Source organism: Python bivittatus, unplaced genomic scaffold, assembly GCF_059951505.1.
Source record: "Python bivittatus isolate LINGU-HERP-01145 unplaced genomic scaffold, Pbiv_v1 ctg000340_np1212, whole genome shotgun sequence".
Classification (NCBI taxonomy): domain Eukaryota; kingdom Metazoa; phylum Chordata; class Lepidosauria; order Squamata; family Pythonidae; genus Python; species Python bivittatus.
The window spans coordinates 21,819,909-21,964,087 of record NW_028277056.1 but is presented as its reverse complement, the minus strand read 5'-3'; the positions used below and the strand labels follow the sequence as shown (position 1 = coordinate 21,964,087).

At 39.0% G+C, this 144,179-nt stretch overlaps 2 protein-coding genes across 2 annotated transcripts; one reads left to right on the top strand and one right to left on the bottom strand.

Moving 5' to 3' along the window:
• Positions 1–19,541: 19,541 nt before the first annotated feature.
• Positions 19,542–27,501, bottom strand: POLR1D (RNA polymerase I and III subunit D). Its single transcript, XM_025171887.2, has 3 exons — positions 27,325–27,501; positions 21,858–21,932; positions 19,542–20,051 (listed from the first exon to the last, which is right to left on the bottom strand). The coding sequence occupies exons 1-3, from the start codon at positions 27,348–27,350 to the stop codon at positions 19,763–19,765; spliced, it is 390 nt and encodes a 129-aa protein (XP_025027655.1). The 5' UTR covers positions 27,351–27,501; the 3' UTR covers positions 19,542–19,762.
• Positions 27,502–30,544: 3,043 nt separating this feature from the next.
• LNX2 (ligand of numb-protein X 2) lies at positions 30,545–108,106 on the top strand. The gene is made up of 10 exons (XM_007436281.4): positions 30,545–30,802; positions 86,614–87,090; positions 88,727–88,974; positions 90,102–90,301; positions 93,014–93,382; positions 94,691–94,834; positions 96,624–96,801; positions 98,091–98,322; positions 99,043–99,201; positions 102,457–108,106. The coding sequence occupies exons 2-10, from the start codon at positions 86,696–86,698 to the stop codon at positions 102,590–102,592; spliced, it is 2,061 nt and encodes a 686-aa protein (XP_007436343.1). The 5' UTR covers positions 30,545–30,802; positions 86,614–86,695; the 3' UTR covers positions 102,593–108,106.
• Positions 108,107–144,179: the final 36,073 nt, after the last annotated feature.

Here is a 144,179-nt window from a genome sequence, read left to right as displayed (position 1 = left end):
GTCTGCTGAGTGAGAAATATGCAATGTTCCATCTTCCAGTCTAGAACAGTTGTTACATTCTAGTCACTGTGACAACCTGGTGTCCTCTGTTCTGGCTGTAGAATGTGGGAATCTCTTTCTATGTAGCTGTAAAATGGTGCCTTCACACAACCCAATGGGCCAGTATTTTAGGCTGTCCTTTTGATCTGAAATAGTAATCATACACACACACCCCTACCTGCTTTACAAGGAAATTTCAGAAAATTACTTGAAGAGACCCCAATGCCCAGGCAAACCTCAGAAACAAGATAGATAATCACAACAGTGCCCCTAAGGAGCCACACGTTCAAAGCAAGAGTCCCAATGAGTTATCAGGATGACGCTTTTCACGAATACCTTGGACTAATTAAGATTGGTAGCAAATGAAAATCTTTGTCAGGTAACTCTCAAGTATAGAAGAGGATCAGTTTGTTGAACAAACCAGTTGGAATTAGCTCTCAGTCTTAACACCCCACTTATAGCCTGTATGCAAAACAGAAAGACAAAAAATGAAAGGAAGATTACTTTCCCAAGATGAACCAAAGATGCTGCGGAGGGCCTGATAGACAGGACTTCTGGTTTTCAAAACAGCCAGTCCTGCTTGTCCAGTATGTCTTTAAAAACTGCTTTCTTCTTTTTATTTTAAATGACTTTTTTTTTTTTTTGGCAAAGGAGAAGCTTCTTGTTCCTATATCCCTACTGCAGCTGTTTAAGTTTTGCTGTTCGTTTGTTTTTAGTTAGGCAAGGAAGGTGAAACTCTTATCTGTATGATGTCATGTATCCTGAGCGCTAACTCTAAATGCTTTCTAGGGTTTGTATGTATGTTTGTATGTATGTATGTATGTGTGTCCTTTTCAAAGTATATTTTTTGCCACTGTCTTGTGATTTAGGATGGATTACACAGACGTGGCCTTAGATCCCAAATAGTAGCTCAGGCCTCACTCACACATACTGCTGTCTGCATGGAAATGAGTTGGCAGAAAAGCAAAACACTAAAATAAATGTGACCACTCTATGGCCCTACTCTTCACAGCAAGCAGTGAAAATTGCCATTTTGAACTTTCCACAATGCATAGAAATGCTAGGTACAGGTAGTCCTCATTTAGCGACCACAATTGGGACCAGCAACTTGGTCGTTAAGTGAAGCAGTTGCTAAGTGAAACTGTGGCTGTGCTTATGATCTTACTTCAGCTTTCCTTTGCTTTACAGACCCATGAAGGTCGTAAATATGAGGATGGGTTGTAAAGTTACTTTTTCATCACTGTTGTACCTGGGAATGGTCTCTGTCCGAGGCAGTCGCTAAATGAGGACTACCTGTATTACTTTACTCTGTGAAAAACATATATTGAAGTATTTTATTTCCCACAATACCCAGGAACAGGGCTGCATCTGGGTTTGCCTAACATAGTAACCTAGGGTAATATGAGATTGTATAGTTTGTAGTTCGGCACGTTGTGGGAAACTGTCCAGCTATTGCTTCAAATGTTGTATTAAGACATAACATGGCTTATTTATTGAGAGTAGTATATAGGGCTCTGCATATCTTTAAGGTGGATGAATATATGATCAAAGCATTCTTTCCTTAATGACCTCCCCGCCTTGGTTTTAGAGGAACGGAAAGTGGTCACATTGCTTCACTTTGCTGTTTTTCATACTGCAGCACCTCCACAATTCCTCCAATAGTTCAAAAAGCCTGGAAGGTCTTCTTGGTGGCCTCTTTCAGCTTTGCTAGTGACTGAGGATACTAGGAGGAGGCTCTGAGGCAATGCCTCCTTCCACAGCCTCCTCCTCTTAGATTCTTTCATCACTTACAAAAGCCAGAAGGAGCTTTTGCACACATGCAGTACCTTCTCAGAAGCCTTTGAAGAGGATGCTGAAGTTAAAGAGAAAGTTGTTGCTTCAAGGTGATGTGAAATGTTTGGCTGAGTCAAATCACAATCCCTCTTTGTCTCAACAAAGTGATTATGTCTCCTTCCCTTTGCACAGGCTTAATCGCATGTTATGTTGCAAACATAGCAGTTCTTTTTGTTAACCCAGGTTTCAAGTTAAGTGTGTTGAGTGGACTTCTGGGCATTATAGGAAATTTATAAGGGAGAAATGCCTGCAGGCCAGAGATCTTATCTGGAACCACCAAGGGAGCCTTTTTCTGTCTGCCTCCTACCAATCTTGTCTACTACAGTTATTTAAAAAATTGCTGTCTGGAAAGTAGCTATGGAATGGCTGCCATAAGGCACCACTGATTCTCCTGGGGATGGATCTACCTTCACCAAATAACTCTAGGTGGCCTATCATACAAATAAATAAATACTAAAAACCACAAATACAAACATTAAAAACAGCAGTAAAAAATTGCTAATACTTCATCCTTATAAACTCTAAAAAGGAGGGACTTTCCCTCACCCCCAGAAGCACTTTTATCCATACAAAAAGCAGCATTAATGACAACTTGAAGACCTAAGAGAGTGGGCTTGTCTGTACAAGAATAGGCAGGCCTGCAAATCACTTGGCCCCTACCTTCCCACATTGACCTCCAATGAGCTGGCCAGACTTATTTGCCATTTTGGATCACAGAACTGTAGATGACGAAGGGACCAAAAGGATTGTCTCATCCAACTCTCTGCAAAGTGCAGGAAAACCAATTAAACCTCCAGCCTCTTCTTAAAAACTTCCAGAGATGAGGAACCCACAATTTCCATAGCTGGACTGTTCCACTGTTTCATAGATCTTACAGACAGGAAGTTTTTTTCCTTATATTTAAAAGAAAACCAGATAGCTGCAAGTCATACCCATTATTTTCAGTCCCAATTTTTGTCCCAACAGAAAATAGTTCTTAATCATTTTCATCGTATCTTCCCTTCATTTACCTAAATACAGTTATTATGTCTCCTCTCAGTTTTCAGCTCCCACCTCCTTGCATTCACCAGCAGCCAGCTCCTTGGAGTTCATTTAGCTCCTCCGGGTTGATGTTGCATAATTTTCATTTCTATCAAGAGATATTTTCTCTGTGGAGGTACTATGAAATGGTAAGTCAGTTACTCCTTTTACGGTTTCTAGTTGCATTTTTTAAGTTCATTGAGTTCATTTTTGCTATCATCTATCACACTGGGTTGTCATTACTGATTTGTGAACATGGTTCAGTGATTGGAAACTGGTCCATTAAAGCAAATAAGTTATAAGATAAGGGGCAACATGAGTACTACAATCCATTGACAATAGCGAATATGTTTTGAGTGCAGTAATTGACTGTAAGCCCATATGTGCTATGCTCAGAGGAGCTGATCTCACACAAGCAATCCAAGAAGTGTGTATCGGAAACATAACTATAAATATCTAAAAAAAGATTTCACTGGGCCAGAGATCCACTCAACCTTAGCCCTCTGTGTGTTTTATAAAACTTTGTCAAATGATACCACACAAACTCTTCAAAACCTTTTCAGTATTTTCAAAGTACAGTGAATGTGCTGGTAAAGAGTTTTTCAGAACAAGTGCAAAGCAGTGTTTTCCCATGTGGAAAGCAATGAGTTTTGTTGCTAAGGATGAAGAAGAAACCAAAACAACAGAGGCATCATTCAGAAATATGCTCCTCATAAGCAAAAGTGGGTAAAAGCCACTTGATTGCTGAAAAAGCTTATAAAGCTAGCTGCCAAGCTGATGACAAATATTATGCTCAGAGAGGAGGTAAGATGAGCCATTGACAGAATTCCCTTGTCAGATGATATTGTGCACACTTGTATAAAATCCATGGCAGACAATGTGGAGGGGTAATTGCCATCATATGTGGGTCCTAGCAAATACTTTGGATTTACAGTTGGATGAACAATGGATGTGCAGAGCATGAATTAGCTTATGACGACACATAAACGAGGGAGAAGTGCTGTTTTACTTATCACTGAAAACCCAAGTTCAAGTGGGAGAGATTTTTGGTTTGGTTGGCTACTATTTTGTTTGCAGTGGTAGCAACTGGAAAAGGTGTGCTTGGATAAGCACTGATGGAGCACCAACTATGTACAGAATAAGGATTTGCTGTACACTTGAAAGATGTTACACCTGAATGCCTGGACATATCCTACTTTATTCACAGAGAGCCACAACAGTAAAAAATCAGCCTCTTGCTTTCAACTCAGCCGTGAAACAAGTCATGAAATTATGAACATGATCAAGTTGTTGTCATATACACATCTTTTGAGTGTGTATGACTTTTCAGTGAGCTATGTGAAGAAATGGGCAGTGAATAAAGACCGTGCTTTTCCACACTGAAGTATGGTCGCTGTCAAGGGGAAAACCTCTCACAAAAGCTTTTGAGCTGAGAGAAGAGATAAAAAAAATTTCTTGATGACAGTGATGAGGCCAATGAAGATATTCTCCATGATTTCAAGCATAGTGAACTTAATGATACGTTCAGTGCTCTGAATAGCCTTGACCTTTCGTGTCAGGATCCGTATGCCCAGGTAACATTTTCTACTTCAAGAGCTGCACTGGTTGCTATTTCTGGGTGCAATTCAAAGTTCTGGTTGTCTCCTTAAACCCCTTCATGAATTAGGGCCTAGATACCTGTGAGACCACCTTCTTCCAGTAAATCTGCCTGAGTAATAAGATCAAGCAGGACAGTCTCACTCTGGGTCCCTTCTGTAATCTGCAGAGATTTGGGAAGCAGATCTCTTCAGTTGTACCCCTCCTTCTCTGGAAAAATTTGCCCCTGGACATCACAAAGGCCCCTTCCCTCCTGGCTTTTAGAAAGTCCATTAATACATGCCTATTCCATCAGGCCACAGGGGCCTGAAGGTTATGACTGTTCCTTCTAGAGAGAAACGGACTTCTACTTTTTGATCCATTAATTATGTTGATAGGAACATTCAAAAGACACATCCAGATGCTGCCACAGAACATTAAAGAACATTGTTCTGAATCTGATGTAACCAAAGAATAGATTAGGGATCTATTTGCCTTCTATCTTTCAGCTCACAAGTATGATATGCTTGTTGACTTAGGGCTTATCTGCACTGCCAGGCTGCCCCCTCACCAATACAGGCCAGCAGTCATTTTTGGGTGGCAGGAACAGGCAGCATTATCCTGTACTCACCACTCAGCTATTGTGAAAGTGACCACAATGCATGTTTTCCTTTCCACTGTCAAAATACTGTTTTCTTCTGGGATCATACTACCTCCCTTGCCAGATAAGTATTTTTTATTCAACTGTGCATCAGAATATTTTTTAGATGTGACTACTTTTTGGTTTCCTCAACATTATTTCAACATATTCAAATGTGCATGGTTGACACCTCATGTATATCAGATCACAGACCAACCATTTTTAATTTACATACTCATATAACAGTATCTATGTCCAATAAAATCTGCCCATAGGAAGAAAAGTGATAAGCAATGGCTTTCTTGGACAGAGAGTTGGGAAAGCATAGCAGAAGGGGAATTACTCAGTGGGAGAACATGGTACCCTGCAATCTGGAGACAGAATACCTTGCAAGCTGTTGCCAAAGTGTCTCAGTCTAAACACATTTTCTAAAGCCAGCTTTGAGTCAAGTTGGCATGAGCACAGGGCAGAAGCAGCTGAAGAGTGCTTCAGGGCACAGTGCAGATATGCCTGTAGATGGGTTCCTGAAAATTGCCTTCAGTGTGGGAAGTTTAAGAAGATGAGACTGGCACCACCCTAAGAAATTCACGGTGTTTTGGCTTGCTGGCTTGGGAAGTTAGATTCAGTCTGGAGAGATTGATGTCAGATTCAGCCCAAAGAACTCCACGAGACAGTGCAGATACAGTTCTGTTGCGTTTATTAGCTTCCACCTCAAGATAGAAATCTCTCCAGACTGAATCTAACTTCCCAAGCCAGCAAGTCAAAACACCATGAATTCCTTAGGGTGGTGCCAGTCTCATCTTCTTAAACTTCCCACACTCCTGTTGGGGCCTAAGGGAATGCTTATCTCCCCAAGCGCAGCTTTCATCCAACCATTCCTTCACAGATGCCAATCTCATGCTATGAGAATAGAAACAATATCCTCCCTTTCTTTAATATGAAAAACTTAGGGATTCTACTGAAGAACATTCTTGACCAGGAAGTTGATGCTAAGGGTTATTATTATATGGCATAGGGACAAACAACAATTCAAGGGGTGAATAAATACTTCAATTTGGATTAGAATTTTTGACACAAAATTTAGCTAAAAGGGTCTTTAGAAGTAGAGGGGATGGGGAGACATACAGAAATGCAACTATAATCAAAATCTTATTTGCCAGAAAATGTGGATTCCCATGCTCTTAATGCAAAAAATAAAAAATGTGGGGGGGGGAGGTAATTGAACATTTATTTAGTAATCTATGATTGGAGAAAATTGCATTAGTGAGGCAAGAGCAGAATGGTGGCTGACCAAGGAATAGAGGAGTGGGCATGCCAGCATCAGCCTGAAATGGCCAATTAGCACCCATCTGATACCCATTATTGGTCACCTGACTTTGCCCCCAACATACCCACCTTTCCTTGAGAAAACCAAATACTGGCATGAAATTGGATGCCCTGTTGTGAATCCCAGTTCTGCCTCCACTGAATCTGCCCTGACTCAGTGCTGAATGGTACTCTCCTGATTATGCATGTACTGCAGTGTAAGATAGGGAAAATGGTTGATTCTTTCCTCCTTCCTCTGCACATCACCAATATCCTCCAATCATAGCACTGCAATCACTGAAGAAGGACTAAGGCTGCTCTACTGTATGATAGAACAACACTGGAGGGCTAAGGAAAGTATTCCAGCTTTTATTTCTGGCTACATACACATCAATGACCTATAGTTGCCAGGACTAGGGAGACCTGCATTCAAATCCCTAAGTCTAAAGCTTACTGAATATCTTTGACCTTGCTATTGTCTCTCAGCCTAACTACCACATAGGGTTTGTAGGGATAAAAGACAGGCAAGAAATATAGATGATCCAGAATTCTTTTAAAGAGGAACAACACAAGATGGTAATCAATGCTTTATTTCCCTGAAGGAAGTCTAGCTTTTTGCCAAATTAATGTACCTTCAAAAAGTAAGGATCAGCTTAAATACAGGTAGTCCTTGCTTAACGACTGCCCTGTTTAGCCACTGTTCAAAGTTATGACAGTGCTGAAAAAAGTAACTTTATGACCAGTCCTCGCACTTAATGATTGTTGTAGCATCCCCAGTCATGTGATTGCCATTTATGAGCTTCACAGCCGGCTTCCTACAAGCAGAGTCAATGGAGAAGCTGGCAGTAAAATTGCAAGTTGCAGTCACATGATCTTTCACTTAACAGCTGTGGGTAATTCGCTTAATGACTGCAGCGGAAGTGAGGTTGTAAGTCTGTTGTCGTCATGTGATGTCTTGCTTAATGACCATGTTGTTTAGCGATGGAGTTGCTGGTCCCAGTTATAGTTGTTAAGCAAGGGCTACCTGTATCATGAGACAGAGGAGGCAGATGGGCTTTCTTCTATCCACTCCTTCTTCTGGGAAGGGGTTTACTTAAAAGTAAACTAAGTGTATAGTAAAGTAGTGGTTGCCTCCACACAACCTGGTTGCTAAATTAACCCATTAGGTTCTCAGATTGTATTGAATCATAAACTAACCAAATGGTCCGGATCCCACAACATACTAAGCCTCAAAAAATTCTAATCCTGGCTAATGCAAAGCAAGCTTTGCACATTGTACCTATCCAGCAGCTAAGTCATTACATGACTTAAGCACAGTATGTGAATGCAGCTGTTTTGTGTATGATGCTATTTATGCATTGGTCTTTGAGTCACCTCTTTTATTACAGTGCTGAAGGAAGCCCAAGGCCAAGGGAAATGCAATCTAGAATGTGTGTCAATTATTAAGAATGACATACTATATTTTTGTATGGCATAAGCCAGGAAATCCCATCATCTGGCTTGAAAGTGTTGTTTTGCTAGCTGTGCTCTGGAGGTGGGTGTAAAAGCAGTGTAACTCTTTTGTTAGAAGAACATCCTCGTTAGAAGAACACTGAAGAAAAAAACTTTCTAAGTTAAGACACAAGAAACTGGACAAAACCTGTATAATCTTCTACATAACTCACATATAGCTATAAGACATCCTTTTCTAAACAATATATAGTTCAGGGAGGCAAAAAAGTACTCCAGAAAAAGGGTTTTGTATGGGAACTTTAACTTCCCATCCCATTTGACTTTAGGTCTTTTAAAAACAGGTCAAATCAATGAATTTAATGAAGGCCACTGAACACAATGGCTTTGCCTTGCATTTTGACCCAGATAAAGAAGAGTCAGTCTAGGTCAAAAAGCTTTAGCAAAACTTTAAGTGGTTAGTACACAAATGTGACAGAATGTTTAGAATCTCAGAGTCTTGCTATTCCCATTGACAAGCAGTTAAAAGTATTTGAAATGGCTGCATGAATGAACTTCGATAAGGTGGGGCCATTGTCTTCCATTGTCCCTTTCTCTTCATACCAAAACATCCACCCCCAGAAAAGAACAAGAGTCAATGAATGTATAATGCAGTCCCACTTTTACTGGATTTCTTTGGACTTTTTGTGGGCTGTTCACTCCATTTAAATGCCTTGCTACACATTAAAATATTTCCCAAATGACTGTGACTGTTGAGTCATCCATGTCAGACAGCAAACCCTTTAATGATGCCAAGAAAACTATAGTGGGTTGGGACACAGATTAATAGAAATGAAGATTTAAATTAGGGATCCTCTGCCTTTCTTACAAAATGGATAAAAAAATTCCACTGATACTAGGTTGCTTAGATACCATAGTGTTAAAGACTGTCGAGAAAACAAAATTTGATGGGAAGTAGATTCATATTCAGTGTTTTTTTTTTTTAAAAGAAACAGACAACAACAGCAACAAAACCACCTCTTTTTTCTCGCTCCAAGGATCTTGTGACACTTTTCAGGTTTAGATAAAATACATTTACATTTCAGGTTTAGATAAAATAAATGTGTCAGAATCAGAAAAACAGGAGAGAATTAAAGACCCCCAGAACTGTTTTAAAAGTTCTGCCAGATGAAAAAGTCATTCTTCCCATGCTCAGCAAACTAGTAAGTCTTACACAACTTCACTCAGCCAAAAAATATGTTCTTGTTATTTAAAACAATTTTGTGGGGTCAAAGACTAGATTGATCTTTTATTTATATTTTGGATGGACTGCTCCAAAGAACCATATGTTGATTTCACATGTGTTCTGAAGTCTTGAGCACCATGGTTTTTGGAAGATTTTTCTCCCCAGTAATTTTCTATAGCTAGGTTTTTATTGTATTTTACTCTTTTGTCTAGTTTTTGTGTTGGAAAAAAAATACCCCTTCATTCATGGAATGGCAACTTTCTGTCACCCATCTTTGACTTTTCTCCTTAAGTCTGCGTTAAAGCTGTCATTTACTTTTATTCCCCCCCTCCCTTCTCAATATTTGACAGCCAAAAGCCCTTGTCTGCTTTTATGGCTTTTTGTTCACATTAATGACATAACCTGTGCAAAATGGCAACAGCTCCCCCAATCTCTGCATGTAAAATTTGCAACATTTTTTGAGACGGGTCAATGCCCATTTTGGGGGCCCCTTTCTTTATGTGAGGACCGTGTTAAAACTTTTTGCAGATGTGAGCCATTCAGGAGCAGTCTGGGGCTGCATGCAGAGTTGGGGGAAAAAGAAAAGACCTTCCTATTTTGTGATTGCCATAGTAACTCAAGCATTGCCTGTGCATGTGTGTGTGTAAGGTTTTTTTTTAGTTTTGGTTTTTGTGTGCTTTTTAAAAATGTTTTCTTTGGATTTCTCTCCTTTGGTTTACTAGATCCAAACAAGTAGATTTGATTTCCTATGCAATCAAGCCCTCTATTGAAGAATATGGCACAGATGTCACCAAGTTACCAAGAGGACAATGTGGCTTGTTTGTATAAAATAAAAGCATCTAAGTTGAAAATAATGACTGGTTTGAATCTATTTTGTTCAGGATAATAACAGCATTTTCCAAATGTCGCTCTGCTACTATTTATCTGGAGTACTACCTAGCAGAACTTTCATCTAGTGGAAATATAATACAGAAGAATCCAAGGCATTTAAAAAACACAACAAAACTGGTGAGTGAGGTTTCAACAGGTAGAAGGTTCTACTGGCTATGAGACAGGCTACTAAGACTCCAACTAGCACAACCATATTATGGAGTAAACCCATTCAAATGCTGTGGAACTAGAGAAATAATTTGTAGAACATGCATAACATGGACTTTGGGAATGGGAGTTGGTAAAATGTAAAGGAATATGCCTCCAGCCTTCCTTTACCTCTTCCAATCAGCATGGGCAAAATCTCATTTACTGAGTTTAATATTAAGCTCTAATGGGATTTGTTTCAGCTTGGCTTAGCACGTTGTATGAATTTATTCAGCCACTATGATTTGTAAACCATGGTTTATGACATAGACTGTTATGTGACTGCAGCCAATTGGGTTGATTTATCTGCAGTATGTCAACCCATTCACTCATCCCAATGGATTTGGTCTAAGTCTATATTTCCATTCCTGAAAGTCTATGCCATTGAAACCAACCAATGCAGTATGTGTGGCGCCTAGGTATAAGGCTGGAAAATTCAACGTATGAAGTCTAGAGCAACAATTCCTGAGTTGGTGAACACAAGGGTGGACTTGAAATAGCTGTGCTTATTTTGTGTCTCTGGGGATAGGGTTTCATAGCTTGCAAGAGATACTAAAGAGTTAAATGGCTTGTGGGCAAATGGAATAATCCCCATTTTTTTCCCAACTCAGCTCTGTGTTTAAGCTTGATTGTATTGACACCTGCACTGGGAGGAGGGTGATGGGATGCTCTTCTTTTGTCACTTATAATAGCTCATCATTATTGTTCTAACATGCTTTTAAAAAGAAAAGAAAGGGGGAAAACCCACCAAACCCTAATCTTCCCCTTGGTGCTAGTGACAGTCAACAATGGTGAGATAGTTTGTTTTTCCCCGGTTCTTCTCTTATCCTGTCCCTTAACCTTCCATTGTCCCCATAGCCACAATACAGTGGCGTAGCCCGGCTGGTTAGGGGGCAGTTTCTTGTACTGTACTGCCCTGCGCTTGATTGTTTAAATCTTCCTTATTCAACTGTTATTCAACTGTTCTGAAGATTTACATTTTTAATGGCTCATTTATGTAATCCCATAAATAGAAGAGCAGTAAAAGCAGCCCCCACACACAAATGAGCGAATCGGGGGGCCTGAGAGGAAAAAAAAAAGCCGCTAGTGGGGGTCACCAAGGGTCTCAGCTGCGGAGGCCTTGATTGGTATCAACCCTCATAGCCACTGTGGCAATGGACTTAAGACCACCCAGTCAGCCCCCAAACGGTTTGCCAAGGAACAGGACGAAAACTTCTATAGTTCAGTCTTTCCTATTTATAGAGTTCCACAGCAAAGACTCATTTACCTTATTGCTTTGACAGCTGCATGTCTCCCACAAAAAAAAAAATGTTGCCATGATTAACTTGCCTTTCCGCTAGCAAGCAGCTGAGGTTGTCAGGGTTTCCCCACATTTCTCTCCCCACCCTGCCCCCTGGGTTGCTGAAGCACTATATGCCTAGGCCTGCTGTATTCCCTTCTATACTCAGTGAATTCAACCACCTGTCCAGTGAGGCAGTTTGACTTCCTGGACAGAAAATAAAAAAGGAACTAATATTCGATGACTCTCCATTCTTCTGCACTCCCTTCCTGCTCTTTCCTGCAAAGCAAATCTTTGGAGAATGTGAAATACATTCAATAGATTTAGAGGGGTGGAGAGAACAGATAAATGGCAGGTTGATGAAGTTAGTTTATCTTTAATAGCTTCTTCTATTTTTAGTACAACTATATCCACATTGTACTGTTGTTGTGTTACCATACACAACAATAATTAACAATCTTCCATGACTGATTTATTTCATATTGCAAAATACACTCTAAAAATGCAGGCAACAAAATTAATTAACAGTGTATGGACTGTAGATTACAAAATTTAGATTACAAATTCAGATTGTAATATATTAATAACATACTAAACACTTCCATGAAAAGGGAAGCATTATTCCCTTATTTCAGTTGATTTATAATGGCTGTTTTAAAGACTTTCAGAGATCACACTATGAATATGATTTACTTATAACATCCGCTTGGCAATATATACAACTGAAACATGTACTGATTAAACAGTATGGCATGAATACTCTGGCAGCCTTGAACGTATCTGCAATATTACATAGGATCTGTAAGAGATGCTGTTCTTGATTTGAAACCAATAATCCAATTTTATAAGGAATTAAAAAGCAGAATGAAAGTTAGTATTTGTTATATACCTGAAATGTGAAATGGAGAAATGGAATATCCAATTTTGGAAAATCATTGGGTCCAGTTTTTATGAAATGAAAAACATACTTTCTATGATTTAAGAATGAAGTTCATTAATTAGAAGCTATTATTTATATCTATTGGACCCTATAATAGAATTTTTTAAAAGAAGTTGGACATCAGGTTTTTTTGCACTGGCATAAGAAATGTAAAGGCTCTTTAACTCATATGATTTGGTCTTGTTCAGCTATAGCTTTCTTTGGTTTTAAATCATAGCACATGTTAATATTATTATAATAGTTAAAGATATAAACATGATGCTGAAATATATTCCTAAAACATGTCATCTGTCATTTCATGAAAAGCTTGGACTCCTCCAAGCCTGGGGCACAGCTAAGAGGATAATTTTATTTAAATTGAAAGAAAATTATCCCCTGATATTAATAAATGGTTTCAGGATATGATTCTTATCTATTTTTGAAAAGGTTTTATGTTATAAAAATGAGAAATTTCCGTAAAGCAATATGTTCCTATATCATCAAGATTTAATGATAAGCTTAAGATTTGGATTAATTTTACATATATCAGTAGTAGATATGTGGATTTTACATGGATTTTTTTTCTTTTTTAATTAGTTTTTTCCCGTTTTCTGTACATTTAGTTTATTTTAGTCACTATAACATTTTTCCTCCCTATATATCCTCTATCTATCTATCCATCCATCCATCTACACACACATATTTCTGTTGGAGTTGTAGCTGTCTGTATTTCACTATTTAAAACAATTTTAAAAACTGGAACATCTGTTTCTAGCTGGGAGATTTCAAACTAGAGCACTAAAGCCTGACATCTGTCTTCTTGTGCCATAGAAATGTTCCTCACATCCTGCCATGTTGACACACAACCTTTGAGGAAACAGTCAGCCATCTGGGATATTAACTATTACTCCATCTAACACAGTCAGCCAAAAGCCACCATGGCAATATTGGATACTTTAGAAAAATGGTTGAATTCCCATCAATACATTTCTGAAATATAGGTTATCAGATTCACATCATGTGACTTATTTTTAAGGGCTGATGTTGTAAACTACCTTTATTTCTGCACTAAAAACATGGCTTCCAGCAGTGGCATGGAGAACTCAGCGGCTTTCAGTGGTTCAAATCTTATGTTTTTATAAAGTAACAGAATAGGCATTTATTTTCAAACATTCTGGGAAATTGGCTTTCTTGGTAAACATTTATCAAATATGCTTGCTAGCAGCTACTAGATTCCTAAAATGATCCCCCTGTTTTGGTTGGGGCTAGAAAGAAACAATATGGTGAACAGTTGAAAGGCACTTGGCAATCTGATGGTTTGGTAACAATGGGAGGGGGGAGCAGAATAAAAGGTTTTGCATCTTGGATGCAAAAGGAATCCTTGGAGGATTAAAAGGTATGCGGTATAAATATACATAGCATGCTGTTTTGTCCTGTGCTAATTTATAGAGTAAATAGGAATACTCTTAAAGCCCATTAAAAAATAAACCTCTAGTTGGTGGATGAATTTCGTAGTGAACATATTCTTGTGCTTTCCTATATCCTTTCTCATTAGCTCTACTGTTGCTTAATCTTAACCATAAGTAAGGTACTCATCCAGCAAGGCCCCTCTTTTTGGGTTATTTAACCTAGAAAACATGCACACTCCACATCTCATCAGTCAGGGATTGTCATTTAGTGGGACTCAGGAAGTGTGTCTTTTCCATAGCTGTGCCTGCCCTGGGTAACACCACACCGCCTAAAGCTAGGATGGCCCCAACTCTGCTCACCTTTCAGAAATCTTGAAGATTTGGCTGTTATCCCAAGCATGGAAGTCAGGACACTAATTGAGCCCACATTGTTGGTGCATGGTGTTTTCAGCAGCTGCTTTGCATTTAGTTTGTCACAATATGCACTTTTTATGTTGTATTTTTAAACTTTTGTTACCCACTTGCAGTTGCATTAGTGAGATGGGAGGCCTCAATCAATCAATCAATCAATCAATCAATCAATCAATCTTTATGGTAAATAGTCAGTTGGCACTTTATTTATTTATTTATTTATTTATTTATTTATTAGCAGTAACAAAAGCTTGCTGTAGAAATGGAGTTAGTCTAATACTTCTCCTAGCCCCTTTGTTTTTAAAATGCAATTGCTAAGTATTCCCAGAGGAAATGGGAAGCAGTAAAGATATCATGGCAGGAACAATTCCACTTTGTGGCCATTGCTGCATCATGTTCTCAGAAAACTGGTAATTTTTCTTTTACCATAACTGGTTCCTTAACTATCAGTTCAGATGACATACTAAAATGACCACAGAGAATGAAATTCTTGGGGCAAGAGGACATCACTTCAAGGAACATGGGAGTTTCATGTACTATGGGAGGCCTCCTAGATGATTTAGATTTTTCTTTTTAGATATTTTTAATCCCACCTTTATTATTTTTATAAATAACTCAAGGGAGCGAACATGCCTAACACTCCTTCCTCCTCCTATTTTCCCAACAACAACCCTGTGAGGTGAGTTGGGCTGAGAGAGAGTGACCGGCCCAAAGTCACCCAGCTGGCTTTCATGCCTAAGGCAGGACTAGAACTCAGAGTCTCCTGGTTTCTAGCCTGGTGCCTTAACCACTAAATGGGTGTGCAACTGGTGTGCTAATCAGAGGATGACTTGCCTGCGTGATGTGAAGATTCAGGATGTCATATACCTTCTAGATAGTTCAGTAGATAGCACTAAGAAGGGACTGGTATTTATGGTGCACATCAGCACCAAAGACATAAGGAAAACTGGGTTTGCATCCTTAGATTGTTGGGTAACATTTTGAAATACCAAATCATAAAAAATTGAAACCATAGGCTAATAGACTGAAAGGAACCTATTTAGCCCATCAAGTCCAACCTCCTGCTCCATATAAATCCAGATTAGCATTTTCATGTGAGATGACTGACCAGGCTGATGAAGAAGATCCCATTACTACTCTGAGTAATTGGCTTCACTGTTGAACTGCTCTCATTAACAGGATATTTTTTTGTAACGTTCAGTCAGAACTTGCCTTCCTATAATTTACATCTACTATTCCATGTCCTGCTTTCTAGAATAACAGAAAACAGATCTTGGCCTCCTCCACTGTGCTATCTTTACAGGAGCTTGAAAAGTGCTGTAATATCCCACTTGGTCTTCTCATAGTTAAGCATTTGCAGTTCCTTCAATTTCTCTTCATAAGACCGATCAAACTCTCTGATCAACCTTGTTGTTCACTGAATGTTTCATTTTGTTTGTTTATATAGTGTATTTATATGATGATATCTCAAAAACTACTTGATTGTATACAATTAAAATAGTAACATTAGAAAATAAGCAAACATATAATAAAACAAATTATGCCAGAGGCAATTCAACAGTCAGAACAATTACACCAGACAGGTTCGCATAGCTCCCCAACCTACTGCCTGGGAGCCTTCAAAGCCTTATAGAAGGCAGCCAGGGTTGAGGCCATCTGGACCTTGGGGGAAGGGGGAATATTATCCCATAGGACAGGTGCAGTAACAGAGGAGGATAGGGTGGGTGTGGTCCATGTCCCTTCCCTTTCATGGTGTCGTCTAGGACGACCTAGGAAGCATGCCTTTTCCAGGGACCACCTGCCCTGTGGAACACCCTCCCCCTTGAGATTCCCCTACTCTTCTAGCCTTTTGGAATGCCTTAAAACAGTGTTTCTCAACCGTGGCAACTTTAAGACATGTAGACTTCAACTCCCAGAATTCCCCAGACAGCATGGCTGGCTGGGGAATTCTGGGAGTTGAAGTCCACACGTCTTAAAGTTGCCAAGGTTGAGAAACACTGCCTTGAAAAGCTGGCTCTTCTCCCAAGCATTGGGATAGGTTGATACTGGAGCCCAGTGATTGTAGTTGTTGATGTACCAGGGTGCTGGAATTTGGTGGTTTTTGTTTCTTTTTTTAGGATGGTTTTACTGTTGTTTTTGTCAGCCACCCAGAGTTGTGGGACATAAGATGGGCAGCTGTGTAAGTCATATAAATAAATTAATTAATTTCTCAGTTTCAGTGCAACCATTTAGATCAGCACGGTTTTCCTAACTAATGTAAGCAAGGAGGTTATTTAAATTAGTAATCAGAGAGTTACCAAACATTGTCTTGTAGCCATTTGATTCCAGAAAGCGTATTTCCAGTGTAGAAAATATAGCAAGAGAAATAGCAGGCCACAAGCAGCAAATAGAACAAGCAAGCTATAGAACAGCCCCCTTTTACACTCCACACACAGACAATACTTTTTGTCTCTTATTTTATAACCTAAGTGTTCAGCGCTGACCAGATTGCTTTCATTTATCTTGCTGTGGAATATTGTTTCAGTATAGAAGACAACTGAGGGAGGGGTCTGCCAGTAGTCAGGCAGTTCTTGCTCATGGAAGTGTATGTCCTGGCTGACTCTTGGTAATTTTATTTATCAGTCATACTTTGGTTTTCTCCTGGTCTTTGGCACATTGTTTCAGTCCATCCCAGCCTGCTGTTGTATTTCCATTCACTTGTGTGTTTATTTATTTATAAAACTTGTATGTCCACCTGTCGTATATGTAATAATCCTAGGTGACTCACAACAAAAGCAATAAAACAGAAATAAAATAATCGTATCAGCCATACAAAGCAGCATCATGCTTCCCACCATGGAGTCATATTTCCATCGACTCTATATACAGAGGCACATCACAGTGACAAGGACCCGTCCACTTGCTCAGTATTCTATCGTGTGCATTCGTTATATAGTTCATTAAGCTCAATATCCATCATGATCACTAGAAAAGGTTATTTTCTGGGGAAGCCTGCAGAGAGGTTATATGCTATTTCTTTCAGGTTCAGCTAGCGCTGTATAGTTCTGTATGTCCAAAGTACCTTATCCAACAGTCTTCCAGTTGTCTGGCATTTGACTGGTTTCCTGGGATTTCCCAAAGACAAAACAAAGATTCAGCCAGACCCCCAGGATGCAATACCTGGTCCTGGAGATTCAAACCTGTTCAAAGTAAACAAGATAATCCTTGACCATTTTCCTAAACTTCAATCCTTCCCTTTCTCCCGCTTTTAACAACTATCTACTTACCTGTGACTACCGTCATCAGGTAAGTCTGAACCAAAATAGGAGTTGCATAGTTGTTACTTTTTAGCTTTTGCCATGTTCACTGACCAGTTATTTATTTTTTTTATCTTGAAGATACCCGAAGGTCTTTCTGTAATTTCTAGCATTCTTTGCCAACCTTGGGTCATTCTGAGTTTTAGCCTTTGTGCATTCTTGAAATCCAAGACATTTTTGGCTACACTCTTTTGATTTCTCTTAAAATCAAGAACTCTATTACGTGGTCACTTTCCTTTCAATGTTTCTGCTAGCTAAAGTCCCCCATCATTATCTAGATAAGTCCGAATGAACTGGACAGTCTTCCGAATAAACATGTGTGACACTATTATTCCACTGCGTTTGCACATTATGCTAAATATTCTAAGACTGGCATAGTGATAAATGCACACACAGAAGGGTGCAGCCAAGAAATCAGTTGAACAAACTTAGTGCAGCTTAGCCTGACATTGCCTCAATGAAACCAGAAATAGAAACACAATAATGTTTTAAGGTCATTAATGCCTTAAATGGGTCTCTGGTCTCCACCAATCAGATAAAGCCAAAGTCTTGTATTCAGATTTCATATTTTGCTGGCCCATAGAATAGTTACTTGGCTAGTTAGGTGCATTTACTAGTAGGCAGTACCAAGTCTGCAACATGGTACTAGCCAGCTTTGTGGTTTAGCATGCTATTTGTACTGGTTTTAGCATTTTCATTTAGGATTGCTTTAATCTTCCTTCTGTAACCTGCCAGCATCTGATCAAACCTAACTGCCAATTATTTTATAATGACTGGTTTCTCCTACATACTTTTTCTATTCTTATTTTATCAGTTTCCACCAGAAGCATAGCCTTCCTCTCTTATTGTTCTTAGCCATTTTGAATTGCAGCTTAAAAGGTCTGGCAAATGTCAGCAATTTGTAATTATCTTTTCACTTCATCAAGCCTGTCTTTTATATCTCAATCAGCTTTTTTCAACCATCCATTCTTCTTCTCTAGTTAAGAATTCGATCCTCAGTTTATCAGTTATTTACTATTCAAGCTGATCAATATCAATAAAGCTGAAGGTGGATTTGTACTACTATGTTGACTGGATGTGAATTTTAGATGGACAGACACAATTGAATGTATGTTGAAGCCAGAATGGTACTTGCGGATAGCCGAAGATATTTTCACTTTTATTTCAAGAATGTGTATTACTAACCAGTCACTATTTAATTTCACACCTATTTTCAGGAAAAATACTTGAAATATAATAAAGACAAGTATGAATTATACAATAAGAAAATCACCAAGAATCTGACTCGCACTTAAATTGGAATTTAAGTGCCAATGTTCAGTATACTTCTGCAATTTACATATTCAGCATTTTAAAAAGTAAAACTCCTGAGATATAGTTTTCATTGTCTCTCAATACAGAAAAATGCTGTTGCATTTATTAGCAATGAAATACACATTATTTTAAGTAGATGAATTCAAAACACTAAAATTTTGAGATCAGGAAAGAAGTGTGAATTCAGAAGTCATATGGATTTCTGATGGGTCAAAAGAGAACTCTGTTCACTTCAGTGTTGGGAAAAGTAAAATAAATATGTCTTAAGCACACATCCTAATATGAATTGAACAGACAGCTATTTTTCACACAGAGTTCCATGTCTGCACTGAAGCTCTTATATTTAATTAGCTCAAGCTAAATAATCTATAATATTCAAATACCATGTGTCTTTTTTCATATTAAAACTATAGCAAATATATTCAAATTGAATAAAGTGAAGGCCTAAAGAATGAACAAGATCCGTATCTAAGGAACAAAAAAAATTAAAGTAAAATTGTATTAAGAGCTTTACTGAACAGAGTTACAAAGTATCGTATACACTATATATATTTACACATTTTACTATGTAGCAGGAAAACATCATTCCTTACTGCACTGGAATCACTGGGGAAGTTCCTTCTCAATGATTCTGATCAACATCAAACAGAGAAATATTTTCTCTAGGCAGTAAAGAAAAACAGACAGCTGAAAGAGGCTGCCCACAAGTGATCTAAAAGATAATTTCCAAAAGATTTAAGCACAAAAATCTTACAACCATCAAAATTTAATTTGGAGGAGGTGTAGTAACAGAAAGGAAGCACAGAGTCAATTTTTTAGGTACATGAGAACTCAAAGAAAGTTGCAAGATTCAACTCTAAATTGTTACAACAGACATTTGTACTGAGCAATACTTTCAAGTCAAAGATAAATGAACATTCCCCCACAGTTAATAGCTTAATTATATTCTTCAAATGACACATAGTTTTTCATTATTTGTTGGATCGCTTTTCATACTTGTCCTTTGTGTTCTGGTTCCTGTGCTTGTGCCTGTGCCTGGGAGGAGAGCAGCTGACTCTTCTCCTAGACCGAAAACTAGGTTTGTACGGATGTACTCTGTGTCTCTTTGGTTTGGTTTCTTCCCTGCTCTGACTTGGCTCAGATTCTTTATTTTCTTCTTGATGTTTCTGTCCCTGGTCTTGCTCTTTTGGTGAGTGCAATGTATTCTTGATAGTATTAATAAGAAATCTTTTATTTGTACTGGCAAGGGGGCACTTCATCCTGCAAAAGTATCAAAAAGCAGTAATATAATATCCAAAATACACAAAAAATAAACATTATGAATATACAAAATGAGTACTACAACTAATTTTCTTTTGGCTTTCCTTGTATGCCACCTAGTGTAGACTTGAAGTACAGAAAGAAACAGTCAAGACGTGTGCATTTTATTACAGGATTGCAAGGAAATATTAAAGACTTAATTTCTCCATTAAAAGAACATAGAAAATCTAGTGACATTTGTGCATCTGTACAAATGTAATTATAGTCATTCATGTGACAAAATAAACTCTAGTAGATAAAAGCATTTGCTACAATAAATTTGTTATGACATAAACTTTCTTGCTTTACTGTGGCAGATTAACAGTTTTTCCTCTGATATACGCAAACAGGGGATTTAAAGCTGACATGCTTCAGCTTTGATTCCTGAATAAGCACACAACCCAAAACATTCTTAGAAACCACTTCTTTTCTAATATTTGGTATATTATTTTCATTCTTAGACATTATTTACTAAATTACTGTTACTAAAAATGAAATTAAAATAATTGCAAAGTGATATTCTTTTGGAAATAAGTGACAAATATGTCACAACTATTAAAAATCCCAAACTAGTTTTAACAACAAAGGCTATTATCAGACTAAATTACTATTTTCAAATATATCTTCTATTTTCCCACAGTGCCAAAGGGGGGGGGGGGGGGACAACCTAGCAGTAGATGGGAAAAATAAGACTTGCTGGCTTTTTTTTTACTGAGACTCTTCTTCCTTGTACTCCTGCTATCTGAGTTCAGAGAGAAGACCCTCTCTTAAAAAATTACTTTGCGAGCCATTTGTTATTAGTTGACAAGGCCATAGGGACCAGTGATTTGACTAAATATGACAATTTCATGTGATTTATTTTCAAGGAGTAAAACAATAATCATATCCTGAAATGCTGCAACTTGGGACTCCAACAATAGGCTTTTCAAAGGCTTTGGAATGTAAGATTAATTGCCAAGTATTTTGATCTGATAAAATTAAGACAACCTGTAAAACCTGTTTTTACAGCTCACCAATCCCACTGTTGCCACAAGGAATTTTCACTGGTTATGAGGCTCTGCTGCCCTATTCTTCCCCTGCTTATTACTTACACTGAAGAAGAGGAACATGAGTAGCTGAGAAAGTCTTAATAGAATCGTTTCTACATTTGCAATGCAATCACAAGCCATAAACCCGTCCAGGAATAGCAGCTTTGTTGGAGTCTCCAGAGCACCAGTATCATCTACTCCCATTACAAAACATAAGTGCTTCTGGTAGGCAGCAAAGTGAGGCCTCTTTTGAAATAGGTAGAATGGGATTATCTGGATACATTCCCTTGTCTTTCTTCCTATATAGCACTCATGGTGGACATTCATACATGTCTCTGTTTTCACTTCAGAAATATAGAAATATTCTAGAGAAATATTTTGCCAGAAAATGTGTCCAAATGTTTAAGACAAATACAGCTAGGTATTGAATATGATGGACAATGAAAAACATCATTTCCAAACAAGTCAGAAACTGTTATAACACTAATAGAGGTGAATAGAGGTTATAACACTACATATAAAAGAAATTAATTCTTATTCTTAGTTATATGTATGCTTATGATAACCCAAACAAAAAATACTATATTTTAATCCATTTGTGAAAGATTTATATGACAATCCTAAGCATTCTTACTCTATGCCTAGTAAGACTTATTTATTAATGTATGAGATTGCAATGTTTAGTTTTTTTAAAAAATATATTAATATTTTATAAAATTACTATCTTTGAAGAACTTACCAGCCCATGGGCCCCATTGTTTCTGCTCTAGTTTTCCCACGCTTGGCTTCTATCAATAGTTCTTCCACTGCCTTCCTAAATATTAAGAACAAACATTTAATCTGACCATTCTTCTAATACCTTTGGAAAGTGGACATGTTACAACAGTAATGCAAACTGTTAATGCATCTCCAATTCACTCAAGCTACAGTCCCAGAATCAAAACAAAATTATAATCATTGAAATTAAGGACAATTAAGTACTTGCAAATAATAATTTAAATCTTTCATCTTCTAAATCCCATGAGTCATTGGGCAGACACTCAAGGTATTTGTTCACATTGTCTAGAGAGCCAGTTAGATGTAAGGTTAAGGTGCTAGACTTGAAACAGGGAGACTGTGAATTCTAATCCTCCCTTAGGCCTAGAAGCCAGCTGGGTAACTTTGGGCCAATCATTCTCTCTCAGGCCAACCTACTCCCACAGAGTTTTTGTGGGGAAAATATAAGGTGGTGCCATTATATATACCACCTTAAGTTTTAAAGGCAGGATATAAATATAATAAACAAATGAAAGCACATTGAAAGAATGACTAAAGGAATCCATAAGGACAGCATTCTGGCACCAATGAAATACTGATGCCATTCTAATTAGATTTTCATCAGATATTATGCTAAAATTGAAACATTCCAGAATTATATGCTATCCGGTTCCTATTCAACCTAGACATATTTATTTAAAGAATGAATGCAAAGATAAAAGAATAGCTTAAATGTGGTGGGAAAAATGACGAAAATGAATGCTCAGAAATGAATTTCTCTTTTTTATCACATTTGAGATACCCCTACTCCACTCTTCCCCCACTTGATACGTAGAACTGTTCAGGACAAAGGCATACACTGTAAATGGGGAAAAGTTGTTTTAATTTTAGTTATATTGGTTAAAATTTCATATAGGCACATAGAAACTAATACAGAGATTGATAATGGCAATCTAGTGTGATCAATGAATAATTTGCTCAACACTGGGTTCTTGTGTGGATTAATCTATTAAAATTATAGCATGTATTTTTATCCCAGTTTAATGACATATGCTATACTTAATGTAACTGTCTAGACTGGGGATAAGGTACCCCCACATTACCCAAGTACAGCTCCTTAAAGTGCCTGACTTTTTATAAAGTCTATTTTTTTTTAAGTAAGTTGGAAGTTGGAATCCTTATCTCTAGGATAATTTTTATTTATAAGAATATACCTAGGTTCCCCACAGCAATCTAGGCATTGATAGAATATGTAACATGGAAGGTAGAGTCATTGTACACTCTTTACTTTTCCTGCTGTCCTATCATCTGAATCTTTCTCTCCCTCTTTCTAATCCTGATCTTAATGTTAATAATTGTGGAAAACTTATTTTAATCCAGATTGCTCTAGGTGCTGGGGGAGGCTTTAATCTCACTGCTTCTCTAGTTATCTTAATGTTAGGGGTGAGGCATTCCTGGTCAACTACAATAAGTTTTTATTTGATTTAGGGATGAAGAAGAGGCTGAATAAAGAGGTGTGCCCTGACCCCATCAAACACTACCCTGCCCATTACCCACCATCCCTATTTGTTCAGCCTTCCACAAATTTCACAGGAACAAAAAGGCCTTTAAAAAAAGGTTGTAACTTCTGATGTCAATTTAAAAAAAAACCAAACAACTCCATGCACGCTTCAATGCTACAAAGACATTTTATAAGAAAACTATGATAGTGTGCATTCTATTTGTATATGTACCTGTCATGCCCTTTTTAAGAGCTAAAGCAGTCTCCAAAATAGAATTGGAGATTTGTTGATAAAAAAAAGCATGTCAGACGATATTTACATTTAGCTCCTTCCTTCTTTCCTCCCTACTCAACTGTTCTCTAGCTGTAAATGGATCAAACTGGGGATATACTCCTTGCCAGTACTGTATCTTAAGTGCATCAGTCCAACACATATAACTGCTTGTTGGTGGAATGCAGGAAACAGCATGTTGGCTTGCACAGTGGTCTCTAGCTTGCATAAATAGTGTGAGCTTTAAATAAAACCAGGCTTTAGCTATACTTGTGGCACACAAGTCAAGGTGTGCCAACCTTGATTGGTACTGCATCCTTAGCAGAGAATACTACATGCGACATAAGTACAACTAAAGGAAGTAACCTAGTCCCCTTTTCTTTTACTAAAAAGTCAAAGTCAAAGTAATCTTTATTGTCATTGTACTACTCGTACAACGAAATTAAATGCCACCCCAGTGCAGCTTTAAAAATATAAAAACCATAGAACACCTAAAACACCTAACACACATAAAACACAGCCTTCACATTCCATATTGCACAACCCCTGATGCTGCATTAATACTGCACTATACGGTAGAGTTCAGTATAGAGCTGTAATTATACTGAACTCTACTGTATAGTGCAGTATTAAAGCAGCATCAGGGGTTGTGCAATATGGAATGTGAAGGCTGTGTTTTATGTGTGTTATATGTTCAATTGATCAAAGCCATGATAGGCAGTGGAGGTCAATATTTACAAACCCATCTACTGACAACCATGGCATATAGAATTTGAAGAAAAAAAGGAAGATCAGGTTAAATGAAATGCAGGATTTTTGTTTAAAGTGCTACTTCTGTAGCAATAGGTAAATACTACTATACAGAAAATCTATGCTAGATCTGTTTTCTGTGGTAGTATGTCTCCTTTTTTCTGTTTCTATATCAGTTTAAAGAATGGGATTGTCATCTCTGAAGCACACCACAAGTATGTAGAAGAAGAGACAAATTTTCTTTACAATTGCCTGGGATGGCAATATTAATTTGGAACTCTTGTCTCTCTATGGCAAATGCCATCTTGTGGTCTTGTATGTTCTTTTGGAACTTTTCTTGTTTAATTTATTTGTAACTCTCTGTCAGTTACAAATACTATTACATCTCCTCCAATACTATTTGAATGTTCCTATTTAAAACTACAAACTTTTTTACGTGATAGATTTGCTTTTCCTTTTGACAAAATTTGATTTTGTTTATTCCTTGTGAGTCCAAAACTTCTTTGGCACCAGAAGTGTTGATAATAGCTTACAATTCAGCAACTTGAACAGTGTTGGACCTGTAGCACCACTAGTAGAAAAAATAGGCCCTTAATACTGAGGGTTCTTAATTAATCAATCAATCAATCAATCACATTTATAATCCATTGCAATAATAAGTAGACTCTTGGAGGCTCACAATATATGACAAAATAAATAACAATAAAAATAAAAAATATACAATACAATCTTTACAATAAAGATACAAAGGCATCTTTGTCAGCCTCCAAATTCTCTCCAGAAAAACTCTGTTCAGCTGTTTCAGGAAGATGACTAGAGTTTTTCTAATCCTTTTCCCTCTTTCCTTTATTCATCTCTCCTCCCTTCTTTCCTATCTTTTCTTATTAGATTGGTAAACTGTTTTCCCTCCCATGTTATTAAAAACATATTTCCTGGTTCTTTCTGCTTGCTGTAATTTCTGCTCATTTTCTCTTATCTCATTTTATCTAAGGTACTTGAGACAATAATTCTCTTTCAGGATTCTCTTAATCTTTCTGCTAATAAACATATGAATATGTTACAATCAGATTTTCATGTAGGATACTTTATATGCTTCTATCATTAATGGCTTCTTGGAGACCAAGCAAACCATCTATTGCTAGAATTGGTTCTATCAATATCTGCTGCATTTGACATTTTGGACCATCAATTATTATTGTCAGGATTAACCTCCAGTGGCATTGCTAGTACTACAGCATTTCAGTGATTTCCAATTTATCTATCTCACTGGACATTTTCAGTTTCATGGAATGGTTCCATTTCTCAATCTTTTGTATTACCCATGTGCGTTCCTCAGGACTCACTGTTAAATCCTTTATTATTTTCTTTATATACACTTCCACAAAGCCTTTTGATTTTTTTTTCTTCCCAGTTCAATAACCACATCTACTCTAACAATGTTTAAACTAATTTGTCTGCCTCTGCTCTAGATGATACAATGTGGAAACTCTTTTAACTGTCTAGGTAGAATTTCTGATTGGATATGCTCCCATCATTTTAAACTGAATGTGGATAAAACAGAGATTATTTATTCTATCCTGATCATCTCACCCCTTCCCTTCCCTGTTTCCTCTTTGGCTTTCAAGACTGCCAGCTGTAGATCTCCCTTGATCATGAGGAACTTGGATGTCTAAATTAATAAGACTTAAAAGCCTTTCATTAAAAAATGTTAAAATGTATAATTTTCATATAACAGTAGTATGGAGGATCCATTAGTTCCTCACTACTGGGGTGAGCAAGCAGCTACCAATTCCTCACCACTGAGACAAGAAAGCAGATGATTCATATTGGAATAAGACAGGCTTTGGCCTGAACTAGGAAAGCTCTTCTTAGGTGTTTTATGAATTCAGAATTCTGGAGCTCTAGACTGGAAGCCAACTTCTGGCATGCCTAACACAAATGACCATAGGGGCTGGGCATCTTAACAATCCGGTCCAGCATATCCAGTGGACACTGCATTAAAAGGCTTGTTTTATAAACACACATGCACTAATGGTGGTCCTCACCAAACTCAAACAAGTGCATTTTGTTCTACACCTGCAATCCTATTCATTAAACAACCCAGTGAATTCATTTCTGAGTAAGCACATTATATTAAATAGCTGTCCCAATTCCAAAGCGCTACACTCTCCACATCTTTCCTATAAACATCCCTACATTTGCAGCATAGCTAGTGGGGTAGAACTGGGATAATTCAGTTTATGGAGAGAAAAAATATTTTACATGCTGCAGTATCTCTGTATGCTTCACTGGAAACTGAAGCCATCTAATCTACAGAATCTGTCCACAATATGCAGGACCCCTCCTGTTTGAACCCTGCAGTTAGAAAGAAAGTGGCATCATCCCCCTTATTTTAGGAATATTAATTTAAACAAAGGATCCCTTTAGTTTTCCATTCCCACTTTGGACCCAATGTTTCATTACGGACAGACAAGAGAGGCCACTGGGGGTCTGATCCCAGAGTTAAGGCCCGGCAAGCTCCTCAAGGGCTCCAGGACAAGTCCTGGGCCGAAACCTGACCTAGGCTGCAACCTCCTGATGATCTGTAGCCTTATTTCTGAGGAGTCTCCGACCAGGCCAGACTAGAGGGTTAGTCGTGAGGCAGGATCACTTACTAAGTAATCAAACGCAGCCTACCACCGCTCTAGGGCTAATTTGGTGCCTGTGAAGTCGGGGTACAACTCCTATCATCCTTTAGCCTGGCTGGGGATGATGGATGTTGTCCTCCCAGTCATCTGGCCGGCACCAGGTTTGAGAAGGGTGCCACCTCTCGCCCTCTGCTTGGCACGCACACGGTGGGCATGGCAGGGAGGCCGTCCGCCCGCCCGCCCGCTCAACGGAAGGCTCTACCATTCCGCCTTCCGTCTTCCCGCCGCCCGCCAACCTCACCTTTCCAGCTCGGCATCGTCCGCCATGGCGGGCAGCAGTCGGGGAGACCCGCTCTCAGGCGCCCACCGCCTCCATCTTGCTCGTCCTGCTAGCAGCGCAGCAGCAGCCACGAGAGCGCGAGCGACGAGCACCAACAGCCGCTCGCGAGGACCCCGAAAGGGGCGGGGCTTGGCAGCAGGCAGACCTCAGTGCCGCCCTCCCGGCAGAGCTTGCTCTCTAGATCACGCGAAGCGGCATTCCTGGGTGTGGGGGGCGTGGTTGGGGGCGGGGCAGCTGCTACCGGGGCGGGCTTTATTCTGACTGGAATCCTGCAGAGGGTATTGCAGATGTCACCCGAATGTAGTCTTGTCTATTGAAGGTAGAAGTTTTGATCTGATGCCTACTGACCTGGGGTAGTCCCATGACGGTAATGCAACTTGTTCCTCTGTCGAGTTGCATAGAATTGTAGTAGCACAGGGGTGTGTGCATACCATATATATATTAATTTTTATTCATATATTAATAATATATAAATTTATATACATATACATATATATATATATATTTATATACATGTAATAATATATTTAATATATAATTAATAATTATATATATACATTTACATATACACACATTCCAGATAGACAGTACACATATACACACACAGAGATATTCATATATACACACACATGCACACCAGATAGATACACATAACATACACATACATACACACGCACACACATCACCAGGTATTTATTTACTTATTTATATACACACACATCTACACACACACATTATTTATATATACAGACACACCAGATAAGCATAACATAAACACACATATATACACACACACACACACACATAACCTGTATTTGAGGATGGCTTAGTGCCTTCAAGTCAGGGTTGATTCCTGGCGACTGCCTGGACAAGTCCCTGCAGTTTTCTTGCCAATGTTTTTGGAAAAGGTTTTCCACTGCCTCCTTCCTAGGGCTGAAACTGGTCCAAGGTCACCCAGCTGGCTTCGTGCTCAAGGTCTCCCAGTTTGTAGCCTGGTGCCTTAACCACTACTCCAAACTGGCTGTCATATTTAGGAATACTTTTTTAAAAATTAAATTTTAGCTTGATCATTTAATTGAAAAATTTTCTGGGGATATGAATATATGGACTGAGATAGTGAGAATGGACAGCTGCAGGAACCAGCTGCTTTTTTTTTTTTAATGTATGTGCGGGATCTGCAACTGTTTCCTGATTGAGGCCTGCAGTCTTCCTTTGATTGAGGTGCCAGGGGCCATATTTGCAAGAGTGTGAGGCCTAGAAAAATATTTTTATATTATATTATTAATAATTACATTTAAAGTCTGCCACATCCATAAGGAAATTATATTATTGTTATTTTAACTTTGAATTTAGATTGCATATATAATATAATTGAGAGCCAGTTTGGTGTTGTGGTTAAGGCACCTGACTAGAAACTGGGAGACCGTGAGTTCTAGTCCCACCTTAGGCACAAACCCAGCTGGGTGACCGTGGGCCAGTCTCTCTCTCTCAGCCCTAGGAAGCAGGCAATGGCAAACCACTTCCGAAATCTTGCCAATAAAACTGCAGGGACATGTCCAGGCAGTTGTCAGGAGTCAACACTGACTCGAAGGCAATAATAATAATAATAATAATAATAATAATAATAATAATAATAAATACAATACAATACATTGTAATTACCCTCTTAGGCCACTTACCCCTTTTGTAGCATTAAAAATTACCATTTGGCAATGACTTCTAAAGAGGATTTTGAGACAACACCCAAGCATTGGGGGGCTGGTTGTGACTTTCCATCATGTGAGATTCAGTGGGATTCTTGGAGTCATCAGATCTGAGTGAACTCTGGGGTGGCTGTGCTACTAGGGCAACTCTAGGACTTCTGTAAAAGATCTCTCCCAACAATCAGTTTAGACCTGGCAGCCTTCTGAGCCGGAAAAAGGAGAGATATAGGGTGGTATTACTCCCCACCAGCATGCAGCCTCTGAGGGAATGTGACTTTCACAGATACCAACCCCCAACATCCCTCAGCCCTGTACTGTGATTGCTAGAGTCAAGAATGACTTGATAGCACATAATCAATCAGACCTGATAACGGCTGGCCAGAGGCTTAAGTAACTTTAATAGATGCAGATTAATTACAAATGTTCTATCCTTGTAGAAATTTATGCTTAGATGCAGTTAATACAGTATCTCTATTTACAGGACACACACTAGCACAATGTAGGTAAACCACCTTAAGGTTTGCTATGTCGTGTGAGTCCAATCTGTATTTCTATGCAGCGTTTATTCAGCATAGAAAGACAACTGTCTTTAATTCTTAGTGACGGTGGTCATATAATATACTAACCCATGGTTAACTGAACTATAGTCTATTTTTATTAGCTCAATTCTATGGATTCCCAAAGCATGTTGAAGCATAAACTGACTCTGCTGCGTGGGGTTGCCTTTTACACGCTGAATGACAAGCATGAGGATCACATTTTACTCCAGCATGTTGGGCAAACTCATTCATATTCTTCCTGTAGGCAAATGACTGGCTACATGCAAAACCAGATGCTGGCCTTACATCAGGGTGGCAGATATGTGGCCCTCCAAAGGTTGTGAGAAAGCTCACTTTGGCCATACCGCTTAAGGCTGATGGGACAGAGTTTAACACACAGAGGGCTACACACAACCCATCTCCTTAACACAGATCTATTATTGCAACCTTGATGCAGCTCTCATCATCCCCAGCCATAACAATGGAGGGTGGGTGTCTGATGGGAGTTGTGGTCTAATAAGGTCATTTTGGGAAGACTGCATAGTTTTCCTCCCCAATCTTTATTTAGGCATCTGCTTCTGCATCTCTACGTGGAACGAACAACTGGAAACCACCTATCAACATTTCACAGTTACGCCAAGGTATATTAAGGCTACCAAACTGACCAACAAGGGACCTTTTACCATGACATATTTTTCGGTTCTCTCTCCCCCGCCCCCGCCTTGCTCCGCCACAGAAAGCAGCTACCTCTCTCTAGAATCAGGCGCGTAACAGAGACAACCCCGGCAAAAGCCGGGAGTCCCACGGCCTGCGCCGCCGAGCCCGCCCCGGCCAGCCTCCGATAGGCTGCAAGCGCTTTTTTGCCACGGGGCTGAGTGGTTCTGATTGGCTGGAACGTGCCGTCGTTCGGGCCGCCAGAGAGGGGAGTCTCCCTGCCTGCGCGCGCGTCGGAGCGCGCGCAGCCGAGAGAGACGCGCTTGTTAAGTCCTGCCTGGAGTTCGTCTGCCTTCCTGAGATCGGCGCCGGCGAAGGAGGTAGGAGCCGAGCGGGGAGGAGGAGCCAGAGCCCCAGCCCACGCCGCTCCATCTGCGGCGCTGGGAAGAGCTCCTCGGCGTCAGTCTGCTACTGCCCCTCGCTCGGAGCACGATGCCTGGGATCGTGCAGTGACACCGGAGCTTTGCGCTCCTGCCCGGCAGGGTAAGTTCAGTGGCCAGCCGCCGCTGCCGCCTCTGTGGCCCGATCCAGCCTCCAAGTTCTTTTTTTCCCGGCTTCCTTCCCGCGATTGTTTCGCGTAGCATCAACGCTCGTGAGCTAGTTTCAGAACAGATCTGCCCCCCGCCCCGATCCCTAAAGCGCTGTGCTTCCAGAACGCTCACTCTCAGCCAGTTTTCATCTGGCAGCCCCTTTGCTTTCTGCAGTGGGTACTGCCCTGTGTCTAGCCTCCCTGGCCAAGAAGGCGCCGGGTTCAGACCCTTTCCACGATCTTCAGCTTCGGCTTGCCTGCACCTCCAGTCACAGTTTTGGCTCGCAGGCTTGGGCAACATCTACCTGTCATCTGCTCCAGGAAAATGCCTTCCACTTGGGTTTGCTACTTAACAAGGTGTTAGGCAGTTTAGCATCGGGGTCCCCCTTTCTCAGGTTAGCAGGGAAAGCGCTAATGATGACTGCCTACATATCGGGGTGGTGGAGGATGGGGAGAGGCCCATCCTTTCCAATCTACTTCAGGATGAATGAATGGGAAATTGATTTCTTTGGTCTCCAAGAATTGAGGGTGGGGTGACTGGATGCACGCTTTCTTCCCTTCTCCCCTATCCCAAGTTCTATTTTCAGATGCCGCTGATTGGAAATAAGCAATCTTTTTCATAATGAAGTATGTTGCGTGAAATACAGCATATCTTCTCCCATCCACCCCTTTCATTATGGGTTTCCAAATTGCTGTTATTTCATACCATCACCTCGTGGGACGAGCTTTGATCTACTTTGCACACTTCTGAAGTAGGGGCTCTCCAAAGTTTGTTAGATGGGCTTCTTCAAGGAGCCACCAGGATTGCTAGCTCTTCCTCCTCCCCCTGTTGAGCTCTAATGATTGATAGAAGCTGCGATGGATTCTTCTGCTTGTAATATTGGCCTGCTAGGCTACAGGGTGTCCTCTCATCTTCCAGTTAATCCACTGACCCTTGCTTCTCTATGAACCACAGTTAAGATGAATCTTGTACTTTGCTGGGGCTTGTGCTGTTGTGGTCTCACCTTTCTATTCTAGTCTATCATTTCCTTAGATGTGAATTAGAAGTGAGAGCCACTTGCTGAACTGCCTCCCTTGATTTTGTCTCAGCTAATTGAGCGTTTGCAAATGCTCCCACTTGACCTAGAGAAGCTCAGAGAATAAAGCTGGAGGAACTTTGAATCTACAGATGCATGAAACAATTGGCACTCCATCCCTTGGCAGAAAATGCAGGGGTAATATGTGCAAGTCAGTCCCAAACTCACGAAACTTTCTTGCTGGGCACTTTTTCCCCCCCAGAAAAATGTTTAGAAACAGCTTGTTGTCTGAAGGTGGTTATTCAAAAGGTTGAATCAAGAAACATCTTCCTTTCTGTATTCTGTGTACACCTCAGGCAAAAGGTAGTTCTTAAGTTATAGATTGTGGGATTGACTGAAACCAATAGGTGCTTTCAAGGATAGGCTGCGCCTACAGCATAGAGCTGGTGAGATTAATGTGACTGGCAAAAATTTCCCAAATTAACTGTTATGGGGCTGGCATGCTAGGTCAGAATCCCCAAATTAGAAGACTTAGACTTTAATGCTTTAGGACAAGGCCTTCACATAAAAATAGCTGGCATAGAACATGAACCTTACGAGTAATACCACAAACATGTCTGGAATCTATCTAGTTTTCTCCATGAATGAATGCTCCTCAAGAATGATTTGAAGATGACATAGGAACTTTGCTGAAACTGAGTGGGTTTTGATCTGATCAGGACAAATCTGTATGCACTGGCTGGGTGGTTTGTAGCTTAGAACAATGTGTGAAGTAACCATTGGAGATTATTCAGTAAACCATGGCTAAGCAAACCAAACTTTAATATTTATGAATTTGATAGCATATTTCTCTTGCAGTGTTTAATGTTCTTATGTCTAGATTGTATTGAGGCAGATGGACCAATTAACTGACAGTATATTAGAGTTACCAATATTACCTAAAATGCTTGAAAAGCCAGAGCTAAGGAACCACAATAATAATATCTACAATATTAAGTGTATCTAATAGCACTTCCATATTTGTCCGAAGAGATCATAATGCCCAGTGTTGTTTTCACCTATACACATCAGCATATATTCTCCAACTTGCAGCCCTCCAGATGTGTTGGGTTATAACTCCCAACATTTATAGCTAATATAGCCAAAGGGAATTATTGAAATTGTAGTCTAACACATCTGGAAGACACTAGATTGAGGAAAGTTTCCATATGTATCTATAGTGAAACTTAATGATATCAAGTAGATGGCTTTCTCATACTATCTGTGAGTCAGAGAATGTCCTTCACCATTGAATAGTGACACCTTTCATGCAGTCATTATTCTGTATTTGCATTCCTAGTTTTACTTGGGATTCATAATTGTAGAAATTAGATTATCAGAATTCGCCATGAGAGTCCAGATGAAGATTAGTAGTGTATCTGTTTTGCTTGGAGAACTTCTCATCATCTCCAGGTAGAGCTGGGGGAAGATCCCTTTCTGAGCAGGGCTCAGCAACTTTTGGGGCCCTGTTATATGGTGATCTGGATGCCTCCCTCAGATTATTGAGATCTTGGGCAAAAAAGCTCCAGTTTCACATGGTTTTATCAGTTTTACAATGTTGGGCTCAGGGGACTTTTTGGCTGTCTTACCATGTTGTAGTCTCTTGATCTGGAGATATTAGTGGGATAGGTAAGACTGATGACCTGAATTAGAGTAGATGGATGTAAGGTAGCTTCCTATTTCATTTTTGCAGTGACTTGTATAGTAGTACTATTTTCCTAGTTTCTGCTAGAGATGTCATGTCTGATATATCCTGGCATTTTAGTTTGCCTGTTTTGTGCTCCATGATATCTTTTTGTGGTTCCCACCCCTCTCCTGCTTTCTACTGAGGTAAATATAGTAAATATAGAACTGTTTGAATTTCCGCATTTACAAATATGGTATGGAGTTTTGTATTTATTTTCATTGTATACAATCTGATTCCTAAAGTATTTTATTTCCTCCTGCATAACTTTGCACCCTTCTCTCTGTCACCTGTACCTCTCAGCATGGTATCATCCAATTTTTTCACTAGCATTCTGTTCTTTTCTTCCTGCAAGGGTACTCAGGAAAATGCCAAATAAAACAGGATCTGTGTCAAACTCCACTAGATAGTTTTCCCTCCCCACTCACCCCCTAGCTTCAAAGTTTGTTTTAGATTAGGATTATCATGCCTATCAAACACACGATTCATTTAACTCTGTGCTCTGTCTATCAGCACTAGACACAATGAAACCTTGGGAGAGGCACAATTGGGATATATAACAACATCTCAACTTTGTTAATCCCTGATATCTAATGTGGCATTTCTGAATATCTTTACCTTACAATTCTTTTCAAGTAATTTATTCACATATTATGACTAATGAGTTCCATAGACAGAGTTCCTGAAAATTGATGACATAGTATTCTACCATTTTATGCTGGAGAATCACTAAAACGCTGTGATGTAATTCCTAAACTAAATGTAACTCTGTTCATGTCATACACAAATATATACAAAATCCAATTGTTCCCCACTCCAAGAAAATAGCCAACTGGGATATGGTTGTTGGGGTCTACATCACCCCCCACCTCAAGTTAACTGCAGCTCCTCCTGCAGGTTGCCCATCTTGATCTAAAGATATACTACCCTTTTGTCTTAGACCTGCTTGCCTCCACTTCCTATGGATGATTAAGTGAGGTCTTGATGATTTCTGCCTGCTCTCTGAAGCAGGTAAGATGTCATCCTCAATCATGTTTTCCTTTCTTTTTCTATCCTTTTTCTATCCTTCTTTCCTTTTTAACCTATTTCCTAAATGCCTGTTTTCTGGTTACAGTATTTGGGAATGCAGAGAAGAGGTTTATCTGCAGAGAAAAATCAACAGATGGGAGGACCCGGATGTAGTTAAACCTTCCTCCCACATTCCTTTGCCTTTCTTTCTCTTCCCACTCAGGGTTTATTGCTGGTATTGCTATCTAGCTGAAGGTCTTCTTCAAGGGAGAGTGGATTGCTGGAGGATGGTTAACCACTCCCCCAATTAGATCATTCTCCCTTACTCATATCCCTCACTTCCCTCTTTGTTGGCATTAGTATAGGTTTGATGTAATGATGCTATGTTAGCATCATAACTTGTGGTTCTATCTGAAGCCATAATGTGCTCGCCTGTTCATCGTTTGGGCTAAGCAATTTGCTTTCGGTTTGTAAGCCAGGCTTTAACAGATTTGTGAATTGTGTGAATGCAGCCAGTTGTGCTTCCTTCAGTAAATCATGTTTTAAAAAATGCTCAATATGAGAAATGAACCCAAATTATGAGAGTATCATCCCATTGGCTTTAATGAAGGAGAATTTGACTTGGAAAGAGCATATTGTTTCTTGTTTAAATGCACCTGTTGTCTTAGATTCTAGAGGGAATTGTTAAGCTTAAATTGTCTGTTGTCAGTCAGCTTGTATCAGTTGTTTGTGTTCAGAGAACTAGTTACAGATGTGGTTTCCTTTTTGGGGAGGGTAGCATGTCACCTTTTCCCTGGATAGTGTTCTGTGAAAGAGTCCTGAGATGTGAAAACAAAATGGAATTACTCTGTGTGTGGGTGGAAGAAAGAACAGCTGCAAACCAGCCACTGTTACAAGAACAGAATTCAGGTTATGATTTTATAGTCCTGGGCAAACCGCCCCCCACCCCAGCCCTATAGCACTGAGTAACTTTCTCTTGAGCATACTGAACTCATAGTTCTTTGGGAGTTTTAGTTTGAACGTATCCAAATCATGATTTAGCAAGCTCTTTTTCTCTGGCACTTTTTATCTTCTAAAATTATAGTCCTACAATCTGTTCTGTTTTTTCTTTTAAATACATCTTTCTCTATTGTGAAAAAGAAAATGGTTTGTATTCAGTTAATTGATTGAATAATATTAGTTATATAAAGTTGACATAATTGAGAGCCAATTAAATTCTTTAATATAATTGCAGTCGTTCAGACTCAGATCTGTACTCACACAAATAATAGCCATGGTTCCAACATTCATGATTTTTTTATGAAGCCTGGCCAAATGTGTTATATGTTTTCACAGTCTTTTCTCTCACTGCCGTTGCCTGCTGCCTGTTCGGTGCTAGTTCATTGTTTGCTTTTGTAGAAATCTGCTGTTAAGTATTTCTGCGCTTCATTTAATTCCTTTTTACATTACATTACATTGCAGGCTGTGTTTTGTTTTCCTTGCGTAGATAGAAAAACTATTGGCTATAGATTAGCTGGAACATATGTTTGAAAATCGGTTTCTGAAAACCATTTCTAATTTATAAACGATTGGATTTTTATTAAGAAGGGAACTGGCTAACTTTTTATCTTGTTCAATAAGCCATGTAGCCAGTGTGAATTATTTTTCTCATTTCTTTCTGACTTGCCAATATTTTAGAGTTCTGAAGCATACAATCAAACAGGAGATCAACAAGGCTTAAGAATCATCATGTGCATTGAGCTGTTATTCCAGCAAAAGGAAGCTTGAGCCATAGGTGGTTCTGTGGAAATAAATTTCTTTCTGTGGAAATAAAACCATTCAATATTAGCAAAATAGAAAATTATTATGCAACATTTGCAAGATGAGGAATGATTCTGCAGGGCGGCCTGAAGAATCATTGCTGAGCTCCAACTCTCAGCAGCACCAGCCAGCCTGGCTGATGGTGAGAGATGCTGGTAGTTGCAGTTCAGCAACATCTGGAAGGTAACAGTTTCTCTACCCCCGCTCTAGGCTGTATTACATACCAGAGGGAATTATTCAGTGATATAGGCATTCTGGTTATAAATAAGGACTCTGTATGTGTGGGTGTTTCAATAATAATAGGTGTTTCGTAAGAGTGTTGAAATTCTTCTGTAGGCCAGGTGAATAGCTTCTTTGGACTGGGGAAAGCACTTCACTTTTGAGAAGCATGCTAAGTCCCATGCTCCAAAAATGGAACAGGCCAGGACAAAATTAATGGTCATTTACACTTAAATTAAAAATTAATTAAACTGGGTTGACCTGATTGTTTTGTATGTATCCTGTCTGCCACACCAAAAATTAGAATTCGGCAGGAACTTTTGAAAGGTCTCAGCTGAGGTTTTCTTATGGTAGATGAGACCCTCTTTCTTGAAACCTTGAAGGAGATCCCTTCTATCGTTGATAGTACTGAGATGACCGGGTAGGAAGAAAAAGGCTCAGGCCATAACACTGAATATGTTAATGACAACTTAACCTTGGAGAGTGGAAGAAAGGAAGGTATGAATGCTGAATAGAAAATCAAGAGCTAGTCCTTGTTAGTGTAGCTGTAGGTATGTCTTGGGTGATCCTGAAAAATTAAGCTGGGTTGAATCTAGTTAATAATTGGATGGGAGACTATCTACCAGTACTAGAGCAACAGGTTAGTCTGGTTAATTTAGGGGGAAAAAACTTGGAAAGAAGCAATAGCAAAACCCATGTTGTTGCCCAAAAGACAACATGCATGTGCCCATAGAATTATCAAAAGTCAGAATTGATTCGAAATACATGATACCTTTTGTACATTTCTTGGGAGGTAATCACCTCTGAATTCAGTCATGTAACCTTAGACTTGCTTACCTAGAGTAAACTCCACTAACCTTGATAGGACATTCTTCTGAGGAGAGAAAGTGTAAGATTGTGTATAAATATATGAACATGAAAAACAGAAATGAAATCTCCCAACATTTATTCAGCAGGGCTGAAAAAAAATCTGGAATGAATTCAGTTCATGAACTTTTGAGTAGAAGGGGGGTGTCAAATTGACACGAATTTAATAGAATGTATTGTCTAATTTTAATTGGAAGTATTTGAGTGTAGGAATTATTGTAATTCTGAATAATCTTTAAGGCAGTAAGATTGCCCAATTATTTGATATATTAATAAAACATAGAAAGAAATCAAGTGAACAATCTATTCATAAGTCTTACAATATTAGCATGTTACATTTATAATATTAGAAATATTAATTTACATTATGGAGCTAACTGGATTGCACTTTGCTAATAACTTTTTTAATTCTGGTGGCTGGGGAATTCTGGGGTGAAATTCACACATCTTAAAGCTGCCAAGTTTGAAAAACACTGCTTTAAATTAAAGAGGGTTGAGGATCTTTCTCCCAAAGAGTCTGGCAATATGGTACTTAGCCATTGTGTTCAGCAGGGTTAAGAAATTGGAACTGGTGGGTAACAAAGATTCAGGACTTTACTGAACTTACAAATCAAATTTTTAATTCAGGTTGGAATACTTAAAACTCACAGTTGTAACTGAATTTGGTATGATTTACTTCTCATTTGAGCTGATTTATATAAAATGGGGCTGTTTGACTCTCTTAATATCTGCAACCCTACATCAAAGATGCAGAAGTGTATTCATACCAAAATCTTGATTTTATATAATGGGAATGAACTTTATACTTACCTGCTTCCTCCTTGCTTTTCTTCCCATTGTGAGTGTGTTGTTTGGTTTACAGATAGTCCCCCGTTTAAGAATGAGTTCCGTTCCCAAGGTCTGTCTTAAGTCGAATTTGTATGTAAGCCAGAACAGTATTATTGTATAATACTGTATAAGTAGTATTGTGTAATTAATTCCAACCATTGTATATTAAACTCAAATCATTGTGCATTTAACTTGAATTTTGCTATAATAGGCTCCATTCTTAACTATGGGTCATCTGTAAACTGGATGTTCTTAACCTGGGGACTACCTGTATTGCAATTTGTTCAGATCCTCTGAAATAGGAAATACTTGCAAAACAGAAGTTCAGAAAGCATGCATTGGCTTCCAAGTCCCCATGGGCTTGTGGAACTAGTTTTATGGATGATGGCTGTGCTGAAATCTTCCTGGCATTTTCTCAAAGAGAAAAAAAGAGACTTTTTCTTTTAAAAGTTATTCCCAGCCAGTTGACCAGCAGCCAGAATAGCTGTACATTACAGAAACTATTGTCAAACATATCTGGATGATTCCACAATCTAATAAGGAAGTTGTTACATGGAAGGGAGCATCCAATGTCAGTGAGAAAATCCTCAAATCTAAATCATCATCAGACAACAATTTTCAAGGATATTTAAAACTCTGCTGTAAATGTTGGGTCATAAATGGGCAAGCAGATATGTTTTGCTTTGGACCTAATCTTTGAGTCAACTTAGACTTCAAATATAATTGTTTTGGTAGGAGGCAGAATAATTATATTTTGATGTAATGTTAAATTTGTATTCATAGACCAAATTTGTCTATGTGGTGTCTGGATGCTTATCACCTGAAGGTGGTCATTAAAACAAAATATTTGTGTCTGCTTCTGTTGCAGTCAATACTGCTTGAGTTATTAACAAGCTTGAATAATTAATGAAGTACTGATTTTATTTATTAGCTTAAAATCAAGTCATGCTTTATTGATAAGGCATTCTTTGGAATTCAAATTCTTTTTGTCCTTTTCTAATTTACTTTTGGCAGAATTGGTTTTTGTGCCCAGTAAGTCTAGAAATAACTTTGTCAGATAATAAGGTGCATGAGTAATTTTTTGCAGTTTGGCTTGTTCTTAAAGAAATTTGAGTATAGCAAAAGTGGCAAGGCAAATTTGGGACCGATGGAGTGACTGTACAACAATTCAGTAAACCTCTATGGCAATCCACCTGACAAGTGTTTTTCTATGGCAGCTGGGGCTTCTATTGAGCACCTCTTGGACAATATCTAATACATGCTGGTGTGTTGAGATGAGTGATGCTAGGCCATAATATGATCTGCTAGTGATTTAGTGTGTTGTGTGCACCCAACCATTGCCATTTATCTAACAAACTACAGTTAAAACCATGCTTAGTGTAGTATGTAAACCTAGTCACAGTGTTCTACTAGAATCAGAAGGGACTTTGGAGTCCAGCCCACTGCTCATCTCAGGAAACCTGTAGCTGTAGCATTCCTGGCAGATGGCTGTTTGGCCAATTAAAGAAAGTCCTTCTCTTCCTGATGTAGAACACGTTAGCAAGCATTTTCATACTTGCTTCTGAAGCCCTGGATGGTCTGAGTATTTACTACACATGTTACTCAACATGTCCAGGTCTTATAAGGACCTTCATCTCCCTTAAATTAGTACAGGATAACTGATGGTAATACAGTGGCAGTATTCTTACAATTGATGCCATAAGGTTTTGGGATGATATCCTGGAGGAGATGCATCCATTCACTTCTTTTAAATATATCCTTTAATCCAGGGGTCCCCAAACTCTTCAGCACATTGACCCCTTCATGAAGTTACAGATTGTTCATCAACCCCCAAACATTTAGTATATGAAAATAGTTTAATAAATACTACTTTAACTAATAGTGCTACAAATAACAATAATAATAACAGCATTGACCCCTTGGATAGTCCCATCAGCCCTTGGGGGTTGATATTGACCACTTTGGGGAGCCCTGATTTAACCCCTTTGTGAAAAGATTTTATGGATTAGATTGGTGTTAGTATTTTTACTTCTGTGTCAGCCATCTTAAGTGTAATTTAATTATTATGGAAATGGGGGAGCAGAAACATACCACTTTTAAAGAGTCATTTGTGCTCCATGTTCAGCATACTGTATGTTTTAAGAAGCCTTCATGGATGTGATTTGCAACTTCCTGCCACTGTTGAATAAAATGCCAGGAAATAGAACAAGCCTTTTCTGGCACAGCAAATCAGCTGGATTTTTCCCTAAGGGACCTCGAACTCCAGTTATTTCTGTTTGTCAGTGGAGTTATGGAAATGGGTAGTGGAAATAGAAATAAGGATCAGAGAGCAATAACTACCAGATCCTAGCACTGAAGTAAATTCAGGATGTGGAACTGAACTTAATCTATCCTACTTTGATGGTAATCCCCTGCAGAGTGGAAGAAAATTAAGAAAGAGGTTGATGCAAATGGAAAGACATTTTCCATCTCAACCCAAATATTTGGGTGGTATGTCGACCTGGAATGCCAATATAACATTACACATTTTGATATTGTGTTTGTGCAGCCATTATTTTTGCCCTACCCTAAGCATAAACCTACTTGCTAGGGTTAACAAATATTGGGGAATACTGGTTTTAATTAAACAGAAGAGAGGGAGAAGGTCAGAATTCTTTTTTTCCCCCCCTCCAAATTTAGAAACTATTCTATTCCAGTACTGCTGTCTTTCTGGTTATGTTCATGATCATCCAAGAGCACAACTGAAATTTTATCTGTAAAGTGCTGGATTGAACTAGGGCTATATTTCATTATGACAATTCAACATATCTCCATATTTAGTTTATATTCTGATTAAGGTGACTTGAAGCTATTCCTGGAAAAGGTGCCTGCTTGAAATGTATGCAAGTTGTAATATTAGGCATGTTAGAAAAAAAATATTTTTGAGGAGGTGAGTGGGAATGTTTGTATTTAGCAAACCCCTGGCTCTGAATAGTTCAATTAACCATTTCAGGGTGACTCCATAGGACAGTGTTTCTCCATCTTGGCCACTTTAAGATGCATGGACTTCAACTCCCAGAATTCTCCAGCCATCATGCTGAGTGGGAAATTCTGGGAATTGAAGTCCACGCATCTTAAGTGTTGTGCAATACAGAGAGTGTGCTGTAAATGTTAGAACTTCTGATAGGGCCTGGAAGGCTTTGGAACCAGTTCCCACTCAGCTAAGAAAGAGAAGCTAGATTGGATCTACCTGGGCTAGTTGCGCTCTCTCACTCTTTTGTCACATGGCTTTCCCTGCTTCTGTCTAGTTCTTCTCCTTTTGCAAAGAAAAACATTTGTTTTTGTTGTGGATGGGACAGGTAGGGTGCAAAATGGGGAGCAATTCCCATATCAAGCCACAACCAAACACAAAAGGATCTCACTTTGATCCAGTTCTAAATGGGCATGACTTTTCCAAAAGGGTAAGTTTCCTTATCTCCTAAGTCGGGGTCTTCCACCTCCTTGTATGTACTCTCACCTGCTTGTTAGATTATCTGGAACTAGTGCAAACTGATGCTACAGAATAATATTTGAACAGTTTTACTTTTTTTCCCCTTGTTGTGTAGGACAGGGTTCCTCAACCTCAGCAACTTTAAGATGGGTGGACTTCAACTCCAAGAATTCCCCAGCTGGCTGGGGAATTCTGGGAGTTGAAGTCCACCCATTTAAAGTTGCTGAGGTTGAGGAACCCTGGTGTAGGAGATTCAGAGGAGAAGAAGTAGCCATATTTACTGCCTGATCCATATATGCTTGCTCTAGAATAAATCCAGTATGTTTCACAACCAAATAATTGTGTGTAAGGCAGCTATTCCCAGTCTTCCACAAGTGTGGCCCTTGATTTTTGGGAAGTTGACTGACGTGGAACATGTAGAATATGGGAAAGTTTGTATAAAGGAGTGAATAGTCAGTATTGTTGAAAAAAAAAAAAGGTATATTTAGGATTGGCATTTTCAGCATTTTACCTGTATATCCTGATCTTAAGTATGCTTATTCAGAAGTAAATTCCCATCGATTGCAATGAGACTCTTTCCAGACAGTGGTCCTTAGCATTGATACCTAATACATATCTTTTTTTTTCCATGACCGTAATTGCTAATGGATTAAAATGTAACATTATCTTTCAAGAGCTGTGCAGATCAATGCCAGGATGGCTGATATATTTCAATGTACCTCGGAGGGGGAAATAATGCTGACCTAAGTAATATTACACTCAATAACATTGCTTAAAGAAATAGATTGCACTCTTCCAACTTTGAGTTATTGACATTGTAGTTTCACTATGTATACATCACACTACTATTGCTTCAATATCAAATTGACAGTAAGCGGTTATAGGACAGTGTCTCTTTTAAAGCATTTTATCTCACAATTCTCTTATAATGATATTTCTTTTCTGTTGCAGTTAGAAATGTACAGTGACTAAAGGCCAGTATTTTGCATAACATATATGTACAGTGAAAACCTACACATGTCTAATAAAAAGGAAAATCTATAGAAGTAAAGTTGATGATTGTGAAAGTCAGTACTGTATAAGAAAACAACTTGAGAATGAAATCCCCACATGGTACCTTGTCTGTTATGAGCATGTCTTCATCACTGGACGTATCATGGAATGTCAGGAGCATGGAACCATGACTGTTTGCTGTTTTTATACATTTCAGTGGTCTGGCACAGAGGACCTTTCTAGTGGATTGTGCTCCAGAGCTGCCAAGAATGTAAAGTTAATTTATTCTAAGCCTTTTTTTAAATATTAGAATTACTAGAATTAATTAATTATTATTATTAGAATTATTTATTTGTTTTTATTAGATTTATTCATTCATTCATTCATTCATTCATTCATTCATTCATTCATTCATTCATTTTGTACACTGACTCCCAACGACTCTGGGCCATTCACAAGAAAGCATAGAACCATAAAACAGTAAAAACAACACAATAATAAAAGGAGATACAAGGATATCACAACCAGCAAGCAACAAAAACACACCTACTCCTTGAAAGGCACTACTCCCATCCTAGCCAAAGCCCTGGACAAAGACTCAGGTCTTCATGGCCCTCTGAAAAACCAACAGGATAGCATCTTTTCAAATTTAAGCTGATGTGTTGGAAAGAAAACTTCTAGCTTCCAGCATCAGTTTTAGTTCTAAGACTGCCTACAGACCATAAATGTCCCCCAACTTGCTTCAACAAAAATAAATATAAATAAATGTAAGATAGGCAACTACACTTGAGTGCTTTGTTTGCCATAAAACAAAAAACAAAGCTAATCAGGCATAGGAGAGAACATCCTTGAGGACAGTATAAGTTAATACTCTGATAAATGGGTGTTTTATATGTAGTTATGCCAGCATCACACACCCCCAGCAGTCATTTTATGAGAGGACAGGATCATCATTAGGCATTTTGTGAGACTGTCAACAGCATCTCAAAATTTCAACTGTGTCTACCAGTCCAGAAAAGTTAAAGCATTCATAAAGCTAAATCAAAACTGAAAGTTTAATTAATTAATACTTGGGCCTCCATCTTTGGAAATAGTTGGCTTAAATGTGGGAGAATACTAAGACTTGGTACTACTTTGGATCCGATACATTACGAATAAAAAGTAAAATATTGAGCCTTTCTTCTAATAAGAAAGTAGCCCTTTATCTATTAAATTAAGTATTATCCTACATCTAATTAAAGGATATTGATCTCAAAATGTTACCTACTAAGATTTTGTTATCACATATATCAACTTAATTATTAATCTCTCCTTTTGTCAATTAGCAGGTATATTCCTGACAAGTGTGTGTGTCTATACATATGCACTTTTGTTTTTTCTTCTTGTTGAAATTGTTTATATACTTGTACTAAATATATTAGCATTCACAATAATCTGTACGTGTTCCCTCGCCCATCATGTGTCATTGAGGCATCAGAGTTCTGCTAGTGACCACTGTAGTCGCAGTTGGGGAGGGTAAAACTCTGCATCGCTATGGTCGCTAGGAGTCAGAAACAACTTGATGGCACATAATTAATCCGAAATCTGCAAGATGGCAGGTGGGATCAAGCCCCACCCCTTTTGTATGTGCATTTTTATTCTCCCCCCCCCCCACCTGCATTTAATGCCTGTTCTGAACTGGAGATTCTCAGAAAAAAATCCTTGTCTATAAAAGAGATGGAAGGCTTTATATTATGGTGCATGCTGGAGTAGGCTGGATTTTATGCCCCGCAAGCCATGGCATCTTTTTGGTCGCAAGGCATCAATTTCTTTGAGGGAGGGAGGGCTGTAAAAGGTGGTACGTAACATACGTGGGTGAACGTGAGTGGGAACTGGGAAATATTTATATTCTGTGATATGCATGTTTCAGGCCTTATGCTAGAGTTATCCATCGCAAAATGGCAAGAAATTCTTCCATCACTTTTCAGAATCCGTGGCTTCGTTAGGTATCAAAGACCTATAAAAAGGTACTCAAGGACTATATGTCATGTTTTGGCCTCTCAATTTAAAATGGTCATACTTTCAGCCTCAGAAACACTTAATCTTCTACAAGGGATTATTAAATCCTATGATACAAAAAAATTCCTACGGATACTCTTTCTAAAATTATTTTGCTGATGGATCAATTCAAGATGCCTACTTTTGTACCCGGATGGAATAAAGAATTAAAGATTGCTAGACAATGAGATGAGATGTTAACATCAATACCCAAATTTTTAATACATTACATATTACTCATTTATTGGACTCTGTTCCATTTATATAGAAAAGACTTGAGTAAATCATGTTGTTGGAGATGCAGTAATATCAGCGCCTCATCTAAACTTATTTTTCTACAATGTCCTATAATTATTATATTTTGGGGGAAAGTTCTTACATGTATTACCTTTGAGACAAGATTTAATATTTCCAGCTGCTTGTATTGTTTTGAATGACATTCCTATCTTATGGAAGTTGATATGTGAACAAAGTGGTTTCTCCCTGCCCTATTTATAGCTTAAAATACTTATTCTTCAGAGATGGAAAGATAAATATTCCGCTATTCAATGAATCGCTTATTGGCGTAGATTAGTTAAGGTTATGGTTCATAAATATGGCTACTATTCATTGAAATGCTTATGTAGAACTTCATCCATGAATATATTCCCTTTATATCTTTGTTCCTTTTATTCAGTTTTTTTCTTCCTTTGTCTTTTCTTCTGTCTTTATAATTTTGTCTAAAGTTTATTTTTCTTTGTTTTTCTTTTGCACTCAATAGAGGCCAAAAAAAAAAAAAAAGTAGCTATGGATCAGAGTTTGCCTGTGCTACAAAGATGTGTAAAGAATAGAATTAACTGATTACAGAGGATTCTCATTAACTGGAAGCATCAGAAATATTTGATGGTTGTTTAAAAAGGCATTTTGTTTCCTGCTCTTTTTGCACTGCTGCTAGGTTCACTTGTGTGCAATGCGTTATATCCTAAAATGTTCACACTGACACCATATTCAGTATGCCATATTCATACTGTAAAAATATGCAGTGTGAAATAACTAAAGTACCTTCTTTCCTTTAAAGACTGATGAGGTATCGTGACCAATAGTGGGGTTCCATATGAAGAATTAATTAGCTCAATTCATAGCTCTATTTTTTGGAATAAGATGAATAAAACATTTACATCCTTTAGATGTAAGTTGAAAGAAGGTCCAGATTTTAACAGGCGCAAAATCAGGGTGTACAAGATTTTTATCCTCTTTGATGGAGGAGAAGGTTTAATGAAGGATAGAGAGAAAAAGAGGAGTGTCAGAGAGAAAACAGGTGTCTCATCTTTTATTTCAGGTCTACCTTCCTATGACTCCAACTGATTATCTCTGAAAGAAAGATGCAGACAGAAGAAAGATGGTCTGTGTTAGTGGTAGATTGAGATGAAGGGTGCTGTTGAAATCCGGCATAGGATTTCAACCCAGATCTTTTGATTGACTAAGTGCCATCAAGATGTTTTTGACTCTTAGTGACCACATAGATAATTTTTTTCCATGAAACCCAGATCTTTGTTGCAGATTATTGAATTGAACAATATTAAGAAACAAAGGTTCGGTGATACCCTTCAATCAATTCTGGCTACAACTTACATATATCTGAGAAATGATTGTCATGATTTTCAGTGGAGCCTTAATATTAAGTAAATAGGTGTAAGATTACCAAGTAAGTAGGTACAGGGTTGTAACCTAATTGAATATAAGAGGTTTATTTCTGAATAAGGATGAATAGGCTGGGTCTGTATATAATCTTACAGCCAAAGATACTTGAAAAAATGGATGTGGGGAAAGGTAGATAAAGCACAGTACAGAATTTCATACCTCACTTTTATTTTAATCTGTTGTGTTCAAGATGTATGGAATTGCAACTCTCAGAATTTCTTAGCCAGCAAGTTCCATAGCTTTTGACTATGCTGACTGAGAAATTTTGGGGAATTCTACATTTGGAAGTTGGCAAGGGTATTATAAGACCTTTTCTATGGCTTTCCAATGGGTGATTAAAACTTTCCCTCTTAGAAAGATTCTTGGATCATGAGTTGTTTTAATTTGTTAGAAGCTGTCTGATTAAATCAGTTTCAATGGCTGCCTATACTTTGCATTTTTTATTCTATTCTTTTTATGTTTTATTGCTGCTATTAGTATTCTTATTTTTATAATGGCTGTTGGCTGCCTTCAAGAATGTTTTAAATTAATGAATGTCATTAAATAAACTGCATCGTGTCATTTTCCTGATGATAGTGTGCAGAAGGCTTATGGCCTTCTAGCCTAATCTCATGTGAACTCAGAGTGCACAAAAGGGAACTTTTATGATTACATGAATAATAGAGAAAGAACACTTTGCCCCAAAAGGTAGCACTTTGTACATACAGCCTAGTCTTAGAACATTTATAGGCACATCAGATTGTTAATGCTTCTTTCCTTAGAATTTTGCAGATTCTCTGTCTTCAAACTCTGTGCTAAATACTCATCAAGAACTTATGTTTGGCTTCTACAGAATACCTAGATGAAACACTCCATACTGGTAAGCAAAGCAGGCAGATACTATTCCTTTAAATATGATTATTGCAAATGCGTCCCATTGCTCTCTCATTACACCACAATGGGCTGAGTTGCTTAACCATTCCTAGCTGTAACTATAACTAGTTATGTTATCTAGATAGAATATATAGGATTAATACCAGGAGCTTGCAATTCAACAACATTCTATTCAAATTTTCAGTTTGATTAGCTGATTTGCTAAAGCATGCATGCATGTATGTCCAAAGTCCATCAGAATTTCAAATTAATTTAAAGGCACCTGATTCAATTCAGCAATTTAGTTTAAGGGGGTGATTTGATTGACTTGCCATCAAATCATCAGGTAGCACATACTTAATGAGACTAAACAGTGGAGAAATAATTGTAGGTGAACAGGTAGGCCTGATCTTACACATATAAATAAGCTTTCCATTGATAAGTTGTAGTCCTTGCACCATAGCTATTGCTGCTACTGGCTACATGTTTGCAATCTCTTCTCTTGTGTCTTCTAGACACAGAAATCAAAGGAAGCACTGCACATAAAATGCAACTGCAGTGCCACACGGAGAAAAAGTAACTATTTCTTTTCTGGGATGAGGATGTTGGATAAGCACTTATATTGAATCCTTGCTTTCTTGATCACTAGCCTGCAAATGCCAACTGCTCTCCTAAATCCAAAGACTCTGTGCTACTGACCATTGGTCATTACCCAGAAGACCAGCATAATACTGTGATTGAGGTATTGGGCTTAGACCTAGAAGACCCATGTTTAAGTCCTCACTTGACCATAGAGCAAACTGGATGAACAAAATTATTGCTTGGATAACAAAATTGCAAAATCTGATCTACAAGGAGCCTAGATACAGGGGTGTTGTAATGGTTTGTGGGAATGACCCTGGGAGACAGGGCAAAGAGATGCAGCCAAGGGAACAGTCAAATAAAAGGCAACTTAGCCTGCAGCAGGAATGTGGATGGGGCAAGAGGCTTAGAAGAGGCCCTCCCTAGTTTCTTGGGCTGTAAAGGGGACAGGGGGATATATATTTTTTCAAACTTTAATCTTATAATAAAGTAGAATTAGCTCATCTGGCCATGTTTCCTGTCTACTCTACCTTGCAAGGCTGACAGCTATGTTGAGGCTTGACTTGGGTGTTGCCTAAGAAGAACTAACCAAACAAGCTATTAGATTTAGTCATGAATATGTCATCATGGCTGCCTATTGTCTTGTTAATTAACAATGTTTTCTATGATATAAAATATGTGTAAGTATTTATAGTGTACCATACTCCTGTTATTACCAATATCTCTATGCCACTAAAATCACCTGTCATATTTCAAGAAACATTGGAATAGTTTGAGTGACCTTACAGTTGACTCCCATCTTTTAAATTCCACTTATTTCACTGGAACATATATTCTACTTAGTATAAGTTTGCAGTTTAGAATTCAGAGTTAAATGTCCAGTATAATGTGATTGACTTCAGCAATATTCAAACATCTACTTAAGAGTTTACTTAGTACATTTGTAGTAAACACGTCCTCAAACTCAAGACTTTGTGCAACTGTTAAACATTATAATAAAGCAATGTATAAGCAACGGCTGCTTGCTGAACCCCAGAGAGTTTAATTATACACAGTTTTCTGCTTGTATAAAATGCTATTTACATTTGAGCACTAATAGGGAAAGGCTCTACAGGAAACAAAACAAGCAATGATAGCCTTTATTTTCCAGGCGATTGGTATTCTCTCCTCCCCTTATCCTTGGGCATTGCTGTCACTTTGTTTCCTGTCTAATGGCATGAGTCAGGATGTCATAATATCCAAAATCAAATGTACCAGAAAATGTAGTAAATTAAGGTCAAGCTAGCAGAGTAATTGAGTAATAAACTGAATTTTAAACACCAGTAGCAAATGTTACAGCATAGTTATGGCTTTACTGCTGTGCAACAACATCTACTGAAAATGAGTGACACCGTGAGATCCTTTGCTGTTGTTAGCAAACCAGTGAAAGAGTGAAGAAATAGCGTGGAGAGATAACTGGAACCATTAAAGACAGTAATGTGGTCTTGCAGTTGGATTGCAGGGGCATGTACATTCCCTTCAGGTTTCATAATGGGAGATTTTTTTCATAGTGCACAAAAAATGCTTTTTATCAAGAGTAGTACTGAAACCCTTTGAAACCCTAGCAGATCCATTAATCAGAGATGAAGGTTGGAGGATTACATCAGTTCTTTCCAATTTATGAGAGCTCTGCGAATGAGTCAGGAAGATGATCATTATGTTCTAGGTATGAAATGATCATGCCTTTTGGCAAAAAGTAAAGGTGCTTTTACTCTCCCTACCCCTTTATGTATATTACTCTGAATATACTGCTGCTGCTAATGGGCTGGAGTTGGGTTTTCTTTAATCTTGTTTTTGTCAACGGCCCTGGAGGTTCCATGGAAGAAGGAGAATCTAATCTTTAAAAATCTTTTTTAGAGACTTGGCTGAGGTTTCCATCGTTTACTGCGACAGTTCTCTCATATACGTGTTAACATAACACTTGCAGGTTCAGGAGGGAAAAGCCAGGGCGTTTGAAACCCCTCTGCATGTTAGGGCTGTAGCCTCTTTTTCTAAAGCTAGTGTTCTTAACCTTTCTGTGCCATGGATCCCTTTTAATCTGGTGAAATCTCCAAAAGACCCCTTCTCAGAAAAATGTAAAATGAATGCATAAAGCGAAATACATAGATATAAATTATATTACAAAGAAAAGCAACTATGCTCAAATACAGTTATCAGCATACTGGAAAATAATAAATATGTTATGTAGGAATGCATGTGCTTCTTTATTAATGCATTAAATCAATAAGAAGGCAAGCTAAATTTCACTTAGAGGTTAGTGAAAATAAAGTTGCAGTTTTTTCCACATCCAACTACACAGACTCCCTGAAATCTCCCTCGGGGGTCCATGGACCCCCAGTTAAGAGCCCCTGTTCTAGAGATTAAAAGGTAATCCTGGGGGGGGAAGGCATACTCACTGCAATCAGTTTCAGCTCTGGTCAATGGTAGATTTTCCCTTTATCTCTGTGTTTCCTAAGCTTCTTTCTCTGTTCTCCCCCCTCTCACTGCCCCAGCAGCATTCAGCATTTCCTTGATTGTCTTTAGACTAGGAAGGACTCGATGAGGCTAAAAACTTGCCATCTGTCTCCTTGTCTTTTGTCCTATATTAAATAAATCTAGTTGGAATTAAATTCTCTTGATTTGGATAGAAATTACTACCAAGTATGCCTGCTTAGGATTTCTTCTTTAATTGCATTTGAGGAAATGGAAGCGATTGATTCCTGGCACTTTGATCCTAAAAATGTTTGGGGAAATGGCTCTCTCATTAAAATTAATGGGCCTTGCTTCTGAGCGAGAGCAACCTTGGACATAGGTTTTCCTCTGAGTCAGCGGGCTGGTACCACACATGTAAGCTGAGCAGTCAATCACTTCCAGTAATATACGGTGCTAAAAGCAACTGCTGTTCAGTCTTGTGTTTTCTTCTGAGGACCATTTCACGTAAGAAGGTTAAAGTGTGACCCTCTTGAAAGTGTAGTGTGTGAATGTAGTAAATCACTGTTTATAAACACATGGATTCTATAGGTACATTTGTCATGGAGCACTGATCATAAGGGGATAATGCCACTTGGGTGAAGATTTAAGGGGGTAGCATTCTGATCATTTTTTGTAACTGGTTATATTCCTCATGGCAGCCAGTTTGTAAATGGAGAAGGCCTCTGTGTGACAGCCACAATTTATTCTAAGAATTTCAGATGTGCCCATAAGTCCAACAAGGTTGGGAGCCTCAGTTATATGTGATGCGCCTGGTATAGATATGGGTGTCATGCATAGATTGAAGGGGAAGCATGATAAGAAATCTCATGCTCATACATTCTCTGGAAAGCAGGAGAAGCAACCTATGGCCTTCCAGATGTTACTAAGCTACATCTCCCAGAAGGGATTAGAGTATGCAATGTGAACTGAAGCATCATGGAGATTTGCTTGTCTGGCACATCCACTGTTACGAGTGTAGTCTACTATGTCCTTATACTTAAGGCTAAGTCCTTATTAAATGTTCTGAATCATTGGAGACAAATGGAGGAAATACGCACTAGATTTTCCTCTACCCCTTAGTTCATGTGTTTAATGCTGGGGTGAGGGAGGCTGTTATGTGGCAAAATGTTAAATATTTTGCTTTGAAGATCCAAGTCTTGTTTGAAGCTGAGAAAATATGAAATTGGAGATGAATAAGTAGAAAAGTTCTGCTGAGCTACATTTATTTTAGCTAAGCATTTGGGCTGCATCCCTCAATGTGTCTTGCAGTGGTCTATAGGAATCTAGTAGTGTTTCTCCTCTTACAAGCTGTTAGTCATCTTTCTCCTTGGCTAACTATGCAGTTTCAGAAAAGAAGCTCTTATCAGAAGCTTGTTTTACTGGGAAGAGAGAGAGAGAGAGACTCCTTTCGGTGGGACTGGATGTTTCTAATCAATAGAAATGTGAAGAGTTAAGAAAGGGGCAAAACCAAAGAAGGCTTTTATAGGATTAAGAAGTAGACAGGAAGCTATGAAAATAAAGTACTAACTCAAATGGTCAGAATCACATAAAAGGGTAATAATGTTAGCAGGGGACTGCGTGAGTGGATGAAAACAGGACCAGGCCAGCAAGATTGCAAGTGTGATGCCTCAGGCTTGAACAAGATTGTCAGTTGAGAGAGCAGGGGATGTAGTTTTTGAAATGTAATGGGAGATACAACACCATAAAAAGAGTGCTATGACTGAAAACTGCAGTGAACTAAAACTATAACCATTACCTGGCAGAAAAACCACACTGAATTGTATGGGATTTCTTCTGAGAGGACATCGATGTACTTTTATATATAGTTATTTCTTTTGTGAAAATATTTTTCAACATTACTACAGCTGACAGTGGATTGTCTCTGAAGTGTTCTGTATCAGCCAAGATTTCTGATAGAAGAGGACAGGTGTGGGTAAGAGATCTGTGAACTCTGTTTTGTATGGCAGCAACAGATGTTCTGGCCTAGAATATGATTACAGTGACAGATCTCATGATGGTGTCATGAAAACCTGCATGAAAAGGATTTAGTCTTGTCTCTGTCAGTGGAAATAATGAAACTCCAAAGTTTTCTCCCATTCAAATGATCTGCCTGTTCCTAAATGAGATGTAAAGGAAATACTGTGCTTTAACATCCTAAACATCCCTGGAAGACTTAGGCAGCTTAAAAACGGAACTTTTTTAATGTTATAGACTAGAAGGAAGATTAATTTATAGTTTTATTAGTGAAGATGGAAGGGGAAAAAGTATTTTACATAAGTCTGTTTGGTTTTAAAGTTTTGGGTCACAGCTATAATTTTAAAAATGGGGTACACTGAGTAGTCCTGCAGACAGACCTTACAAAGGAAAGTGGAAGAAATAAATGGAAAGAGACCTTCTCAGACATAAAAAGACAGATTTTAGTTTTGATGTTGGTATTGGTTTTAATTAAACTCAGTGTGGCATTCTTGACCATCAAATATAATGATGTAATAGATTCAAATTTAATGTCTAAGAAAAAGACATTTCTTCCCTTTATTCTTAATCATAAGAATTACGTTCCATGGGATATTTAAGGATTGTTCTGGAAAACAGTATACTTATTTCCACCCTAACAACAGCAGAAGGGAGAAGACCTCCCCCACCCCCATTGAAAGAATGTAATTATTTAGTAATTATTTAGGGAAAGATTTCTTGAATGTTTGCTTCCAGTCTTTCAACAACAACAAAAATCAGAGGGAGGGCCAGAGTATCTGGACCTAGGCAGGATATATGTTTTAGTGAATGAATAAATTAACTTAAATTCGGAAAGCTGATGACGAATTCCAGACATCATTTTCAGTGTAATGCTTTCTTCCCACCCTTATTTGAGAGAATGCTAACCTCCAACTGTAAAAAAAAAAGAAAAAAGAAAAAAGCTCCATAAAGTACTGTTCATCTGGGTAAAAATTACCAGTAGTGAATTGTTTGTAAATGCAAGCATTTTATTGATTCCTTTTCCCTTCTATCCACAATTTTAAACGGTTTTTGGACTGTTATCTGTGCATCCTGGACTAGGCTAATAAGGTTGGTTTTAGCAAACTTTGAGGAGAGAATGGCTTAAGGAAGAAATATTTGACTTTGTTACCTTTGCATCATCTATGCTTGTTTTGTGCATACCAGATATTATGAAAGTAAAAACTAAGTTCTTTTCATCCTTGAGTCAAGTTCAAGCCTGTGTGACTATACCAACATTGCCATGTGTTTTCTTGGCAGCATGTTTCAAAACCTACAACACATATAGTGTGGAATTTCTCCTTCCAGTACAATAAGCATAATCTCTGGACAAGTGCTTTGAGTTCTGAATTATAGCATGCAGTTGTTTTACTGCAAATGGACAATTGTCTACCTAATCTAAGCCCCAGGACCACTTTTTAAAATTTATTTGAATGGAGCCTGTGGATCCTTTCAATTATGACAGAGGCTGCCACAGTACATACTAAAATGTGGTTATCAAGGCTAAGGTTGCATTTGTGTGCAATTATGCACAAGAGCCAATGTATTGCCTTTAAAGCCAAGTCTGCAGTAGGTGACTGTGCTTAGTGAAGGGCTGGTTCCATGCTCTTTTAATTATTCTATTAGGGTATATTTTAGCTATATTATACCAGCATGCTGGCAGCCTTTTCTTTCCAAGTTCAGTATTATCATGTGATCTCCTCCAACAGGAAGAACAATGCCTACCATTCTATGCCTGTATTGTTTGCAAAGGTATGTTGTTCTTCTCTTTAAATTCCATGACAACATGAAAGATCAAGGAGATGAAGGTGAATGGTTCTGAATGGGGTTTAGCTTTGTTGCATTCTTGGTAATGCTCCTGCACTCCTACAGACTTGGTTTACAAGGGCTTTTCCTCAACTGTTTCTCTCCATGATTTGTGCTGTATTCCAAAACAGTGACCATGTAGTTAGAGATGGCATACTTACCAAAAGGTATTTTAAAATATAGGGGATGGGGAGAAGAGAATTTATCTAGAGGCAAGAATGCATACAATCTTTTTCCTACTCCTCCAGATGTTTTGTTTTGAAGTATAGATGCAATTTCATATGATGTCCTGGAGTCAGTAAAGACCTAATGATTGGAAGTGGGCTGTTTGTTTTTGTTGTTGAGTGCCTGGAGTCTGTACTTTTATAGTAGAGATGGGGTAGAAGTATTATGTTCTTTGGGCATGAGAACTCTATCCGTCAAGCATGCCAGTTATTTGTTTACAGGTCTTTACTGTATCCAGTGCATAGCAATGGCTAGAAACATTTTATTATTAGGCTACTATCAGCAGAAAGTTCTGGGTTTCACATACATGATACTGGTATGTGTTTGCTTTGGAAAGTTTTTAATCCAAATAATGCAGTTGAGTTGGATTTTACAGAGAAAATTTATTAATGCAAGGTAGCAGTAAATAAGATTTGGCTTGTTGGTGACTTCCTTGAATTGCCAGTGTCCTGTTTTTCTAGGCCTTTATAATATTCAGCCAACATTTGAAAATACTTTCTACTGTAAGTTATTTTTGGAGGACCCACTTTGGATATATTTTGCTTGTTTCTGTTCTTTCTGTTCTCTTAGACCCAAAGAGGAGACACAAGATAGCAAAACGTGTTAATTCCACTCTGGAGAATCTCATTCAGTCACATATCTGGTTGCTGAGCTTTGCTAGTCTCTAAAGCAGTAGCCGTTGAAAGCAAACAATCCTGGAATGTAACAAACATACTATTGCATAAACCATGTGCAATACGTAGTCTCATGGAGAAAAATGTATATATGTGGTCGCTAGGAGTCAAAAATGACTTGATGGCATATAATCAGTCAATCAGTACGTAGCCACTGTAGCATTTCCCACACATTTTCAGATCTGTTTTTACAGCAGTAAGAATTAAAAACAGTTGCACCGTTTGAAACCTTATGGTTCAAACAGCCCAACAATCCACCCCATTTTTAAAAAATCCCATTACATATTTGCAAAAATAGCATTGGAAAGAAAAGGATAGATAAACGGGTTAGTGACACAGTGATATGGCTGGCCATTTCTCCCATTTCTCAACTATCCACAGAAGCTAATTGAAGATGGAAGACTATTATTTGTTGGCAGTTTGATGCCACCTGTTAAAACAGCAGGAACGTGCAATGTCATCAAGAAAGGAAGTCTGACCTCTAATGTGGAATGACTGAACAAGAAGAACGAAGAGGAATAAAAATGATTTAAATGCTGTTCAGTAATTTGGCTGTACATGGATGGTATATAAGTCTCTTGGGCCAAAAATGTCTTTTGCCATGTTTTTCATTTGATTTAATGGAAAAGAACTGCCTTTCCCATATATTTTCCAACAAAAGTCACATCTGAGTGAAAGTCTCCTAGGCAAAGTGTAGGGTCCTGGAATTTGCTCTTGTTGCAAGGCATCCTGAATAGTTGTTTTTACGCTTGTGTATGTGGTTTCAATATCCAGTCGTCTTTCCAGTGGTCCACAGCCTGTCTGGCTTCCAACACTTCAGTTTAAATCCAAAGGAAGGGTCTGTGAAGGAATTCCTCTCCTGGGGGCTTTTCAGTTTAGGAAGTCAGAGAGGCTGCAGAGAGGTAGAAAAATATAACAGAAAACAGTAGCAACAGCATCTTCTGCCACTTCTCAAAAAGAGCGCTTATGCAAATTCTAAATAAGTTGCAAAGCACCTTGAGAATGAGATGTTAAAACAAAAGCCTCTTAATTTGGGGAGAATTGAAAGACTATTTTGTCTCCAAGTCACTTTCCCCTAGCCCAGTGTTTCTCAACCTTGGCAACTTTAAGAAGTGTGGACTTTAACTCCCGGAATTCCCAAGCCAGCACTTCTTAAAGTTGCCAAGGTTGAGAAACATTGCCCTAGCTAGTTGTATCTAGGACTAAATGGGAGCCTATTTGTCTTTTTCCTCATGGGACAACCCTTCCATGCTAAGTCAGACTTTGATAACCATGCTTGAGTTCAGTACTTTTTGGGTGTTTTGTTTCTGTTCTGTGATTTTGGGTTTTACAGGTAGTCCTTGCTTAACAACCATTAGTTTAGTGACCATTTGAAGTTACAACGGTGCTAAAAAAAGTGACTTACGACCAGTGCCCGAAGTTGCGACCATCCCAGCACCACCACAGTCAGGTGATCACGATCCTGGTGCTTGGCAACCAGCCCACACTTACGACAGTTGCAGCATTCCAAGATCATGTGTTTGCCATTTGTGACCTTCCCAGCCAGCTTCTGGCAAGCAAAATCATTGGGGACCCACATGATTCACTTAACAACCATGTGATTCAATTAACTATCACAGTGATTCATTTAATTACTGTCTCAAAAAGTGTCGTAAAATCGGGTCCAATTTGCTTAACAACCACGCCGCTTAACAATCAATTTTCTAGTCCCTATTGTGGTCAGTAAGCGAGGACTACCTTATTTTAATTGTAAAGAAGTAATTAAATAGCCAAAAAATGAACTGGAATATTGACTGACTTATTAAGAATGGGATAGAATGGGAAAGAAGCATAAATGGGAAGACTCTGAGATCATCAATTTGATCTGACAGATGCTTTCTTAGCAATGTCTAATGCATTGCTGGATTTATGAGATTGAAATAAGATGTATAATGCCCTGTTTTTTACTTGTGTAAATGAAGTGTTATTTTAAATGGTATATTCTTTTTGTCCTGCAGAGGTAGGCATTGATTTATATAACCATTCGTGCCACTGTGTGTCTGAAGGTGTGTTTAAAATCCTGTATGTAGAATTGATAGTGTAGCTGCATACGAGTTTTTTAACATTACCAAGCATGGGTAACCTGTTTAAAAGAGCAGAAGGCATCACACAGTCTTTTTCATCTATTCCTTTTGAGTCAATGGACCCACTTCAGATAGGAATTATTGCCAGTCAAGATAATTGTAGCAGTGTAAACCTTAATATTGACTATTGGCAACATTAGCACAATCTTTTCGTCTGAGATGAACAGAGAGATGCCTATTGGATTAAAAATGTAACAAAAGGTTCCTTTGTTTTTTAATCTGTTAATTCTCTCACCTCTATCGGATTTCTTTTGTCTGATTGTTAGTAAATTGCTTCTTCCTTTCTTTCTCAACCTGTTCCCATTAGCCATCTAGCTGGAGAAAAAGGAATTTGTAGTCCAACACATCTGGAGGGTACCAGTTTGAGAAAGACTAGTGATTTTTGCAACTACTGCATAAGATGAGATACTGTTAATTTTATTTATTGATTGATCAACAATAAATGTCATTTTCTGGATGATTTAACAAAATATAAGACAATATTAAAATTATAAACACAGCAACAACATAGTTTATAAAATAGTATTAAAACAGTTATTCAGAGTTTTTAATGAAAAAATGGAATAAATTGTAAATAATATAGATCTAAAATATTTCTTAAGAGGAAAAATGCCACCATAATACAGGGTTGACAGTGCCGAATTTGAAGAGTACAAGGGAATAAAAGATTTTTGTCTGAAATTGAAATAGCATTCAAATATATGTCAGCTGAGGCTCCAATCATTAGAAAAACTGTAGTAAATCAGAATTGGGAAAAAGCCTTTCTAGGATGATGTTCTTTTAAACTTTGTTCATTCAGGAAAGCATTTCAGCTTCCACTTCTGTCAAGGAATCCCACTGTGTTATAAAGGTTATTAGAGAAGGACTAAACCAAATTCAGGCTTGTGGGATCTATTTTTTATTGAAGCCAGAAGTCGTCTTCTGTCAAGCCGTTTCCCTGTGAGGGACTTACAACATCACTGAAACATTGTTGTGATGATACGAAGCCTATCCTTACAATATTACTGTTTTATCACCTGAATGGTGGGTGATGCAGTGGGGAAATGATTTCAGGTACAAAATGAGGGACTTTAACAGCCTAAATGTGGGGGAAGGAGAAGAGATACTCTTGGTTTGGTTGGTGCTTATGATAAAAAATTGGATTTTTTAAAAAATAAAACCAAAACAAAATACAAATCCCACAAATCCTGAATGAAAACAAACTTAGGCCAACCTCTCTTGAGATCTCAAATCAGTTAGTTGTATCAGTCTACCCTTCTTTTTCCCAAGTTAGGTTGGCCTAAGTTTGTTTTCATTCAGGATTTGTGGGATTTGTATTTTGTGAAAGGCTTTTATGTTGGAATAGTGTGGGTTTGAACCATCCTCTTCAGCAGTCTATAAGTTGGATCTTGGCTCTAGTGAATAAGATTTTCTGGCACTATGAATACTGAAGTGATTTGCCCCTGCTATCTTCTGAAATGTTTTTCAACTTCCCAGTCTAGCCTGCAGTCCTGGTATTCTCTTTTGATGCTCTTTGGTTATCTCTTTGTGCCGCATGTCTTCTTTTTTTTTTATGTTCTCTAGCCTGTTCAGGATTATGTTTGAAGAGGGTATACTAACACATATAATGGACACCGGACCCTATATGCTGCCTCCCATCCATCAACCTATCCTCTATGGGCTGAGTGAGGAGCTCAGGAGCTCTACTGTGTTCATACGAATGTTAGTACATTCTCTATGCAACTTCAGAGTCTCCAGAAAGTTGGTTCTACTCTGATTCAGTGGCCCTATGCTGCTTACAAATATTTCTATAACTTTTTTTATCTGTTGGGATCTATTAACAATCCCATACAACTATATAAACAGTGACACAATGCTATATCTGATATGTCTTCATGGATGCTTATGAACAAAAGCATATTCATTGCAGCAAATTGGGTGAAAAAGCAGTACAAATAAATGAATATGGGAGCAGGAAAGTGGAAGAAAAGGTGGAAAATTGTGACAAATAGGAAAAAAAAAAAAAAGAACAGGGGGGACAAAAGGACACCTAAAGAGATTTTCCATCCTTGTGGGCTATGACTCAACTTTTTCCATTTCCGTCACTACTCCAGCATTGCCAAAGCACACTGTTCTCTGAACTGGATCTACTTCACTGGCTGCCCAATGAACTCTGCTAACATAGATTGTGAGGTGTATTAGTATATTTCAAATGTTATTTCTAGCATTCCTTTAAACAGAGGATTTGTATAAGTAATTATCTACAAGCTGCAGTCAGCAGCTGGAGTTGCTTATGGTATATATTGAGGTGCTTACTGTTGAAAAATGCAATAGAAAAAATCCTTTTTGTCTTGACTGATTTGAAATTATATCTTTGCCATATTGATTTTCTACTTCTGCAAATTTTCTGCAAAAGACCTTCTTTCCAAATAAACTGAATACTTTTCATGCCAAAATATGGGTTTCTTTAAATCTAAATATCCTACAGCATTTTATGGGCATAATTGTTATAGAGGCACACTTGTGGAAACATTATTTCACTACAGGTAATCCTCACTTACCAACCGCAGTTGGGGCTGGCAACTCCATCGCCAAGTGACGTGGTCATAAAGTGAAACGTCACATGACCGTGCCTGACTTATGACATCAGTTTGTCAATTCTGGCTGCAGTTGTTAAGCAAATCACCACAGATTGTTAAGCGTGATGTCGCATGACTGCGACTTGCAACTTCCTGCTGGCTTCCCCATTGAGTTTGCTTGTCAGAATCCGGCTGTGAAGGTCACAAATAGCGATCAAATGAACATGGGATGCTGCAACCATCAGCCTGGCAATCTGTTGTCTATCTGCCCATCCATTCTTAGCTTATGGGCCATACCAAAACAAGCAGAAGGGTAGTTTTGGCCTGCAGGCTGTAGTTTGCCAGCCCCTGACTTAGAATATCCGAATATGTATTAATGGCCAATTCATGTGTAACTTTTTCAGAAGAATTAGAATCAATAGAAACATTTCTAAAAAAAACCCTTTCTGCTAAAGATAATGATATTGAAAAAAGTCCAATAACTTTTATTGTGACATTTTTACTGTGCTTCAGTTAGAGAATAAAATGACAGAAAATCTGCCAGATAGGGCTCTCTGAAACGAAATAATTGTATTTTTGCTGCTCATAGACCAGGCATGCACATAGTTCTAGAAAATTTGGAATCTAAACTGAACCATGTATGTACCATTCTACAGTATTACATATCAATTCACATATATTCATATATTTACCAGGTGATGTACATATGTGGGATCCAGTAGATAGATTCTTTTAAAAAGTAAGCTGTCATGCTTTGCTGCATCTGGAAATAAAAAGATTACCTATTTCTTTTAAACACTAAAAATTTAGGGGAAAATGTCAAACGCATCTCTGAGGGTGAAGAGTGAAGACGCCCTTCTATTGTTAGTACCCTGTCAATACTCTTCTGAAGCAGTAGGTAACTTTAGTTCCTCTGCCGCTTTGCTTATGACTTGCTCTAACTTGAAATGTACTCTTTCAGGACATGAAACTTTATTCCACAGTACAGGATTAAATGATTTCCCACTATTTTTTGCAATATATGTGCTTCTCTAAGGTTGCACAAATTCAAAGGATGCACATCACGCAGTCTGCATTTTAATTTTTCAAGCTAGGTGAAGCAAAAGATTGACTCCTACAAATTGTGCACTTTGGAGAAAAGCACAGTAAAAACTGCCTTACATAAATGGGGAAATTCAGCTATGCAACCTTTTGTCATTTTTTTTTTGTTCTAAACATTTTTGTTAAGAATCTAGAAGGATTGATTTTTCATTTCAATAATTATTAAAGAACCTTAACCTTTCCGTGTTCTTTCCGATCTCTGAAAGCACATATACTTGCTGGAAAAGAGTGGGTCTGACTAATGACATTAGACTTTGAAACCTGAAAAAACATTGAGTGTTCTTAGTATAGTTAGACAGATTGTCTTGTAGGAATGAAATTCCTGCGCAAGCACATTTTCATTCCTCCTCCTTCCCAAAACTCATTGGATCAGTGAGAAGGAATTGGCTTGGTTAATTATTCCCTTTCTCTTAATTACATGACTGCAGGCATAAAATTCTGCCGCTTCAAGTATTTGTAGTTATTTTTTCCTAGCATTGTCTTAACTGAGAACAGATCTTGCCTATCTGGATTTGAATTACTTAAATGTAGAGAAGAAAACATTTTATAGCTAAATATTCTATTCAGATTTTTAAAAGAATACGATGGAGTAACCAGCATGGATGAAATAAGGTATATTTTAAAGTGTTTTTTTCTAATGCAGAGATGGTTCAGCATATGTTATGATGAATTAATTGTATTTAGCTTCTGTGCTTGACTTAATAATATACCGTTTTATATATTTTATCCTAATTGATAAAGCTATGGAATGCACACCAGGAGTTGTATTTTGCCCCATTGCCTAATGATTTTTCTATATATATTTCTATATCTTTATCTGATATTCTAAACACTTAGAATTTTGCAGGTTTTTATTTACCCACTTATATTTATTAGAGATTTGCAAATCAATCACAATTCAATTGAGGGTCCAAAGATAGCAAGATTTAGGTTGAATCTGAGGTCTGAGATTACATAGGAACAAAAGCTGATTCAAAGAGATTCATCATCTGAATCAATAAAAGATTTGAACAAAGGCCATTGAGGGGAGACATCCAGATGTCTATCTGCTTCTTTTGAGCCAAATAGAATTAATAACAGCACAGCAGCCCCCAAATTGTTCAGCAAAAGGCCTAAAGTGTGTCCTACTCCAATTTAAAAATGAAAATGTTAAACATTGCTTAAAAAGTAAAGTAACAAAACTAGCATGGCTAGTTGGAAAACTTAACTTCTTCTGGGAATGACTTGGAAGATTGGCAAATTCATATCCTTGAGTGCTGTAATTTAAGGTTTTGAAATACATCTTAAAGATGTAATAGAGTCCAACTTTGCTTGCTTTTTCAGCTGCCAGTGTGGCATGCTTTCCTCATCTCCTTACGGGAAAGATGCAGAAGGACCTAATGACCCAGGTCTCAGAATGACATAAACCCCCAAGATATGGTGGCTTGTTGACAGATAGAATGCTCTATCTGTATGTTAGAGATAGAAGGATTGCCCTTTTAAGATGACTTTGGCTCCCTAACATTTTTGCAGATAGGTACTAGAAGTGTTGATGGGCTTGAGTGGCAAATTGCTGTCACTGGAGAAGCTGTCAGTTGAGTAGTGCATCAGGCATAGAAGGAGGGGGCTTTGGTGGTAGAACTGGCAAAGGTGGATTTTATTTTTCTTTTAATTGGAAGAGTTGTCTTGGCATGGCAGGCAGAGATTGAGAGCCTTGGTGGAGGCAGACTGGTAGGAATGAATAATAATCCCCACCCAGTTATTGGACAGTGGTGGTCAATGGTCCATCTGTGCAGAGGGAAAAATGCAGGCAGACTAGCTGCTGTACATGTCAGTGTGACATCACATCACTCATCCCCCTCCTACCTCCCAGTTATGGAAGGAAAATAGCAATAATGTTTGAAGGGTTGCAAAGTCAGAAATTACCACAAAGTCCACCAAAATCTTCAAATTTCTCCAAAACACTTGAAAAATATTAGACATCTCAAATAGGCTCAAACATTCCTTAAGACAAAATAGTTAAAAGCTTAAGTAAAAAAAAATCCATTTGAAAGGATTGTTCAGTTGAACCTTCTTCAAATCAAATAGTTCCTTGGAAGCTTCTCACAGCCCTAGTACATTTATCCCACCTTTGTCTGTGATGGAATGTGAAGATATCAATGGGCTTTCTGTGAGACTGTCTTCAAGCATTGGAGTGGATCTGCTCAGTTGCAGCAGTGTTCCTATTTTCCTCGGGCCCATGCCTTGCAAATTAACTACAAAAGTTACCAGGACCTCTTTTTCTTTGTAAGTAATTCATCTTACCTATATGTATCTGTGTTAGTTTAAGGCAGCAGGGATGGGTGGGCAAGAACAGTGTTGGTAAAATTGTTCCATCTAGTATAATTCATCATAGATGACCCAGTAAAGAATAGAATGCAGTTTTCCATGCTGAAGCCACACTTGGCTTTTGTGTGCACTGCCAGGGAGAGCACTTCAGAAAGTGGTGTATGGGGCTAAATTTGAATTGATTTCATTTTGTTTCCTTTTACACTTAAAGTAAATTAAATATGGTTAATATAATTAAACCCCATTTGTATGTTTTTCTCAGTCAAATTAATAATTGCAATGTGGTGGTATATTTTGAATGTTTCTGAGGATTGCACACCAGGCTTCTGGAGACCATATATGGCCATGGGTCCTTAGGCTATGTCCCTGTGCAGTAAGGAAATGCTTGCAAGTGTCCCTTACCATTTTTGGGGGAAAATGTTTCAAACCAAACGTTAAAATCAAATAGACAAGCCACTAGAACATAATTCAGCCTTCTATAGATTAATGCCTTTCTCAAAACTTTCAGCAGTATTAACTTAAATTCTACCTACTTAAGGCAAGGTTAAATAGGGATGTCTTACTTCAAACTGGAAGTTCCAGTTTAAACTTCAAGAAGAATCCAGTGAGAGGTCAATCCACTAGCTCCCACAGAGGCAGCTCTTTGTGTATCTGTTCTACACCAATCTATCCTTATGGCCAACACCGTATGTCATGGTGGTACATTTCTAATTAATTGTATATAATATTGTATGAAGAAGTTCTCTTTCTAAAAATTCTGTCCTGAGTGTCCTGCTAGTAGGTTTTATGGACAGATATTAGTCAAAGCCTAATGGACAAATATTAGTCAAAGGGATAAGCTACCTTTCAAAGTCTCCTTTTCTGTTGGCCAAGGCACAGAGGGCCTGGTAGGGAGATACTGAGGGTACCTGAGCAGATGAAGGCAAGATTTTCAGCCTTTTACTCCAGCATTTTGAGATATCTGTGGGGAGGGGTTTAAGTAAACTAGGTCTATTCAGTTTACAGAAGCTTATATATCTATTTTACTCCTTATTTGCCAAAACAGAGCAGAAAGTTATGCTACCATAACTTTTGCTGCTGAATTTTGAGTGGGCAATCTTAAGAAATAGCATAGATAAGGAAAAAAAGATGGAGTAAGCCGATTTCAGAAGGGACTGGTTAAGAACTCCCATCAGCCTACCCAGTGGTGAAGGAGGATGGGGTTTTGAATTCAACAAGAACTGAAGTAGATAGCAGCTGGAACCTTTGGGGACTAAAACTACACAATCCTTTCCCTGGCCTACAAGAAATGCTGTCCAACCCCATGAATGAGCCCTGGGAGAGAGTTTGGACATTTACTGAAGAAGAATCACTTCTTTTTGACAGTTTTAGTAATTATTGCCTGGTGTTATGGGATGGGCTGGGAAGATTGTGGAACAATAGAGAATAGCCTTTGGTAGAGAGCAAATAGTAAAATAATAATTGGCAGGGGAAAATATCATTACAAAGAAAGCCAAGCTGACTGACTGCCTGTTTTTCAGTTTGCAAGCTTTAGTGTATCAGCAGTGCTTCTTTTAATCTGATACTTTGCATACCCATGTTGCTGTTATGTAAAAATGACATTTTTCTATTTGAATTATGTAATATAGAGATGTAATCCTTATGGTAACATAAAAATGTTGGTTTGGGTTGAATATATTCTCTTAATATAAAAGTTTTAGACTTCAGCTGTTCTGCTGTGTCTTGCGTGTTATTGGTTTTAGTACTGAGTGGATGAACAGCAAAAGATTGAAAGCAAGAGGAGAAGGGGACGGCAGAGGATGAGATGGTTAGATAGCATCACTGAAGCAACGAGCATGAAACTGAGCAAACTCAGGGAGGCAGTGAGGGACAGGAAGGCCTGGTGCGATATGGTTCATGGGGTCACAAAGAGTCAGACATGACTTAACAACTGAACAACAACAACAGATGAACAGTGTAGCTTCCCTCTTTAAAATGAAGCAGAATCTTATCAGTGTTTCTCATACACACACACACATACTGTGTGTGTGTGTGTGTGTGTGTGTGTATACAGTATATCTCACCCTATTACTTCACCTTTTTTGTTGCTGTTGTTGTGTGAGGTCTTGATGCTGATATTACTACCAAGTTGCATTTCTCAAATTATGGCACAATGTACCCATGACTGTGCTCTGAATTTCAGTAAATGTAACACCTCCAGCCGTTAGTTTTAGCAAGCAAACATGTGAGAATCAGCATCAGTTAGAAAAAGCTGTTAGTCAGCAAGGTTGAATATTCTCCTCTTCTCTAAAACCACTTCCACTTGCTATATTTTTAAGTGAAATTTCTAGGTTCACCTTCTCTCATTTGCTTCATCTATGCATTGCCTTTTGTTACATCATGAGAATGATTTAAGTGATTTTAAGAAAATGTTCTGCTACTGTGTTTTTCCATAGGAAAAAATGTATGACACAAATGCATTGTTTCTTTTAACAGATCTTTGAAGGGATTATTCTTAGGTACATATATAAAAGCATTGTTCTTTGGGATTTGTTGAATTTAATATGTTAACCATTTTAACTTTTTCAATTGCATTCTTAAAATGCTGAAGAATGTAAAGAAATGTAGCCATGTTTGCACTGTCAAATCTTTAAATATTTTCAGGAATTCTAATAAAAATAATTTTGAGTATAACTTTAAATATGTTTGAATGTAATATTTGAACCATACTAAATCTATGTTTCCTAGACGGTATTAATTGGAAGGGACCTTACTGGTTATCTGGTCCAATCCCTGGAACCATCCCTGTTTGAAAACATCTAGCAAGGGGGAGTCTACCATGAGAGAAGCATAATCTATATGACTTTTGAATATACCAAAAAGAAAGGATGAAAGAAATCAGAATTGTGAAAAAAATCAAATGTATCCTAAAGCAATACCTTTATTAGGGAACAACATATGAATTTTTGGAAATAGGCATGGTGTTATATAAAAGCAGAGAAAAAAGATGGACTTGCTGTTTGAAGCCATGAAATCTCTGTAGTCAGAATCTGGAATGTAGGAGATGTCCAGATATTCAAATCAAGTTCCCTCTGCTGAGCTCAGCAATCTCCAACTTTTTGTATTCCAGATGTACTGAAACTACCAAGGGGAGTGGGGTGGGGGGAAGAAGAGAGAAAAGAAAGGGAAAGAGCGGATTGCAATTCTTATGACTCCATGAGTTCCATTCCATTGGGGAGAACCAGTGCCAAGCTGGCAAACCACATTGAAGTTACTATTGTGACTACCTTCATGGTTGATGGCAAACAGTAAAAGTTCCTTCTCCCTCACTTTGGAAAGTTTTATCAATTTTTTCTCTAATGAGAAGTCTGTGAGAATCTCTTAAAAATAAATATGGTTTTGACAGATTTTAAAAGATCTCACAAGGGGTGGAAATCCAAATCTGAATCTTTTCAAGCTTTAGTTCAAGAGCTTATATTGCCTTGAATTGAAGTTGATCCATCACTGTCACCAGTGATTGTCAGTGATGGCACTCCTAAAGACTTAAATGCTGCTGTTCTCACATTCTGGCTATTTGAAAAAAAAAAACAAAGAAAGTCAAGGGTAGATTTGCTCAACCAGGATGTCCTCCAAATATGTAAATCATTTGTTGACACAGTTCTTACTAAGAATACTGGGAGTTCAAGTCCACACATCAGGAGGAGGTCACCCAGATTGGGTCAGAAGATTATTCAAGTTTGTTTTTATTTAGTGCTAGCAAGGAAAGATCTCATAATATTATTTAGCTTGTTCGAAAGCTTAGGGTTTGCTTATTTGTTTTCCTCTAAAAACAAAAACAAAAAAATTCAAATTCTTCTTTGCAGCTAAATATGCTTAAAGAGGCCTGGAAGCTCGTGGTAGTAATATCCTAGAAAATAAAGGAGAGTAAATTCCAGGAGGTGGGGCAGCAGAGGCAGGGGGCAATGTTTAGTGTCCCACAGATATCTTTCCGTGTAATAGCCCTGAGCAAAATGAATATAATGCAGATTGTCTGGAAAAAACTTCCATCAGCTGCAGAATTTAGCATGAAGGGAGGGAACACCATTTGATTGATCCCCTCCCCAGCCAAGTACACAGAGGCACTGTGTATAATTTATACTTGAACCTAATATTAGCTTTTCATAAGACAACACACAAGAAGTGTCCTTGAAAGAGAGAGGAACTAGCTTCTTGTAACTATGGAAACTCAAATGAAACACCAACAATGAAATGCAAGTTTTAGAGCTGTATTTAAGTCTGCTTTAATATTTTCTCCTCAAGAGGAAGCAGCAGCAACAGAACTTGTTTTCTATTGGATGAGAATCTTACCCTACAGGTGAAAAGGTAGATGGCTTTGAAAGAGAGGACATTTGCAAGTTTTAGGAGTACAGTCCAAAACAGCACTGTTGGAGAAGAAAGAGCTTCTGAAATTATCTGACAAAATGTAGCTTACAATAAAAACACATTACAGTATTAATTCACAACCCACTTTTTGAAAATGACATGGCAAGAAAAGCTGTTGCCAGTCATGTTTGTGCCAAGCTTGGGTGCAAGTAGGGAAAAGCCTGTTATTGCCCTATATTTGTTTTTGCAAGGAAGAAAAAGTACACTATGCATTAAGAGTACCATTATGATGTTCTCACCAATGGGAAACTGCATGCCTCTTGCCTCCCAGCATTAATTTATTATATCAGTTGATATACTGCCCATCTCATGATTGTGCCTCTGGATGGCGCACATAGGATTAAGTGTTGCAGGACTGTTTTTGCATCATTTGTCTTCAGTGTCCCAACACAACTGAGTTGGAGGTTTACCAGCTTACCTGCAGAAATGCATAGACATTGTTGGGAACATTTTAGTGCAGATTCCAGAACAGTGCAAATGCTGCATGTGAATGGGTCTTACGCTAACTGTTCTGAAAAGTACATTTGAGTAGGGCATTATATTTTTTATATCCCACCTTTTCTACTAGGAGTTCAAGTGGTATATATCATCCCTTCAGTTTATCTTTGCAATAATCCTGTGAGGTAGGTTAAAGTGAGAACTGATAATTGGTCCAAGATCACCCAGCGAATTATGGAAAGTACTAGGGAATCTCTGAATGAATGGATCAAAGATTTAGCAATAATTATATTGCACAACCCTTGAACTGGAAGGCAGAGCAGGGTTTATGGGCAAGGGAAAAAGATTTACCTTGAGTCTTATTTTGTTTATGGGATTGGGGGCTAAGGCAGGAGAGATATTTCCTTCCATGTGTTTGGTTTAGTCAGCTGCCGAAAAGGATGAGACCTATGTAACACCACTGAATAAGGTTAAACAAGGACAGCACTGAAGAAACTACCTTCTGAATATGTATTTTTATAGCAATACAAAGTAAAACTATTTTGTCTGCACCTGATACCAGGGAAGACTAAAGCTTGCTTCTATGGGATAATGCTGATAACAGAAGAGGGCACCAAATACAGAATTTTACCCTTCCCTGGGACATAAACATAGGGAAGGAACAGTAAAATGATCCCTCATTAAAAGACAGTTGGGAAGCAAGCAGCAAAAGGAGGAGGTAAGAATTGGGGAAAGAAACTTTGACTTGAAGTCAGAGACAACCTCACATATAGAGTTATGGCACATCCCTTAACTAAAGAGTGCCTGGAACAAATAATGATTCCTGACAGATATAAAGAACAAATCTTGTGGTTGGCTCTTGAAAGCCTATTAGCTGGACATTTAGGCAGGGACAGAACCCTGTATTGAATCCTAGGTCACTTTTATTGGCCAGGAATAGCAAAGGAGACCAATCAGTTTGATTCATTCTCATCATTAAGCTATTCATCTGTGGATAATAAAGAGAGGATCATACTCCTTTTATTCCTAAAGCACCACACTGATGTTTTAATAGGACAGATTGAAAGTTTGGCCCTTTATCTGTGAGGATTTGTTGGGGTAACCCTACTCTACTGAAGACTTCAACTATTTTCATAATGGTGGCATTTTCACTAGGATTGCCTCTCAATAATATCTTGCATACTTAGAAAGGACTAACATATATTGGTGTCCTTAGGAATGGTCCCACTACTTCTAAGGTTATTTTTTAAAAGATACTGATATTAGGGTAACTTTAACCATAGGTGCCATATCCTGGGGTCCCTTTTTTTTCATTAGTTGGTGTACAGGACATGACCAACTGTAGGGCTGCCTTTTGCATTACATGAGGCTCCAGTAACCTTCCATAGATTAATCCTAGGACAGGGCAAATGATGTGAGGCTTATCTGGATAACATAATGATTTATAGCCAAAGTTGGGTGAACATTTAAAACATCTAGGAAAGGTGGTAACAATTCTAAAAAAAGCAGGTCTAATGATAAATCCAGAAAATGTCAACTGAGCTATTATCAGCCCCACCAGACCAAACCAGGAAATCAACTCAGAAAAATCAACTACATTTATTGAGATTGCTTATAATAACAGGATCTTGCAAGTCATTTTGTGCTGTACCTCCTTCTCCCTCTTATACCTCACTGAATTAGGGAGGCATCTGCCTGAGCTGCTTCCAAAAGTTATGAACTTTAAAAAATGTTTCAGCCCCTTTTGCCTAGGTAACGGTTCCTGCATATCTCCATCAAGATCATCTTCCTTGCTCTTTACAGTTATAAAGAATCATGTATCTAGGGTATCTAGTAAAACCAAATCAACAAAACATGGGAACATTAGGAAAGCTAGAAAAACCTCAAACCAAAATACAAGTATAATCATTCTTAGGTTTGGTAGGATGTTATAGTATCTCTCATTTTGCTATGTGAGCCAAGGTCCTTATAAATCTCACCCAAAAAAGGGAACCACCCAAAGTAAACTGGACTCCTATGTTTCAACAAGCTTTTGAAGAAAAAAAAAGTGTTATGCAATGAGTCAGTCCTACAAAGATTTAATACAGTTGACCTTTCACCTTACATGTGTATACATCAGACGTTGGGCTAGGAGCAGCCCTGATGCAAGCTTATGATTATGGAGATCATCCAGTCCTGTACCTGGTGAAAATGCTAGGTTCTCATGAATAGATGTACAATATTATTGAAAAAGAAGTATGTTCCTGACATTGAGCTATTGAGTTTATCTTTGGGAGCATGAATTCAAAATAATTACTTATCAACCATTTATAGATGGCATTTAGCCCAGCAATCATATAAGTTTTCTATTCATCATCTAGCTTGAAAACATAACCTACTTGCTGATTACCTTTCCTGGTATGGAAAAGATTCTGAACCCCAGGAACCCTTGTTATACAACCAAAAATGAAAAGGAGGTCAAGACAATGGAATGAATGGGTACTGTGCCCCTTAAAAAAGGAGGGGGTAGGAATGTGGAAGGATAGCCTTGCAGTGGTCAACACAAGCCCTTCCATCCCTTTATTGTTCCCCACCCCTCCCAGATTTTAAGGCAGTGTGAAGAGTTCTGGACCACAACTGGAGCTCCAACTATAAATGGAAGACACCATTAGAACTTGAATCTGGGCCTGTATGTTGAAAAGAGATTGTTGTCATTGGGAAAGGATGAGAGAGGAGCAGACACCAGGATAAAATGCAGCACAGAGGATGACCAACAGCAAAGGAAGAGCAGGCATGAATTCCAGTAAACCAACAGTGGACGAGCTGAAAGAATAAGTGGAACCCAGCACCTGCTCCACTCCAGCAGAGATGCTGACAGCCTACAGTCAGCCAGCAGCTGGTAACACACCTTCTGTGCCCAACACAAACTGAAAGACTTTGCAAAGCCAAGGCTTCACAGAGCTCAGAATCACAGCCAACAGTGCTGAGCTGATAATACCAGAACACCAGCCAGTAACAGAAGCCAAGATGGCTAAATGATGGCTAAATAATTAGTTATTGCTCAGGAAAGCATACTTGCATGACAAAGGAGAAAAGAACTGCATATAGGATTTAGATATTTTTTTATTTGATTTGATTTGATTTGATTGGCTGTCCATCTCACCTAAGTGACTCTTAGAGGCTCACAACAGTTAAGGTATTACAACAGATACCTAATAGATATAGGATTGGACACATAAGTATATAGTCTAGGCATAATATAGTATAGGTTTAGTGATAAGAGTTTTAAGTGAAAAGTTAAGAAATAAGTAAGAACCACTGAGTATGTTAAGCCATTTTGTATAATAAAAGCCTCCCTGGAAATACAGGGAAGACAATACTATTCTCCTTGTTGGTGGTCTGTACCATTTTTCCAAAGAACCCCTCATAGTTATTTTAAATAAAATTTATTTTGTGAGGTAATCACATTTTTTCACCAAGGGCTTAATCTTCACTGAATTTTTGCAAGGTGGGAGAACATGATGCATTTGGAGGCACTGGAGAAAAAGTGTCACAAATTATTCCCAACTTCCTTCTTCTTGATTGTAAATTTGACACTGCTCTAATCTTAGCATTCCCTTCTGCCTGCTTAGCAGCCTCTCCAACTTCATGTTGTCAGCATCTTTTGTGGGGCAATATAATACCTTTGTCATTTAGGCCCAGTGAGACGAAGGACACTTAGTACCATTTTGTAAGGTGAGTCTTAACAAATTGTTCTTTAACTTCTTGAATATAAAGCTCCTTCAAATATGTTTGTATAAGACTAAGCATCTTTGAAAGGCTTTTTTCTCCCACTGTGAGAAAAAAGAAGAAGAATGAATCAAGCCAGCCAGCATCAGAACGTTCTAGAGTTGTGGAAAACTTTGGGATAGGAAATACATCCTTCCTAGATGTAGCCTCCTCAGTTTTCTTTCAGCCAAACCACCACAACAACTGGGAATTTCTACTAGAGTTTTAATTCTATTTTTGTCAACCACACATAGGATATTTCTGTGTCCCTTCTTCTGTCAGTTTTATAAACTTTGCTTGGACTGGGTTACTATATTGTGAGGCATGTCTTCACCCAAAGTTTGATGAAAGGGGCTATGACATCCAGGATGCCCTTTAGAAAGTGTGTTGAAAATTTTCCCTCCATCCACAGAAACCTTCTTTTATGTGGTTTGTTTGGGAAAGTTTGGGTCGTGATTTATCAAACTAGCCAGGTAAAACTGATTATACAGATAATATCAGCTGTATTGTCTAAGAAATGAAAATACATGATTCCTCAATTACTTAGGCGACCATATTGCAATGACACAAGGTTGACAAGCTCCTAGGAATCTCAGATCATATGGCTATCTCAGTACCAACCTGAAAGGATCCTTAGATTAGCTAGGGTTCCTCTTCAGAAATTGTTTTCAAAATATGCCTCAGTCACATGATTAGGTATCAAAAGAGACCATCTTCTGCATAATCTAGATGGAACCCTTAGTTTCTCTTGTTCCCATTCTCATTGGAACAGAATATTCAGTCACCAGGCTTCAGGAGTTCCTATGATTCTTATTGGTCTCAATCATCATATCAAGAGCTTTAATGCCAAGATTGTTCCCCATCTTAAAACTAAGGCTTCTGTAAGCATCCCTATGATTATTGTGACTTTGGACACTACATCCTATGGCATTGGTTATCTACAATACACTACATCCTTATCCTGATGAGGTTTATACTTAGTCTCTGATCCAATAATGCTGCAGGATCAAGCAGTATCCTTTTATTCGTCACTACCACAGGGGAGCCAAGAGGTTTCTACTATGGTTTCTTGCCCTCCAGAAGCCTCCACAGCTATGGAACCACAACCTTTACCAAGTTCTGTTGCTTCCAACCCCCTGTGCACCCCATAGATTACTTTACCAAGAATACCAATTGCAGTTTTGCAGCCTCACTTTTCCATCGAGCCTCAGCACTGATTCAGTTAGAGATTCAGGAATGCCTTCTGGGTCACATTTATTATCACCAGATTTATTACCCATTGATTGTATTCCTCTTCTACAGCATCAAATCAACCACTGCTGACCTTCCCAGATGCAGAAACTGGGAATCAGCTTCTTCCCTGTTAGATTATACCAGATGCTACTCTGAACAGCTGTGTCATGGTAGGCTCAGATTTGGAGTCAGAGGAGGAGACTGACAAGCAGTTAGTTTCAGAAGTGTCCACAGACAAGGAGCCATCAGCTCCAGAGGCACTGCTGTCTGAGCAGGCAGAGGAGGTTGGGCTGGCCAGTAATCAACAGGCACAGCTGTTCCCACTCTCTGAAGATGAAGGAGAGGAATTACCGCACCCTCCCAACACAAGAGCTTGGCAGGCTGCAGAGAGAGTAGAGCAAAGGTGCTCTGCGAAATTATTCATGAGGAAGAAGTCTCAGCCCGCTAAATGAGTACACCAGGGCTGCTTCTATTAAAATGGAGCAGCAAATTCAACTTCTCTGTTGACACCAACCATCTGTTAACCCCTGCTCTGCACCTTGATTTTGGACCTGTGAACCTCAAGACCTCGACTCTAGACCTGGACCAGCTGACGAACCTTGTACCCAGTTTTGACCTTTGGACATCGCCTGACTCCTCTCTCTCTCTCTGCCTGCTGTTTTGGACTGTAGTTGCTAAAGCAAGCTTGTTAAGCGTTGGGACTTGTTTCTTTACTACATGTGTGTGTGTGTTTGCACTTGTATTTACTTTACCAAGCCATTTCTAGTAAAGTGCTGCAACCACCTGTTTGTGTGCATGTGTGTGCTGACCTGGAACAGGACAAGCTGGTTTGCGTGGCAGAGGTATTAGATCTAGAGAACCATATCATTTGTCAGGGATCCCATTTTTTGTCTTACCTATTTGGATGCCATTCAGATATTACCAGCATTCTTGAGCTCAGCCAAGGACAGTTCACAACAGATGGTATCAGTACAACCTACTTTAAAGAAACTTGAAACATGTAGTAAAATAATGAACAAACATCAGTTTCTTTTTCAGCACTTTACTCCTAATTCCTTTGGGGCTGCCACTTCTAGTTCCATGTTAAGCCACATTCAGTGCCTGAACACAAGGAATGAGCAAACTGAATTCATCCACATATTTACATTTTTTGTGTGAGAAGTCTCTGTCTCTCTCTATGTCTCTGTCTCTCTCTTCCCCTTTTCTCACTGAAGCTTCTGCCTTCTCAGAGCAGCAGCTTTACATAGCAAAGGGCATTGTGTCATTAACCTTATGGCTGGCCCACTAGTCTTTGGAGCTGCCTTTCTAGGATCATTTCTCTAATAGATGTGTGCAAGCTCTCCACCACAATCTGACAAGCAAACTTTTGACGCAATATCATGATTATCTTCCTCCACCTGTACTTTTTCTAGCTTCTGTAAAAGCCAGAGAGATCATCAGAGGCATTATCTTGACTTGCCATTTTTTTCTGTCCAGACCAGCTAAAATCATCTTCAAGCTAAAAAAGCCCATCACATCAGATTTGTAGGTTCTAACCATCATTCATCTTGATGCTGCTATTGAGTTTCTCAGGCTTCTATTTGTTCTCCCTCTTCTATATCCCTCCGGTATGAAGTTGTGTAGCCTATCCTCAAAGGAATAATAAAACCAGTTCCTCCATGCAGTGTTCCTCAAAGTTCCCCTAGTATGTCTTATTTGAAAAGAAGGCCGGTGATTTAAGATGAACTTGTTTATCATCCTGATCAAGAGGTTTTGCAATATGGTCTACCAAACAGGCTGTTGCCTGACTATAAATTTTCTTATCAGAAGTGAGTTTCTGTCTCTATAGTTTTCCAAAACTTCAGAAAACTTGGATGTGGAGTGGGGAGTGGTCAAGCAACCTTAATTCATCTCTGCCTCATTGACCAGAGTACTTTGGAGGAGTGAGTGTTCAGGTAAGGATGGGAACTGTCTTGCATTTTGAGCTTGCCTTTGGAGAAAGCAGAAAGAACAAGAGAGATTCATTATGAAATTTAGCATGAAGTGAAAGACCAGTCTTTTCCTTTCACTTTGCTGTGCAAGAAGACTTGGAAGGGGGGGGGGGCATTGCAATGAGAGAAAAAATGGTTGACTTCTTAAGCTGAGACAAATTTATGGCTTCTTTATTGCTATAAAATTAGCATAGTTTAAAGAACAGAAGGAGAGGCATGTGGAAGAAATTAGAACAACATAGTTTACAGTTTTGCATCATTTATTTGCTGTTCTCTCTTGTCCATTGCCAGCCTGTACCTTTTAAAATAATAATTCAGGTGCCCACTGAGGCAGGTCATGCTTGATGGAGAATGAAGTCATCAGAAATCGATACGGATATTGCTTTTGCTCTACAGCACCAGGTGTTTGTCTTGAAAAATACAAGGCCAAATATGGAGCAGTTTACGTCATCCTTAATTACGCTGCTGTATCACTGCCTAGTTAAGACAGTCAGCTAAGTCCCACATTAGCTGCTATAATTTTGCTGAGCTGGGCTGAGCATTTGCTTGGGAGCCAGGGCATAATTAAGCTTAAATGTGAACTTGCTGATAGCTTAATTCTGGTTGTGGTCAGATGATTTATTTATTGCTGTCAGAGTTGGCTCCAGTGGAGTTGAAGATGAAGCAGTTGGCAGTCTGTAGTCAGTGCAGAGTCTCCTAAATCTTCCAACCAGCCTCACCTTCTTCAGAGGCATGGATGCACAAGAAACTGTTCCCCCTTCCCTTAATATCTCATTCAACCATCTGTTGATCTTTGGTTTGCTTTTCATTTACTGTCAGAATTGTTTTGGAATCAGTTCATTCATATGTGTTTATCACTGATTTCAGTGGGAGATCCAGCCAGACATAAAGCACTTAGCCTGCCAAATTTTAGATAAATTGGACAAAAGCTCCTGATATCCATCAGATTGTAGGTTCAAGACCTACTATGTCTATCACATCTTGATCCCATTTGGCTCTAACGGAGTACTGGACTTACCCTTAGAAAAGGGGAAGTTGAGCTGCAAAAAAATAATTGGATGGGTCCTAGGTCCAAGTCCAGCGCTATCTATAATATCTTTTCAACCAGTTAATCTATCACACTGGGACATTGTGAAGATAAAAAGAAGTAAAGAACCATGTATGTTGATCCAGTTGTAAAAAAGGTAATATATAAACTGAAGAAATATATAGTGCAGGGCACTGACCTGTAATAACTGAGTATGGTTCTGCTCACACGTTAGATTTAATTGGGTCATGAGGGGCAGAATTAGCAAGTTCTGGTCACACCATAACTCCAGTAAAGTTAACAAATGGTTCTGGAGCTGTTTGTGACTAAAGTAAGTTGCCCTGGTCATATGTACCATCTGTTGTTCCTTCTGCGAGAACTGAAGGAAATTGTTGTGTGTTAGCCTTTTCCAACTTGGTACCTTACAGATGGGTTGAATAGCCCCTATAATTCCTAGTCATTATCCTAATAGTTATTGGGAACTATGGAAGTTGTAGTCCAAAGTGTCTGGAGAGATGCAGGTTGAGAAAAGCCACATTCTGTATAAAGACAAGAATTTACAATTGTTTACAAATGTGCAGACTAAATAGAAATCATTGGGGAGCAAGCACATGATTAATCATTTCCACTGCATTAACATTTCAGGATGCCAAAATCCAATTTGCTTTCCTATTACAGATTGTTCTGTAACGATAGATGATGAGTGTTGGCCAACTCTTAAAACTGTGTAAGGCAGAAATGGAAAAATGTGATACTATACATTAATTAATATTTTCTTAGATTATTCTACATATTTGTTCATATAGTTGAAGCATAAGCTTCACTGTGGAGATCACTGAACATACCTTAAAAATTTACCTTTAGATGATTTTTATATATAGTAATGTACAGTAATATATTACACTTTTCTTATAGTATAGGGTGCAGGTATCCATATAGGTATTTTTGAGAGCTTTTCTGTAATAGCCCTAATCTTTAAATTGTATTTTCATTGTTGACTAAATAATGCTATTGAATTCAGTTATTATAATGAAAATATATTAAGTTGCAGATTAATTAAATTAAATTAAATTTAGTAGATTTGTTATGGCTTACATGATCCCTCAAAAGAGTAAAAACAATTAAACAGTTATTTTGTAGTCCCTGGTATATGAGGAAGCTTTTGCGTGTTGTTGATCAAGGCCAATTCACACATGAACAAAAGAAGAGCTTTACAGGTTCATACCAAAGCTATACCTAATCCAACATCTACTGTGGCCAATCTGATGCATTTTAAGAAGCTCAAAAATTTGGGACAGACTCTCACATTTTTTCCTGAGTGAGACCCAATTCATACAGTTAGTTGCTGCATTTGAGATGGCAAGAGGAAAAAGGAAATGCAGAGTAAATGGGCAGACTGATTTAGGTATCATTGGGATATCAAACCTGTAAGGTACATAATGTCTAGGTTATTGCAAAGGAGTGTTCTTCCTAGGTCTGCCTTGAGGGATACTCAAAAACTACTATTGGTTTAGAATGCTGCAGTTTGTTCCTTTGATTATGTGCCATCGTAGTTTCCACTCCTAGGAACCACATAGATAGATTTTCTCCATGACAATCTATCTCTAACCTGTTCTTTCAAGTCTCCCAACAGTGCACTGATTGCCACTGTAACTGAGTTCATCCACCTTGCTGCTGATCATTCTCTTCTTCTCTCTCCTTCCATCTTTCCCAGCATTAGAGCCTATTTCTGAGAGCTGGGTCTTCACATAATATGTCCAAAATAGGATAATTTGAGCCTGTCATTTGTGCCTCAAGTGAGAACTCTGGGTTGATTTGTTTGACGAACTATCAGTTTGTTTTCTTGGTTGTCCATGGTATTCTCAGGAGTCTTCTCCCATGCCAAAGTTCAAAGGTATTAATACTCTTCCTATTCTGCTTCTTTAAAGTCCAACTTTCACTTTCATAGAGTGTCACAGGGAATACCATGGCGTGTACAATTCTGATCTTTGTAGGTATAGACACATTACAGCATTTGTAAAAGTAAGGAAAGTAAAGAAAAGTAATAAGTAAAAAAAAGTTCAAAGAAAAAATAGAAAAGACAAAGAAAAGAAAAAAGAAAAGAAAAAGTTATAAAGAAGTGGCTTCCGGTCTTCTTAACAGCAGTTACAAGTATGTTTATATTTTACCCTCTCTTACAACTTAATTTCCTTCTTTCCATAGTCTACCCTTTCTAATCATCAAACCCTAAACCACAAGTTCATTTTTTTGTTTTTTTCAGCAAAAAGCCGATAAGGGGTTTCCAGTCACTAATAAATGTAGTTATTGTCCTTTCTTTAATCAAACAAGTCAATTTTGCCATCTCTGCTAATTCTATCATCTTCATCATCTATTCCTCCATTGTGGGTATTTCAGAGTCTTTCCATTTTTGTGCATATAATAATCTTGCAGCAGTTATCATATATAAAAACAATCTTCCACAACTCTTTTCTAATTTTCTGTCCATTAGTCCCAACAAGAAGAGTTCTGGTTTCAACCAAATATTTATTAATCTTTAAAATTCTTTGAATCACTATATGTATTTGAACCCAATTTTTTCTGGGTTGTTTACCAGTCCACCAAACATGATAAAATGACCCTTAATGTTTTCCACATTTCCAACATAAATTTGAAGTATCTCTATATATTCTAGATAATTTTTCTGGAGTCATATACCAATGGTGGCCTTTGAATATCTTTTCTAAGGCCTTCATGGCTGCTCTACCAAGTGCTAGTCTGCGGTGTATTTATTGACTGCTTGTTTTTACCAAGAAAACCACATGAATAGGAAATATAAAAAGTTTGTTCCTTAAGGAGCTGCATACAGGAACAAATGGAACAATTTGTCTCCCTTTTTGTTTGTTTGGTTTTTTACCTTATTAAATCCTCTACTACCAAGGTCTTTTGCAATTTACAATAAAGCATAAGATTAAAATTAGAATCATTAAAAACAATTAAAATCAGCAATTAAAATCCTGCTTTAAAGTATATCCTACTGAAAAGACTACATCCCTCAATTCTATAAGTAATATCCCAAAAAACTGGGATGGCTACAAAGGAGACCCAGTCTCAAGGTACTGTGAGACAGGCATATGGTGATTGGACATTAGCCTATTCAAGAAATCTCCTGCAAGGAGATTTATTTTGAGGTACAATTTAAAGTGCTAGTATTGATGTTATGGCCCTGAATATTTCAATAGTAGGATACTTGAAGGACTAGTTTCTCTGGAATTAACTTGCCCATCTACTGAGATCATTCATGGAGATCTCTTTGTATTTCCAATGTTTCCTGAGATGTGTCTGGCTGAGACTAGGGGAAAGATCTTTTTGGTAACTGAATCTAGGTTTATAAAATGTGGTGAAGATTTTCCATATTAAGAGGGCGCTTTTTTGCTGTTTCTGCCAGATTTCTATAAGTATTGCTGCTGTTGGTGCTATGGTGTTTTTCTTGTACTCATGTATATTTTCTTGTACTCAATACACTTTGAGGACAACATGTTGCTCATCATACTGTTCCTTTCAGAAAGGGGGAGAGGAACAAGATTTAATATGTAGAACCTCCTTTCTAAAGCTAGATAATAATGTGTCTCTTCGCTGCCGAATTATCGCTAGGAGCAAAATCAGAATCCTGAGTACGTCATGAAAAAGGGAACAACAGGCTTATGGGGAAAACAACCTGCAGAATAATGATTATGCAGCTGGCTAGTCAATTGCGGTCTATAATTTTAAAGGGAGAGAAGGACATCACCTCTGCTATTTAGTTATCATTCCAAAGGGGTTATTTCCAAGTGAATTATATGGTTTACACTTGTAAAGTTGCACTTTTTCCTCTTTCTATTGACGCTTGTTTTCAATTGCTTACATTTCTTCAACCATCATTAACAACCTGGCAGTGACAAATGTAATGTGGTCATTGTGTATACTCAAATGGGAAGTTTGATGTCACATAACTAAGAATGGCTGAAATTCCTTTTAATCCCCTCCTCTGCCTATCTCAATAGCTTTCTGTGTGTAAGGATTGGGTTTGTCTTACTTGTGGTCTGAAATGTTGTTACTTACTTATTATAATCATAAAAGATCTATTCCAGATTCATTTTTTCCCTTTATGTTTATTTTTTTGCTCTGAAGCTTCCTGGCTTAAACTCAGCAGAAGATTTGACACAAGATAGCTAGATAAGAATATTCCTTTGCTCAATTTTTTTTTTTTTTTTACAAAAACTATACCCCATCCCCATCTAAAGGTTCTGGGCAGCTTTCATTGTAAAAAAAATAATATTATCCCCTAAAACAATAACAAACTCCAATCAGTTAAAAGTATATTAAAAATTAAACTGGGGGTTATTATTTATTTATTTATTTAATTGTTTATTTAATTTATAAATAAATTTAAAAATAAAACCAAATTAACTTCAATTACATTTACCAGCAGCTCAGTGAAAACATTTCAGAACCTGAACACATAGCAAAAAAAGAGAACCATCTTCACTGCCCTCCTCAAAGCAAGGAATATGAGAGCCATCCTAAACTCAGGGGGCAAAGAGGGGCTACCACAATGAAGTCCTGTTTCTGGTTCTCCATCTCCATAACCTTCTGTGGATGGATGGAAAGTTCCAAAGTATCCTCTCTGAGGTTGCATGCACAGGACAGGCAGATTCTGTTTGGAGAAGACAGTCCCATAGATTTATTGAGTGATGGTCATGTTATGTACCTGACTCTGGGCGGTTCACAATATTAAACCAAGAATCAACCCGCACTTTGAATTGTGCTCTGACACAAATTGGTCGTCAAGCCCCATGCAGTTGGGCAAGATAAAAAAAAGCAAGAATAGCTTCGGTAAGACATATTTAATGCTAGTTTGGGGATAAATACAGAAACTTGGAAACAGCAAGAGAAATTTCTCAGACTCATTTACAGTAAGTCTCCTTGAATGATTTGAAATGCTTTTTCCCAGGTCTCTTGGCACCACATCAGAGTTGTAATTTATGTGGATGGACTTGCCTTCTGTCTCTTGATTGTTCATGTCTACTCTCCCTTTTACTCCTTTCCCAGCCTGCCCACAATCTCTCACATTGGCAGCCAGTACAGCATCTGCAACTTAGATGTTGCTGAAACGTCTCTCTTATGCCAGCAGACTGCTCTATTATGCACTGACCACTGTTTCTAGGTAGCCTTCAAAGGCAACCCCATGTAGAGCACATTGCAGCAATCCAGTCTTGAGACGATGAGATTGTGAATGGTTGTTGCCACGGTGATAGTTACAGCATACTAGAACGGAGCCACCTTAAGCAGTTGATAAGAGAGTGCAGTTCCCTCTTATAAGTAAACTTACACCTTCAAATCATTTTTGACTCCTGGTGACACCCCCCTGCAGTTTTTTTTTTTTTGGCAGCATTTTTCAGAAGTGGCTTCCCAGTTCCTTCTTCCTAGGGCTGAGAGAAGTGACTAGTCCAAGGTCACCCAGCTGGCTTCATGCCTAAGGTGGGACTAGAACTCCTGGTCTCCCAGTTTCTAGCCTGGTGCCTTAACCACAACACCAAACTGACTCTCTAGTTCCCTTATACCCACTGAATATTCGGTTTGGCACTTCTTTTTCTCCCTTTTCCCACAGCCAACAGACATCTTGTTCTGCATTTCTCAGGCTTGGTATTAGGTGGCAGTTGATTCTTAACATAAATGGCAATTCTGCTCTGGAGAGCTCTAGCTCTCAATGTATCTGTCACATTTATTTATTTATTTATTTATTTATAATACTAAACATTTAAGATTACTTAGTTACCTTGTTCATGAAGTTGACCCAAATTAGACATGAGAAGACAGCTGATCACACAAATTTCACCCAACGAGTGCTGAAGGAGACAATTCCATTTATTCCAGAAGTAGTCCTTGTATTCTGGGCAAAACCTGATGATTATTTCTGCTGGAAGTCACAGTAAGGTAACTTTCAGTAGGGCTTCTTGTGGTTTGTTCTATGCAAATTGATTAAATCCACAGGTCTTGTATTAATGGGCAGATAAGAACTTCATTAAAACCTTTTGGATTTTGCACTTTGAAATTTGGGGTGTAGCTTTCAGTTGTCAAAGATAGAGCAACGTGCAGATGATACTCTAGTCTTTTTTTCTTTCTGAGTATATCATGCATGCAGACTTTTAAAACAAGCATAGTATTTAGGCAATAAAATTGCAGCATGTTGTTTAATGATACATAGATTTTGCTCTAGCAGAAGTGTCTGTATTTTTCCCCATAGTATAATAATGAGAGGCTAAATAGGAGCATTCACAGCAGAGGAAATAAACAATCCATTCACAAGGTTAAAATATAACTGAAAAGGGGAAAAAAACCATTTACACCCTTGTCTTTTCCACCAATTGTTCAGGTGTTTGTAGACATCCTCAAAATAACCTCAGTTGTGGAAACATTCAGTTAGCCACATTCCTTCAGCTTCCTGCAACTATTTTGGTGTATTTAATGTGAATATGATTTCCTATTTAGACAAGCTGCCTTAGGTGAAAAGGAAATGGCAATTCCTGGTTCTGTTGGTACAGAGGAGATTAATAAACACCATAGAGCACACTGGCTTTCATGCCTAGAGAGTCTTTTCAATCCTATTGAGACATGTAGGAAAACGTTCCCAACCACCATGTTTCCTCTTCAAGATGAATGAGAGAGAAAAGTACAAACAGATCAACACACAAGATGTGTATCAAGGGCATAGCATTTGTTAGATCTACGCACACTAATTCAGATATTAGCTTTGTACTCTTAATCATGCAGCTTTTTTTTTTTTTTTACAATCATTGGTCTCTCTTATTATCCTTAATCAGAGTTTGTCTTCTCAACCCACTAACCTTTTAGCATCTCCCTTTATTTCATAGTAATATTGCTTGAAGGCAATACAAATAGAGCTTGGTTGAGTAGATAGCTTGTAAAATTAATTTACCGCCCCTTATTATGAAAATATAAATGATCCAAGCAAATCATGGCAGATTCAGTTGGTTCAAAGATCCCTTTTCTGTTTAGTCATTTTGAGCCAAGACCCATCAGGATATATGTGAAATTAGGTTTGATTTTTTTTTTTTAACTCTGTGTAAAGTGATGCACATTTTTAACATTCAGATGCATTTTTTCTTGTAATGCCCATTCCTTGAATTAGAGAAATTCTTTTACAGAGTTTTGCCATCCCGTTTATTTTAAGTATGCATCAGTAGCCACCTTACTGCTCCATCCCTAACTCTGTGTCATTTATGAATATATAAAAAACACTGATTCCAGTACTGCACAATTTGTAGGCTCCATTACAAAACACAGCTTTTTTGTGAAGAGTGATAATTAACCTCTGGTATAATCTAAAAGTGAAAATAAGCAAAATCCTCACCATATTTTCATAATGAATAACAATTGTTAAATATTAATAACAATTTAGCACAGTGGGTAAATCCTAGTTGTCACAATTATAATTGGAGGTGGAGGGTAAGACTTATGTTTTTGTGGGAGGAGGAAGTTTCAAAAGCTCTAACTGGAGGATAAACAGCCATATGTCTGGGATACTTTAATTCGGATTCCTACATTGTCCAGGAGGGTAGGCTTGATGGCCACCTTAAATGGCAGCTTCCAACTCTGTGATTCTATGAATACCAATTATGTGCTTGGGAAAGGTGATAATCCAATGCCCAAAAAACCTGGAGAGGGCACAACATCACCATATTTCTCTTCTCCTTCAAAGCATATCCATAATTATTTCCACATTTCCCAGTCTTCCTGTCTCAAACTTTGCTCCTCTCGGTATTGCTTAAGCAGCCTACATATTTGTCTCTTTCTCTGTTCATTCCCATTTTCTTTCTCCATTTCCTCTTCCATTTATTTCAGTTGTGAAAGCCTTCGGAGATGGGTGGGTGTCAACTGTTTGTACCACGGTGAAATAAAAGCTTACAATAAACCCTGCCAAAACTGAAACTAGGCAGTGAAACATCCTAAGTGCACCTGGTGAGGACTACTTATGCTATTCACTAGGCTACAGGTTTTTCAGTGTATTAGTTTTTTGTGCATCAGGTGGATAAGAGGCAGGTAAATAAATTTAGAACAGATTTATAGGGAAGGGTCTGGGATGCCCATTTTCTTAGTTGTTCTATGGCAAGATGAATAGATGGGTGTGAATGAGACAAAATACAGAAAAAGTGGTTGGGCCATTTAGTGCCCCAAGAAAGAATGGGAATGGTTTGTTTGTTTCAAATTCACTTTTTAAGCATCAGTCTACCATATGTATGCATAACAAAAGAATGAGAATAAATGTTAAAAAAGCATGGTGGGTTAGCTTGTTTAATGAAGAAAGTTTGAGAACATTCATGAAGGAAACAAAAGTAGTGAAAGATTCTGAATTTGGAACAATTTCTTTGTGATGTCAAAAGTGTATCTTGAGGAAAAGTCATGGAAGTAAAGAAGAAAGGAAAGAAATTAAATTGGAAGTAGAATGATTGCAAGAAGAGAAATGATTTATATAGCCGCCCAGAGTCACTTTTATGTGAGATGGGAGGCTATATAAATACAATAAATAAATAAAAATAAATAAATATGAGTCCTGTATGAAAAAGTATCAAAATGGAATGGGAAGTGAATGTAATAAATGGAAACTAGAATTTAATAAAGAGGATGTGAAAGCTGCTTTGAAAAGAGTAAAAATAATTATGTTACAAAGTGCCACCGAAATAGGTAGAGTGTGTAAAAAGTTGTCTGGTCAAATGAAGAAATAAAGGAGGCTGTGGATGAGAAAATGCACATAAGAGAATGATGCAAAAGGTCTATCATGTAAATCACTGAGAGTTGAATGGATTGTGGTGGAATACAAATTAAACAATAATGAAGATGTAATATATTGTAAAATGTGCACAGAAAGAAAAAATAGCTGCATATAATGTAATCAAAGAGAGGACAGTTAAAATAAAAAGAGGGAGAGAGAATATGGAATGATTTTGGTGGAAATAAACTTGTTTTGAGTAAATAAGACTAAACAAGAAGACAAGAACATCCAGCAGATTGAATGGAATTAAAAATAAATGTAATTAAATGAAACTAAAGCGAGGAAATGCTAGAAGGAGTATTTTAGGGATTTGTATGGAAATGGTAGTTATGTGCTGAAGAGTGAAATTGGAATGAATTCTGTAAATACTAGTGTGCAAAGTTGATGAAAAGGAGCCGTAAATGTTGTGAGACTGTTGGAAAATTGTAAGGCTGCAGATATAGAGGATGTAAGTAGAGAAATGTTGTAGTTACTTATGGAGTAATTGTGTAACTTGTTTAATGTATGTATTAAGATTACATCTGTGTCCAACAACTGGAAGAATGCTGGTTTTGTTCCCCTACACAATGGGAAAGGTGGAAAGAGTGAATGCAAAAACCGGATCAAAAGACTATGAGAAGTGACAATAAGCACAATTTGGGAAGTGCAGTGCAGCTTTTTCTTGGATTTTTCAGTGCCTTTTTCATGAAGAGTTCTTGGAAAAGCAAAAGTTTGCATGCTATTCTGTAAACTGTTAATCAGTCTAATAAAGGTACGGGCCTAATATACGTTCTGGGTTTTTTGGCAACATGATTATGTAATTTGGGAGAAACAATTCAAAACCATCAAAGAACCTATTGTATATCAGTTAAAGATTAAAGCATGTGCAGGACAATTCATCCAGCAAGAACATTCTTTGTCTTCATAGGAGGCATTTACAAAGGTACAAACACCTTCTGACTTTTAATGTTCCACTACTGAGATCAGCAGACAATGTAAATTTTTCTTGTACGCATCTAACTTTTGATATGCAGCCTATTTAGTTGCACAACAATCCTAAAAGTGGAAGGGAAGACACATATGTCATTTTCCTGCAGCTTCAAAGGGAAAGATTGATTAATGGGGTTAATAACTTCAACATTACTGAACAATGGGAGCATTGTTTTAAAAAAAATGAATTATTTTGTACTAAGTCTAAGAGCTCCAGCTGTCCCATGTTTTTCCACTTACGGTCAAAAAGTCCGTAATAGAAAGTATGTAGCCCTGGAAAATGTTTGGTTGTGGGAAAAGAGCAGATAGTGCTATGCATTTATTTCCATATACAGCTTTGGCAGGAAGGATTCCATACATACACAGTGATTCAGAAAAGGAGCAGAAAAATGCACAACACAATACTGGATAACTAATTAATTTTCCCAAGAATCTCAGGATTACTACTCAGGATATCCTACTACTTATGGTTGACCATCAGTGTTTCAGGGTGCTCGATGCCATGGGACTGAACTATGACTTACAACTTATACACATGTGTATATGGTAAAAATCTTGGCTGCCCCTTTTGAGGAAGGAACCTATGGGAGATGAGCAGTTAGCAAGAGAATTAAATGCCACAAACTTCAAAGGGAGAACAGTGTGCCTCGTCTTCCTATCCCCCCCCCTTTTTTTCTGCATATGGCCAATTTTTTAGTCATATGATATATGCAACCCAAAAGTATGAAGTTGCTTCTTGTGTTATGTTTCAGTTTTGTTGCTCATCTTAGTTATAGCAGCTCATTTTTGCATCAATAATTGTATATTTGTATATATTTCAGAGTAATGATTCTTTACTAAACAGCAAGGACCTTTACGAGCAAGATCTCTACTGATAAGAGAATTGACCCAGTTTACCATACAATGGGTACTTCAAATGAAGAGATGGTCTCAGCGGAACAGAACTTGAACCCGCTCTGCTTTGAATGTGGCCAACAGCACTGGACAAGAGAGAATCACTTGTACAATTATCAGAATGAGGTGGACGATGACTTGGTTTGCCATATTTGCCTTCAACCCTTGCTACAGCCATTGGACACGCCTTGTGGTCACACGTTCTGCTATAAGTGCCTACGAAACTTTCTGCAAGAGAAGGATTTCTGTCCCTTAGACCGCAAAAGGCTCCATTTTAAATTGTGCAAAAAATCTAGCATCCTTGTACACAAACTGCTTGACAAGCTCTTGGTGCTATGTCCCTTTTCTTCAGTATGTGAAGAAGTAATGCAGAGATGTGACTTGGAAGCACACCTGAAAAACAGGTAAATGGTGAGGTGATAGACCTAATCAATTTTGTTATTATAAATATCTTCCCTGTTACTTGCTCCTCGTGACTCTTTTACCCCCTGCCTGCCTTCATTTATTTTGTTTCCTTCCCATTCTGCCTCTTCTCTGGATGTTATTTAAAGGGGGTGATAAATGGATAGCCATAGATCAGCCTTGTGTTTCTTAATAAAGCAAAATGAAAGGAGGAAGAAACTATCTCTGGGACTGTTGATATTTTACTGCTTTCTAGCCCTATGTAAGCATTCTGTTTGGGTGAAAAATCATGTGATAAGAAAGAACCTTTCTTCCGTCCCTTCTGGCAGTCTGAAATGTAGACACAATTGATGAGTAGAAAAGATTCTCTCATGTAGAGTCACCGAAAATGTGGGTAACAGGGAGAATAATACAGCTAGATTACTTGAATTTGCTCTCCCGTTTTTTTAACAACCAATGGAGCACATAAATAACGTTTCTTCACGTGAGTAGAGCTTTCCTTGATCTTTTCTCCTTTCCTGTGTAGTCAAAAATCTTATTTTTCTAGAGTAAAAATCAGTGACGGTATCATGCTCTCGATTGCAAAGTAACAAGTAGGTGGTGGTATCAAAGCTATGCACACTAGGGTACCCACAAAAAGAGAGATCTCTGCTTTACAAGCCCCTTGTAGGTTGTTAAAAAATTCCCATGGGGCTCAAGGGATGATTGAAGGCAATGTAATATAAAGGGCAGGTGTTTGGGAGGTTCAGGGAAAATTGAATAATTTTATTTTATTTATTTATCAAATTTATATAGCTAATATATTATAATTATATAATTAATTAATATTAATTGTATTGTTTTCTGCTTGATTGTTTGCCTGGTGTTAATCCCTACTTATCAAGGTGTTGGCTGCTGGAGAGGATGTGTTCTGGTCCTTTTGTTTCCTTCTTAGCTTTTTTATTGTTTCTTTTGAATAGCGTGTAAATATAGTTTATTTCTATGTGTCTATTGATGGCTGATTTGTTTGAATGCCAAGCTTCCAGGAATTCCCTAGAGTTTTTGGATTTAGGTTGGTCTAGGATGCTCACAGTTGCCCAATTGAAACTATGGTTGAGTCTGACCATGTGTTGATAAGCAGAACAATCAAGCAGAAAACAATACCCTAATCAAGGAACTACCAAGGAGAAAACCACACACCCAGCAAAACTGGCAGGGCAAGCTACTGTATATAAACAGGGAGCAAACCCCACACTCACACACACTGATGATGTTACCTGGTTGCGTAATGCAACCTCTGCAAGCAAACAACCAAGCCCAGAGCGCACCAAAGACTCCACAGAAGTTCCAAAGCCTGAACAAAATGCGGTATGTGAAGAGATCAGGAAGATCTGATCCAAAGGACATTTGCGGCATTGACTAGTTCTCTGTAAAATATCAGGATTGTAGCAACAACTATTCCAGTGATTTCCAGATTATTTCCAGGTTTTTTTTTTTTAATTGTAGCTCCCATCATTCACCCAGCATAGTCAATAGTCAGTGATGATCAAGTGGCACCATACGGGAAAGCTTATATTACATTAGGTAACTAAAGATAGTTATTTTGTTCAAGCATCTGTTCCCTGTTTTTGTGATGATATAGAAGCATTTCTTCTCTAGGTGTCCTGGGGCTTCCAATCGAAGGGCTGCTTTGGAGAGAAGAATAAACATCAAATTGCAGGCAGACACTGAATGTGAAAATGAGAACGCTATGATAGATCATCCGGACTCCCAGTCACCTGAAGTAGAGCATGCTGGAACTGGAATGGCATCAGTGGAGCAGAACATGATATCAGCTGCAGTTTCAGTATGGACAGATGAGTCTGGCCTTGACAACCCTGCCTTTGAGGAGAACACAGGAACTGACAGTATGTTTTTTCTTTTAGCATTCAGTTTGATCAGTATATATTAAACCTTAAACTTTAAGAAGTCTCGAAATCAGATTTTATCCTGGCATGTAAGCGAATAATCAGCTTTTCGACAGTATTCTTTAAACCTTTATTTCATTCGTTTTCAGAAACCTTGGGAAGCAGTTAGGGCTGCACAAGATAAATACTTGTGTTAAAAATAACCAGCAGGGCTTTTTTTTTTTTTTTAAAGGAATCTTATTTAGCTGTGGCTTTCTTTTTAACAGTCAACAGAATGACTTTGATAACAGCCATAGCATTAACTTCTGATCTGCAAAAATTAGGAGGTACAGCTTGCTCAGAATCAGGATCTGGAGAGCTCCATGCCTATGCTGGTGTTTATACTTATATCTCCTAAAACAAAAAGCATTTATACGAGTAACAGGATATACATGTACAACATCATTTTTAATCTATTGTGTTGTTTATACATCCATATGAATAGCTATGGCAGTGTTTAAAGTGTTTAAATTCTCCAGCCAGCATAGCTGGGAATTCTGGGAGTTGAAGTCCACTCATCTTAAAGTTGCTAAGGTTGAGAAACACTGAGCTATGGTATCACTTTAAGTGTACAGCTATTTCCATTTTAAATTTGTCTGAGAGCCAAATAAGAAGATGAATTTTCATTTGCCTTTCACATACATCTTTTTGTGAAGCAATTTTCTAAAACTCGATCATGGTTATCCCAAACTGGAGACTCATGGTCTCCAGCACAAGCTGCCATATGGCAATCTGATAATCCTAGGTTCATTACTGCACCACCTATGACCACCATGTAGCTCTTGCAGGTCTGTTTTGGGCCTTAGCAGCCCTGTTAGAAGCCACATTTTAGCCATCACCACAATAGCCACCTACTATCAATTTGAGTTTGGTCAAAAAGTCATGCAGGCTTGATTTTAATTTACTTGATCATTTCATTTTATTTTATTATTTCATTTTTTATATTATTATTATTCCTTTATTATTCCTTTATTATTTTATTATTTCAGGTAATTTCCAATGTCATTTTATTTTATTCTAGTCTAGCAAGTTGTTGCATTTAAAAATGTATTTATCTGTACATATTGTCTTCTTTCCCAATTGGGCAGCAACACATCAGCCATCAAGTTTACCAGAAGGTGAGATCACCACCATTGAAATTCATCGGTCCAATCCTTATATTGAATTGGGAATTAGCATAGTAGGTGGCAATGAAACACCTTTGATCAACATTGTTATTCAAGAGGTTTATCGTGATGGAATCATTGCCAGAGATGGAAGGCTCCTTGCTGGAGATCAAATACTGCAAGTACGTATCTGATTATATATTCTTCTTAACTCTGGTGCGTCCAGATTGTGCAGCTATATATTAGATGTTGAGTAAGCAAGAAAAATTAATTATTTCCTGGCACATTTTTGGAATTCTGTGGGATGAAAGTTAGCAGAGCAGTTTGTGGTCAGAACATACTATAATGCAGGCAAAGTGGGAAAAAAAAAGCTTTCTCAGTAGTGATACTCTTGATTTAACAGGATTTCATGTTTTTTATATCCCTGTTTCTAATAGATGGATAGTTCTTTTTTAAAAAGAGGGAAATCAGGATGATTGTTCATTCCTTCTTTTGTGAGTGATATGAAATGCTTCTGTTACTTATAGCCCTCTGTGTAATACATTGGAAAATATAGCAACATCATTTTAGTAGAGCAGCATGAATTATAGTTGTTGATTTCTAGAGCTCTGTACCTCCGACCCCCAGTTACAAACCATTTTTCATGTCTTCCTTTTCATAAAAATGCTAAGAGATTAGGTTGAAACTAAGATCTGAGAATGTTTTGATCTGCTTTTGTGAGTGTTCGTAACTTCTCAAATTAGAATTGGGTCTTGCATTGTATCTGCAGAAGAAGGGCCGTTGAGGATGAAAAGTCTTATTGGAGTCTTAGGAAATCAATTACGGAAGCTTACAAGTATCAGTTGCTCAGATTCATAATCCATTGGAAGGATCAGTTCAAGCCCAGTCTTGCCTCCCTCCACAAATTTCTTTCTGTACTGTTTCCTTCCTTTTCCTTCCCCAGAGAACTTAGTTTGAGCACAGTGAGGCAGAGGCAATTTTGCAGGCTGAAAAGAAGGCCACAGAGATTGTCATCCTGAATGTCACAGAACATTTTTTCTCACCAAACTGAACGAAGATGTTGTGTCAGAGCTGGATGCATCTCTACTGTTTCTCTTGTCCCCTTGCCTGGCCTTAATTTAGTGGGTGGTCCTCAGAGTTTTTTAAAAGGAGTCTGGACAGGTTCATGAAAGACAAGGCAGTCAGTGGCTGCTGAACTGTAGACTGCACACCCTAAATACTGGTTGTTGGAAAGCAGCAGTGAAAAGGGGCATCACCCTCCAGTCCAGGCTTGTGAGCTTCCCAAACAGATCCAGCTGGCCATTGCACGACACAAAATGCTTGTTTAGATAGGATTAAAGCCTGATCCAGCAGGACCTTTCTTATATTCTTATGCCTGGTGAAGGTTTCAAGTGACTTGTTCAAAGGCAGCAGTCCTTTTAAGGATGTGGTTCAAATACTAGAATTGACAGCTTGAGAGGTGAATGATAGGATGTTTATGTTTTCCTAGTTAGGTCCATGGAATGTTGTCTAAACTGCTTGTAAATGTTGTCTAAACTGCTAGTAAAGGGATTAGGGGTGCTACGGAAGCATCATGCAGTTTCAGGTATATATCCTAGGCATTTATCCTGGGTTGTAACAAGAGATACAATGGCAAAATAAGACAAGAAAGAATTCCAAAGTTGCTTTCTGAAACAGTGGACTCCCTTGGGCTTCCTGAATAGATCATCTTTCCATGTTTACTGTGACTCCTGATTTTCCTCTCTCTCTATTAGTACATATTATCAGTATCAAAGAGCTATCATTACAGTATTTTGCCTTGGTAAACTGGGTTGCTTCAATTCCCTTAAAATTTAAATAAAAGTTCATTAATATGCAATTGAGAAGGATTTTGCAGAATTTCCCCCAAATTTGGGGTCTCTGAGAATATGCTCTCTGCTGGCAGGAAAAGAAAACAAATAGTTAGTGAGAAAGGGAAACTCTGACACAAAGTTTAATTAACATGCCTCGGGAATACTGAAGTGTATCGTGGGTTAAAAGAGAGAAAAACAGATTAAAAGAGAAAGAAGTAGAATATATTTTTTACACCTTTACTAATACTCAAGAATGTGGCACGCAGCTATTTCACACAGAATGTAAAAAGGAAACAATTGTTTGAGTCTCAGTGATTATTCTAATCGTAAGGTGTTAACACATTTAGCAGTTTAGATCTTGGGTTGGTCTTTTTCATTCTATTAAGTGATACTACAGCTTTTTCTTTCTGCTGTTTCAGGCTTTTTCCTTCAGGGTTCTTCTTTATCTTCCTTCCTCATCATGTAGCCCATGCTCCCCCAAACTGATGTAACTGGGGAATTGTAGTCCAATACCTCTGGAAGGCACCAGGTAGGGGGAGGCTTATAGGGGTGGAACGATTCATTATACAAAGTATATCACTGGCTATCAGCATCATGCCTGGCTATCAGTGATGGCAAAAGCAGACGAATATGGGTAGATATGTAGATGTTTTCAAATGATGGACCTAAGTGCAAAAAGAAAAATTCCCTAAAGGTTATTCTTGAAATTGCCAAAAATATTTGTGAAAAATGTTCAGTACATTTGGCTCCAGTCTTACAAAGTGTGAATCCTGTATATTAATAGCTCACTCATTCTCTGAATGCTTACCCTTATACACCCAGAACAGCATATTTTATGCAGAAAAGATAGTGGGAAAACTTCCAGAAATGCAAAATCCTAGGGCTAAATGTGTTCATGGTGACTGATTATTGCAGGAACAGACAGGGAAGATGGGAAACTGGTGCCAAAAAGCGGTATGGAAATAAATGGAGTCTCCTGGAAAGAGGCATGGCTGTCTGGAACCTTGAACAGGGGCAAGTTGTCACAGGTCCAGCTTACATTTTCTGCTTCTTTTCTTTCAGGTGAATAATTTTGACATCAGTAACGTGTCTCACAACCACGCCAGGGCCATCCTTTCCCAGCCCTGTACCTCGCTGCATCTCACTGTCCTCCGAGAGAGACGATTTGTAAGCCGAACACACAACCACAGTGATAGCCCTCTCCAGCGAGAGGATAGCTTCCATCTGACCCTACACAAACGAGACTCCAATGAACAGCTTGGAATTAAGCTGGTGCGCAGAACAGATGAGCCAGGGGTATTTATTCTTGACCTTCTGGAAGGGGGGTTGGCTGCTCAGGATGGCCGACTCTGTAGCAACGACAAGGTGCTGGCTATCAATGGGCATGACCTGAAGCATGGCACACCTGAACTGGCTGCTCATATTATCCAGGTAAACTCCTGTGGGTGGGGAGTCACTCTTTTGTCTACTCTGCTCTTCCCAAGCTGGACCATGGTGGCTGGGAGTGATGGGGTTTCTTGCCTTAATACCCCTGCGAGTTGTCAAATCAAGGAAGACCAGCCTTCTAGAAATCAAGGGTGTTGATGCCTTAAATTCCATTTAAGCATAAGCTTACTAGCAAACGTGTGAAGGAATGAGCACCATGTAGTCCCCTGTGGTACGGGTGCCATTGAAATCACAGTCCATGTTCTCTTGTATTGTCAGTATTATAGGGACATTCGCTTTCAGCTGATTACCCCTCTTTTAATTAAACTCCCCGGGCATTCCGATAATTTTTACTTGCATTATTTGTTAAATAATCAAAATAAATTTATTTCTTTAAAAGTTGCAAAATGTTGCTATATAATGTGTAAGCTTCGCCCGCAAATGGTTGCTAATAGTTACTGATGAAAGGGGTAATATTGTTGTCTGTTTTATTGTATGTATTTTTATTGGTCAATGACTGAAATAAATATGATGATACACCATGTAGTGGACCAGTACTTGGGCAATCTCTCCTACACTAATACATAGGGTTCCATGGCATTACAGATTCAGAGGGGGAAAGGGGCTTCCGAGGGCACGTGGGTATACATGTAGCACCAGCCAGCAACTCCTTAAAAGTGTGTTTTCCCAGGATTGTGCCCAAGAAAAGAGAGCTGCTTTTTTCTTTTGTAACCAAAGCACTGCACAGCCCTGTTAACTATATAGCACTGTTTTCCCCAACCTTTCCCCTTTTTCTTCCACAAGCTGGTTTCCATGGTAAAGTTGTTGCAAGCAGCTTCCTGTAGGTCATTGAGGCTAGTCATGAAAGGACATCCCAGCATGCCCTTGGCTTCTGCACAGCCATTGGGGTTTAGATTCAGTGGAGTAGTAGATTTTACTTGGTATAGTTTGACTTCATTTTTCCTTTTCTCCCTAATAATTCAGTTCTGAGATCGCAACCAGCAAGAGCTCTGTTTGAGCACCTAGAGCTGATGGTAGTGAAATCAGATGCTGGCAAACTGACTGAACTAGTCCTCTCTCATGGCAGAAAATGGCTTGTTTTATTAACTGTAGAGAAAATAGAGTCTGATTCTTTGGCCAGTATTAGTCCTCAGGAAAAGTGTTGATTTCCTTCATATGTACAGTATACTCTGCATGGCTGTTTCATGGCTAGCAGAATATTTTGACTATTCTTTGTTGTCAGAGGTAGCCGGTGTGGAAGCATAATGGTGTTTATACCCCAATCCTCCATTCATTTTTCATGTGCATCTGCAGGCCAGTGGTGAGAGGGTGAGCCTAACCATTTCTAGGCCTACCAAGTCCCAAATTGTGAGCATTCTCAGAGATGGAGGAACACATCCCATCAGTCATCATCAATCCTATCAGCTGTATCATAGCAACAGGCCAAGCCCACATAAGGTAAGTTTGGGGATGGACCAGAAATTATTTCAGTTTATATTCTAATGTAAATTTACCTAGTCTGCATTTCCCAAACCAATAAATGAATTGAAATACAGTTATTCTTCCGTGTTCATTTTTTTCTAAAATTTGTGAATACAGTTTTCCAGTTAAAAACTAGGTACCAAAATGCATATATGAGGGGAATGTCCACACAAAACTTAATATATTAATGAAAATAATGTATAAAAAAATAATGTATTAGGGGATTTGGTTTTTTTAAAAAATGCAGGTATTAAACAAAATTATATACAAAATATGTATATTAAGGGGAAATGCATACTAAGACATGGACAACTTTTTATGTGTACTCTTTTAAAAATTGTACACTAAAATGGGATGAACCCAGGACTGGGAAATTGAAAAATAATAATAATAACAGAGAAAATTGTTAGAATTACCTCTACAATGTTGATCGCTGAAAGAATGACAATGTCCATACATTTTTAGTAAGATTAGACATACTGTGTCATTAGGTGCCCAGGAAGTTGGAAAAATGCACCCTCTACTGGATAGCGTAGCTATTCCCACAGGCATCTGTTAATCTTTATGATTAATATTGTCCTCTAAAAACAGGCATGCACTGAAAATATCCCAGCAGAATAGACTGGAGTGTGCCACTTCTCATTGTACAATTTCAGCAGCTGCCTCAACTTGAAAATGTGCATTCAAATCCAAAAAGATATGAGCCTAAGCCCCCCCCCAAAGCACATACACATCTCCTCCCCGCCAAAAATTAGGATATATTGTATTGTTACACAATCCAGTCAGGTAAAAAGAAGAATCTTAGATCTTAGAGGTTGATCAGGGAGAGTATCAATATTTTGTATTTATAAGAAAGTTCAGGGAGCCACTTAAGTTCCTGAATCTTTTGGGGAGAAAATGACAGTGTCGTTTAAAACACTAGATGAGGCTTTTAAATGAGAAATCTGTCTAAAACGTATCCATGTCAGTATCACTGTGGCGTTAATTTACTTGTAAAACATTTTTTAAAGAAATCCACTTGCATTGATATACAGGCAGTCCTCGACTTCAGACCATTTGTTTAGTGACTGTTCAAAGTTACAACAGCACTGAAAAAAGTGACTTATGACCAGTCCTTGAACTTACAACTGTCACGGTGTCCCCACAGTCACATGATCGTTATTTGGGCACTTAGCAACCGTCGCGCATTTTCAACGGTTGGAGCATCCTGCAGTCAAGTGATTGCCATTTGTGACCTTCCCAGCCAGCTCCCAACAAGCAAAATCAATGGGAAAGCCGGCAGGGAAGGTTGCAAGTCACAGTCACATGATGTCTCACTTAACAACCATGATGATTCGCTTAATGACCACAGTAAAAAAGGCTGTAAAATCGGTCACGGTCATGTGATGCCTCACTTAAAGAGTGCACTGCTTAAGAACAAATTTTGTGATCATAAGTCGAGGACGACCTGTACTTTCCCTACTGTCAGTTGTACAGCCAACTAACTCTAATATATGCTGTTTTGAAAACAATTATCCTTAATGTATGCCTTTAGATATGAAATATTCTATGAAATATACTTTAAAATGCAATCTCCCATAATGTATGCTTTTCTGTAAGCATATTTAAATATTAAAAATTGTTGAGCTCCAATCCATGGATGCTGGCAAACTCTGCATTACTATTTGTTCCCCATCAGAGTCTGTACGTGCAAATAATTTGGACATCCCTCTTTCAGACCTAACCTAAGTTGAGTGTATCCCTGAATTCCTACCTTTTTTTGTAGGACCTCTCACAATGTGTGACTTGTCAAGAGAAGCACATCACAGTGAAGAAGGAGCCCCATGAATCCCTTGGCATGACAGTAGCAGGAGGTCGAGGCAGCAAAAGCGGGGAATTGCCAATATTTGTTACAAGTGTACAACCTCATGGATGTCTGGCAAGAGATGGCAGGATCAAAAGAGGTGAAAGCAGAAGGCAGTATTGAGACAGTGTGTTGGTGGGAAGTCTTCTCTTGGGCAACATTGTTAATTGTTGGTGGTTGGGTTTTTCTTAACTAATACACACACACACACACACACACACACACACACACACAGAGTATAATTTCGTTATACTGTATTTTTAGCTACCCAGAATCATGTATTAGAGATGGGCAGCCATATAAATGAAATAAATAACTATATAAATAAGCCTGATTAAAATGGATGCCTAAGCTCCATATGTTTTGCATACCCTTCCCAGTCTATTCACTTTCACTGGGATGTGCCCTTAAATATAATGCTTTACAGTGATTTCTATGCAAGAAAAGTCACAGTATTACAAATATGTCCCTTTTACATATGAGGTAAAGCACAGGTGGGCAAAAATCGGTTTATCTTTCTTTAGCTGATGTACTACTTTAAGGAGTTCCCACAGGTGTTACCTGTGTGCCTGCACACAATCCCAGTCATCTTTTCCCCTTTGAATCTGGATTGTTGCATGACCTTAGAGCAGTGTTACTCAGCCTTGACAACATGAACATGTGTAGACTTCAGCTCCCAGAATTCCCCAGCCAACCACTTCCATTTGTTCAGTGCCGCCATAACTTTGAATGGTCACTGAATGAATGGTCATTAAGTGAGGACTACCTGTAAGCCTTCTTCCTTTTAAAGGTAACTCCCTAAAAAACCAGTATTGAACAGTGTGAACCTGTTCCCCACTGATAAAGAGCAAGAACTATTCATGAATAGAGATGAATCCTCTGTATATCACAAAACAACCAGCACTGCAGTGTAAGCATACTTGCTTTGCATCTTGTGAAGTAATTGGAACCCTGTCTCAGCAGCTAACCAGTTTGGGCCACCATTACATGACATAAACAATGGCAGATTTCTAATACTTAGAACTGGATCAGCTAAGAACCAATATTAACTTGCCCCCTTGCCTCCCACCCCTAAGTAGAAACAAATGCTTTAAAAACCTCTTCCTGCCCCAATTATCAAGGGAAGGAGGTCTGTCCCTTCCCTATAGCTATACAGCATGCTAGACTGATTGGAAAATGCTGATTCACAAGAGCTGCTGACATGGAAGCCCAGAAATAACAGACACTACAGTTCTGCCAAGCATAATGTAAGCTACTATCTGCCCCCTGCCCCTACCGGTACATAGGTAACATCCTGTTGTCAGATAGGCACAAAAAGTAGCAACTTAGTGGTATACATTTGCACAAGAAGATCACCTCAACAGGGTCTCTTGTTTGTTTTTTACCCAGGTGATGTGTTGATGAATATTAACGGCATTGATCTGACCAATCTGAGTCACAGTGAGGCTGTAGCTATGCTCAAAGCCAGCGCTGCTTCCTCGGTTGTTGCTCTGAAAGCTCTAGAGGTCCAGATTGCTGAAGAGCAGCCCCAGGCAAATGACGAGCAGCCGAACACCATCAGCGAGAATGAATATGATGCTAGCTGGTCACCATCTTGGGTTATGTGGTTAGGACTTCCAAGGTATGATTAACATTTTATCCTCTTGTTCACTGTAGATTCTGCATTTTTTTCTGAGCAGATTTGAAGAATCAAGCTGTCTTCTATCAACCTTTAGGAAGCTCTTTGCAAGTCCTCTGCATGCTGTTCTAGTATAATGTGTTAAAAACAGAAGGCATTATTATAATTTTTAATGAGGTTTCTATAAATGTGAGTGATGTGTGGAACAGTACTTTCCTTAACATTTTTCTCAGAATATCAGGATTAAGCTATAGCTTCTTATGGAAACCCAACCCAACAAAACAAAGAAGCAGGCTGTTAAAGTAGGTCCATTTTTAAAGGAGCTGTAAAAGTGATTTGTCATATATTTATTACTTGCCATTTTATGTTTAAAATGTATCTGCCCCCTTCAAGACCTCAGGTTAGTTTTCCCAAGGTCTTCCAAAGGCTAGTTACTATCTAAGTGATAACATTCTTGATCTCGTAGAATATTGACCCATGTTTGGGTATGAGAAGGTCAGTTGACTTAATATTTTGCACGGATATTTAATGGGTGTGCCAGACTTAGGGGAAAGCAGAGTTTATTTTTGGAAATGCATCTTACTGAATAATTATTGTTTGGTTTTTTAAAAAATCATTAATACATTATATACAGCCAAGTGTGAAAGAGTGTTCTTGTAGGCTTGTTAGAGGTCTAACAGATTTGCTTAATCGGTGTTACGACTCCTCCTCACTCTTTCACAGCTGCCTGCATAGCTGCCATGATGTTGTGCTACGAAGGAGCAATCTAGCAAGCTGGGGGTTTAGCATTGTTGGTGGCTACGAGGAAAATCATACAAACCAGCCTTTCTTCATTAAAACAATTGTTCTAGGAACACCAGCATATTTTGATGGAAGACTCAAGTAAGGTTCCTTTCTGCTTTTTATCCTGAACTTTAACAAGGGAAGGGAGTCACCAGGGCCTGCAGCTGATACTGCAGATTCATTCTCAAGACAATACAAAATATGTGCGCTTTGTGTGTTAAAAGTAGTTCTTTGTAAAGTGCAGACCCTGCACTCATCCGGGAGTCTGATTTAATGGCTTAAAATGATTGATTGATTGATTGATTGATTGATTGATTGATTATGTGCCATCAAGTCATTGTCGCCTCTTAGTGACCACATAGATTTTCTCCATGATGATCTGTCCCTAATCTGGTCCTTCAGGTCATCCAACAGTGTACCCATCACCACTGCAACTGAGTCCATCCAACTTGCAAAGGCTTAAATGGCCCTGTTCAATTCTATAATTCTATGAAAAATGCCCGTATCCAATTTTTAGACCGCAAGTCTTGGGGGATATGGTTTCAACTATTTTGGGAACAGTTAAAATTTACCTCTAAGTTCAATATAGTGTAGAGGCAGATGTCTTTTAAAAATCCTAGTCCACCATTGTCATAGGAAATTCTTTCATGTCCATCTGTTGGAGCCACCATTTCTCACTCCCAAATGTCCCATGTCAGTGGGGCATCATTTTGTGTTCCACACAAATACTGTGAAACTATACCACATTGCAACATGTATTTTTTTGTATTTATTTCTCCAATTTATATAGCTGCCCATCTCAAAGTAACCCTCTGGATGGCTTACAATATTGGAAAACATACAAACCAGTTAATATAAAGCATAAACACAGCCAAAGAGCCAAATAAGCTAGACAGATAGCTACTATATCACATGCTCTAACTATCTGACCCTTGTGCCCACAAACATACCCATGTCATGAGAACCTTCCAAAAAGCTGGCAGAGTCAGGGCCAATCTAATCTTGGGGAGAACGGTGTTCCAAAGGGCAGACACAGCAATAGAAAGGGCCCATTTCCTGGGTCCTACAAGATAACATTCTTCAACTGACAGGACTGCAGCATGCTCTCCTGTTGGATCAAATGGGACAGGAAGAAACAACTGGTGAGAGGCAGTCCTGCAAATAACCTGGCTCTGTGCTATGAAGGGCTTTATAGGTGACAACCATCACCTTGAATTGCATCTGGAAGCATACTGGAAGCCAGTGCAGCTTGTGAACAAAATTGTAACACGCACACACTGAGGCACATTCAGAACTGCCCATGCCACTACATTCTGTACCAGCTGCAGCTTCTATATGCTCTTCAAGGGCAGCCCCATGTAGAGCACATTGCAATAATCTACTTGGAGGTGACTATGAGCAGACTGAAAGGGGTCCAAATAATCTACTTCCTCCAGAGTTTCTAAAGCTGCCATACAACAACCTTTTCAACAATGTTCCCTAAAAGGGGAAGGTTGGAGACAGGACAGAAGTTGTCTACCATGGTTGGGTTCAGCAATGGCTTCTTTAGGAGAAGGCAAACCACTGCCTCTTTCAGAACTGGCAGGACCAGCCCCTCATCACCACCACCACCAGGTCCTAACTGATGTCACCCCCTGGGAAGCTTTGGCTAACCAGGAGGGACAGGAGTCAATATACAGGTGACCAAACTTACAGTTCTAAGAACGCTGTTAGTTCCTAAGGACTAACAGGATGAAATTCCTCCCAGATAACCAAGCCAGACTGAGTCTCAGTTACCTCCATGGGACCTGCCTCAAGGTAAGAGTCCAACTTTTAGCAGATGCTTTATCTAACAGATACCTAGTATATTCCTCACAGCAGCCTTGCTGGTGAACCTCTGACTCCACCTTCCCCAGGAGAGTCTGGGTCACCTTCCCAACTTGGTGTCCATCAAATGTGTTGAACATCAGCTCTTCTAATCTCCAGAGGTTTTTCTGGCTGGACATAATGGGTGTTGAAATCAGAGGCATTTGGAAGACACTAGTTGGGGAGGGTTGACATTCTCAAGATGTTCTGAAGAGAAGACAGCCTTTAATGTGAGAGTTCTATTGCAGCTGAGTGGGAAAATAGCACAAAAAAGCAGAAGAAAGGAAGAAAGTAAAATCCTAAAATCTGCCACAAACCAAGAATCCATTGCCCACTGAATCACCCATTTTGCATACTTTCCTCTTTTTCTCCCCACAATTCTCCTAAATGCTAAGCTGAATGTTTTCACTTTTCTGTCTTTCCAGATATATTCCATAGAGTTATGCCATTCAGTAAATCAGTCAGTTATAGATTGTGTTCTCAAATTAAATCATTTTAATGCAATTGTTACTTTTTCAGTCTGAATTGCAAGCACCATCATAAAAGAGGCGTACGCTTCTGCAGCAGGGGTATAGAGGTAGTGAGAGATTACGCTTGCTACAGAATGTGTATTTAATTAAAAAAAAAAAAAGGATGTTCTCTTCTTTAGAATGAATCTTTTTCCAAGTATATACAGTGGAACCTCGAGTTACGAATTTAATCCGTTCCGTGACTCTGGTTGCAACTCGAATTGGTCGCAACACGAGGCAAATTTTCCCATAAGGTTCAATGTAATTACCGTTAATCCGTTCTGGGATTAACAGGACAGGGAGGCGGCTATTGCTTGGAGGGAGAGTCAGGGGCGGAAAAATGGCCGCGGACCATGTGTCAGGGGCGGAAAACTGGCCGCGGACCACGTGTCAGGCAGAAAAATGGCCGCAGACCACGTGTCAGGGGTGGAAAACTGGCCGCAAACCACGTGTCAGGGGCGGAAAAATGGCCGCGAACCACGTGTCAGGGGCGGAAAAATGGCCGCGGACCACGTGTCGGGCGGAAAAATGGCCGCGGACCACGTGTCAGGCGGAAAAATGGCCGCGGACCACGTGTCGGGCGGAAAAATGGCCGCGGACCACGTGTCAGGCGGAAAAATGGCTGCGGACCACGTGTCGGGCGGAAAAATGGCCGCGGACCACGTGTCGGGCAGAAAATGGCCGCGGACCACGTGTCAGGGGCGGAAAATGGCCGCGGGTCCAGTTCGTAACTTGAGGTGGTTCGCAACACGAGGTAAATTTTTGGGGCTGGAGCTGGTCGTAACACGAAAAATTCGTAAGCAGAGGCGTTCGTAACTCGAGGTACCACTGTACCAGTCAGTTAATAACACCCTTTACAACTAAAACATAGTGTCAAGACTGGTTTGCCATCATACCTAGACAGAGTCATCTATGGATTGGTCATTCATGCTCAGAAAGGTCATTTCCTGCATTATGTGGGTTGTGCAACTTACTAATCCTCACTCGTTTCTCTCCTCAGATGTGGTGATATGATTGTTGCTGTCAATGGACTTTCAACCATGGGTATGAGCCATTCAGCGCTGGTTCCTATGTTGAAGGAACAGAGGAACAAAGTAACACTGACGGTTATCTGCTGGCCAGGAAGTCTTGTATAGCATGCAAAGAATATATACGTTGGTTCAAACAGCTTTTCTTTTTTTTTTTTTTGGAAATGGCTGGCTCAAATTTTTCAAGCAAAGCTGTGTTTTTCTTTTTTCCCTTTTCTACTAATGCAGCTGGTAATAAGCTGGGCCAAAAATTGCTACCTTCATATCTGAGAAGGGTGTGTGAACAAGGGGTGGGTGGGAAAGGAAGATTTTTAACCACACTGTGTTGTTCTTTCCATCCTAAAATAGCCATTTCTGTCAAATTGTGTTTATTTACCACCGCTGTGTCACTGTGGTATCCATGTGCATAGACTTCAGCTTCTTGGTTGGCTTACAGAAGTCAACTTACTCAAGCAATTGTAGTGGGGGCGGGGTTGCACCTAGCCAGGGTGCTAACATGCTGGCATGTTAGGTACCTGATAGGCTGATCTCTGCATTGCTAGATACTGATGCAAATGTATAACCTTAAGCAGGTTAGCAACAAATGATATGTAAGGCCTTCTACAGTAAGAGACGGTTATTCTGTAAGGTGCTTTCTACTTTGGTTTCAGCTTTGCTCACAGAAGATACACCAGGAACCATCTGTTTTAATTGTTAAAGTGGGTGGCCATGTTAACATTTAGTAGATTAACTTCTACGCATTTTTCTTACATTTTGCTATTCTCGTTTCTATCAAGAGCCTGAGCAATTCCTTGTGTTATGGCTGCCACATAGAAACTGCAGGAAACAGTTCCACGTAGCACCTGCCCCATACAGTATAACAGTCTTAACCCATAAGAAGGACATATTGCCCTATTATGTATAAAGTCGACATACTAATTCCATCATGAAATGCACTGGAGGGCAGGGGTGGCAGAAAGAAAGAACATGGTTATTAGCCATTATCCAACAAAAGTATTTATGGCATCATAACTATAATGTAGCAATTTGTCCCTGGCTACATGTAATCAGCATTCCCATGTTTCATGATGAAGCATGGCAGTGTAGCTTGTAAGTACACCGTCCATGTGACTCCCTTGTAGCATAAATAGCTACCCCAAGGCTGAAACTGCATCAGTATTATTATATAAGGCATGCACTGATGCATCACCAACCTGTGAAAGCTGCATCAAATGCAGAGCAGTGCACATTCTATGTGCATATTGTGTGCTATGCTACAGGCAGGTATCCTTTGTGATAATTCCAAATCCTGTAATCTGAATAAATTATGAGAACTTTCCATTATGTCTGCATTTTCTATTTTGCATAATTTATTCTTCCATTATGTCTGCATTGTGTATTTTGTATCATCATTGGAGAAGGCATGGAGTACACTGGAGTTTCTTGCCACAAGAAGTATGGCTCACCCATTCCCTGACTTTCAAGATTCATAAAATCATAGGGTAGGAAGGGACCTTGGAGGTCTTCTAGTCCAACTAGGAGCAGGAATCCTCAGACCGTTCCAGACAAATGACTGACCATCCCTTCTTTGAAAACCTCTAAAGATGGAGCACCCACAACTCCAGAAGGCAGATTGTTCCACTGCTTATTAGTTGTCACAGTCAGGAAATTCTTCCTTATTTCAAATTTGGATCTCTCTTGATGTCAGGCCCAGCCCAGGAACAACGGTGAAACACTCCAGTTGAGTTCAGTTCCTTTATTTGCTTTCACCATGTAGACAGAATCTTGCCAGACTAAATCTATACTACTGCAACTAGTGGATATACCCTGGGAGATTCTAGGAAGTGGCAATCCTGAACCTCTTATGTTTCCCATGCTGCACTTCTGGACTGTGTTGTCTTTTGTCTCCTTTCCCTTCCTGGAATGCACCCCCTCCTTCCTGATAGCCTTGCTCTTTGCTGCAATCCACCACACTTTGTGAAGCTTCCACCTGTTGGTTCTTATCCTACCCTCTGGCACTACAAGGAATAAATATACACTCTCTTCCCTATGTTAGCCCTCCTAGCATAGGAAATTGTTGTGTCTCTCCTTAGCCGTCTCTTCTTTAGAATAAACATCCCCTGTCCTTTTAATTGTTCTTCATAGGATTTAGTTTTCAAACCCCTCACCATCTCTTGTTCTTCTCTGCATTCTTTCCAGTCCCTGTACAGTGGCAGCCAAAATCAGACTCATTATTCTAGGTGTAATCTGATCAGGCCAGGACACAGTAGAACTGTCATTTCCATGATCTCAACATTATACCTCTGTTGACACAGCCCAAGGCTGCATTGGCTGTTTTGGCAGTTGCTGCGCACTGCTGGCCCTTGCTTAATCTGTGGTCTACCAGGACACCCAGATCCTTCTCACAAGTACTACTGCTGAGACAAATGCCACCTGTATTGTACCTGTGCATCTGATTTTTCCTACTAAATTACAGAACCTTACATTTCTGACCATTGAGAAGAATTTTGTTGGAAAGGGCCTAATGTTGAAATCTATCAAGATTCATTGAACCTTAAGCTGGTCTTCTAATGTGTTACCAATCTCTCCTCTCAGCTCTGTGTCATCTGCAAATTTGCTTAGTGTCCCTTCTATGGCCTTGCCTAAGTCATTTATAACAATGTTGAAGAACGCTGGGCCCAGGATAGAATTCTGAAGTACCCCACTTGATCTATTAAGGACCATGAATTGGATACAATTGTTCAACCATCTGTGATTCCATCTGATAGTAAGACCATCCATCCCACATGGTTCTATTTTATATTAAAGGAAGCTAGGGTCAACTTTATCAGATTGGAGAGCACGGAATCAAATATATGTCCATAAGATTTAGAATGTTTATTTTTTTTAAGACAAATGAAAGTAAAGTGGTAAATGAAAGAGAAAGCAGAGATCTGTGCCAAAGACTAGTTGCTCTCCTATGATGTGTTGTCACAGGAATCTTAGAAGTGGGGCAGCACTTGCCCTGGTTACATTGGAAGGTGCACCGTACCCAACTTGAACTATTGGCACATTCTGATTTAGGAGGTACAGAGTATTCAATGACCATCATGAATTGGACACAATTATTAGAGTAGATACAACATAAATTATTCCAAAGAACTGATATTTTATGAAAATCTGCCACTTCTATATAATTTTAATTGCCTGCTACAGTTCTTGGAAAGTGATCATCTAGGTCCTGCCAGTTTCCTCTTTCACTAAGGAAATTTGATGGCAGAGATCTAGTTAGTTAAGGTGTATCTTTCTGAAGACTTCATAGTCCCTTTCAAAGGAGCAAAAATTTATGTGCATCTCAATATTCATAGTCCCTACAAAATTTCTTTGAAATTCTTTCCAACCCTGCTGTGTTCACTGAATAGGACAAAAGCCTACTTTTTTAATTAACTGCAATAATTGGATTATTTCTTAGAATATTTAGTGTGTAAAGGGGGTTGTACCCTTCAATAAAACATAACGTGGGTGTGATAACAGTGCTGACAACAGTAACAAAAATTAATTGGGAGGTGACATTTGAGTGATCTGCAATATTAACACGCATTGATAATTGCTGTCCAAAGTGAATGTTTTGCTATGTAAAAAATTGTTTTTCTAAAAACCATTTTTACACTTTATACTGCAGCTAACTGTAGCTCTCTTGTGTGTCTTATATGCAAAAGCTGAGAAATAATTTAGAAAAGGGAAAAGCTAGTCCTAGGAGGACAATGTTATAATTTCAGGAAGCCTAATGGGGAGAAAGAACCCCACCCGCATAGCTGGGAGAAAGAACGGTATTTTCTCTTCCCTCATTATGTTGTCTCCAGATAAGAGCCCAGATGCCTTCACCTAAAATGCTGAAACAACCTGTGTTGTGTATGGGTTAGTTTACTTAATTATTTATCTTCTCTGAGATGATGACAGCTAGTTTGTTTTATACACAGATTCACATTTACATTCTAAGACAAACCTCTAGATCAGTGTTTCTCAAATGGCTGGCTGGGGAATTCTGGGAGTTGAAGTCCACACTTCTTCAAGGTGCCAAGGTTGAGAAACACTGCTCTAGGCAGATCTCAGCTGGACTTGGACAGAAGGGACATCCTTTTGTAAAGCACTCAGCGTTTGCTTTCAGATCATTCCAGATTTCCTCTGCAAGAGTCAGTTTGGCCTACTTGAAAAAGTAGTCTAGTTCATAATGGTTAATGCTTTTTGAATGATCTATTATAATGCTAGTATTATTTATCAGAGAATGTATTTTACCCTTACATCTACCTAATATGGGCATGCTTTTTTTTCTGTCTCCCTTCACTCCCATGTTTGAAAGAATCTGATGTGGAATAATATGGCATGTCTTTTTTATCTTCTTTGTTCTAAAGAAAGTGGTAAGACTTTGATTTTTTAAACAACCAAACACAACGAATTGGATTTTATTTCTGTCCTGTACAACACAAAACCTTTTGCTTTCACACTTTAGATCCATACCATATTACTGTGTTTAATAATATCCATCGAGGATGTGAATTTATTCGGCCCAGATCTGCAGTGGAAATTCTGATTTGTACACAGACCAGGGTCCAAAGAACCACTTGGGGTTGCATAAGGGATGTCGTATCTCCATGACTTTTTTTTCTAACTGTCTCTGATGCTTTATTGCATGTTGCTTTTGGAATCCTCTGTTTCAAAAGCAGTTGATGTGATGAATAGAAGGAGGTGCTACTACTGCAAGATTTTTCAGGTTCTATTAGATTATTGCTACTATATATGTAGCCTTTCATATTTGCTGTAATGAAATGGCCCAGCTCCATGAAGAATCCCACCATGGAATTCCTTGAAGATGGGATACACTTCAGGACCCAGCAGCCACAGCAGTCAGGACTGTGAAGAGGGAAATATGGCTGTGGATAAGAGGGTATCACTGTAAAATAAAGCTGGCGTGATGACATCCATGTTGTACCACCATTAGCAAAGTCAAGATGCAAAAGTGGAGGGTTAAGCTCTACTTTTGTACAATAATAAATCAAGGGCACGTTATCCCTTTTCCCTTCCTTAAGTGAATGGTGGGTGATAACTTTTTAGTTTTAACTTCGTAAACAAAGCATTACATTTTATTGCAAGCTACCCTAAAGGCTGATGTAGAACACAATTGTGCTGTATTCAGCACATTCCATTTGAAATTAGGCCATTGCAATGAATGCTCAGGCAAAACCACCATCTCTTTTCTTTTGCCCTGATCATATATTCATGTAGTGGCAAAGAGTACCATAGACTGTGTGCTAGGATCTTGTACTACTGATTACCATCTCTACTAATAGAAACTGGTACCAAGTGGATTCTCTTATCCTTGCCCTATTTTTTTGCTTACGTGTTATTTTATTTTCCTTATTACTGTCATTTATATTATTGGGTTGGATCTTCAGTGCCTTCTGTCTTAAATTATACCATACAATGAAATCCAGTGTTGTGGTATTAACTGAAGGATAAGAGAAAAATAAAAATCTCCTTTTGCAGTGGTGCATGGTTTGGATTTTTGTCTTTTATCTTTATAATGTTCTTCTCTAGCTGGTGAGACAAGCCTACTTGAACCTTCAGGTGCATCTCAGTTCTTTAACATAATAAAGGCTTTGTTGAGCTTCCTGCTACTATGAGTATGTTTAAGTTTTATCTGTAACACTTTTTATTGTATAAATTGGCTCATATTCTTAGAAAAACCCAGTAAATTGAAGAAATCCCACACTTGTCCTCCCTATCTCCTCTTGCATGGAAGGAATCCACATATGGAGTACCAGTGTGGGCAGTATACTTTACTACAGGAATACCTAATAGAACTCTATAGCTCAGCTTCAGTGAATAGGATATACTTCTTGGTTGGAGTGCTGAATTCATGGAGGTTGATATTCAAAATTCCATAAGTCTACTCTGGTCTTACATGTTTGGATGAATAAAGCACCCTCAGAATTCAGCAATTTTATGGTCCACATGATAGTGTGTGTAGGATAATTAGCCTGTGAGTAGATGGTGTCTGAACCCTGGTTCAGACACCATCTACTCACAGGCTAATTATCCTAGTTCTCATCCCCATTTAAAAGCAACCCATCTATGAGAGCACTTTTTTTCCTTTTGAAATTAATATACGACCCAAACAGCCCCAACGTGACCCTTGTTCACATGATGGTGATGCCATAGTTTTCTTGGCCCATGATTTTGGTGATTTTACCTTGTTATTCTATGTTCCACAAAACACCATCTAATCTTTCCAGAAGTGGCTACAAACCAATGGCACATTATGAAAACTTGTATTCCTTTTTCACAGGGTAGTCTGGCTTTGATCATCATTAGTAAATCTGTGTGCTCAGATGACAGGCATGGGAGAGGGGCTGCATTTTAAGAAGGAGGTAGAAAAAGTATCAGCGTTTCAAAATATTGACCAGGCACTGTATGAATAGCACATTTGGTTAGCCAAACAGGATAGCAGTGAGGGTTAGGTCTCCTTATTGCTATGCTGAAAGAACAGTGTATTGCCATAGCAAAAGCTGGATCCCACTATGAATCACTAGTATGGAACAGACTGAGATGGCTTCACATTTTCCTCTATCCCAGCCCCCTCCTCTGACCTGCTTGGAGTAGCAGTTACTTTATTTATTGATTTGATTTACATTCTTTCTACTCTGCAAGTCCTCAAGGTAGTGATCGAGATATAGATATATAGATATAGATACACACACACACATACATACACATGCACCATTTTAAAACATTCAAATTAACAAAATCTGTACTAAAATTGTTCTGTCCCCAAATGTCTGTTAGTCTGCATGTCTTTTAATCTGTCCTGCATAGATTCCCCATGTATAATAATGGCCGTGACTAATCCACAGCATAGTCATGTACATCCCAAAATCCACTGGCACTTAGCCAAAATGAGGTGCACCATGATCTAAAGGGATCCCGTTATGTTGTTTATACCAGATTTCCAACAGTTGTTTGCACAAGCTGAGCTAGAAACCGTGTCACTCTTCACACATCTTACATTCTATCCATCATTTTACCCCCTCATTTTGCTTAGCAACCAGTATATGCTACAAATTGACAGGAACTTGTGTTGTGAGTCAATTCCTTAAACAATGATTTAGACAATGGAAAGTGCTTCACATATGTATTGTCGAAGGCTTTCACGGCCGGCATACGATGGCTGGTGTGGGTCTTCCAGGCTGTGTGGCCGTGGTCTTGAAGTCTTGTTTCCTAACGTTTCGCCAGCACCTGTGACCGGCATCTTCAGAGTGCAGGAGCACAGCACAGAGTGCAGGAGCACAGACTGTCTGTGCTCCTGCACTCTGAAGATGCCGGTCACAGGTGCTGGCGAAACGTTAGGAAACAAGACTTCAAGACCACGGCCACACAGCCCGGAAGACCCACACCTGCTTCACATATATTAACAAATATTTTAAATAATTCACTATTTAATCCTTTAAAAAACTCTGGAGCTTGACTAAATAAATAATGATCTGAGCAAAGCATTAGAGGAGAAAAGATGAAGGCAAGGATCCAAGATTCATACAGAAAGCAATATGGAAGTGATCATACCTCATTCACAAACATTTGATTTTAGCCTGACCTCAGAAGTCCAATTCATTTTAGACTTGGTTATTTTTAAATAATTCTGCTTCAAATTTCAGCCTCGGTTGCTGTTCTGCTCAATTATCAATTATCAAATTCTCAGAAGCAGTGGTTTTCAACCTTTTGTATCAAATCCCACCAAACATTTGGTCAAAGAAATTGAGTCCGCCCATGATAAAAACAAAAAGTCCTTCTTTCCCAAATAAGACAATTTTATATCATTTATAGTAGTTTCAAGACATAATTATATTTTGAGTGACTTACCAAGTGTCCCACCTGGGCTATTTCTGAGTCCTATTTGTGAGATAGATAGATAGATAGATAGATAGATAGATAGATAGATAGATAGATAGATAGATAGATAGATAGATATACACACACACACACACACATATATATATATACACATATACATACATACATACATATACATACACACACACACATACACACACATACACACACATACATACACACATACATACACACATACACACACACACATACACATACATGCATATATGCATATATGCATGCATACACACATGCACGCACACACACATACACATACATACATACACACACACACACACACACACACAGTTGAGCACTACTGTTAGAGGACAATGTCTAGGAGATAGTATACGGCTTCCCAACCTAATGCCCTAGAGATGTGTTGGGACAGGTGCTTCCCAAATTGCTAGACAGCACTTGTGATTTCTGACAGTTGAGTTCCCAATATTTCCCAAAGAATAAGGGAAAGACGATTAAACCCTGACAAGTTAGATATCTGGTTATGATTATGTTGCTAACCCATTTTTCCTGGCAACCATCATCATTGGCTTGGCTATTTGGGGCTGCTGAGAACTACAGTTCTGCAACATCTGGAAGGCAACAGTTCTCCCCACCCATCCAGGTTACATGGGATCAAAAGAATTATGACTTCAACCAGTGTGCACTTGTAGGAAAAAATAAATAAAATTATTCATGCAAATCTCTGGATGCCTACTAGATGGCAGCAAAGAGATATAGGAAACTAGGTTTTGGCTGCCATCTAGTGGTCTTTTGGCCTATCACATTAGGAAGACTGCGGGAAGGCTATTTAATCTGCTCAACCTGTTAAGAATGGCTCTGTCTTGCTAAGGTAGAATATATCTCCATCCAGTTTGTCTCTATCAGCCTAAATAGCTTCCTTAACACTGTGACAATCTACAAGATGCTGTTTGTTGCCTCTTAATGAAACTTATTACTATCAGGCAGATTATTAAAATAGTTCACTGGGACACATAGGAAACCAAGTGTGTAGTTTGCACAGTGTATAAATAAAAACAATATTCATATTAAAAGCATGATGTAGCATAGCCTGCAGGAGTAGATAGTTACCTGGCAAGTCAGGTTTTATAATAGTGGCAGAGCTCCACAGAACTATACTGGAGAGGAGGAAGAAGGCAAATCTTGGGTTTCTGGGGCTGGCAAGCTACTTTCTTTGGTGGAAGCAATGACATGGTAATGAGTAAAAAAACCCAGCATGGATACATTACCCATTTTTCTTTTTATTTCCTCTTTTAGCCAGCATTTTCCATGTGCTTCCACCATTTGGGAAGAGAATGGTAAGACTGTGATTTTTCTCAACTATGCAATGATAGGAGACCCAACCCTGTTCTGTAGCAACATCCTGTGTATTTAAAACCACACCAAACTGTTTGATGCTGAGCTCCATAGTAATTAATACATGGCATTTGTGCCTTCGAGTCAGGGTTGACTCCTGGCAACTGCTTGGACAAGTCCATGCAGTTTTCTTGGCAACATTTTTGGAAAAGGTTTGCCATTGCCGCCTTCCTAGGGCTGAGAGAGTGACTGGCCCAAAGTCACCCAGCTGGCTTTGTGCTTAAGGCAGGACTAGAATGCACTGTATCCCAGTTTCTAGCCTGGTGCCTCAGCCACTACACCAAATTGGGGGTCCCATAGCAATCAATAGTATTATTTTCTCAAAAAAAAATTGTAAGTAGATATTGTACCATTGTGAACTGAAACTGAGTGCTGCAGTATGGAGTGCTTCAGGCTAGTTATATCTTGTTCCAAAATGCTCCACTCACTTCCAGATCCAGCTTTCCACTTCCCTAACAGCCAACATGTTCCAGATGCATTGGGCTATATGCATTGGGCAGGGGGAGGGAGGAATAGTTAGGCTTCTTAAGTTTCAATCATACTTTTTTATACACACACACGTTTATTGCAAATCTCACGATTACTCCCAGTTTGCCAAATCCCTGTCTTGTGCATCAATGGTTCTGTTTAAGTTATAGAAGGATCCAAAGAAGGAGATGGCATTACATTAATACACATTATGTTAAGAGCTAAATTAAATATAACATGCCTTTACTGAAAAAAACAGAACTGATTTAAAAGCATGCTCCTTGATCTACTGACTCACTCATTCAGTCCTAGAAGTTGTCCAGCTTTGATCACTTCCCTCATTTGCAAAGCACATGCCTGTTGAGACGTTGTGGGATTTGGAACAGAGGTTGTTAGGCACAATCCAGGGACAGCGATGTGAGGTTTACAGATGCTTTGAGCATTACACTTGATTTCAGTAGAAAACAAGAGGGCAGATTTTAAGCATACATCACATGCATTCTGAATATTATAATTTTTATCCTTATACTGCCATCATGTAAATTTACTTTGCATACACAGTAAATTGAAACAGCATATAAAAACTATTCCCTGATACATTGTGATCCATAGATTGGAATGATACTGCTTAGAATCAAATTAAATTTTCATTTGATTTACCTCTGCCTACTGCTGAATTGAAACACTGTCCACCTATCCTTGGATCAACAGAAAACTAAATAGGCATGAAAGTTGCTATCCCCATTGCCAGTTCCTATTCTGCCCCTATTACTGCAATTTCAGGTCACTGCAGTTCCTGAGTTCCCTCCAAGATCCTGGGAGAAAGAGCCTAACAGAGTTTGCACACTTTGGGCTGCCCTTGGAGAATGTTGGAATAAGGAGGACAATATGACTTCCCAGTACAGCTAACAATGACTTAAGTCTATCTCACTCATGGGCTGGTGGACAAGATGAAGCCAACATTACAGACACAGATGGCAGAAAAATGAAGTTTCAAGGATATGTTTGTACCATGGTTTGGTGCAAGTAGGGGAAAACATCAATTTAAGGATTAGCAGATTTGTGGTCAACTGGCAAGACTTGTACACCAAAACGAAGGTCCCTTGCACTGCTTTTACTTGGCACTGCGATCTGTTCAATTTTCTGTCCTAAGTTTATGAATAGCTACAATAGGAAACGAACAGAAGCACTCACCTCTCTGCTACTATGCAATAACAAGGATTACTGACAGATGGAGAAGATGTAAGAAAGAAGTACATCAGTCAAGGCAGGGGGCATTGAGGTCCTCTGTGTCCATGTAGTGGATCTGAATGGACCACTATGCAAAGTATTTGAAAGCATAGAATGGGGTAATTCCATGCAGGAATCTCTGCAGAGTGTGGTCAAAAAGTGAAGATAATATCTACAACAATGTGATCAAAGCCTTGCCTGTTTTTTAATGTGTGATGCACATAAAAAACAAGCAGAGCTTCAAATGCACCATCATGGCTGCTATTTTGACTTTTTTTATCACACCCTGCAGAGGCTTCTTGATCCATGAATTCTGACTAAGATGCCCAAATAAAGACTAAAATATACAAATGTGGTTGACATTAATCTTTAACCCAAGTGAATATTCATGAATAAGATGTTTGTATGTCTAATCATTGTTTTCAACAGTGTGTTGATAAACATCAGACATTGGTTTGAAATCCTGGAGACTTAGATCATAGTAAGTGAAGTTCTTTACATTTGTGTTTTACAGAGGCTTTCATAATTATGTCCCTTATGATTATTCTAAATGAAATTCTGATCATGCCCTTCTAAAAATGCCTCAGATTAAAAGCTTTTACGAACTCTTTAGGCCATGGGCCTGCAATTATAGAAAATGAACTGCATTTTAGCTTTCCATTGAAATTAATAACAGCACTTCTCCAATTGACTCAGTCAGTAGTTAATGGAATAAACTCCATATTTCACTACAATATGGTTTTAAAGCCATTTGAGGTAGGTTCTGTGTTTCAAATGGGATAATAATTCACACAGTACAAACCCTTCTCTGGGGCAGATGTTACAAAATCCAAAACGTGTCCTGATTTTAAGATGTAATGGCTCAACAGTAATTAACTGTTTGAACCTGATCTTCCTTGTTCAGTATTTCAGAACAGGGTCTTTCATAAAGACAGTAATGTCCAAATAGAAATAATCCAATAGAAATAAAAGTATAAATGATGAGGCGGTAGATAAACCATCTACCATTAAACAATTTTCTATTTCACCACGTTTTTCAAGACTGTGTCAAAGAAAACCAAATTTTTTTCCCTAGCTGTTGCTTTCCAGATGTGTTGAACTACAATTCCCAGCTTGGTACCTGCAAATTATCCCAGTTCAATTCCAGTTTTGTTTAATTGCAACAGAATGATAATCTCACCTGGAACAGGACCACTGCACGCAGGGTAGAAGAAGCCTAAACCTTCCCCAACCCCAAACGCCATTTATTGCCACCATCCCAGAACAGGGGGACATGTTTTGAAATAATTAACAGAACAAACCAGGGGCACTCTTTTGAAATAATTAAAGTGGGGCATTTTATTTCTTGGTTTATGTGCCTGCATGCTGGAAGAGCTTACAAAGCAACCATGAAAACCTGGATAAAGATGCAGCTGCTTTAATTATTTGAAACAGGTGTGCTTCATACACACTTTCATGCACCACAAAGCTCCTCTTCTGAAGAATTTGCACAGATCTATGGTTTAGTATTTGCATAGAATTGTGTTTACTCCTGAAGCACACAAGGCACCTGCCACAGTATTTCCTCTCCCCCAAGAGAAGGCATTTTCCAAGATGGCCTTGGGAGGCAGTTCTCAGGGGCCAGAAAGGAAGCAGCAGGCCCACAGGTGCCTCAAGGGGCCAATAGGGGCTGAGTGGACTGCATTGTCAGCCATGCAGCATGTGAAGCATGCCACGTTTATGCACAGCTGAATTTATTTATTTATTTATATATGCCACCCAGCTCTAGGTGGTTCACAGATAAAAATGTGACTCAAGAGAAGAGAAAAAAGGTCACTTTAAAATTGGAACAGCTAATGGTGACTTTAAGCTGCCTCCATTACAGGCTGAGGATACAATGAAGACAATGTCACGAGGACATGCTAGAAAAAGAGTTATCAGGGCATATTTGTACAGCAGTTAGGCAAACCTGTGAATGAGCCCAATGTTGTTATAATTTGTATATGTTAATAAGAAGCACGATGAGTCATGCTTGCCTCTTTCTGTATGCAGAACATGAAGAAGATAGGAACTCCAGATGCAAAGCCTTATTGTATCCCTTCTTCTGGATCACTGTCTTGTGGCTTTATCACCAGTGGATAGCTCAGCAGAAATAGCTCACTAAGAGATAGATGTGGGTACTCCTGTTAAGAATCTATTCTGCCGGAAGAATAGGGTCCACCAAGGAATTACACCCTTGTATCCATCTCTTCAAATGCAATCCTAAATAGACTTACCTGGAAAATAGTTCTACTAAAAGCAATGGGCTTTTATCTTATTTATTTATTAAATTTATCTCCGCCCATCTCCCCCCAATGGGGGACTCTGGGCAGCTCACACAACCCATTAAAACAATAAATATATATAAATTACATAAAACATAAAAATTTATACAAAGTGTTACCAAAACGAAAAAGAAAGTCCAAGAGGCTGATGGTTCCCGAAGCTGCAGACAACAGGCCTCTAAGGGGCTAGCCATCCCCACGTTTGATGTCTTCCCTCCCCACCCCAGGCCAAGTGGCAGAGCCAGATCTTCAAATCCCTCCAGAAGGCCAGGAGTGAGGGGGCCAATCTCATCTCTGGGGGCAGAATATTCCAAAGAGCGAGTGCTAAAGCAGAGAAGGTCTGCCTTATGGACCCCGCTAATCAGAGTTCTTTTACTGAGGGGGTCTGAAGCATACCCCTCTGTGTGATTGGGTGGGACGGATTGAGTCATGGGGAAAAAGCAATCCCTTAGGTAACCTGGTCCCATGCCATGTAGGGTTTTAAAGGTGATAACCAACACCTTGAATTGGGCCTGAAGCAAACTGGTACCAATGCAGCTCACGGAGCAACAGCATTACATGGGCCCTTCTTGGGGCTCCCAAAATAACCTGTGCAGCTGCATTCTGGACCAGCTGTAGCTTCCAGATACTCTTTAAGGGCACTTTTCCTTTGAGTAGACATGCATAGTGTTACACAGATCTTTGGATGTAATCCCAATGGAAGTTAGTCGGAAGTATTTATTTATTTATTCATTCAATTTATATAGCCGCCCATCTCAAACCAGTGACTTTGGCCAGCTAGCAATAATAAAAACAGTCAAACATGTAAAACAAAACAAAAAATTAAATATAAATATAAATACAGCCAAGAGATCTAAAAACTGCCGGTATCAACACAGCCATGGAACAGGGCCCTTTGCACCCTTGGGGCCCCAGGCCCGGGCAGAAAGCCAGATCTTCAAGGCCTTCCAAAAAGCCAAAAGGGTCAGGGTCATCCTAATCTCAGGGAGGATGTTCCAGAGGGCAGGCGCCACAGTGGAAAAGGCACATCTCCTGGTCCCCACCAGCTGACATTCCTTGGCTGATGGGACCCGGAGCATACTCATCCTGCCGGACCAGATTGGATGGGTAGAAACAACTGGGAAAAGATGGTCCCTAAGGTAACCCAGTCCCAAGCCATGAAGGGCTTTAAATTTCTGAGCAGAGTCAAGATAGCTCTGTGACAGTAGCTCAATAGTCCTTTTAGATAAGAGCTGTTCATGATGGAGGGCTGGAGATCTCTGCAGCTGAAGCATTTTGACAATTTGCCATGTAAAATTCTTAGTGGTGATTTTAGGCAGAGATGGTCCAGGATGTATCCATTCCATCATATAAAATCATATGCCATTGACAATGTATTATATAAATACATTACTGACAATGTTTTCCAAAGCTAGTTATATAAATAATTCTTTATTTGAAGGACTGGGCAACCTATATATGACCAAGGAATGCAGTGAACAGTTTTTGAAAAGGTGGCATCATACAAATGGAGTACAGCTTTGTGAACTTCCAATGAGGACATGGCAAGTTAAACATCCCTGAAGGAGTGGGGATGGCATATATGGCAGAGATCGTGGCCAGATGCTGGATCATGACCAGAGAAATCTCTCCAGGGAAAGGAGAAATTGTGAAATTGCCCATATATACTTCAGGCAGCTGCTCCTCATGAGTAGACTGCAGGAACCAAGGTTTTAGCAGTCAGCTTATGTGAGTGCCTGGGAATCATTGGATTCCATCTAAGCTCACAGTCGTAACACAGCCTATATGGACATAAAGCTCCACTGAGCCTCATTTCTTAATCAACTTTGAATTATTTTTTACTGCTTTTCAAATATTAAGAACCTTTGGAATGGCAAGTTTTTATTGCATTCACTGGGTGAGTCTCCTCCTTAGCAAGAGAAGTTTTAAGTATGAGTTTAAAGATTTATAAAAATTCTACTTTTTGGAATAAATAGCAAAAGAGTGTTTAGAATGTTCATTTTGGAAAGTTAAAAATAGACTAAGGGTCCAGATGGATTTGGAATAAGATTTTGAAATGAATTATAAGAATCCTTCCCATGGGAAACTGCTGTTGTTTGGATTCCTTAGAGAAAAAAAAACATGATAGGATGGGACTTTAAGGTTGGACACTAGAGGGAGCCAGACAAAATGAAAGATTACAATTAAAGGAAAAGAATACTTAAAGTCGACTCATTAATACAGAATGGAGCAAAATAATTTAACACTGGACATTTTCAAGGATATTTGTGAAAAATGGATTCAGAAGTTAATTTTAAGAATGCCTGTCATCATAGATAGATGGTATGTAATGGTTCTGTATAATGTTACAGAAAAGGAACACGCTATACTGGACAAGACTGAAATTGATTTGAATGTGGACTTAAAAATGACAAGCTACAAAAATGATATAGAAAAAAATGTATAATGATATATAAATGAAACTGGTTGATGTGCTAATAATTAAAAGGGACATATAAATAACAAACCAAAAGAGTGATTTGGATAACTTTTCTATACTGGATTTACAAAAGAGACCTGTTAAAGTTTTGAAGGATTTTCTGTGAAGGGGAAAGAAAAAAATGAAAAGAAATCAAGTTCTAGGACGTTATTTGAAGTGATTAAAAACCAAGATTGTTAAAAGTACAGGGAATGAATATAAAGTTGGTTTATTTCATCAAGGTTAAAATAGATATGTAGTTATCTCTGGTAATCTTTAATGGACTCTTGCTGATCAGGAATGAATGATGAGATTTTAAGATTTTGTTTATAGTTAAGAGATGAGATATGGGAAGAAGAAAGCAGTTGTATTTTAAGAAAAGGTGATAAGTTACTAAAATTGTTTATACTTGTGATGAACGGGGAAATTATTTCTTTATATATTTCTTTTTTTCCTTTCTTTTCTTTTTTGCACTTTCTAGTTTTTCTTTTTACTCATATACATACATACACACACACACACACATATATATTTAGTTTGTATTAGTTTTTCATCTTTTCAATTGTAATCTTTAATAAAATTATTATTAAAAAATAGATGGAGTACAGCTTTCTTATTAGGAAGAAATTGGGGGTTATCGTTTGCTTTTTTTAACTGTGATGTGACAGTTTTAAGACTTCAATAACCATTTTCTTCTCTTTCTACATCTACATCTGTTATTAAAAAAACAAACAAACCTCATATTAGCTGGTCTTACCTATGGGCTGGGGAGGAGAAGAAGGCTGGGTCATGCAGCTGTGTCTTTAAAGAAAGTTAGCATTTTGAGCCAAAATTAGGGAGATGTGTATTTCTGCAAAATCCTAATCATGTTTTACATAGATGTAAATCCCACTGAATTCAGTAAGTTTATCCATCTCAATACGAGTCTTTAGGATTGCAACTTTGATGATGATGATGATGATGATTTTCTTCCTTCTATATTTTTATTAGATATATTTTTAAACCATTCTGTTTATTAGCATGTGAAACTAAAGAAAGTATATGAAAGGATTTTTAAAAATTTAGACACCAAATGTTGACATAAATGTAGAATAACTGTTTTTCCTGGAAATTCCTGAGTGCCATCCCCAACCAAACTTTTACAGATGTACGCTGAAGCTGAGTGACTGATTTTCTAATGGAAATGCTGACAGACCTTTACTTATAGCGCTATAGAGAGTAGCCCTGTAATTATTCAATTGCCTAATTCCATTTATCTTCCATGAACCATTATGGGCTGCCAACATGCAGCAGTTCCCATAGCACAATACATAACTGAGTCTAATGGACTCTAGGCAAAGTCAGTTAAATGGAATAAGGTTTGTGCCTTCTTCTCAAAAGCTATTATTTTATAAATGAAGCAGGTGGATGCATTTACATTATTACGATAAATATTTATGAACTCTGTCTCTGATACCCAGCATTACAAAAGCATTATCTTCCATATTCTTTTAAAAAATACATACAGAGAACAATCTACCACTGAGTACATTTTCATTATTGTATTGATTGTAGTGCTCCTTACTTACAGCTGCAATGTAGCACGATCCTAGTGATGAATGTTGGGTAGTCTTTGCATTTAATTTTCTGCCTCGTTCACAAGCAAAGAAAGTGTTACCATTAAACAACAGCTGAAAACTGACATTTTCTGACATAATTTTAGATGGAAAAGGTAATCTTAAAGCAATAACTTCCCATTTCAATTTTCAAGCATATATGACAATATTAAATCAGTTAACTAAATATGATCAGCGTATTATACTATTAGGTGAAATCTAAGCAAGGAGGGGCAGGGGTATAGGGAGAAATAACTAATCAGACCTACAGATTCAGAGTGGGTTTCAGCAAGTCTACAACTCCATTACTGTAAAGAGAAAAATGAGACTACATTATAATCCTTGCTATCATAAATATGCTTTATGATATTTATGGAAATAAGCCCCTTTTCCAAATCCTCTGAGGTTTTCTAAAGCCATACAGAAGCAATAGAACAGCCCAAGAACATTCTGAGCAGGAGCTTATTACTCTGAAGCAGGGGTAGGAAGACTGCCTTTTTAGGCCAGGGCATGTTTGCCATTTGAAAGTACAGGGTGTCTGCACTCACAAAATGGCTGCCTGGGAGTCTTGCCCTTTCACAAAATGGTCACAGTGGCAAGAAGCAGATTAATCCCCCAGTAATCCCCCAAGACACTTTCCATCATTCCAATGGAACTTTGCTAGAGTCCATCAAAAGAGGTGTCCGGGGATTTATTAGTGCCTACTCATGTGTGCTGGCCAATAGTTCAGTAGATTAAGAGATATGGACTTCCCACCAATGAACCTATGGGTGACTATTCTTTTCTACAATTACAGCTTTTCCTTAAGTTAAATGTATTTCATGTCAGGACAGCAGAAGCACATTTCCTTTGATTCCTATAGTGATGCTGGGCCCATGATCAAAATCTTTAAAAGCTAAAGTGTGTATAATTACAGTTGGTACATTCCCACCATTTATAAATATACTGTAGAAGGTATAATAAAGTACCTTCATTGTATTCTTCATATATGCATTGATACACATAGCCATCCAAATACGTACAGGTGTTTGATCAGAATTTCCAATGTATTTTCCCATGTGAGATGTCCTCTCAGAAATATCAGTTCCAGAGTTCTTCATACAAAGAACCATAATAAGCAAGGACATTGATCCTTGGGAGAGTGTCATCTAGTTCTCTATACAGGCCCAAATATATATGAGTAAATATGTCACACATACCTAGAAGAGGAGGAGAATTCAATCCTACTTTTGAAAGTGAATATGAATTATCCCACTTTTCAAATGAGTTTTTTCTTTCAAATCCTATAATTAAGTTTCAATGAAATGCATGCTTTTGTATGCTGCCAGTGACAGGGTACAAAAGCTGAAATAAATCTCACCAAACAGGCACTCAAGAACTAAGTGTAACAACAACTAATACCATAGATCCTTTTGTCTATTGAGTTTGAACCTGCCATAAATATCTCTTTTGGAAAATAATGCGTGATTTTGGAAGGATGAAAGGCACAGAAATAAATCTTTAATGTCTGTTTATAGAAGGCTTCCAACAGGGGTGAAATGGGGGAAATGTTTTGTTTCGAATCCTAGAGCAAGCCAATGTATTCTGCAGGCTGTACTAAAGAGTTTCAGGCCAACAGTTCAGCAGAATCAAAATCCAGAATGCTTTGAGTATTCAAGATATCCAAAACAAAATCTGGGTGGAGCAAATAGTGCTGGGCTAATGTATATTGCCCCCTCTCTCCCACTCACAGCTCCCAGAGCAGCACATCACACTGGCCCGCCCACCCTTCGTCTTCCAACCACCTTCCCTCCAGCCACCACCCTTATTGGAAATGCTAGAAGAAAGATGATTTTCATGTGGAACCAGTATACCTCTTTGTGCCAAGATTTGGCAGGTCTCCTCTTTAAACCTCTTTTCTTCATATCTCATAATACTCCAAACACATGGCAGGCTTACCTCTTTATATCACAGTGTGCTGTGGGAATGCAAGGATGAGCACCTAATTATTTGTGTTGGGCACTAGCCACTGAGCAGAGTTTATCTTTGGGCTTGAAGAAGTATAAGTAGGCTGATGGACAGGTGTGCATATCCCTGGGATACCTCAAGCTGATGTAGCCTTGGGATATTTTTTTATTTCTTTATTTTATATCCTGAATTCCAAATTGACTCTCAGTAGGCTATACATGTGATAAATAAATAAATAATATGTAAGTCATCTGAAATTCTCCCAGGATGGAATGTAGGAAGAGTCTCAAAACCCATACAGGAAATGTTGAAGTGCTGGACATATCAGAAGTTGGCAGAGATTCCCCTTCAGTTCCCAGTGACTGAAGGGAAATGTAAGCCATAAATCTTGGTATCAGTGAAAAAGCCTTTGATGTCATTTAGCCCAATAAAATTTACAACCATTGTGTAATTAGTATATTTATTATCTCCAAATGCCTATGAAAGAACAATTACCCTTTGGCAAAACACTACTATTCATGTCCCAGCACAGTACTGTATATCCTACATATTTGGGAGGTTATGCTTCTTATGTTTTGATACACACAGTACTTTTACACACACACACACACACACACACACACACACACTTTTTGTAATTCTGCAACTCCCAGCTTGCCAAATTCTCCCCCCTTGTACATTGGTGATACTATTTTAGCTATAGAAGAATCCAAAGAAGGAGATGCTGTGGCTCTTAATAGATAGTATATTAAGAGCAAAATAAGATATATGTATCTCTACTTAAATCACTGAACTGCTATAAACATATGTCCCATGGTCTATGGATTTAGGCAGATAATCTTAAAGGCAACCAAGTTTTGAACAGGTCAGTTTCTGCATTTGCAAAGCACCTACTAGCTGAGACTTTTTGTAGTTTGGAACATAACTAGGCAACATAATCCAGAGAACTGCACAATAGTATAAACCTCACGAAAGCTTTCTGCCTCAATCTGTGCACTCCCATCAAGACTTGCACACACAGTAAATTGATGCAACATGAAAACTATTTCCCCATACACTACAGTCCATGGATATGAGCAACAATTCTTAGAATCAAGTTAAGTTTTCTCTTGATCTTCCTGGCCCTTCGTTACTGTTGAGTTCAAGTGCTGTTTCTCATATTACTTTTCAAAAAGATATACAGTATATCAAGGATAATTTAACTGGATACCGCAAAATATAAAACACAAATGCAACAAACATGTGCATGACATTAGTGCACTGTCCAAAAGCTTGATTACCTGCATTTCTCTGTTATGTATGCACTTGATAATAAGAGCACATATGTACATATGGGAAACGGCCTTCAGTCCTATTGAAATGAACATGTTAGTTGTGATTAATTTACTCCATGAGATTTAAGTGCAGTTAGGTTCCTATGAGTTGAGTCCAGACCATATTCAAGCTTTCCAAAACAAAACAAAACCAAAAAACAGGTAAGCAACATATGTGTTTGTTTCAGAAGGAAAAAGTACATTGAACCCCATACTTCCTTTTGTTTCCTATCCTTCTTCCGCTGCTAACTGCTCTGCAGCAATAAAAATGGCCCCGCAGTTATCATCTGCGCCCAAACCTTGTAATTACACCACAGACCAGTGTCAGTGTCATTCGATCCAAACTGAGTTATGGAGAAAAAGTGTGGCTCTTTTTAGGTGCCACAACTTTCCACATTCCAGAACCTTGCTGTCATTACTAACAGTAAATATTACCTTTCCTCCAAATTTCACCTGCTGCTGCCCCCTCTGAAAAATAATATAACAGAATGATAGCAGAAATTCTAAGCAGTCACCCCCAAGATGCTTTCTGTATTTGTAAGTGTCCATTTATGTCACAGTGGCAGTCTGCTGAGATATTTCCTAAAAGTAATGATGCTTATAATGATTATATGCCACCAAGTTGGTGTCGACTCTTAGCATCCCAGAGATAGGTTTTCTATAAGATGTTTTAAAAAAATGGTGCCCTTTTATCCCTGATAAAGTGCAGTGGAATTGTGCACATATTCAAGGATAGACTCTTACAATTTCCCAGAGCTGGATTTGGGAAATGATCTGGGGATCGGGGCAGAATGATTACAAGCCCTGTGTCACCAGCAATCTTGCTCCCCATATATTTGGCCCTTTGTCATATTGGCAAGATTGCATGAAAGTTTCCCTATTTCATTATTTCTTTCATTTATATCGCCCATTGATATGCTGCTTCCCAGATCAGGAAAAGGTACCCTCAAATGTTAAAAAAAACTGCTGTGCATCTCAACTAAAGTAGAGGACCTGGCTTAGTAAGATAGCAGGGGGAAGAACCAGAAATTAAGAACTGATAAAATTCCAAACACACTGATGCACGCTCATTTGTACCTTGGCAAATGCTGTCTAGTTTGTTTAGATGATTAATCATGTTGACAAACCTCATTCAAACAGGACAATTTCCCAAGTGAATAAAAATTAAATATACAATATGCTGCAGACAAAGCCAATGCTTTGGATAAAAATGTCTTATGATGCTAAAGAAAAGAAACTAGTAGCACTGGATTATTGTCCTCGGCACCATTATTGCTATTAGAGTTGTGATTTATGAAAGCATTTGTGTCTTCCTAGACATTTCCTCAAGTGTTTCCCACCTTAATCTTTGCAAACATCTAAATTTCTTTACAATTAGATTGAACTTAATTATGGCCTTTGCTAATAACTATCCTGCCTAGCTTTACCTGCTTTTGGGTCACAAATGGCCAGCTGTCTCATCATTTCATAAAGAGTTGTTTTCCTACCTGCCGTTCGCTATGTTCAGAATGTTAATAGCTACTACAGCGGAATATGAATAGGCTTGGTGGAGCCACTTGAAATGTAGAAAAATGGCCCAGGCATGAAAAAAGATAAAAGGGAAAAGGGCAGTAATGAATTTAGAGGAAAATGAGCATTAATGGCCCTAACATTACTCATGTTCCACATAACAAATTATTGGAAGTCTGTCAAGCACACCAAATTACCTACTCATCTGCTGTTGTGGGGCCCTTTGGAGCCATCCAAAACCAGCAAAAGCAAGACAATTTGAGCTAATTTTACTATTTATAACAATAGAACAGGCCATTAAGATAAATTAATGTCATTATCAAGTTTCTATGAAAATGACAAATACTGCTATCTCCAGCAGCTTTAGAAGCTGTTGACTATGATGAAATCTGCTCTACAGGTACTAAAGAGAAACACTCCATGTAATTATTTTCTAGTAGCTTGTTTGTTTCCTTCCCATTCATTTGCTTTCACCACAATTAGTTCTGTACACAATATATGGTAACTAAACAGTCAACACTATACGACATTAGGACTAATTGGGCAATTAGGAGGCAGTTCTCATCCTTTTAAGGCCTAAAGAGACCTAGGAGTAAACATTCTTCTCCGAGCCCCAATGCCGGTGCTACACAGGCTGACAACAGTGTTTGTCCAAGCTTAAGGGAACACCAAGGAAGACAAGAAAGAAAGTGCAAATCAAATGTTTCCCCTAAGGTTCTACCAGCAGAGAGGGTTAATGCAATGATCTAATAATTACCCCTCAAAGCACCCTCTACAAAACAGCAAGAGGGACTTCAGAGAGTGATGCAACAACTTGGGAAGGTTTTGTTAGATACCTCCAGAACTACAAGGTGTCTTAAAATGAAGATTGTGGGGTCACGAAAACAATCCTGTGCCAGGGAATTTCTGGCCTATCAGATTAATCTATCTAATCTTTGGGCTTCAAGTCTTTAGGAATGCATGTGAATACATTTCTCAATGGACTACAATGAAAAAACTCAACCATGTAGGTCTAGAGAAACTATATTTGATTTCAGAAAGGGTGGGCTGCCCAGTGTGAAGACAAGGTGCTAGCCAGGCTTTTTTTTTTTTTTTTAATGGAAACAATCAAAGGATCTAAAGTAAAACAAACAAAGAAAGAAAACATAAAGATGCATGGATGTTTGTGGTTACGTACACGCATATACATTCACTAAGGAGAAATAAAAGAATACTGAAGATTTCTATCCAGAATATTTGTACAGGTAATCTATTAGGAAAGAATATAGCCAAGAAATCAAATCATAAGAAAGTTATCCTTAACTGTAGGTGGGGTTCTTCAAAGCTCTTGGCAGTTGTGCTCATTGTTCAGCCATTGCAACATATAGATCTGATCATTAATAGGCCATATTCATACACCGTACTTCAGCAACTGAATTAAAAACTTAGGGGCCGTATAGGATTTTTCTTCTAATTAAAGAGTCATGCAAACTAATAAGAGCTCTGAAAAATAAAACCTAGCATCAGTTCTAGGTGTGTCCTTACATCTCCTAGAACAGTGTTTCTCAAACTTGGCAACTTTAAGGCATGTGGACTTCAATTCCCAGAATTCCCCAGCCAGCGTGCTGGCTGGGGAGTTCTGGGAATTGAAGTCCACATGCCTTAAAGTTGCCAAGTTTGAGAAACACTGTTCTAGACATACCATTTCAGGCCCTTAGACAGGGCAGAAAGTCCTGATGTGACCCTATGGTGAAAAATAGGTTGCCTAGCCCTTCTCTAGCAACTGCATAATGTACCTGTCCTCTAAGCTTCTCTGCTTCTTTAGCGGTCTGCATTTTAGTATGAGTATGTTCAGAGAGAGGAAAGGAGAAGAGAGGAGATTATAGCACTCTTCATATACCTGAAAGGATGTCACACAGAATAAGAATGCAGAGTGTGTGTATAGCCAAAATAATGAATTTCAGTTATAAGAAGGCAGATTCCAATTCCATGTTAGAGGAAACTTCCTAAGAGTGGGGGCAATTTGGCACTGGAACCAATTTTCCAGAGAGATGATGTGTTTATTGGATGTGTTCGATGGAACCTAGCAACCATCAGTCATGGATAAATTAGATTGGATTTTTGCACAGAGCAAGGATTCAGCCTTGATGGTCTAAATGGCTCTTTCCAACTCTAAAATTCCAGGATTGACAGGTCTGCCTTTGAATCACAGGAAGCTGTTTACCAGCTCAGGCCGCCTACGCAGTCCTTGGAGATGGCAGCCCACACACAACTTGCTCTTAATGGCACCATCATCAATCACAGGAGATGATGCAATGATGCAGTTAGTGCACCATGGACTGTCATCTTCACCCCGCAAGTCTTCTTTATGCTAACCTGATGAATGGGAACATTGAGGCTTTTCAATCCTAGTGCTGTGAAATCCTCAACAAAAAGAGAATACTCTAAAAACGAAGACTGTCCAAGCTTTTTTTTTTTTTTTTAATCCGCACTCAGTCGTGACCGATTCTGCGGTGACTGCCTGGACGAGTCCCTGCAGTTTTCAAGGCAAGGTGTTTCAGAAGTGGTTTGCCATTGCCTCCTTCCTAGAGCAGAGCCCAGCTGGCGAGCGCAGGAGGCGGGATTTCTGTTGCTTCACGCCTTTTCGGGCGTGTGCGGCTTCCGCTTTACCAGCAACTTGGTCCCATCTCCCATGCAAGTGCCGCCAGCACTTTTCCTCCCACCGGGGTGAGAGTACCCATTTATCTACTCACGTAAGTTTTCGAGCTGCTGGATTGGCAGGAGCTGGGGAGGAAGCAGGAGCTCACTCTGCTGTGCGGAGCTGGGCTCGAACCGCTGAAGTGTCGAATATATGAATGTCCAAGCTTATTGCAGTTCATTTGTTCATTCTGAATGGCCTCCACATGAAATCAGTGGCGCGGTCTTCAGGAACAGTATGGGAAGCCTAATCCTTCTTTCAAGCAAGGATTTAGCAAAAGGAAGGAAGGGAACACTCCTAAACCTTTGCTGTCTTGATCCCATCAGGAGTATTTGATGTTCCTGCAAACCTAACCCTAACCTGAAAGAATTCACATATGCACACACACTATTTGTGTTTTCATAATAGGAATCAAAGGGGGTTGACTCCAACTACAGATCAGGTCCTGACTTAAAACAGGAACTCTCAATCCAAAGCATCACACTAGAACCCAGATCAAATCTTGATCCATTGAATTAGTAACAATGCACATTTTCATCTGCCATTGCTTTTGACTTAATAATGTTCCAGCCACACACTTGGCTTCAGGTCAGTTTTCCCTAACTGAGTACTCTCCCAGATATGTTAGATTCCCATCAATCTCAGCCAGCATGGGCAATGCGTAAGTGTTGCAGAGCAACATTCCCAGAGGCACCTTCGGTGAGTGAGTTACACCTAGTCATAGGTGGAGGCAAAGGATCCATAGATCATCAACCAATCAGATGTGGAAAACATCCTTTTCTAGCCCAATACAAACATTAGTACAGTTGGGCTTCTTTCTTGTTCGTCAGTGTATCTCTTTGTTGTAACAGCCATCAGCTGCTGGAATAACGGACTCTAGTCAGTGCAGTTCAGTCAATGTTAAAGTTAATGAAAGGCAATTAGTAAAGTGCTATGAAACATTTAAGGACATTTTATTAGTACTATTAGTCAGAGGTTCTATGTGAGAGGAGATTTCATCTTTTAAATTTAATTACACCTTTATGAGAGAACATCAAATTTGAGATCCATTTATTAATTTATTGTAAAATAAAGAGATTGTAAACTTGTGACCCATTTGGGTGCCAAAGCAAATCCTATGACAGAGAATATAAAAGCAGACCTCTTTCCACCAGCCCCAAAACTTATATTGCCACTGCTATTAAATTAATCCTTAATTTGGAACAAATTGAATATTTTTCACTAGCTTTCAGGCACAGCCTTGAGTTTTAAACCACAAAAAACAGGGATGTGAGGGCGATCTGGCTGGCTAGGCAGGTGTCCCCTTCCTCCCTCACCGCTCCATGTGCATCCCTCCTGAAGCTGCGTGCTCAGTGGAAGAGGACGACCATCCCAGATAGAAGGAGTGTACCAATCTTTGGTCAAAAAACAGGGATAATCACACTTTTCTTTCAAGAGTTTTTCAGTAATTCAATTCACATACTGTATTAAGCCATAGTTTATTAAATCAATTACAGTTATTTAATAAATCACAATTATTGTTTTTCTCCATTGGCAACTCAGGAGGCCAATGGTCTACATTACAACCTCTCATCCAAGCACTTGGCAACCTCTGGACAAGTTCTGTGTCTTTAGGCCACATTCCGGCAATAGCATGCATTTCCAAGGGAACTCGAGGTGACCTTACATATTGTTCCAGGACTTCACTGGACAGAATATTGCAGCAGGAATGTGGGTGAGGCAAGAGGTTTAGAAGAGACCCGCCCTAATTTTGGGGAGGGAGGAGAGAAGTACTTTGAGACTTGCAAGATTCTGTTAAAATAGCTTTATAATAAAGTAGAATTAGCTCATCTGGCCATATTTCCTGTCTGGTCTACCTCGTAAGACTGACATCAATCTTCCAAGTCTCAAAGTACTTCTCTCCCTCCCCCTGCGTCCCTTTACAGCCAAAACTACGGAGGGTCTCTTCTGAGCCTCTTGCCCCACCCGCATTCCTGCTGCAGGCTCAGCTGCCTTTTATCTGACCGTTCTCTTGGCTGCGTCTCTTTACCTTGTCTCCCAAGGTCATTCCCACATACCATTAGAATGAGCTTGAGAGCCCCTTTGGTGTAGTGGTTAAGGCATCAGGCTATAAACTGGAAGACTCTGAGTTCTAGTTCTACCTTAGGCACAAAGGCCTTGGGCCAGTCACTCACTCTGAGACCTAGGAAGAAGGCAATGGCAAACCACTTCTGACATCTTGCCAAGAAAACTGCAGGGACTTGTCCAGGCAGTCACCAGGAGTCAGTCAGAAAGTGACTTGAAGGCACCCCCCCCCCAAAAAGTATGACCTTGTCTAGTAGCTTAGAAGCAACTGCTAGAAGCTGACCAGGCTGACCCAGAACAGAACTCTGCTCCTTCTTTGCAGCCAGCACAGCAACCAGGCAGGCTGACAGAGAAACACATTTCTCCCTCTTCCACATCCTGCACTGAAATGCAGAGAACCAATGTTATCTATTCCTTCTCTGCCAAGTTCTGGGGGCAGTAATTTTTTCCCTCCACACTAATAATGTTTGCAGGGGCATATGCTGGCTGCATTAATTTCATCCTCTGCCAAGTGCCTCATTAGCTCACCAAAAAATATAAACATCAGCCTTCTGACATTTGGAATCCTAACAATAAAAATCCCCCAAATAGCTCCCTGGGCCTGCTTAGTGAGGCAAGGAATCTGGCTGACTGTTGGGGAAAAACACATAAACATGCAGAATGGATGGCACATCCTGGAAAAGAGCATGGAGGACTTGAACCCCGATCAGAATTCACATTTTGCTTCAGGCCTCATTTGTGCATATTTAGGTGCCAGTGGACATACTGACTCTTTTCTAGCTTAGATAGTCCCCTACGTAATGACCATCTCTTGTCTATATTTGAACATATGGGTTAAAAAAGATGGTTGTACCAAGTGGAAGGCATGAGATCGGAAGAGGCTGCTGTAAGAAAATAAATGAAACAGTAACTTGGTAATTTATTACTGGTATTAAAATCTGCAGCAAACAACACATTAACGTCTCACAGAGACTTTGTTTTGGGTTCAATATACAGAACTAACAAGTTAGTTCGCTGAGCACTTTTGTTTATGTGCCAAAATGACATTGCCCACATAGGTCTGGAAGGCTCAGTAGGTTATGGCAGGCTTCTGTTTTCAGAAGTATGAAATGTCTTTTTTAAAATATAAGGAAATGCTAAGTGAACACAGACTGGCCATGGGCTTCTTGGGAGCACAGAGAGAGAATGGAAAATTGAGGTAGGAAAGCACTAAAGTATCCTGGAAAAGAATATAGCTAATAATTCTTCTTATTAAATTCAGTGATCTACAGTACTGTGCAAAAGTTTTAGGCAGGTGTGAAAAAATGCTGTAAAGTAAGAATGCTTTCAAAAAAATATATTGTAGTTGTTTATGTTTATCAGTTTACAAAATGCAAAGTGAGTGAACAGAAGAGAAATCCAAATCAAATCAATATTTGGTGTGACCACTCTTTGCCTTCAAAACAGCATCAGTTCTTCTAGGTACACTTGCACACAGTTTTTGAAGGAACTCGGCAGGTAGGTTGTTCCAAACACCTTGGAGAACTAACCACAGATCTCCTGTGGATGTAGGCTTCCTCAAATCCTTCTGTCTCTTCATGTCTGTCTGAAAGAACTCCACGAGACAATGCAAATACAGTTCTGTTGCGTTTATTAGCTTCCACCTCAAGACAGAATCTCACCAGACTGAACCCAAGTTCCCAAGCCAGCCAGCCACAACACCGTGAATTCCTTAGGGAGGTGCCAGCCTCATCTTCTTGAACTTCCCACACTCCTGTTGGGGGCTAAGAACACATTTATCTCCCTGAGCATGGCCTTCATAAGTCCATTCCATCACAGATGTTGAGATCAGGGCTCTGTGGGGGCCAAACCATCCCTTCCAGGACTCCTTGTTCTTCTTTACGCTGAAGATAGTTCTTAATGACATTGGCTGTATGGTTGGGGTTGTTGTCCTGCTGCAGGATAAATTTGAGGCCAATCACACGCCTCCCTGATGCTAAGGCATGATGGATAACTATCTGCCTGTATTTCTCAGTATTGAGGACACCATTGATTCTGACCAAATCTCCAACTCCAGTTGCAGAAATGCAGCCCCAAACTTGCAAGGAACTCCACTATACTTCACTGTTGCCTGCAGACACTCATTATTGTACCGCTCTCCAGCCCTTCGATAAACAAACTGCCTCCTGGTACTGCCAAATATTTCAAATGTTGACTCATCAGTCCAGAGGAGCTGCTGCCATTTTTCTGCACCCCAGTTCCTATGTTTTTGTGCATAGTTGAGTCACTTAGCCTTGTTTCCAGGTTGGAGGTATGGCTTTTTGGCTGCAATTCTTCCACGAAGACCACTTCTGGCCAGACTTCTCCAGACAGTAGATGGGTGTACCTGGGTCCCACTGGTTTCCACCAGTTCTGTGCTTATGGCACTGCTGGACATCTTCCCATGTTGAAGAGAAGTAAGCATGATGTGTCTTCCATCTGCTGCATTAGGTTTCCTTGGCCGACCATTGCGCCTACAGTCCTCAATGTTGCCCATTTCTTTGTGCTTCTTCAAAAGAGCTTGAAAGCACATCTTGAAACCCCAGTCTTTGAAATTTTTGCTTGGGAGAGACCTTGCTGATGCCGTATAACTACCTTGTGCCTTGTTGCTATGCTCAGTCTTGCCATGGTGTATGACCTGTGACATGAAACTGTCCTCTACAACCTCACCTTCGTAGCAGAGTTTGGCTGTTCCTCACCCAGTTTTAAGCCTCCTACACAGCTGTTTCTGTTTCAGTTAATGACTGTGTTTCAACCTACATATGAAATTGATGATCATTAGCACCTGCTTGGTATAACTGGTTAATCATACACCTGACTCTAATCCTACAAGATCCCTGACTTTGTGCAAGTGTACAAAGTGTGCAAGTGTAAGAATTGATGCTGGTTTGAAGCCAAAGGGTGGTCACACCAAATATTGATTTGATTTAGGTTTTTCTTCTGTTCACTCACTTTGCATTTTGTAAATTGATAAACATAAACAATTACAATATATTTTTGAAAGCATTCTTACTTTATAGCATTTTTTCACACCTGCCTAAAACTTTTGCACAGTACTGTACATTACATTTTCCCGTTTTTGTTTAATCAATCTGCAAATAGTTGCAAGTACATTTGGGTGATAGGCAGATTCTTTTTTTTTTTTTGTTTTGCTTACACTGAAATGACTTTAGATGCAAAGTCTATTTCCCCCCACTGGTGAACATTACAAAATACTTTGATTCAGATTCTTCAGTAGGTGGGTGAGTGTCATATGCCACCTCATAAATTTTATATCAAACATCCTTTGAATGCCCAGGTAGCATGTATATGAATACAAAATTTATTTGTGATTTGAATGACCAGAGGGTAAACAGATTACAAAAATGCCAGCCAGCACAATGTCAGCTTCAGAACTTTTTGCATTTTGGGGAAAGATAACATAAATTGGGCTTGCCCTCTACCACTGAATCCAGAACATGGCTTAAGACTAGAGGGCAGTGACAGCCACAGGAAGTCAAGGTAGTAGTGCAACCACGCAATCCAAGCCCTGTCCCTTTTGTGTGTGTGTGTGTGTGCCCATGCATGAAAAAAAAAAAAAGCAGGGCAGTTCCAGCTGCCATTTTGACTCTGTTGACCCCTCCTGTGGATACCCCTCCTAGAGGGAGCTGTCACTTCCTTGTTAAGAAACACTTTGAGAAGACAGGAGAATAGGAGGAGAACATTTTAGGAATCCTGCTTTCGCCAACATTTATACCCAGAGCTACATTTCTTGGAGAAATCTGTGATTTCACAGTGAAAATGGCTCATTCCACCAAGGGTTGCAATGCTGTTCTCCACAGTTTAGACATATGAAAACACATTGAGAGAAAGGCATTGGAGTATCAGTCCTGATTTTGACCATTTCGTTATGTATTTAAATATATATTTATTGGGAATACATGTTTTGAGAAATCACCACACAAATAGATACAAATATGTAAAAGTGGCCCTGTATTGAAAACGATAGTCTTTAGCCAAAGGGGCTCTGGGCGAGCAATTAATTGTCCTGCTGGGGCCCCAGGCAAATGCTTGACGATCCAACCCTGACCCCCAACGACAACAGAGAAAGCTGCACATTCAAACATAACAAACTCAAGCCACTCACTATGAGTTCTCCATTTGTAGGAAATAAGGTGACGATTACACAGCTAAATGGCATTCATTTAGCAAGTTTTGGATGCTTCAGTGCTCTTGACATAAATACTAGCCCCATAGGGTAAGTTTAGCGTCATTTCTCGTGGCACAGATGGGAGCGTGATGTGCCTTGACTAAACGACTCGTGTGCTGAGAGGAAAATCAAGCCTGAAATATTTCACTTCACATTCTATACTATGCTATTCCACAGGGGCTCCTTGACTATTCACTCATAGTAACACTACAAAAGCAGCCCTGTTCTGCAATAACCTTCATGCAACGTAGCGACTGGCTTTCTACACCTCTGGAATCCCACATACAATGCTAGGAAATTTCAGAGAGGAAGTCCAGAACACCAGTCACTGGCTTTAGGAAAAGTCAATGGCTTAGGACAATGTTTCCCAAGTTTGGCAACTTTAAGAGGTGTGGACTTCAAGTCCCAGAATTCCCTAGCCAGCATGCTGGCTGGGGAGTTCTGGGAGTTGACCACATCTTAAAGTTGCTGAGGCAGAGAAACACTGGCTTAGAGCAAGTCTTACTCCCAGGTTTGTTCCACAGCATCTCCAGGTTTAAAAAGTCTGGGAAAGAAACACATTAGAGACTGCAAAAGCTCAAGCAGAGATTGATTGATGGTTTGATTTGTCCTAAGGCTCCTTTATACAGTATGTGCCTGTTGGAAGCTTTCACTGGCTAACATGAACCTAATCCCATCTGCCAGCTTGACTAGGTGCTATGGTAGGAGGAAAAACCCATGAGATGCATGCCACCTCCTCCCCATTTTTGTGGCCTTGGGGTCCATCACAATTATGTCACTAATACAGGGCAGCAAAATACTGATTTTTAGTGGCATATTTTGGAATGAATGATGTGCACATGTGTATCTATGAACGTTAGAGGAAAAATAAGTCTGTGAAGCCTTTGCTGGGCACAATAAACCTAATTTATATAACAGAGTTCCACAATCTCCCAAAGATGGTTAAATCTTTTCTTTCTACCCCTTCTGATGATGTCATCACCATACCTGCAGCCTTTGGAGATCAAAACAAAAGTATGGCCTTCTTTCTTCTGCTGCTCTTTTTCCCCAGCACAGGTCCATGTACCATATGCATATTACACATACATGCAGCAATATAAACATGGACATTTCATGCTACTGTGAAAAACAACATAACCTTTTGGTGCAGGAAATCTAGAATGTGGGCAGCTTATTTTGCAGATAGGTAGTGTTTCTTTTAACCCATCCAATTTTCTGAAAATATCTGGCTGTGGTGGACCTCTAAGAGGTGATGAGGTTTCTCACATTGTTTGACAATGAATAATACATTGGAAGCAAAGGCAGCCATTAGCTCTCTTCTAATCAGTATCATGTAGCATTTTACCAATTAACCACTTCTCTCAGACACTTACCGTATGAAGTGGCTGTAGGCAGAACTCCCACCAGGCTGGACTGGGCCATCTGCATTTAGAAAATTGCCTACACATTTATTAAAGTGAAATTCACCCATTAATTAGTCCTGTCAGTCTTTCCTCCAAGGGTTCTCATTAGCACATTGATCTAATTACTACCACCAGAGGCAAAAGGGCGTGGAATTGGAAGAGACTGGGGAGAGTTTTTGCTTTTCAAAAAAAAAAAAAAAAGCCAAGAGGAATATTTTTCTTTCTTTCTTCCTCCTCTCTTCAACCCAAGAAATTGGCAAAAATCCAAACACCATGGCAAAACTGAATAAACTTTCACAGCCAAATCTCTCTTTCATCTTAATAAAATGCTTATAAAACTTGTTTTTGAATAGTTGGTAGTTCAAATTACTTAAGGGTACAAAATCTCACTAGTTATGGCTTATGGATAGGCTGCATTCACCCAATACCTGACACCATAAACTAGCCAACCATGTTTTAGCTTAACTGGGTGTTCTGCAAATCCAGCCTGTATTACTAATTTGGTGTGCCATGTGAATGTAGAAAATTATGTTGAACATAGCCACAGCTTCAAATAATGGCAAAGCTTATGCTGGGTATGCAAGCAAGATCTTTTTAACTATTTAAAAATGCAAACAAGAACCTAAAAATGGCTACAACACACACTGCAGAGAAAGAGTTGGATTTGATTGGAAGCATGTCATTGGGAAATGGCAATGAAGGGGAAAGTAGCAGTTACTGGAGAAGTAAGATTCCATAGGGAAACAACAGTTAAGAGGTTTTAAGAGAAGAACAGTGAAGGGCTGACAGTGGAACAGCATGTACAGGACAGTTTCTAGGGGAAAGAGCATGTCTAATGCATGCTCCGGATGAGCCTTCTGTCCTAGGGAGTGTGTGTGTGTGTGTGTGTGTGTGTGTTTGAGAAGCAGGAGAAAAGGAAGCTGTATGGAACTTAGCACTGAGGTTCAGGAATTCTGAGGGACAAGAAAAAGATGGAAGAAGCTAACCTGTAGATTAAAAGGGAGAGAAAAGAACAAGAAAAAGGGACTGAGAAGCCAGCTGATAACACAAGGATGGATCAGGAGGAAGGGAAGAACAGAGGACTGCTGCATCCCTGTGTTGCATAGTCCTCGTTCTTGAGGACTGGGAGTAGACAGAGAGCTTCCACAAGGTTGTGGAAGGAGCGGGTCCCTATCAATATGTCTTCACCAGTGTTGTTTGGCTGGTTTTGCTCAATATGTTCCTTGGCTTCCTGAAATAATGGTTCTGCAGATAGGTCTAGATCAGGCAAGGGAGCCATATACTATGAACTAAGACTGGAATGATCACTGTATATGACTCCCTTGCCTGATCTAGACCAAGCTGATCAAAGCTGGCTAGCGCACCTCTTCTTGAGGTGTGAAATTCAGTTCAACAGGAGCTGTTCCAGGAAGACTGTGCTTCTGAGGTTTAAGGAAAAAAATGTACTCTGAAGGCCCAGCAACCTCCTTGGGCCAAACTCAGTGAATGACCACAACGGGACTCTGGCCTCAAGTTCAGTCCAGTAAAGAGATTTGATCTTGGATGGCTCAAATGGGGTCCTTGAGATAAACAAAGGCTTGCAAGGAAGAGAGAGCTCAGAGCTGGCTTACCCTATTTCTTGGAAAGGATAACACTATAGAAGAATCATAATGTCTAAGATCAGCCCTATTTATATATACATTAATTACAGTACTGCAGGCTATGTCTGTATTTTCTTGTGTTCCAGTTTGTCTTCTTTCAACAGCTCCTCCTATTCAGTCTTACTGCCCCTTGTGCTTGTAACACCTATATAGTAATGTCAATTCCATTTCTCATGTCACGATTTTATTAAAGCAAGGTTATTTGTCACCTACAATCCAGTTCCAAGATATCTTACCAACCCTGCAATCTTTTGGTGTCGAGTTAAAATAGTTTTAGTCATGTAGATGTTTTCACCTGCTGAACATTTTAGTGATGATGATCTGAAATCGAAATAGGAAGAATGGCTGTGTAGACCTATTTAAATGATGCAGCATATAGACTGGTAGATCAAATCTCTGTATTAACCACCCCAGTTTTCACTGGCAAATAAAAATTATCTTCTAGCTGCCAACATAGTTAAGGCTGACGAAGCATGCCAGACTGAAAAGGGAATTCAGCAGCTGGAGATACGACCAAAGCAGCCTAATTTTTAGCCCCCCCCCCCAATTTTATCTTTAAAGATGGGGAGCAAAATTGAACAGCTCTGGACCATTAAGCCTTTGTTTTATACTAGGGCTACACAAATCTGAATGACATACAGTGGTTTCTATCCCTTTGCAGTCATCTCCTGTTCATATTGATTTAGAAGTAACTGTGTTTGGTAAGATTTATTCTTTACCTATTAAATGTAGGGAGAGAGCCAGTCTGATGTAGTGGTTAAGGCATCAGGCTAAAAACCGGGAGACTGTGAGTTCTAGCCCTACCTTAGGCACAAAGCCAGCTGGATGACTTTGGGCCAGTCACTCTCTCTCAACCCTAGGAAGGAAGCAATGGCAAACCACTTCCCAAAAACCTTGCCATGCAAACTTCAGGGATTTGTCCAGGCAGCCACTGCCAGGAGTCAACCCTGACTTGAAGTCACTAAATAAATAAATAAACATGTAACTTCAGCTTTTGTTGCCCGACCAACTGAAATAAAGCTACAGTCTTAAGTCCACGTACATAAAAGTAACCCTCACTAAATTCAGTGGCAGGACAGTATGCATATGATTGAGCTGTACATGGAAGCCTTATTGAGTACAAATTACAGCAGATTGCGCCAAGGGATCCTATCTTCCAATTATGCGTATTCTGCAGAACATGCAAGTGGGATGTTATTTTCCTAGGATTGTATGTGTAGCCAGTAAGGCTCTCATGCAAGGACTCATCAGCCCCCCTTGTTTGGCTTCTGACAGAATTAGGCATGCTCAAGAGGCTATACCCTTTGGCAGGTAGAATAGAAAATCATTGTATTTCAAATTATGCTGAGCCTAAACCTGAGTTGAGAGCCAGTTTGGTGTAGTGGTTAAGGCACCAGGCTAGAAGCCAGGAGATTGCAAGTTCTAGTCTTGTCCTAGGCACAAAGCCAGCTGAGTGACCTTGGGCCAGTCACTCTCTCTCAGCCCTAGGAAGGAGGCAATGGCAAACCATTTCTGAAAACCTTGTGAAGAAAACCACAGAGATTAGTCCAGGCAGTTGCCAGGAGTCAATACTGACTCAAAGGTACTAAAAATAAAACCCTGAGCTTACATCCAAGTATATCTCCATTCTTACCTTCCACTGAATGCATGGAGGTATAGCCAGAACACATAATTTAATTCTTCTCTTGTAAATGATGCTTGACTGTGGGAATAGGGCCATAGCGAGGCTGCATTTGTTCATATGTATTGCTTGTCTTCCTTCCCTAGAAAGGAACAGTGTCTGCTTGCATTCCAGGGCAGAAACTTGTTTCTGTAAGTTCTTAAGGAGAGCTTTATATGCGTTGAAAACAATTTGGAAAAAGGGCTTTGAACCCCACACAAGCCTAACTGCTCTTCACTGAAGCAGCCTGCTGTTTTTCAGGCTTCTAAGGGAGCTTGAATCAAAGTTGTGGCTGCCTTAAGAGCTAACAGGTAGATTCTTGAAAGCATTCACTTTTTTTCAGGCTCAGCCAGAAGCTTGAAAAACAACAGGCTTCTTTAATGAATAGAATATAATAAATAGATCGTGGGTTCATGCTGAGGGCCTGAAGCGTTTTTCTAAATTGTTTTCAAAGCATGCACAGCCCTGTTATTTATTCCAGAAGAAAGGATAGCGCACCAACAAATAACTATTGGGGGGGGGGGAGTTGGCATGTCACAGAAGCAAAGGATTTTACTACCCTTCCACAGCCTAATTCAGTGTTGTCTAAACTTGGCCACTTTAAGATGAGTGGACTTCATGCTGGCTGGGGAATTCTGGGAGTTGAAGTCCACTCATCTTAAAGTGGCCAAGTTTGGACAACACTGAGCTAAGGCAATGCACATTCCACTGGTAGTAATCTGTCAGTATTTAGAAGTTGTTTCTAAATTAGGCAAATGCTAATTTCCTAAAGTCATAAGAAGGAGGGGGCCATTTAGACCAGTCTTCTATTCAGTGTAGATTTCATACAATTAAAGCACAACTAACAGCTGGCAATCAAACTTCTGCTTGAACACACTGAGTAACCAGGGTTCTACCATCTTGTTGGGTACTTGGTTCCATTGTTAAATTGTTTCGATATAATTTTTAGGAATTTTCCAACATTCAGTTGGTATCTAATTTCCTTCTGCCGGGATATTTGAGATCCCAGAATCAATCAATCAATCAATCAATCAATCTCTCTCCCTCTCTCTCTCTCATTGGTTAATTGAAGTAAATCTCAACCACAGTTCCACAATCTTAAATATTTACCTCACAATACAGGTATATCTTGTTATAAGGTTGTTGCAAGAATTAGAATATAAAGTATCAGGAACATTTATTTGGAAGTGCCATATAAAATTTTAATTAAGTTTATTAATTAAAGCAATTGTGGCTATGAATGAAAAAAAGATGCATATTGTTAAATTGTTCTGTGATGCAGACACTTGTTCCTTTTCTTATTTCCATTGTTTGTACACTGTCACAATTACATATCTTTAGAAGGTTCACCAACCCAAGTAAAAAAAACAACAACAATAAAAATAATAAAACCTTATCAGAACATTCATTGAAAAGATCAGTACAGAATTAAAGTAGCACAATGCCAATCAGTTGGCCAGCAAAGCAGAGATATTAACTTCCAAGGCACTGTCACAATAGCCATGTTTTAATCCCTTTTGGAAGATAATTAGATGACTAGAATGGGGGACAACCAACCAGATCTTGCAGGGGGAAACTAGTTCCAGAGGATTAAGCAGCAGTGAAAAAACACTCCTGCTGGGACTCAGGGTGTCAGAAGCAACCACAGATTGCACAGTCCCATCCTTGTCCTTGAAGTCAATAGGATCAAAGAAATTCCAGGTAACTAGTTTCCACCTCTGGTTTGGCCAATGTGGTGTCCAAATCTGTCACAACAGTCCAGCCTGTCTCCGGTAGAGGATCATCTTAAACAAGGCTGCTGGATAGCGTTCCACCGATTCAATTAGGATATGACACACATGGAAAAAAACCGTACCATGTGGCTGCCATCTTGACTTTTATGACATCTGCAGACACCCCACAGTGAGTTTTCATCTGGAATGTATCAGACTATTAACTTTTATTCGGCTTGTGTATTTAGAAAGAAAAGGGGAATGCCACGTACATTTCTAGCCCCCACCTCCTCCTTAGACTTATTCCTGCTCTGAAAAATGTCCAGGATCAGTTAATAGCTACCTGAAACAGCGTATGATATTATGTTAATGAAGACTGGGATAAATGCTGTAGGAAAATTTGCATAAAATGATCATGGCCATAGCCTTTCCTGGAGTGCACACCCCGACGTGTCTGCCCCCAAATAATAGACCTTTTCCACACCAGCTGTCAGGAAGAAAAAGCAAAATGTCTAATTTCTGTCCTACATTTAGTGGTGCAGCCACTGCAGCTCTGAAGGCATCAGGTAATTGCCCGCCTGAGAGCAGCTATGCAAATGAAATGCTATATAATGTAACCATAGTAGAGTCCAGCCTGTCCTGAGCACATGCCCCGTACATGCCGTCTCTCTGAAAATTGTGCTGGAGAACTGGGTCTTAGTTCACAGCATCTGATGCGGAAGCTCAGCTTTCTGCCCCCAACCTTTAAATAAAGGGCACTACAAACTTTGTAAATAATGGATGCAGAAGAATGGAGCAAGGGCGTTTCATGTGACCCCGCACAACTCTGAGGTTGAGTTTGCATGAAACAATGAGGCACAAACTAACCAATTACTATACATTTACCTTAGCTAGGGTTATCAGACGTCCAGCAAAAGGAGGACATATCATCCTTTTTGTCATGTCCTCTGTCCAGTAAGCATAGCCTTAAAATCAAATGTTGTACAGCTTTTTGAGTCTGTTTTTTTTAACTTTTGGACTGTTTTCACACTAGTCTTTCAAACTTTTGTCTGTTGTGACCCTGTAGATTGTCTGCTTCTTCCTTTCCTTCATCCGTCAACAGACTCGACGGCCTAGATTGACGTTATATCCTGATTCCAGCGATCGATTTCAAAGCAGCCCTTTCAAATCTATGACTGCTGTAGTCAGTAGATCACATGACTCACGTTTCTGTGGTGAAGTCTGAAAAGTGCATTGTCATTTATTCTATATTATTGCTAGCATATGTTCTTGAAAATAAAGATACGTTAGAAAAATACTGCAGTTGAAAAGCCAGTCTTTCCGATGCTGGAAAAAGTAATTTCATATACATATAGTTGTTTAGTCGTTAAGTTGTGTCCGACTCTTCGTGACCCCATGAACCATATTGCGCCAGGCCTTCCTGTCCTTCACTGCCTCCCTGAGTTTGCTCAGTTTCATGCTCATTGCTTCAGTGATGCTATCTAACCATCTCATCCTCTGCCGTCCTCTTCTCCTTTTGCCTTCAGTCTTTCCCAGCATCAGGGTCTTCTCCAAAGAGATCTCTCTTTGCTCATTGGAAGGATCGATAATGAAGCTCAAGCTCAGATATACATATAGGCTTAAGTACTTTTTTCTTTTTTGCAGTTTTTCACTGCAGTTTCTGTTGCAGATGTCAAAGTTCGTGTGTCCTTCTCCACCCGCCCCCCCCCCCCAATTTGTCCTCCTTTCCAATTGTCCGTGTCCACCATTGCCTGTTCAGATGACTGGTAACCCTTACTTTAGGATGTTCTGCAAACACAGCTCATGTCATTTAGTGTTTCAGTGTGTCATGTACACTAAAAAAAAGAGATTGAGAAAACCATGTTAAGGTTAACCACGGGTGTGGGTGTCATGCACACAGCCTTACAGTATTTTTCTTTAAAAAATTATTCTAACTTGGTCTTCTTTTCTTGGTGGTTGTTCCCCAGAACTGTTTCCCTAGATATACTTACCTTTCTTTGAATGTTTTACTTCCTAGTATTTCCCACCCTCACCACCTCCATAGTATTAGTTAGGGTTCTTGCTTTTGACAGCTGCTTCCTCAGTTTGGATCAACATTTCCTAGCTTTGTATTCTCCAGACATATTGACACAGAGTCCACCGTAAGCCACAGTGGTGTCACATGCATTGTGACATCCCTGAACAAAAGATACAAATGATTGTGTCATTTGTGTGGATGATGTTAGGACACATCATTTGTCCTCACCCCCGCTCTGATGCCCATTCAATTTAGATACCAATTCCATAATCCCCAGCCATTATGGCAATTTGGATCATTTCGCCATAGCCAGGAACCTTCAGGTAGTTTGAGCCTTCTGCAATTGTGTAATTTCAAAAGCAGCTTGAAATGCCTTGTAAAAAGGCAGTGGCCTTTATCTCTCAACCTCCCATCCTCTCTTTTTAATCCTATAGCAGTTGTTGTTGATGATATTGATTTGTATAGGTCCTTCAAATGCACAAGTCTACATTCTACAGGTTGTAAATGTCTTACCACAAGCCTGTAGGTTAAGTATTGTTGATGAGGAAAGCCACCTTTGTTTGTGCCAAAAGTCACCAGCTGACTTTATGGCAGAGAGAAGATTCAGAGATTTCCTGATTCACAGATGGGCTACTACGCTTACATCAGTTCCAGCTTCAACCTCAGCCAGCTGGAAATTTTGAATGTCAGGCAGCTAGTACATATGATATGGTCAACAATTTGACACCCCAAAATTGATTTTATTGATTGCTTCCAAAATATTTCTAACTTACATTTTGATCATGTAGTTGTCATCAAGGCTTACAATCCATCAGTATCTTTGAAGATATAAAGCATATTGTACTCACTGATGAATCAAACTTGGGGAAATGGCAGGATAAAACTATGTAGTAAGTAGGCTAATAAAGTAAATCAAGATATATATGCTTTATGAAACCACTTTGCCTAACTTTTTATAACTAATCTATAGTAACTGATGTGTAATGCATTTTCAAGATCACTTGATCCAGAATTTTATATTTTAGCTTTGAAAAAAGAAAACTTCAAGGAACCTGCAGAAATGTTTGGACTGTTCTAATGTACAATTGTGCAGTGCTTATTTTATACACTGACGAGCACCAAATAGAATGCACCATTCTGTGTGTTTTAAAGAAAAGATGAATCAAAAATCTCATTCAGAAGATTCTACTTAGATCCCTCCTGGTGGTAAGCAGAGGAGAAAAAAATGAAAAGGATGTAGGGAAGAACCTCCGCACACAAAGACTTTGCTGTTATAATGTGACCAAGAAAACAGACTGCCACCACCAATTCCTGCTTCTGCCAATAACACGTCTGTCTTTTTAACATCTACAAATTAATTTTGACTTGGCCAAGCAGGGAACCTACTTTCAGCTCTCAATTTGAAAATCATGGAAGCTTTATAAAGTTGTTTTCCACCTGCATCTCTTTTGGACCATCGCAGCGCTTTTCTCTGGGATAAAGGACGGGAGGAAAAAAGCCAGCGTATAAAAACTTTGTTAAGCTGTCACTATCAATAGAGATAAAAAAAATGATTGACAAAGAAGAAACAAATTGCATCTTCAGACTCAGGCTCCTTGTTAAAAGCTATAACCTCTGATGTTAACTAAATTTAACCCATTCTGACCCTCCTGGTGGCCCTTAACCTTCTCTTTATTCAGCTTCCTGTGATTGCTCAAGAAAACTGATCCTGTCACTTGGAAAAAAGTCTCTGTGGCACACAAAGACTCCACAGAGTTGCTCGACTGTCAGAAGGTAGAGAATAAACAGAGAGGTCAGCACCTGGGCGCTGAGAAGCAGGTGACAGCAAACTGCCTAGATCATTCTTGGGCAATCTGTAATGGTGTCTACTTTTCCAAGAAGAAAAAGAAGAAGAAAAACCCACACTGTAGCTTAGGGTATTCAAGGCAGTGAATTTCACATTGGCTTTGTGAATACAGACTTTAAACAAATTAATCTATTGCTGTTCAACTGACTGTAAAATTAGTAGATTTACTGTTGCAAAAAAAGAAAGAGAAGAAAAAAGAAAGAAAGAAAAGGAAAGGAAAGAATACGGGGAAAAGGAAAAAAATAAGGAGAGCATTCACTTCCACTCTAATAAGGTCGTGGATGTGTCCCCTAGACTGCCAACAAAGCAGCTTTCAAAAATCTTTTGCAGCTGAACCCAGCCAACTTGGAAAAGCTACTGAACAATGTGT

Coding starts and splice junctions, on each gene's coding strand:
- POLR1D (XM_025171887.2), bottom strand. CDS start 27,350: ATGGCGGACGATGCCGAGCTGGAAAG. Junction 21,933..27,324: donor GACGATGCCGAGCTGGAAAG/GTGAGGTTGGCG, acceptor CTTAATATTTAG/GAAGGCAGTGGAAGAACTAT. Junction 20,052..21,857: donor ACAATGGGGCCCATGGGCTG/GTAAGTTCTTCA, acceptor ATACTTTTGCAG/GATGAAGTGCCCCCTTGCCA.
- LNX2 (XM_007436281.4), top strand. CDS start 86,696: ATGGGTACTTCAAATGAAGAGATGGTCTCAGCGGAACAGAACTTGAAC. Junction 87,091..88,726: donor GAAGCACACCTGAAAAACAG/GTAAATGGTGAG, acceptor TTTCTTCTCTAG/GTGTCCTGGGGCTTCCAATC. Junction 99,202..102,456: donor TATTTTGATGGAAGACTCAA/GTAAGGTTCCTT, acceptor TTCTCTCCTCAG/ATGTGGTGATATGATTGTTG.